Raw genomic sequence first — 121,896 nt, forward strand, 5'->3', positions numbered from 1 at the left:
TGCTTTCACTACAAATACTACAGTAAATCTACGGTTACTGAGGTAAACTTATAGTAAATATCGAGGTTATTGTGCTTTAACTACAAATACCACAGTAAAACTATGATTAAGGTGGGAGAAGCATGGTATATTTTGTGGTTACTGTGCATTGACTACACATGGCATGGTCGAGCGACAGTTACTATGGTAAACATATGGTAAATGTGTGGACTTTTTACATGATCCCTTTCCCACCATAGGCAAATTTTAAATGAATAACTTCATTCATAAACACGGAACAATGGAGTATTTTACGAGACGGTACCTGTATATGTGTCCTGTCCTGAAGTCATCTAAATAAATCTTTTAATGCGCTATTTCACTGGTCTTTGGTCCGTGTGCAGTTGTTGGGGAAATGATCGCCTCTGCTGGTACTCCAGTGGTAACTTCACCTTCATACATGTGTGCGGTAATTAAGGTTGTGGATCGATGATAACGGCCTTCTCAGTTTACCAGTAGGCTCAGCAGATCCGTTCTGGTTCATATCTGTGACCTAATAACCACTGATAACGGCCATTCAATCGACTGATATCATTCGAAGCGGGTGCGGAGTCCACTTGTTCAGTAAAAAGCAGAAAACAGATGACTTCCACTAGACTGTTTATATGAAGTAAGGACATTGATTCTTACCGAGTTTACAAAACTTGAGGACACAAACTCACGTGCAACAGAAAAGTCTATAACCAGAGTATTTCACTGTATATTTAAAGGAACACTCCACTTTTTTGGAAATAGGCTCATTTTACAACTCCCCTAGAGTAAAACAGTTGAGTTTTACCGTTTTTGAATCTATTCAGCCGATCTCTGGGTCTGGTGGTAGTACTTTTTGTTTAGCATTGATAATTGAATCGGATTAGACCATTAGCATTTGGTCATCAAAAATGACCAAAGAGTTTCAATAATTTTCCTATTTATGCCTTGACTCTTCTATAGTTACATCGTGTACTAAGACCGATGGAAAATGAAAAGTTGCGATTTTCTAGGCCGATATGGCTAGGAACCAGTGGTGGACAAAGTACACAGATCAAGTACTTGAGTAAAAGTACAGATACGTATAATAAAATATTACTCCAGTAAAAGTCAAAGTACTGCTTTTTAAATTTTACTCGAGTGAAAGTACAAAAGTACTCATTTTTTTATGTACTTAAGTAAAAAAGTACTGATAGATAGATTTATTTTGCAATTTTATGTAGACTACTTAATTTAATTTTATATTAGCACATTTTTATAATCCTACTGCCCAAAATACCTGTAATTTTCCCAAAATGACCACTATATGGAGTCAAGATATATATATTTGTTGTTGATATGGACTACGTTGATAAGAGTGATGTAGTGATGTTCACTGTGAAGCTTACACTACGATGTACCTGAGAGAAAACAGACTTGACCGTCTAATTTTCCCCAGTAAGAAAAAAAGTGTTTTAAAACTTCTTGTTTTGCAGAACGTCAGTTATATATGACATGAGAATTAGGCCTGAAGTTAGGAAGAACATTTTAAGGAAAATATCATTATATTTTCATGATTATTTTTTTTTTTGTCTGTGGTGTAAAAAAACCCCTGGCCAAATGCCCCAAGAGGGCATCACTTCACACTTTGATAATTACTGTAGTTACTGTGTTCTGAACATCACATCCTTTCTTTTTACATCAGATGGAATCTATCTAGGTGGCTGAATAAAAATATTTGGACTTTATATCAAAAAATTTCCTCAACTTAGCACCAGCAAGCTTGTTAGCTAGACAGTTAGCATTAGCCAACAATATTTACTTATTTTCAGTATGCATTCATATCTGTCTGCTCGGCTCGATGATCTAAACAATATAAAAATTTGTACTGTTGATAAACAATATAAAAACAGACGTCACATAGGGCTAAATGCATAGCAATTTAATAAAACTGCTAACTTTACAGCAGCGGGGAATATGAACGTGCATGAGTTATTTGATTTAATCCGTGTTATTTAATGTTTTGTTTTTTTACCTAAAACATAGAGACACTGACATTGATCTGTGTGCATTCATGCATTTCAGTGGGCTTAAATAGATCACTCTTTATAGCAGATTTAGTTCTGTTTTGACTTAAATATGATTTTCAGTTACAATAATTAATCCTAAAATTCGACATTAGTAACTTACTTTTAGCAGCATCAGCTGCGCGCGCGGGCGCTCACAAGATCTCCAGTGTTTACTTGTGAATTCAGTTCACTGGAGACTCGCTCTAAACGGATCATTTGAATCAGTCAGTTGAGTTCACTGGAGACTCGCTCTAAACGGATCATTTGAATCAGTGAGTTGAGTTCACTGGAGACTCGCTCTAAACGGATCATTTGAATCAGTGAGTTGAGTTCACTGGAGACTGCAATCGGATCATTCCAATTCGTGAATGAATCGTTTGTTGCGATTTGAAAAGAATATTATAATATTATAATCATTGAAAAGATTATAAGGAGTAACGATATGTTTTATGAAATGTAGTGAAGTAAAAAGTACGATCTTATGCTTTGGAATGTAGTGAAGTAAAAGTAAAAGTTACTCAAAATAAAACTACTCCAGTGAAGTACAGATACTTGAAAAATTTACTTAAGTACAGTAACAAAGAAGTTTTACTTCGTTACTGACCACCACTGCTAGGAACTATACTCTCATTCCGGCGTAATAATCAAGGAACTTTTTAGATGAAATATAAGTCTCAGGTGTCCCCTGAATGTGTTTGTGAAGTTTTAGCTTAAAATACCCCACAGATCATTTATTATATCGTTTTGAAAAAAACAAACCATTAACTTTTTTTTCAGAGGAAGTCAAGTCAAGTCAATTCAATATTATTTGTATAGCACTTTTAATAATGCAAATTGTGTCAAATCAGCTTTACATCAGTTTGATATAAAGCTGGGTGGCTTTATATCAGCTTTACAGTATTTAGACGGGGAAATAGTGTGTCAAAATAGTGTCATTCTCCTCTGGCCAGGCAAAATCAGCAGTTTAAATCTAGGCTAAAGCAGAGTCAGATTGTGCAAAGGACTCATCTGGTTCCTGTGGTCTTGACCCGATGGCCGTCTAGGAGACAGGGTCTTCACTGGGGATCAGTCTCTGGGGCTCATCTAATTGTCCTGGTCTCCGCTGATGTTCCGGGCTGTAGAGTTAATCTCTAGGTGCTGATCCACCATCTGATCTAGATACGGACTGGATTCAGGTGGCTGCAGTGACCATCTGATCTGGATACAGTCTGGATCTGGGTGGCTGACCTCGGAATAAGAAAGAAACAGACTAATATTACTTTACTTTACTTTACTTTTGTCATTTAGCAGACGCTTTTGTCCAAAGCGACTTACAAATAAGAAAAAGTAACTAAAACTAAAAAGTTACAACTCTATAAATAACTATATACCCACATATTTAAGAAAATAAAGAAATTAAATAAAATTGACACATGCATATAACAACATTTCAATAATAAACATATAAATGAAAAAATTAAAAAGCGATACTACTATCCCTTGCCGGTGTCCCTGCCCGGTGGAGTCGCACGGTAGAGTCGATGGTCTTTACACTCTTTGGTCTTCACACTAAGAGGGCTTCACACGACGGCTGCCGTGACCGCTGACGCGGTATAATAACCTTTATTATACCAATCCAACAAATCATCATTTCAATTCAGCTGGACCCACTTTCCTGATTATCAACTACAAATGGCCAAGCAAGTGCACACACTGACAAGATACACGATACAGTACGAGACCAAACGCGATTTCAGCAACTCTCATCCCAGTAAACAAAATAAGCGTTTCCTAGCAACGGCAAATGCGCTAATATCATTAATATTAATATCATAATATTAACATAGATGCCATTCTTCTAATGATGTAACAAGTACTTTGGGTGTTTTGGGAAGTGTTCCCGGTTCCGGTTGACCTAATTAATGCAGCCTAACAATCCTTTAACGGATTTGAATTATAGAAATGCGATAGTGTATTTAATGTGTAAGCCAGGTTAAAGAGATGGGTCTTTAATGTAGATTTGAACTGACAGAGTGTGTCTGCTTTCCGAACAGCGTTAGGTAGATTGTTCCAGAGTTTTGGCGCTAAATAGGATCTGCAACCCACAGTATTATTAAATGGCCATAATTTTGAGATCGCAGCGGACGTGAAGGCTCAAGAAATTGTCATCGGATCAGGTACTCAGCAGGAGCATAACTATCAATCAAAAATTACACTTGGCATCTAATAAAGTTTCATATCGTGTTGTCAAAGAAAAAGTGCCACATTCAATTGCAGAGAGATTAATTTTACCTGCTGCATTAGACACAGTTCTGGATGAAAAGTAATCTGAAAAGCTAAAACTAATTCCTCTTAGTGACAATACGGTGTCATGCCAAATTTGGGATATTGCCCAGAACTTGGAAGAACAGCTGACAGCAAAACTGAAGTCAGCAAAGGATTTTGCTATTCAGCTGGACGAGAGTACTGGCATTGCATCAAGTGCTATGCTACTTGTTTATGTTAGGTACGTCTGGCAAGGTGAATTTGTTGAAGATCTTCTGTGCTGCCTAACATCAATTGCCCAGCACATCAGGAGCACGTATTTTTGAATAATTAAATGCTTTAATGACAAAATGCGGTCTAGAATTGGCAAAATGTATCACGAGTGACTGGGTGGCCAACTTTACTGGCAAAGATAGCGGAGGTGTCAGAAGGATTAAGGATGCAGCAGGACAGAACTGCGAGTCCTCTATCGTGTGTGTCATGTGTTCCCGCCTCTTGTTTCCATATTTGCTTTGTTTCCTGTCCTTGTTTAGTGTGATTATTAGTTTATTCTGTTCAGGTGTGTTTGTGTAATTAACCTGTGTATTAAAGTTCCTGCCTGTTCAGTTTCGTGTCGTCTGGTCTACTCGTTACTGCCCAGTGTTCCTGTCTGTGTCTACCTTGCCTTGTCTTGCCCTGCCTTGTTTGGAGTCATTAAAGACTATTATATTTGGTAGCACCCCCTTTGGAAAAAATAACTGAAATCAATCACTTCCTGTAACCATGAATGAGTTTCTTACACCTCTCCATTGGAATTTTTGACTACTCTTCTTTTACAAACTGCTCCAGGTCATTCAGATTTGAAGGATGCCTTTTCCCAACTGCTGTTTTGAGATCTCTCCACAGGTGTTCTATGGGATTCAGATCTGGACTCATTGCTGGCCATTTCAGAACTCTCCAGCACTGTGTTTGTAACCATTTCTGAGTGCATTTTGAAGTGTGTTTCGGGTCATTGTCCTGCTGGAAGACCCATGACCTCTGGTGGAGATGCAGCTTTCTGACAGTGGTCACTATGTTGTACCTAAAAATTCTTTGGTAATCATCATATTTCATGATACCGTTCACACAGTCAAGGCATCCAGTTCCAGAAGCAGCAAAGCAACTCCAAAACATCTTTGAACCTCCACCATGTTTGACTGTAGGGTCTGTGTTATTTTCCTTGAAGGCCTCATTTCTTTTTCTGTAAACAGTGCCATGATGTCCTTTACCAAAAAGCTTTACTTTTGTCTCATCTTCCACAGTACGTTCTCCCAGAAGGATTGTGGTTTTGTCACATAAGTTTTTGGCAAACTCCAGTCTTGCTTTTTTATGCTTTTGTGTCCTCCTGGGTCTCCTACCATAGTGTCCCTTTTCATTCAGATGGTAATGGGTAGTGTGAGCTGACACTGTTGTACCCTGTGTCTGCAGTTGTAACTTTTCATTAATTTTGCTCTTCCATCCACGTCCAGGGAGGTTAGCTACAGTGCCATGGGCTGTAAACCTCTTGTTGATATTGCGCACAGTGGACACAGGAACATTAAGATCTCTGGAGATGGACTTGTAGCCTTGAGATTGTCCATGGTTTTCCACAATTTTTTCTCTAAAATCCACATACAACTCTTTACACGTCTTTCTTTTCTCCATGCTCAGTGTGACACACAACACAAAGGTTGAGTCAACTTTTCTCCATTTTACCTGGTTGCAAGTGTGATTACTTTATTGTCCACACCTGTTACTTACCACAGGTGTGTCTAAATACAAATTACAGGAGCATAACATGGTTGAAAAGCAATTATTTCTTATAATTTTGACAAGGTGCCAATAATTTTCTCCAGCCCATTTTTGAGTTCTGTGTGAAATTTTATCAAGTTTAACTTTTCTTCTGTGTTTTTTGTGTTGTTGCAGTGCAAACAAAAATAATAAGCACATCAATACCAAAACATTTGCAATTGGAACAATTTTCTGAAAGAAGTGTTGCATTTTCTGACAGAATTGCAAGGGTGCTGATATTTTTGGCCATGGCTGTATGTAAATTTGTAAATGTACATTTATTCATTTAGCTGATGCTTTTATCCAAAGCAACTTACAATTGCTATATATTGTATATTGCTATATATGTCAGAGGTCGCACGCCTCTGGAGCAACTAGGGGTTAAGTGTCTTGCCCAGGGACACATTGGTGTCTCACAGTGGATTCGAACCCGGGTCTCTCACACCAAAGGCATGTGTCTTATCCACTGCGCCATCACCACCCCATCTAAATGTAGATATAGGTCACGTGAATTTAAAAAGAAAAAAAGGGGTTGCACTTAAAGTTTGAAAACCGCTGTATTAAGTGACAGTATACAGTATATACAGTACCTATACTGCTGTATACGCTGTTAATGTGACCCAAACAATAAAATAAAAACAAAAAAATCACTCACTGCACTAGACTGAATAACTTCTAATAAGAAGACATTTGTTACTTGAATTCTGCTTTTAAATGGTAGTGTGAAGATCAACATGGTGGATTGTGTGCAGCTCACCTGGTGGGGTGGTGGGGTGGGGGGTTGTCTCTGCTAATACAGCAGTGTCTGTCAACTGTTGTGGGCACATCTCAGGACACTGACTGTTTCTATAGCAACCAGAGCTTCTAATGGCACCTGCATGACTGCGTGGGACTTATTCCTCCATATTGCACATATCACTTTCTCCCATTTATATGAGTGGACTCTCTTTGTATTTCTAAAGCCTTTATTTTTTGCACACTGATATCTAACAATAAGAGTAAAGTGACGTGAAAGTCAAGTATAACCCATACTCAGAATTTGTCTTCTGCATTTAACCCATCCAGGTTCATACACGCACATTAGGAGCAGTGAACACACACCCACGCCCAGACTGGACAGCCATTTTTGCTGTGGTGCCCGGGGAACAATTGGAGAATTAGGGGGTTAGGCGCCTTGCACAAGGTATTGAGTGTATTAAGAATTGAACCTGCGACCTTTGGGCAAGGTCCAACTCTCAGAATCAGAATGAATCAGAATGAGCTTTATTGGCCAAGTATGTTTACACATACAAGGAATTTGTTGTAGTGACAGAAGCTCCACAGTGCAACAGAAAGACAGTAACAGGACAGGACACAGGTAATAAAACAAAATAACAAGAAATAGCCAATAACCAATGTACAAAGCAGCAAAAAAAATAAAAAATACACAATATATAATATAATATAGGCGACTATGTATGTACAGGTCGAGTATGTGCAAATTAGAAATGAGAAAAATAAAAATAAAATAAGTGAATGTGGTGAATGGATAATGAATTAGTTGTGTGTTCCACGTTTATGTATTGAGTGTTCATGAGATGTATTGACTGAGGGAAGAAACTGTTCCTGTGTCTGGTCGTTCTGGTTCTCAGAGCTCTGTAGCGTCGACCAGACGGTAACAGTTCAAAGAGGTTGTGTGCTGGATGTGAGGGGTCCAGAGTGATTTTACCAGCCCTTTTGCTCACTCTGGATAAGTACAGTTCTTGGAGAGTGGGGAGGGTTGTACCAATGATTCGCTCAGCAGTCCGGACTACCCTCCGTAGTCTTCTGAGGTCAGATTTGGTAGCTGAGCTGAACCAGACAGTTATTGAGGTGCAGAGGATGGATTCAATGATGGCAGAGTAGAACTGTTTCAGTAAGTCCTGTGGCAGGTTGAACTTCCTCAGCTGGCGAAGAAAGTACAACCTCTGCTGGGCCTTCCTGACAATGGAGTCAATGTGAATATCCCACTTCAGGTCCTGAGAGATGGTGGTGCCCAGGAATCTGAATGACTCCACTGCAGTCACAGTGCTGTTCATGATGGTGAGTGGGGGGAGAGCAGGGGGGTTTCTCCTGAAGTCCACGATCATCTCCACAGTTTTGAGCGTGTTAAGCTCCAGGTTGTTGAGACTGCACCAGACAGCCAGCTCCTTAACCTCCTGTCTGTAAGCAGACTCGTCACCGTCCTGGATGAGGCTGATCAGTGTGGTGTGGTCTGCGAACTTCAGGAGCTTGACAGAGGGGTCTTTAGATGTGCAGTCGTTGGTGTAGAGGGAGAAGAGCAGTGGGAAGAGAACGCAGCCCTGAGGAGCTCCAGTGCTGATGGTGCGAGTGCTGGATGTGAATTTGCCAAGCTTTACTAACTGCTGTCTGTCTGTCAGGAAGCTGTTGATCCACTGACAGACGGAGGTGGGGACGGAGAGCTGAGTTAGTTTATTTTGAAGGGTTTCCGGGATAATGGTGTTAAAAGCAGAGCTGAAGTCCACAAACAGGATCCTCGCGTAAGTCCCTGGTCTGTCCAGATGCTGCAGGATGAAGTGCAGTCCCATGTTGACTGCATCATCCACAGACCTGTTTGCTCTGTAGGCAAACTGCAGGGGGTCCAGTAAGGGTCCAGTGATGTCCTTCAGATGAGCCAGAACCAGTCTTTCGAATGATTTCATGGCTACAGACGTTAGGGCCACAGGTCTGTAGTCATTAAGTCCAGTAATTTTGTGTTTCTTTGGGACGGGGATGATGGTGGAGCTTTTGAAGCATGAGGGGACTTCACACAGCTCCAGTGATCTATTGAAGATCTGTGTGAAGATGGGGGCCAGCTGATCAGCACAGATTTTTAGGCAGGCTGGTGACATACCATCTGGACCAGGTGCTTTCCTTCTTTTGTTCTTCCTGAAGACCTGGCACACATCATCTTCGCTGATTTGAATTGTAGGTGTGGAGGAGAGAGGGGTTGCTGGAGGTGTGAATGGTTGTGTGGAGGGGTGTTCTGGGCGTGTGGTTTCATGTGTTTCTACACATGAAACCACAACTTCTCTCCTGACACATCCCTTCCAACATCACAACTTGAAAGTTGTAATTAGCCTGCTACTGTATATTTCTGACTCCAATTGGAGGCCACATTAGATGCATTCACAACATGTCAGAATTACTGTATGAGATTCTGGTTTGTAAAAAGCATTCACGTCTTCGTAGAAGTCATAATTATTATTTGTAAAGTCAACTTGTACTATCTGGCCAGTGCAACATCACGTGTAAACACTCAAAATCAAGTAGGCTATAGGTCCCTGCAGTATGCTAGGGGCGTTGCCCAAACAATTAAGGGCATTTCCCAATCTGTGAGCATTTTTCAACTTCTTTCAACTGAATTTCCTCTATCCTAGGTTTAGGTCCAGGGCTAAGGTTAGTCGTGGGCTTTCATGGGCAATTGATAAAAGCCCACTGATTGGAAAATGCCCTTTTTGTTCTATATTTGTTTTTTGTTTTTCTGGTAGTGGCTTTCAGTTATACAAAATTACAGTTTAATGACAATTTGAACTAATGCCCACTAAATAAACTATACATTTATTAATAACATTTGCATAACCACTGTTACTTGCACTGTAGTTTTGTCCATTGCTAAATCAAAATACACATTTGACATTAATGGAGTTATACTACCAGAGAAATGCATACTGGTGTGTGCACTCCAAGCGAAACAAATATTTCATTACTCGCTCTAGATTACTCGCGGGATGTGTTTCACTAATAAAAACATTGTGCAATGAGAAGTGTCTTCATGCACATCAACAACAACTTATAGCTAGAATCGAGTAACAGGCATATATTTTCATCACTTATAAGGTAGTACAACTTCCTCACATAATTTTCTCCAAGCTATATCCTTTTTTTCCTGGTCTCTGTGTGAATAAGAATTTTTTTCATAAATTTCGGGGTGCCCGCAGGACGTGTCAGACCGGACAGCGAGTAAAACGCCCGGTTCTCATCTAGAAATTACGGCAATAATGAAATGGTGTGAGTGAACATAATTTGTACAAAACAAAGTTCATAGACAAGAAATTAATACAGACTAACTTGCAGGTCAGGTGCAATACTGCCACCTCGGGACATTGACAAAGAAATGCGTTGCTGCACTTAAAACTAGAGCAGGGGTGCCCAATCCTGTTCCTGGAGACCATCCTGCAGAGTTCACTTCCAAATTAGTTGGTTCTGTTGTGTTTGATCAGGGTTGGATCTGAACTCTGTAGGAAGGTAGATCTCCAGGAACAGGGTTGGGCACCCCTGAACTAGAGAAACCCAGTGTCATTACCTCTTAAAAAACGGCTATTTTTTGGGTTTTATGGTGGGTAAAACACAGCTCTCATGCGGGAGACTTTCCTTCCAGAAGGTTGAGTAAATGACTCAGTGACCCACTCATAAAGGCAGTCACTTGTTGCATTCTTAAATTAATCTGTGTTTTTGAACAAATCTGTTGAATGAATCACTCATAAAGTCACTTAAATTTGAACGTAGAAACGAACTCGCTGTTTAGAGCAGAGGCCCTCATGCCCATTCAAAGTAAGGGGGCACGTGCCCCCTCAGATTTTTGAGCCAAGTGGATTTTGAATGCAGCTTCCAAAAGACAAAAAATAGCAGAATAATATTTTCTATATTTGATACAATGACAGGAGCATGATTAAATCGTTCAGTGCATCATATCATCAGCTGCTAAATTCAAATCTGTGTTCCCTGGCTGGAGCTGAGCCAGAGACAGACAGCACTGCATTATAACCAATCACACACGATGCTGTTGAGTTTATGAATGCAATGACCAATCAGAGACGTTCAGATGAGTCATCGCTAAAATGCTGTGTTTTCTTCACTCGCTCGATGAGTGAATACCTCTTTCTGGCGAATTCTCTCATTAGAAACAAGTGCAGATGTGTGTATGAATCTGTAAGTAAGATATTCATTTCACTGTGTAAACAGCTTCAGTGATTTTAATGGGAGTTTTTGAGAGTGCTTGAACTCTAGACTGTCAGTGAAAATGTTCTTTGATAATGTAATGTTCTTTTCTCTCTTTCTGTTCAATGAAAGTGTTATGATAAGTAGCCTAACTTACAATGTTTTTATTCATATTAACTTTCAATGTTAATTCACATTAAATATAAAGTCAGTCGTATTAAAATATGCTATGGCATGAGGCCAATATCTGTTACTTAAGTAAACAGACAGGTTTTTATGCATAGTTAATAGATTACATTATTAGGCTACTTTGACCATCGCCCACTGTCAACTAACATAATCTATAAAGGTGAGAATCGAGATATTTCATGATATAGTTATTGCATTTGGGAATGTTTCAAATAAAAAGGAAAAAAATAAATAAAACATAAGAACATAAGTGCTAGTGGCTGCTGTGTCACATGACGACCCCCCTCAAAAATAATGAGTGCATGACGCCCCTGGCTCCAACCTTTATAAACACACCTGCCACATTGTAGTAATCCTGAAGACCTTGATTAGTTTGGTGTATTTCATTAGGGTTAGTCGACCGATATTGTTTTTTTGATAGCCTATGCCGATATCATCAAAAGCAGGGGACCAAATGGCCAATATATACAGTGGGTACGGAAAGTATTCAGACCCCCTTAAATTTTTCACTCTTTGTAATATTGCAGCCATTTGCTAAAATCATTTAAGTTCATTTTTTTCCTCATTAATGTACACACAGCACCCCATATTGACAGAAAAACGCTTCAGGACTGGTCCAGATTTGAGGATCCCTGGTGTAGAACCATCTCAAGGATGATCCGAAGAAATGGACAGCACCTGAGTTAAATATATGAGTGTCACAGCAAAGGGTCTGAATACTTAGGACCATGTGATATTTCAGTTTTTCTTTTTTAATAAATCTGCAAAAATGTCAACAATTCTGTGTTTTTCTGTCAATATGGGGTGCTGTGTGTACATTAATGAGGAAACAAAATGAACTTAAATGATTTTAGCAAATGGCTGCAATATAACAAAGAGTGAAAAATTTAAGGGGGTCTGAATACTTTCCGTACCCACTGTATATATACAGGGGTTAAATTGGGTTTTGTTATGTGGGATGGGGGGGAGGGCATACTCTATGGTATCGACCATATATATAGAGAGAGAGCATATATGACATAGGCTATAAATCTGCATGTTTTTTATATATTTTTTTTTTTTAACCTTTTATAGATGGCATTTTCCCACTAATCTCATTAACTTTCATTTCAGATTCTTACATTTGATTATAATAATGTGATTGTTATTATCTATGCTTTATCAAATTAAATCATTTACACTGAAAAATACAACTACATTAAATTATGAGATTCTTAAAAAAAAATTTATATACAAACAAGAAATGACGGTGGAAATGATACTTTTCAACAAAATTCTAACGCCAGTAGGTGCCAGTAGTGAGCGTTTAATGAGTGAGTCATTGAGTCGTTCATTCAACCGATTCGTTCAAATCACTGAATCATTCGGCAATGAATCGGATGGTTGCTTTAAGATGCGCTGTGGTTCCGCCAAAAATGTAAGTGACCTAATATTATTGTATTTGCTCACTGAACTGTTTATAGAACTATTAAACAGTCGTAAAGGTGAAAACGTTGAGTGATGTTGCCTATCTAACTGTATTTTAATTATAAAAACTTTCCATTTTGAATTTTTACCTCAGTAGGCTGAGTTAGTGTAGCATGTTTTGATTTCTCCTGGAGAGGCAGCGCAACCTTATACTGTCAATAGTTGCATTATGTAGCTATATCCACTATTCGCCATTTACTCTAAATGTAATAAAATCTGAATAATACTTGCGTTTTGGTGTTTACATAGTTATTTTTGGTTAGTGATGTTTTAAACATGTTACTTGTCTGGCATTAATGAAGCGTTAATGTTGAGTCCTGGAGTCTTATGTGCCGGGGCCCCGATTTAAACCCAGTGTATATTATTATTATTATTATTATATTTAAGAAATTTGAAATAATTTGCCAATGGATTTAAAAATAAATGTGTAAAATATACTTATACTTTAGATGACAAAGTATTTTTCATAAATAAATATTTTATAAAGTACACTGTAGCCAACAGGGCTCTCAGTATTCTGGGAAGTTTGTGTACATTGGGAATCATATTGTTCAAATAAAGCCAAGGTAACACTCATTTTGCATACAGCACACAGTGAAAATTACATGAATATGACAATGGGCAAATGCATAAAGCACAGCACTGAAATCACAAGTTTAAAGCATTCAATTCACACAGACCGACCGTCACACAGAAAATACGCGATCATGAAGGATACAAATGCACACTTCACAAGATCTCACAGCTGGATTCGACTAAGTTTGCAAGGTTTGTGAAATTAAATGTTCATTAGTCATTCAAATATTTGTTTAAATTATATAAATGCGTATTTGCTTAACGCTGATGGCAAACGCTAACATATTATAATGTTTGCCTTTCTATTACTAATAATATAAAAGCAATCATTATAATACTTTTTGTATACATTAATTCCTTTATTTAACCGTTCTATCTGATTATTAGACAGACTTCTATCTGTATTAGATGGAACTGTTAACGGCAGCGAACAAGAGGGAGAATGAGAGCGCTGTGTGTGCTCGGGCTCTGCCGTTCTCAGCACCGTCTAAATAAAAGTCTCTCCTCGAACACATCGGCTAAACAGAAAAACTTATTGGCCGATGCCGATAAATGCCAAATATCGGCCAGTTGACCACTACTTAATTGTTTCCTTCCTTTCGTGTCATTTTTCCAGTGTACAGTTGGGCAAAAAAGTATTTAGTCAGCCACCAATTGTGCAAGTTCTTCCACTTAAAAAGATGAGAGAGGCCTGTAATTTTCATCATAGGTACACTTCAACTATGAGAGACAGAATGGGGGGGAAGAATCCAGGAAATCACATTGTAGGATTTTTTAAGAATTTATTTGCAAATTAGGGTGGAAAATAAGTATTTGGTCAATAACAAAAGTTCATCTCAATACTTTGTTATATACCCTTTGTTGGCAATGACAGAGGTCAAAGGTTTTCTGTAAGTCTTCACAAGGTTTTCACACACTGTTGCTGGTAATTTGGCCCATTCCTCCATGCAAAAAAATCTAGGTAGTGGCTAGGCCACTCCAGGACCTTGAAATGCTTCTTACGAAGCCACTCCTTCGTTGCCCGGGCGGTGTGTTTGGGATCATTGTCATGCTGAAAGACCCAGCCATTCATCTTCAATGCCCTTGCTGATGGAAGGAGATTTCACTCAAAATCTCACGATACATGGCCCCATTCATTCTTTCCTTTACACGGATCAGTCGTCCTGGTCTCTTTGCAGAAAAACAGCCCCAAAGCATGTTTCCACCCCCATGCTTCACAGTAGGTATGGTGTTCTTTGGATGCAACTCAGCATTCTTTCTCCTCCAAACACGACGAGTTTTTACCAAAAAGTTCTATTTTGGTTTCATCTGACCATATAACATTCTCCCAATCCTCTTCTGGATCATCCAAATGCTCTCTAGCAAACTTCAGACGGGCCCGGACATGTACTGGCTTAAGCAGGGGGACACGTCTGGCACTGCAGGATTTGAGTCCTTGGCGGCGTAGTGTGTTACTGATGGTAGCCTTTGTTACTTTGGTCCCAGCTTTGTTACTTTGGTCCCAGGTCATTCACTAGGTCCCCCCGTGTGGTTCTGGGATTTTTGCTCACCGTTCTTGTGATCATTTTGACCCCACGGGGTGAGATCTTGCGTGGAGCCCCAGATCGAGGGAGATTATCAATGGTCTTGCTTGTCTTCCATTTTCTAATAATTGCTCCCACAGTTGATTTCTTCACACCAAGCTGCTTGCCTATTGCAGATTCAGTCTTCCCAGCCTGGTGCAGGTCTACAATTTTGTTTCTGGTGTCCTTAGACAGCTCTTTGGTCTTGGCCATAGTGGAATTTGGAGTGTGACTGTTTGAGGTTGTGGACAGGTGTCTTTTATACTGATAACGAGTTCAAACAGGTGCCATTAATACAGGTAACGAGTGGAGGACAGAGGAGCCTCTTAAAGAAGTTACAGGTCTGTGAGAGCCAGAAATCTTGCTTGTTTGTAGGTGACCAAATACTTATTTTACAGAGGAATTTACCAATTAATTCATTAAAAATCCTACAATGTGATTTCCTGGATTCTTTCCCCCCATTCCATCTCTCATAGTTGAAGTGTACCTATGATGAAAATTACAGGCCTCTCTCATCTTTTTAAGTGGGAGAACTTGCTCAATTGGTGGCTGACTAAATACTTTTTTGCCCAACTGTATTTTGCAGAGTGCCTGAGATCATCTAACCTATTTTGGAATGTGATTGAAACATGGATGACAGATTTTTATGTAATTATCAGAATCAGAATCAGAATCAGAATGAGCTTTATTGGCCAAGTATGTTTACACATACAAGGAATTTTTTGTAGTGACAGAAGCTCCACAGTGCAACAGAAGGACAGTAACAGGACAGGACACAGGTAATGAAACAATGGGTCACAGGTAATTGGGACACAGGTAATTATCACAAGACTCTCAAGGACACTGATCTGGAGTCTGTAGTGCTTTTCACGGTAACTCCACCAGCACCTGCCTCTGTAAATCAAAAAGATGTGTTTCAGTTTGGTTGTGAAGGTTTTTGGCCATGACTTTGAAGATGTTCTTGACCATTTCGAGGCCAATGTTAGTGTCTATCAGTTCTATCAGAGACTGGATGATTTATGTTGGGATTTAATTTCTTTTCTTAACCCTCACATTTTGTGTCCTTGCCATTTTTATTGATGAATGTTGAAATTAATCACTTTAATCAAAACAAGTCCTTTAACTTTGCACCTTTGCAAAGATTACAAAGATGCAAACTGATAAAGAATGATAGCAGGAAAAAGAAGAGGATTTTTTCACCAATAATTTTTCACCAATAATTATTATTTGTAAAGTCAATTATTTGTACTATCTGGCCAGTGCAACATCACGTGTAAACACTCAAAATCAAGTAGGCTATAGGTCCCTGCAGTATGCTAGGGGCGTTGCCCAAACAATTAAGGGCATTTCCAGCCGGCAATTCGTACATATTTTACGAGGTGGCTAATTCGTACAAATTCGTACGACCTCACTCGTACAAATTCATACGATTTTTGCTTAATCGTACGTATTTTACGAGTTGCCAATTTGTATGAATTTGTACGAATGACCTACACCTAACCCCGCCCCTAAACCTACCCGTCACTGGGGTTTAGACAAATCGTACTAAATCGTACGAGTGAGGTCGTATGAATTCGTACGAATTAGCCACCTCGTAAAATACGTACGAATTGCCGTGAGATAGTGTTGGCATTTCCCAATCTGTGAGCATTTTTCAACTTCTTTTCCTGAATCCTGATTTCCCCTATCCTAGGTTTAGGTCCAGGGCTAAGTTTAGTTGTGGGCTTTCATGGGCAGTTGATAAACGCCCACTGATTGGAAAATGCAGTTTTTGTTCTATATTTGTTTGTTTTTTTCTTTCAGTTATACAAAACTACAGTTTAATGACAATTTGAACTAATGCCCACTAAATAAACTATACATTTACTAATAACATTTGCATAACCACTGTTACTTGCACTGTAGTTTTTTGCACTGCACCTTTTTTTCTGGTCTCTGTGTGAATAAGAGTTTTTTTTCATAAATTTCGGGGTGCCTGCAGGACGTGTCAGACCGGACAGCGAGTAAAACGCCCGGTTCTCATCTAGAAATTACAGTAATAATGACATGGTGTGAGTGAACATAATTTGTACAAAACAAAGTTCATAAACAAGAAATTAATAACGAGTAACTTGTCAGGTGCAATACTGCCACCTCGGGACATTGACAAAGAAATGCGTTGCTGCGCTTAAAACCATAGGCGATGCGTAGCTTGACATTTGAGCTTGGGAGGACCAAACCAAACCAGTCGATTTGGTCAGTTAAACTATTAAATACATTTTAGCATTTCTGTAGTAAAAGTACAAAGTCACAATCCATGTACCATTAAAAGCGGTTTTACTATGATTAGAGCAGGAGCAAGCGCGTGAGGTTGCCATGGCAAGCAGATACATTGTTGCACTAGCAATAAACACTTTGAATAGAATGCACCATAAACATTTTTGAAAACAGAATCGCAAAGTAGATTTTAAGCAAATCAACGAGTGAATTACCCACTGCTTTAAAACAGATATCTGTTGGACAACAGCTTTTTTTTTTATTATTGTATGGTCGGTGAAACAGCCGCCGGAGAACTGAGTAAATGACTCAGTGACCCACTCATAAAGGCAGTCACTTGTTGCATTCTTAAATGAATCCGTGTTTTTGAACGAATCTGTTGAATGAATCACTAAAGTCACTTAAATTCGAACATAGAAACGAGCCCACTGTTTAGAGCAGAGGTCCTCAACTCTGGACTTTCCTTCAGAGGTTAGCTCCAACCTTTATAAACACACCTGCCACATTGTAGTAATCCTGAAGACCTTGATTAGTTTGTGTTTGATTATGGTTGGAGCTAATCTCTGCAAGAAAGTGAGTCTCGAGTTGAGGACCCCTGGTTTAGAGATTTCTTAAGAATGAGAAATAACTTATAGGCTATACAGAACACAGAGTGACAGTACAGTGTGTTTTCATAACTTCCTGAATCTTGCCAAGTGTTATAAAAGAATAACACTCTTTTTCACTCAAATTTAATTAAATATTAAAAATACATTGTAGGCTACACTAGGGAACAGTGTAACAAAACATTTTTTTTTTTCATTCTGCGCTGCAGCACACGTGGAGTAAAGTGTGAATCATATTTCCTTAGACATTATTCTGTCGTCATAAAAATGTGACAGACAAAAAAGTTACTGAAATTCCTTGACTGTCTCTGTTTTGCTTGCGCAGAGACAAGCAGCCAATCACGTATTCTGTCTGGATTATGCTTCATTGTTTCCTTCCTTCCTTCTGTGTCACATTTTTCCAATGCATTCATATTGCATACAGAGTGCCTGAGATCGTCTAACCCATTTTGGAATGCGACTGTAACATGGATGGCAGATTTTTATGTAATTATCACAAGGCTCTCAAGGACACTGATCTGGGGTCTGTAGTGCTTTTCACGGTAACTCCACCAGCACCTGCCTCTGTAAATCAAAAAGATGTGTTTCATTTTGGTTGTGCTGGTTTTTGGCCATGACTTTGAAGATGTTCTTGAACATTTCAAAGCCAATGTTTGTGTCTATCAGTTCTATCAGAGACTGGATGATTTATGTTGGGATTTAATTTCTTTTCTTAACCCTCACATTTTGTGTCCTTGCCATTTTTATTGATGAATGTTGAAATTAATCACTTTAATCAAAACAAGTCCTTTAACTTTGCACCTTTGCAAAGATTACAAAGATGCAAACTGATAAAGAATGATAGCAGGAAAAAGAAGAGGATTTTCCATGACTGTGAATAAGATCCACCTCCATTCACCAATAATTTTTCTGCTCTGCTCACATTTAGCTGAAACTGTGAGACCACTGCTGGCAGCTTGTACTAGGGCTCATTTCCCTGTGTCACACTGCCATAAAATGTGGTTCCAAGTATTGTGTGTGTCCTCCATTTCGAAGAAGACAGCAACAAACCTGGATAGCTCTAACGTGATGACTGCCCAGACTCATGGTTCTGAAAGCTGCAACCACTTAGACATTTCTCAATCCCTGCAGTTTCCCTCAGGACACATGCTCTTCTACACTTTCATTCTCTGATTTAACCCGGCCATAGACTGTGTTTTACACCTACATGTATTTCTTATTAATAACCTCTTTTTTCCATACAAAGTAAAATATGGTAACTACACATTGTGTCACAATTATGACTGAAATCTTATGTCTTAGATTGAGCATATTCATTTCATTTTTTAATGCCACTATATAGAATCCTTAAATATAATTTATATTTAGGCCTACTGTATTATTTGGAAAATATTTAGTTGTTTACCTAACATTTACAGTATACAGTGTATCGTTTTTTCCACAAAATATCTGTTCTACCCAAAATTACAATATTGGAAAAACTTTTTGATTGCAGAAAATATTGACACAGTAGTGATGGAAAAATAATAGTAATAACGATTCACTGAAGAAGGCAAATAACCGAAACCTCTGTTTTGTATATGATGTCCCTGCTGAAACAACCAGGTTTAAGCTGGTCCTTAGTTGGTTGTGAGCTGGTTTAAGTTAGTCTTGAGCTGGTTCTGAGCAGGAGCTAGTTGCTTAGGACCAGCACATGACCAGCTAAGGACCTGCTCAAACCAGCTGTCATGCTTCCAAACATACCTAACCAGCATATGCTGTTTTTATTTATTTTTTTATTTTTTTTCAACAGGGGTGTTGCATAATGAAAAATAAAAAAATAAGCAAAAGGAGTGTGGATCTTTGTGCGTATTTGCTCTTATTTTTTGTAATTATTATTTAAAACAACGAATATGTGTCACAGATGCAGACGGACTCAGAAGGTAAGTGCAATAATGTGTCTTTATTTACAGGACTTGGGTGCTGGTGATCGTGAGACAAGGTGAGTAGCTTCTTGGTCGTGAATCTTGCAGGTGTTGGGTGATAGTGCTAATCGGGTCTTTCTGCCTAGCAGGCGGGTGGAGCGTGATCGGAGAGGAGTCGGATCCCAGACAGATGATCACACACAGACGGGTCTGAAGACTGAGAGGAAGACGGGACGGAGAACAGCAGGTTAGTACACAAGGTAAATAATCAGAGGTAATACTCATCGACTGGAGAGCTTCAGAGTAGAGTCCGGCAGGTAGCAACGAGATCGGAAAACTGTGGTGGCAGGGGTGAGTGCTTATGAAGTGTCTGTGATGAGGGTGATGACGAGGTGCAGGTGTGCATGATTAATGACTGAGGGAGACCAGGTGAGGGCGTGCATCCGGATTGGAGAGAGGGAAGGACAGGCAGACTCGTGACATTACCTCCCCCTCCCGGAAGGTGCGTCCCGCACCGTAACAGTGACATCGGGGAGGGGGGGGCGGGCGTCCTGGAGGCCGGAACAGGGCCAGGACAAGGAGGAGAATAGGGAAGCCTCCAGGACGGATCAGGAGCCTTAGGAGGCCATGGCAGGACTGGAGATTCGGGAGACCATGGCGGATCCGGGGCCTTGGGAGGCCATGGCAGGACTGGAGATTCGGGAGGCCATGGCGGATCTGGAGCCTTGGGAGACCATGGCGGATCAGGAGCCTCGGGCGACCATGGCGGATCTGGATCCTCGGGCGGCCTTGGCGGATCGGGGTCCTCGGGCGGCCTTGGCGGATCGGGGTCCTCGGGCGGCCTTGGCGGATCGGGGTCCTCGGGCGGCCTTGGCGGATCGGGGTCCTCGGGCGGCCTTGGCGGATCGGGGTCCTCGGGCGGCCTTGGCGGATCGGGGTCCTCGGGCGGCCTTGGCGGATCGGGGTCCTCGGGCGGCCTTGGCGGATCGGGGTGCTCCGTGGCCTTGGCCCTTGGCCTGGGCAGATCGGGGTCCTTGGGCGGCCTTGGCGAATCAGGAGCCTCGGGCGACCATGGCGGATCTGGATCCTCGGGCGGCCTTGGCGGATCGGGGTCCTCGGGCGGCCTTGGCGGATCGGGGTCCTCGGGCGGCCTTGGCGGATCAGGAGCCTCGGGCGGCCTTGGCGGATCGGGGTCCTCCGTGGCCTTGGCCCTTGGCCTGGCCACACAGACTGAGACTATATGGCCCCCCCCCAAAATTTCTTTGGGAAAGTTCCCCTCTGGGGGCCACATTGGAGGAGCGGACTCCTGGGGGCGCTCTGGAGGAGCGGACGCTTGGGGGCGCTCTGGAGGAGCGGACGCTTGGGGGCGCTCTGGAGGAGCGGACTCTTGGGGGCGCTCTGGAGGAGCGGGCACTTGAGGGCGCTCTGGAGGAGCGGGCGCTTGAGGGCGCTCTGGAGGAGCGGGCGCTTGAGGGCGCTCTGGAGGAGCGGACGCTTGAGGGCGCTCTGGAGGAGCGGACGCTTGGGGGCGCTCTGGAGGAGCGGACTCTTGGGGGCGCTCTGGAGGAGCGGGCACTTGAGGGCGCTCTGGAGGAGCGGGCACTTGAGGGCGCTCTGGAGGAGCGGGCACTTGAGGGCGCTCTGGAGGCGCGGAGCTGGACGGAACCAGCGGAGACGAAGGAGAGCTGGACGGGACCAGCGTAGATGCAGGAGGGCGCTCTTGCAGCGCGGACACTTGAGGGCGCTCTTGCAGCGCGGATACTTGAGGGCGCTCTTGCAGCGCGGATTCAAAGGGGCGCTCTTGTAGCGCGGACATTAGAGGGCGCGCTTGCCGCGCGGACATTAGAGGGCGCTCTTGCAGCGCGGACATTAGAGGGCGCACGGGAGGTGCGGGGCTGGACGGGACCAGCGGGAAATCAGGTGGGCTGGACGGGACCAGCGAGAACTCAGGTGGGCTGGACGGAACCAGCGGGAACTCAGGTGGGCTGGACGGAACCAGCGGGAACTCAGGTGGGCTGGACGGAACCAGCGGGAACTCAGGTGGGCTGGACGGAACCATCTTCGCCGCGGACGGCGTAACGTTCATCGCCATTTGCGGCGGTATCCTCTTCGCCGCGGGCGGAACATTCATCGCCGTCGAAGGCGGTGGCTGCACTGTATAAACCTCCTCCACGATGTAAGAGGACCCCGCGAGGGATAGCACCAACTCCAGGTATTGCTTCAGGGAGCCCGGGGTAGAGGCAGGTGGTGCCTGGAGGAACAGGTTGTCATCAAGGCCGCTCCAGACGACAACCTTCAGCGTGCCATCGTTCCATGGCACGCGGTGGGCGAGCTGGAGGAAATCCTCCAAATACTCTTCTATGGAGCGGCCCTCTTGTGCGATCTGGAGGAGTCTTTCTTCGGGAGGCAGGTAGGCGCAGTCCATATTCTGTGTGGGTCCGATCTTCTGTCACAGATGCAGACGGACTCAGAAGGTAAGTGCAATAATGTGTCTTTATTTACAGGACTTGGGTGCTGGTGATCGTGAGACAAGGTGAGTAGCTTCTTGGTCGTGAATCTTGCAGGTGTTGGGTGATAGTGCTAATCGGGTCTTTCTGCCTAGCAGGCGGGTGGAGCGTGATCGGAGAGGAGTCGGATCCCAGACAGATGATCACACACAGACGGGTCTGAAGACTGAGAGGAAGACGGGACGGAGAACAGCAGGTTAGTACACAAGGTAAATAATCAGAGGTAATACTCATCGACTGGAGAGCTTCAGAGTAGAGTCCGGCAGGTAGCAACGAGATCGGAAAACTGTGGTGGCAGGGGTGAGTGCTTATGAAGTGTCTGTGATGAGGGTGATGACGAGGTGCAGGTGTGCATGATTAATGACTGAGGGAGACCAGGTGAGGGCGTGCATCCGGATTGGAGAGAGGGAAGGACAGGCAGACTCGTGACATTATGCAGGTTTGTTTGAAATGTTTTGTATTTTTTAAATTTAGCCTCAATATATGTGCATATTAAAAATAAATATCTTCAAAGAAAGTGAACTGTGAAAATTCATATCAAATTAATCGATAAATTCAATAAAAAAACACCCTTTTTTCTTAGTAGCTCATTATCAGACACTTGTTGGCACTCTGCTGCCTCTGTTATGTTGGTTGTTCTACTCCCAGTATGTTAACTAATGTCATAGTCCTTGGGCAGCCAAACACAATGCTAAAAATGCCTGAGGGGGGAGCAAGGACCTTTCTGCAAACATTAAAAGGGCATGACTGTTCTTTTTTGTGATGCTATTGTTTCTTTGCTCTAGATTCCTTTTTCTGATTCCACCTCCCTCTGAGTCCACTTCCCTAAACACAGCAAGGGCTAAATCTCCCTTTGTAGAGGAGAGGAAGAGCGTGCTACACCAGCAGCAATCCCAGGAGACGCCTGTTGAGGACCTGGCAACAGAAGTAAAGGATCCCCCGGACTGTCCTCATGTACGTCCCAAAAACAACCACTACACACAACCCCTGCTCATAATCATTGTTCCTGGCATGCAAGGTACAGAGAGAGCTGGGAAGTGGCATGAGGTGGAATGGAGAGGCACAATTGTCCGTTACAGTGAGAAGAAGTAAAGGGGGGATCAGTGAAATATGCCCCAACATCAATTATCAAGAGAAAGTAATAATAATTGCTTGTCAAAGCACAGACAGAGAAGATTACAAGGTCAAATTCCCAGAGAACATGCCTCTGACCTTTTCTATTAATTTATTTGACCCTGCAAAGACGATGCCAAGAGCTCCCAGTCTCACTATAAGGCCACCACTGGGGAAATTAGAGCAAATGCTCCAACAAAAAGACCGGAAAAAGAGAGATGAATCAAACTGGGGGAAAAGAAAACTCATTCTGTGTGATAAAAAGTACCAAATGTAGACATCAAATGATTGCAGATAGGTTTCAGTTCAGTTAAACTATATATTTTGGCTTTAATACGATTTCTGCAAGAAACAGGCAAGAACAAATTCATGAATGAGCTGTGCTCAATGATTCCTACTCTTTCCGACAACAACGCACTTGAACACGACAAACTCATAATTACAACATCAGAACTGGGAAGTGTAGGAAATTTCCAATAGCATGTGAAGGCTTTGTCACCCTCAAACTCCTTATAAGTACCACGTGCTGACCAACTGCACCACACTGTAAAAAAAAAAAAAGTTGAGCCAGCTTCAAGTCCATATTGAAGGTTAAAAATGTTTTTCAAATGAATATATAACCTTGTATGAAAATACCACATGAACCGTTAATGCAGGCTTTGAACATGTTTTACAAGACGTGAGGGCACAAATTTAGATGAAAATGTGAGGCTTTCCTCGACAGAGTTCTCAAAAACCGCTTTTTTTCATATTACGTCACATAAGGGAGTCGTGTGCCGCACTCTGCTTTGAGCACGCGGGAGTCTGTGTGTTTTCGGTAGTTATTTTTATTTAAATTGATCATTGCCATGGTAAATTAATGTGTTTGTGGAGGTTGCACAGACTCCAGCCTGTCAGGACATCGAGTCCACAGGTTTCCTAACAAGAAATAGGACGGTATCTTCCGGGCCTCGGTGCGTTAGTGCAGCTGAAGAGACTGGACTTCACTAATGCATCTGCTTCAAACACCGCGGTGGTGTGTAACTTAACAGATGTGATGGAGGCCAAGTGGAAAAGCATGGTCAGCAGTGAATGTGATCTAAACTTGTGTTTGCTTCTCCCAGCATATGCCGTCTGAGAGAGGAATACTGCAGGAGAACACAGCACTGTCATGTCCACTACACCTGCTCCTCTCTCCAGATCCCTCCAGTCATGTCCACTACACCTGCTCCTCTCTCCAGATCCCTCCAGAGGATCAACATGATCAGGCTGTTGGTGTATATCTAGCACAGCCTTCACCAGGGGCGTAGCCATCATTTCAAAAGTGGGGGGGGGCGGAATGTCTAGAGTTATACCTGTTTTTTTGTTGTTGTTTTTTTCAGTTAACCCTTGTCTAATTGACAGGTTTTATTTTTACCTTTATTTTTACAGGTTTAAGATTTTTAATCTTTACCTCTGAAGCCTCACTGAAACTTTCTGCCTCATTCACTCCCTCTGTCTATAGCAAATAAAGTAGTGTTTGAAACATGTACACACAGGGAATAGTGACATACAGAAGAAAATAACTAATTAAGTACACTGCTGGACAATAACCAATCATTTGTATCCTAAATTATTTTTTAACACTTTAGAATGATAAACACACATTCACTATTAACTATGACTTTTGCCTCAATAAACTCTTCATTTACTGCTTATTAATATCTTGTAAGGTAGTCGTTGTAGTTGTTAAGTTTAGGATTATGGGATGCAGAATATGGTCATGAAGAATACAGAATTAATATGTGCTTAAATACTAATAAACAACCAATATGCAAGCTAATAATTACATACTGTAGTTAAAAATGATAGCTGAGAAGTTGTTCATCATACTAATGCTATTTTTAATTTTTCTATATTTGACTAATTATGTGTTTTTTATGATTGGTCCATATATAATCCTACAAACGCTTATATATATATAAGCCTTATTATATAAGTGTATTATAGACCTTATACAATGTAAAAACAGCCAGGTGTTAAAAGCCACACTTCTCACCTGTCACTGTGTGTCGTCCTAATTCTGTCCTAACAAGCCTAGGCTGACTGTTTCTTGTTCATTCTTGACAACACATAAACACGTAAAGATGTGCACTAATGACAGAGCACCCCTAAATGAAGATCGATCCTGTATCAGATCAGCGCTTGCATACTTGATTGAAATACATCATGTAGAATTGTCAGAGTGTCACAATGCTGCAAACGCTGTAAAATCTCAGTTCAACATTATCTTTATTCTTATTTGAAGGGTTCTGGTAACATGCATACGTGTTAAAATAAAAGACGTTACAAAAGAGTTACGGAAAAATACACTGAAAATAAATAAGTGCATGTTTGTCCAGGCAGCTTTTTATTTGTCCATATAATGAACATCAAACTTGCTAATTATTCAACAAGAGCAATAGGCAGAGTCACTCAACATTGTGCAACACTATTCGGATACTACATGACAACTTACGCTGCTTGACTTCTTCGTAAAAAAGAAGTGAAGAGTTTCTTGCCGCTTTGAACTCATCTCGACCTCTAATGAATGATGGATACAGCGCGGGACCGCGGGCGCGAGCCTGGGCATGTCGTGACGTCACAAACTGAGTGACTGATTGCATGGAAACGTAAACGTCATGTATAAATTATCTTGTCTCTTTGAATTTTAAATCATTCTGCATTTATATACATTGCTCCATTAAAACCTCAACATGTCGAGAACACAACTGTCCGATGAAAAAGTGCGGGGGACGAATTTACTTTTTATAAAAAGTGGGGGGGACACGTCTATTATATAATCATAATAATAAAATAATATAATCATAAAGCATATTAAGCAAAAAGGTATGATTAAAAATAAAACCTGTCAATTAGACAAGGGTTAACTGAAAAAAAAAACAACAACACAAAAAACAGGTATAACTCTAGACATTCCGTCCCCCCCACTTTTGAAATGATGGCTACGCCCCTGCACCAAACACCTGCCCTGTTCTCCTCACATCAACTCAATTTGTCTTCTCTGACCGCTGTTGTGTCTAATCCTGGCCTATCCTGCTCTCTTGGCTGGATAGCAGGCTCATTATTTTATCTGTGGTCCGTCATACGAGTGTAAATACACATTTAAAATTTCCTCAGCGTCCGAACTGTCATTGCGATCCATTGTTTTCCTGTGGTTTAAATGGACCGCTCTCCCTTTTGATGCGTCACTCCGGTTTTGGCGCGTTTCAGATGCGGAAGTAGAATTCTCTCACAAAAAACGACTCCAGAAGCCTTAATAGCGTATTTTAAAGTATATTTTAAAGAAAATCTAGTTCCTACAGTATTTTTCTATACATCGACTCACTGGAGTCTCTAACCTGCAATATGCCCTTTCAGCAAATTTCCCAACTTGTTGTTTTAAGTTTATACAACAAAAAGTTGAGAATCTCCTACAAAAATAATTTGAGATAACTCAAAAATCTGCTGAAGCTGGTTGCCTTAAAATTTTAAATTTTAAGTTGGCTTTTACAGTGGGAGCAGCTTAAGAGACATAATACCTGCATAATTGAGCATCAAAACATCTATGACAGTTAAATATTCTAAATATATTTAAAACAAACAAACTAACTAACAAACAGTAATATCGGGTGCTTCAACATTGCGTGACCAAATAGTTGTGTTTTCAAACGGACGTTTCAAACATTCCATCTTATGGTTATATAGACATGACATCAACACTAGATGAAATAAAGACTATATTTGAGATATGACTTGTAAGGAATGCTTTTACATTAGCAATGTGAGTACTGCTTAATCTTGTAAAAAATAATCACTACCGGATAAAACAAAAATGTGGTGCTGTCCTTAAAGGACCGTTTAAATTCCAAATGTGACCCTGCACCACAAAACCAGTCTTAATTCGCTCGGGTGTATTTGTAGCAATAGCCAAAAATACATTGTATGGGTCAAAATGATAGATTTTTCTTTTATGCCAAAAATCATTAGGACATTAACTAAAGATCATGTTCCACAAGATATTTTGTAAATTTCCTACTGTAAATATATCAAAACTTCGTTTTTGATTAGTAATATGCATTGCTTAGAACTTAATTTGGACAAATTTAAAAGTGATTTTCTCAATATTTAGATTTTTGTTTTTTTTGCACCCTCAGATTCCAGATTTTCAAATGGTTGTATCTCAGCCAAATATTGTCCGATCCTAACAAATGGAAAAATCCTAACAATGGAAAGCTTTTTTATTCAGCTTTCAGATGATGTATAACTCTCAATTTTGAAAAATTGACCCTTATGACTGGTTTTGCGGTCCAGCATCACAAATCATATTTTAACATTTGGTCAAATTAATTTAATTATAAATTATGGAGGGAATTTTACTTTTTAAATTTGCACACCCTAAAACAGCACTGCATAGGGAAAGAAATGCAATTATAAAAACTATCCTGCAAATTGAAAAGGACCATGTATCTTGAGCAGTGAGGCAGACTAAATGTTTTAAAAGACACAAGCCACTGTCAGTGAGCTCAGTATTCACATGGTGTACGGTTACAGGACAAATATAGTCAGGGGTCAGAGTTCAGGGGTCCCCTTTTCTTTTGATTAACAAGACCATAAACGTGTCTGACATTCAGTTTCTGAGAAACTTAATATGTACTCATGCAGAGCACTTTTTGTTCTGCTTCCTGATTCTAATTTTATCAGGAAAGGGGTGCAGTGTGCCAATGCCAGAGCATGAGGTATAGATATATGTGTGTGTGTGTGTGTGTGTGTGTGTGTTTATGTTACTGCCAGATTCTCCCTCCAATCTTCGCTCATACTTGGCCTGGGCCTCTCAAAGACAGTAGTGCTTTCTTCGGTCGTACAGTTCTTGTCAGGTTAAATCTCAGCCTAAGCCAAGAAATGTGTGTGCCAGGATATAATGAACACATGCTTAACAGCGTTACGTTGATTGGAAATATAGAAAGTCAGCGCCACCAGTTAACATTGTTGTTGTGAATGGGCCTTGAGGCTTGTTAGTTTTACTACAGGAGTTTAAGGGATCCCTTTGCTGAAGAATTACTAACGGAAGTCAGCGCTCAGATATTTAAATTTTATATGTGAAAAGTGTGTGAGAAGGTCATTCCCAACCCTTATAAACTCACTGGCCCCTGCTTCATTCTCTGTCACCACTCACACCACTGCCAAGAGAGAGAGCACCCAAACGTTCTCATCAAAAGCAGTTTAGGTTTTATTGCCTGGGCCGCATGAGCTCCACACTCAGCCAAAAACTGTTAGCTAAACCTTGTGACGTGCATGTGCAAGAACGGTGTACTGGGATAGAAATAGAGCTCATTGTTCAGCAGATCCTGCTGGGGAAGTTCAAATTATCATGGGCGTGCTTGTTGCAGCATTCAAATATTACTTACCACATTCGTAGAATATCATGCCTGTTCTGTAGACGTGCTCAAAACAGCGTCACCCTCCAGTCTCACCTCATTTGACTCTCTCTGGGGGACTATTGGGGTTGGAACAGGTGTATTACTAAATAATGCAGAAAACCCATGCTTGGATAAAAACTCATCCAAAAAAATGCTCCTTAAGGAACTGAATTGCTTAGCCAAAATGTTCCAGAACTCCAAATGTGCTCATTCCCTGACAGGAGCCATCCCAACACAGGACAAGCTGGATATCATTGGCATAGCCAATTCGGTGTCACATTCCTCGCACCCTTCCTTCCAAAGCAGAGAACAGATGGCATTTGAGTTTTTTCCTGAGTTACAACCCATAAGGGGCCTGCTTAGATGCTGTTAACTGGGGGGTTATTGGTCAGTCTGCACACCGTATGGTATTTCACTCAAATGGGAAGTAAGATTTTGAAGGCTGGGGGTCTGCAGCGGGCCAGTTATGAATGATGAGTTTGTAATGGTTTGTTTCCACTTGCCCATTGGATAAACGTTTTGTGCCACATGAGAATATGAGCAGTCTTCATCAGCCCTTGTCACTTCAAGCACACTCTGGAGTGCAGACAAATAATGCTGAATGAAAACACATGCCATCAACCAAAGTTTGCTTGAAAAATTTTGAAAAGCCAATCGGTATGCAGCAGTTGCAAAACATGCAATGCTTTTTGGTGGCTATGGCACGAAACCACCGCTTTGCTTCAGTTCACACATTTGAACAACAACTATTTTTATCTGCACAAACAATGCATACAAATTATCATGTGTTCTCGATCTGATCTGGGGCCATATTATAGAGATAATCTAACACAAGAATCATATCTGTTTAGTAACCATAGTGATTTCAGTTAGGATCTTGTTTAGGACAAAAGACTCCCTCCTCCTTTGGAAGGAGTTGCTCTTATGCCCCCATAGGAATGTGTTTTTTAAAATACTGGTTATATAACGACCAAAACAAATGAGTTAGGGCCCAAGCCAAATGCTTAGAGTATCTACAAGATGTACACATAACAGATAAATGCAACGAAGCCTTAAAATGCCTTTTAAATACGTGACTCAATACAAACAAACTTCTGTTTCTTGTACTAGATCTCATTCCTCCTCATTCAAAATACATTTATGTTTAGACATTTGGCATTATAGAACATAGAACTGTTGCGAAATGGCATATTTAATGTATTTTTTATGTATAATTTTGAATGAAAAGTTTGATATGGATGTTTGGACCATATGAGTAGCACTTTATAGGCTACTTTAATGACCACAGTACACACATTGCATTGACATACTTACAGAAATAACAATTACAATAGTTAAGCTTCTCCAGAAAATAATCATAATAATTTAATTAAGCAAAAAAATTTAATTCTCTGTTGTTCCAAATCTGTTCTTTTGAGGAAACAAAAGTGAACTAATGTATTTTGCTGTTCAATATGTAGCAATTAACATTTTCACGAACAATATTTTAAAGCATGATTTTGCTGCCATCTCCTGGAAAAGGTTGCTTGTGATGAGTAACTCCTACTGCTAATAAGAATGATAATACATGAGAATGTGATTATATTAGATTTGATGTTATGAATTTAAAAAAAAAATCCATTTGTAATTAATAAAATACTTTACATGTAAACATTTTTGTTGTTGTAATTTAAGGCTAAGGACTTTTAATTTGGCATCAAATGTGTCGTGTAACGTTAACGGTTTTCCCGGAAGTAAGATGTGATTTGTTTGCACAATGATTGGTTAACGGTAACGGTACAGTCGGTCGTGCTCAACGCACACAACAGGCGCTTAACGTTTGGGCAGTTTCAAGCCTCGTATTTCTTTGGTGCTCTGTAGCAAGTTAATTACTACATCTAGAGGAGATTGGTTTACCCACGGGATGAGAGATTCAGGTTACTGAGACGCAGGCTACAGATACAGTAAATGAGTAAAGATAGAGCTAGCTGTCACTCAGAGCTGTTGTGTTGCTGCTGTGGATGAGGCTCAAAGATGTGTCAGGTTAGGGGTAGTTTTCGTGTTAAGAAAAAGCAATGCAGGTAATGTTGGCTCATTCAGATGTGGCGGAGTCCGGACATCAGTACCTGAGCAGGTGAGTTTCGGTTAACCATAATTCACTGGTTATTGTAGTGGACCAGTGACCAATAAAGATATCTAGATATCAATAAAGGTATTTGTGGTTTAAAGTATTTTTTGAAAAATGTTAACAGTTTTCAGCAAAAACATTTTTGGATGTCTCTATAAATGGCAAGTAGGGTAGCCATAACATTTTAAGCAATAAGTAATATAAACAGTCATGGCCAAAAATATCGACAACCTTGGTAAATATGATCAAAGAAGGCTGTGAAAATTAATTTTATAAAAAAAATTCACAAAAATGTAACCTTTAATTGGATAATAAGAATTTAAAATGGGGCAAATATCATCATGAAATAAATATTTTTTCTCAAATACTTGTTGGACATAATTATTGGCACCCCTAGAAATTCTTATGAGTAAAATATCTCTGAAGTATATTCCCATTCATATTCACAATTTTGAGCACTCCAGGGTGATGATGAACATGAAATTATCCACCCATGGCTTCCTATTTCACAGAAATATAAATAGGAGGGAAAGCAAAGTCCAAATTCCCTTAATCATCCATCACAATGAGAAAAACCAAAGAATATAAAAAAATGAGCTTTTTAGCAGCAAACACGTAAGATGGGTTTGGTAAACACGGGGATAAAAAGTACCCCATGTGTACAATGAAATATACTGCTGTATTTTTGATGTTGTGGCCCTATATTTCTGCTGGAGGTCCTGGACATCTTGTATAGACACATGGCATCATGGATTCTATCAAATACCTAGAGATAAAAAATCTTCCAACTGTACAATAATCCAAACAAAAACCTCAAAAACAACACAAAAATGGATCACTGGGCACAAAACCAAGCTTCTGCTATGCAGTGTTAATTTTGGCAGGCATTTTTGATTTAGTCTTAGTCTTTATCTTGAGACGAAAATGCTTAATAGTCTTAGTCACATTTTAGTCATTTGAGTCTTTCATAGTTTTAGTCTAGTTTTAGTCGACGAAAAGTCATTGCATTTTTGTCAACTTTTAGTCAAACTGCAGTTACCAACATTTAGTTGGGAAGCTATTATATATGTAGTATTCAAACAAAAATAGTAATCAATACTTCTCTCTTTAGACCAAAACAATTAAGCTTAGTTATGAGAAATTTGAATCAAGGATTGAATTTGGAAAAACTGGAATAAATTTTAATTTTTTGGTAGAAATATAAATTAAACTCATTTTTCAGATACAGTAGGTTTACTTAACAAGTATACGTAAGGAATAATTGACGACGGGCCGTTGAATTATTAGATTCAGTATAACGCAGTATAACTACTAGTATTTTCTACTTAAATCGCTATTGTGAGTAGGATTATTTCTTCCGCATCTCATCCAACGACTCTTTTGCTAGTTCCAAAACGTCATTTTAAAGCTGGCAATGGAGGCTTGAGCCGTTGATAGCAGACTAATGCAGTTAATAATGAAGTTATTAGAAAGAGAGTGAGAGAGACAGAGACACAGAGAAAGAGAAACAGAGAGAGAGAGAGAGAGAGAGAGAGCTTGTATGAATTAGGCTACCTCTGTGTGTCCCTCAACAGTGTTCTGAAGCACCGTCTCTAAACTGTAAGTCTGCTTTAAGATGCAGCGCTGTTATTACCTCGCTAGTGAGAAATGTCATGTGTAGCCTTTAAGTTGCTACACTAGGCTAACTGATAAAATCGTCAGGGCAGCGCTGACAACGATGCGAAGTGATATGGAACTGTAATGCGGTCAAGAAAGCTGCCTGGAACTACGTTCGCCGTGCGTTTCCCTGAAAATAATTGCACACCTCAGAACGTTCGTCAGCCAATCAGATTCAAGCATTCAACGGCCCCGTAGTATAAATTTATTTAACATCTTTTGTTGGTTAACATTTATGACAGATTATTAGGAATGCTGTCCATTTAAGACGGAAGTATGCATGTAATAGCCTACTGACATACATTCAGATTTCACCCACCTGTTTAAGGTCACTTAAACCATAACGGACTGTATTTCCGTGAGATACTCTACATGATAGACATGTGGACTGCTGTGTGTGTATTTGAGCACTGAGAACTGATCGCGCGCTGTATGAGAACTGAAGAAGTGGAGCGCGCGCGAAAGAGAGCACTTCTATCAGCGCGTTTCCGCCTATCGCACCTTCACTGACTTTAAGTTAATCGACAATGAATTGTGACTCCCGGAAAAAACGGGACGTCTGGTCACCCACTCCCTAACCCTTTGGGTGCTGAGGCCATTGTTTCAGATCGCTAGTTCGCGTTTTGGTAGGTTATCCGTCCACTGCGTCTGCCATGCTGAGACTAGATATGCAAACGCACCTTATCCAATGAGAGAGACGCACATTTTGAAAGACAAGACAGTTAACTTAGCCTATAGGATGTATTTTGAATGTCCGGTAGTCCTCAAATAGCATTTTAGTCCCGTCTCGTCTTGTTAACGAAGACGCGCATAAATTTCGTCATAGTTTTTATCATCAGATATTAGTTTTAGCACGTCAACGTCTCGTCTTAGTCACAGAAAAAAAGGTTCGTCGACGAATATTTTTCGTTGTCGTCTTTGTCAACGAAATTAACACTGCTGCTATGGCCATTCTAGTCCTCTGACCTGAACCCTGTAGAAAATGAGTGAGGTGAACTGAAGAGAAGAAGCACTGTCATGGAGCTGGGAATCTGAAGGATCTGGAGTGATTCTGGATGAAGGAATGGTCTCTGATCTCTTGTCAGGTGTCCTCTAACCTCATCAGGCATTAGGAGAAGATTTAGAGCTGTTAAACTGGTAAATGGAGGTTTCAAAAAGTATTAAATAAAAGGGTGCCATTAATTGTGGCCAATGTTTATTAGAGAAAAACATTTATTTCAGAATGATCCCCCCCCCCCCCCCCCATTTTAAATTCTTGCTATCCAATGAAAGGTTAGAATTTTGGGATTTTTTAAAAATAAAAGATCAAAGGGATTAACAATGCAGATTAATTCTCACAGCCTTCTTTGATCATATCTACCAAGGGTGCCGGTATTTTAGCCATGACTGTATGCCTTTAAAAAAACAAAAAAAAAACTAAATCGAATTGTTATAAAAACAAAGCCTTTTCAATTAATTCTGGGTGAAATAATTGAAAATACAAATATTCAGAACTCTGTTTTAAACATTGTTGTGGCATTATTTTAATGTGTAGGAAGTTCTGCTGTCATTTATTCACTGCCATCTCATTCCAAAGCTTGATGCCTTTCAATCTTCTTTCGTTCTTCTTTATTTTGAAGGATGTTTTTGTAACTAAACCAAAAAATAAAAAAATATGCTACAACATTTCTCAAAATACCTTGAGAGTGATTAAACGATGACAGAATTACCATTTTTGGGTAATTATCCCTGTAAAACAGTAAGGATGATGATACATGGGGCAACTTTGAGCAATGTTGCTTGGGCACTTTCCCATTGAGAAGGGAAAACAAATTTCTGTCTGATTGTTCGTCGGCCCTTTGTCTCACCTGGTATCATCAGCCTAAGTCTGCAGAGCCAAATCAAATGTGTAATATGTTCAAAATAAACATTGTGCACTGTTTTAATGCCAGGAGTGACAGAAGGAGGCTCCCCTCTCATGGATGTCTGCTGTAAGAACTCCAATCGTACAGCCCCAGTGAGTGAGAGGGTACCCAGGAGAGCCGATGTGCCCCTGTGCTCTCGGACCAATGGTTGGAGCTGGCCCCCACACCCTTTCCAGCTCCTGGCCTGGCTGCTTTATCTCTACTTTGCTGTTACTGGCTTCGGTGTATTTGTGCCTCTGCTCCCCACACACTGGATCCCAGCCGGATATATTGTATCCTTGTTTTACAGTTTGTCACATAACCTACACAAAAGCTGTTCCTGCACACATCTGCATCACATTAATATACATATGTTACCCTGTAGCAGCCATTCAGAGTTGGATCTTTGTGCAGTTCTGTGTGAACTATATACAGCTAGTCTTTTGAGAGACTCGCTTTTTGATTAAACATCAATCCTTAACTCAGAGCTCAGTGTACAGGCATTACATTCATCTGTCACCTCTTCATGCACCTGATGGCCGTCTCCATCGACCCTGCAGATTATAATGTCAGAGCTAAGAGTTATAAGGGACCCATGCCGGTGTTTGACCGCACAAAACATGCACACGTCATCGAGAACTGTCACTGCTACCTCTGTGAAGTAGATGTGTAAGTGCAGACGTGCTGCTATCTGTTTCTCTAGTGTTTTGTGGGTATGCATGTGTACCGATGCTTTATTCAGATTTATTTAACTGTCAACGACTTAATGTAGTCAAACGACTGTAAAACTGTTCTTTCCAGGGGGCCAAAATCAAAACACTGTAGTGCATGTAATAAGTGTGTGGCAAGCTTTGACCACCACTGTCGATGGCTGAACAATTGTGTCGGCAGCAGAAACTACTGGTGAGTCTTTTTCACTTTCTTTTCTCTGTTTGTCATTATGTGGGTTCGTTTTTCACGTTCTGTCGCTTCCATGGTCAGCGGCTGGTAGATAGATATTTTAACTGTCAGAGTATTTTTCAAGGCGGATCCTGTGTCTAACTATTCAGAGAGAGATTATTTTATAGTCTGTCACCATATCCAGTATGCTGATGTGAAACATTTCATGATTATATGACATGTAATTTTTTCTCAAATGGAAGTCATTAAGTCATTTATGAGATCAAGTGCTGTTGCTTAGCATCACATACAAACACTCATTTCATTTGAGGTTCATTTTCACTGGCACACCTTTAGGATGAATCAGAATCAGCTTTATTGCCAGGTATGTTTACACATATGAGGAATTTGTTTTCGTGACAGAAGTTTCCGCAGTGCAACAGGATGACAATGACAGAACAAAAAACACAGATAATAAAAGAATAAAAAACAAGTAAATGGGGAGTAACACTATACAAATTGACAGTTGTATGTACAGGTGCAATACAATAGACAGTTTTGTATTGCATCTGTTCATTGGATGCTGACCAATGAATCAGTCGTGTTTTTACCTTAATGTCTTTTCATTAAATGAACATAATCAGATAGTGTGACTAAAGTCCCCATGACATAACTAATGCAGCGGGTTTTTTTTTTTGCAAGTGGCATAACGTGTTTTGGGGTCCGAAGTTGTTGTTTTTTAAAGAAATTAATACTTTTGTTCAGCAATGTTATATTAATTTGATCAAAAGTGACAGTAAAGACATTAACATTGTTACAAAACATTTCTGAAGTAATTGCTGTTCTTTTGAACTTTTCTCTTCATCACAGAATCCTAAAACATTTATAATAATAATATTAATGATCATTAATGTTACCTGAGCACCAAATCAGCATATTAGAATGATTTCTGAATTATCATGTGACACTGAAAACTGGAGTAATGGTTGCTGAAAATTCAGTTTGGCTATCAAAGGAATGTATTAAAGAAGAAAACGGCCTTAAATTGTAATAGTATTTCGCAATACTACTGTTTTTTTAACTGTAATTCTGACTTCAAACAATGCATAAGTATACAAAACATTTAGTAAAAAAAATCTTTTTGCAAGCCTGAAAATCTGAAGGCCAAACACAGTGTATTCGTTAATTCCTCTTTCTCTTTCTATTTGTCACAGGCTGTTTCTCAATAGTGTGATTTCTGCTCTCCTGGGGATTGTTTTGGTTGTAGTTATTGCTAGTTATGTGTTTATAGAGTTCTTTTTGGACCCATCAAAACTTCGATCTGACAAGCACTTTCAACAGGGTAAGAGGTCTTTTGTGGGCGTGTTTGAATGCACTGAAAAGCTGGTTGCACTCCACACAACAAACTGTATATTTTCACGGATAGTGGGAAGTTTCTGTCCTCATGTCATGTTTTTGTGTGTATGTGTGTGTCTGCAGTAAAGAATGAATCTGTGGTGTGGTTTGTGTTTCTGCCGGTGGCTCCAGTCACCACAGCTGGTCCAGCCATTCCTGCTCTAGCAGGAGTCACCATTACTCTGGGCCTACTTTCTGCACTTTTGCTGGGACACTTACTCTGCTTCCACATATACCTCAGTGAGTACACTCTTCTACATACAAGATTTTTTTAAAATGTTTTTGTCAGCAGAGCTATATTTATGTTATTTTATTTGTACAGTAAAAACAATTTTGTGAAATACTACAATTTAAAATAACTTTATTTTAATACGTTTTAGAATGTAATTAATTCCTGTGATGGCAATTTTTTTTAAACAGCAGTTACTCCACTCTTTAGTGTCACTTTTTTCAGAAATCATTCTAATATGCTGACAAGAAACATTTTCTGAACATTACAATGTTGAAAACAGCTATGCTGCTTAATTATTTTGTGGAAACTGATACATTTGTTTATTCAGGACTGATGGATAGAAACATTAATTTGAAATAGTAACAATGTAAAAAGTATTTCCTGTCACTTTTGATCAATTCAATTGCTGAATAAAAACATTAATTTCTTTAAAAACAAATCTTACTGAATCCTACTTTTGAACAGTAGTGTTTGAGTGAGCATTCCCAGTAATGCACACCTCTGCCTTAAATATTAACCTAGGATTAAACTCAAATGCCTCCCCTGGCCTGAATGCACTCAAAGGAGTTTAATAAGGAGCTGAATACATTCAAAAGTCAGTGCAGCACATTTTGAATTAAAACATGCATATATTTGCATATATTATTATCATTACACGTATTTCTTTGAAGCGGGGTTTACTGCAACTAACTACTTACTGCCTGCGCCTTTTAAACTGCAGGTGCAGGTGTATTCCTCTGATGCCTGGAATAATCAGGTCCATATCAACACAATGCCAGCAGTTGGGTTTGAGCTCAGGCTTTGGTGTAGCCTTAATTCTTCTGCATAAGAGAGACCACAGCTTGATTACCATGACACAGTCACTCACCGCCACATGCTGTCCACCTTCAGCTCAGGCAGATCTGTGTAGCTTAGTGCTAGCCTCAGTAACCATGACAACAAAACACGGCAGGCAAGATCAGTTCATTTTCTGAAGCCACAACGACAAAGACTCTCTGATCAGTCTCTGGTTCTGGGGTTATTTGATGTGTTGTTGCTGTTATTAATTAAACCTCAATTAAACATTTTCCGTTGTGGGTTTGTCGGGTTGGAGTAGAGCTTATGACTTACAGCTGAATCAAATAAACAATGGAAGAAATATAAGTGTAGAATAAGATAGATATTTAAATTGTGTGTACTAGGAGCCCTGTAATGCACAAGGGACATCTCACTGTGTGCCACTAGGGGGCATTCCTTGAAAATCCAGAGGCTAAAGAACTTTGAGATGAAACCAGAAATAAACATCCACATCTATACTTTTTTTGCCTGATGAAATATGTACAATAAATAATTTGTAGCTATGGTTCTTGTCCTCAATGACATTGTAAATGGTGTGATGTGAATGGATGATACAGCAGTAGACATTTTGTATCAGATTCTGTCTCATTCTCCATCTCATTCTCTTCGTTAGTGTGGAACAGGCTTAGCACATATGAGTATATTGTGCGACAGCGGCATCGACAAGAGGCCAAAGATTCCAGAAAGCCCCCTCCAGAGAATGAATCTGGGGTTCCCAAGATGAATCTATTCAAGGTACAACACAGACAAAAACAAACAAACATATTTTTAGCACAGCTAAAGGTGGTTATTTGCATTTTGATGTTCAACATCTATACTGTACAGTTTTGTTTTGTGTAAAAGAAAAAAAAATATATAGTATAATTTAACCGATTAATGTCAACATTTTGGTGATAGGCCATTGAAAACAATGCAGGCTCTCAACAGATGTGTATTTCCGCTTATTATTTTTATGTAGTTGCATATTAATGTTTGGAGCATACATCAAATGCATGCATGTTTAAACTAATTCTGTAAAGATACTGTGCTCGTAGCACGCGCTCTTTAATTACACAAACAGCAAAAGAAACTACGTGCATGCAATGTCGTAGTTATGCCGTCAGTTAAGGCATGATGTTACCAAAAAGGCGATTTAAAGCAGCCTTAAAACTGTTTGCATGCATGCAATATGCTATATATGCATCACATTTAAGAACATGTCTCTGAAATGGTTTTAAAAACAGTCCTGAGGCACCCCAGCACTGTCTCCCTCATCTAAAACACCCGATTGAACTCCGCTCATTAGTAGAGACTTTAATACTTGAAGTGGGTCAGAAAAGGAAAAGAGATAGTAAAGTAAAGTCGTGACGTATTGTCAAGTATGGTGACCCATACTCGAAATTGGTGCTCTGCGTTTAACCCATCCAAGTGCACACACACAGCAGTGAGTAGTGAACAAATCCACACACACACACACACACACCGTGAACACACACCCGGAGCAGTGGGCAGCCATGCTGCAGCGCCCGGGGAGCAATTGGGGGTTCGGTGCCTTGCTCAAGGGCACCTCAGTCGTGGTATTGAGGGTGGAGAGAGCGCTGGACATTCCCTCCCCCCACCTACAATTCCTGCCGGCCGGGGGCTCGAACTCGCAACCTTTCGATTACGAGTCCGACTCTCTAACCATTAGGCCACGACTTTCCCACATATTACAGATTTGTGATAAAATAAGATACATGTCAGATCCGCGTCACGTTCAGTAGCAGCAGCTTTTAAAGCAATAGCAAATAAGCTAATAAAGCTGCTGTGTCTATTAATCCAAGAACTAAAGAAAAAATAGGAAATCAATAACTTTTATAGCTTTAAGGGGTTCATCTATATTTAATTTAGAATTTAGTGTTTGGTAACTTAATTTTCTGTATATTTCTGCAGAAGGGCACAGGTAGCTAAATATGTAATTTATTATAATGGGTTCATGTGAAGATTGTTTTAAGTTGACTTAAATTAGAAGTTAAGTCTAATAAATGTTAAAATTGATAGCTCTCAATTATACTGTAATGCTGAATGGCTAGAGTCAATGGTTAAATATTCAGGGAAAAACTATTTTATAGAGACATCAGTAGTATTGATAGCAGTGGCCTTCAATCATAAAAAAGATGCCATTAAAGAAATATTAAAAATATACTTTCTTTGTTGTTTGTACATTGTACATTTGAAGATTGAATGTGAAATTATTGCAATATAAAAGTATATTTAAAAACTTTAATGTAGGTGGGATTAATCGCAATGAATTTTAGAAAAATGTGCGATTAATTAGTGTTTTTTTTATTTTTTTTATTGTTTGACCGCACTAATATATACAGTATCTCACAAAAGTGAGTACACCCCTCACATTTTTGTAAATATTTTATTATATCTTTTCATGTGACAACACTGAAGAAATGACACTTTGCTACAATGTAAAGTAGTGAGTGTGCAGCTTGTATAACAGTGTAAATTTGCTGTCCCCTCAAAATAACTCAACACACAGCCATTAATGTCTAAACCGCTGGCCACAAAAGTGAATACACCCCTAAGTGAAAATGTCCAAATTGGGCCTAATAGAGCTCCGGCGGTTGACGTCACGCAATCTACACTCCAACATTTTGGCAGGCAACCAGGAGAGCACTAGAGCGGCCGTAGCATTGGTATAGACAGTTGTAGAACAATAATTTAAAACCAGACTATTTAGACCTTAGATTTGGGAAGTCGTAGCCTAATGGTTGGGCCTAAGTCAGACTCGTAATCCAAAGGTTGCGGGTTCGAGTCTCGGGCCGGCAGGGATTTTAGGTGGGGGGAGTGAATGTCCAGCGCTCTCTCCACCCTCAATACCACGACTGAGGTGCCCTTGAGCAAGGCACCGAACCCCCAACTGCTCCCCGGGCGCCGCAGCATAAATGGCTGCCCACAGCTCCGGGTGTATGTTCACGGTGTGTGTGTTCACTGCTGTGTGTGTGCACGTTGGATGGGTTAAATGCAGAGCACGAATTCCGAGTATGGGTCACCATACTTGGCAGTATGTCACTTCACCTTACAAACCTTACACCGTTTTAACATGGTGGACAGCTGCTGTGCGCCAAGATGCCTGAACATGCAGCGGAAATGTATGTGTCCCGTACGTGAGCTCCCTTGGCCGGTTTAGGGTTCATACCCATCACATAACACATAACATCCCATAAACCTTGGGCTTCCATAAACATTCCCCCTTATCTATCTCTATTCATACAGACACAGTTCATGAAACCCTACAAGCATGAGATTGAACAACAATGAAAATGCATAAGCAAGGGAAAATTAATAAGAAATATGAAATATAGAAACATAATAAATGAATAAACAATAAAAATACTTAATATAATAATAAATTATAAAATAATCAAATGCTGAAAATAATCCAATAATAACAAAAAAATAAAATAATCCAATAATAAATCATATGAATGACTAATGGTTATAAAATCATTATATAAATGATTATAAATGAATACAAAAACCATAAAAAAATAAACACACACACACACAATTTGCACGTGAGGATCTAAGGATCTTTCATGTGTATATATACATGTCCGTCCGTCCGTCCAAATCCTGAAAAAAATGTTTCATGGTTTCACAAAAATAATAAGCAGTTCAATCAATAAGCGTAAGACATGTTTCTTGAGCACCGAATCAGCAGATTAGAATAATTTCTGAAGGATCTTGTGACACTGAAGACTGGCAGCAGCAGTACTGGCTTCTGAAAATTCAGTTTTGCCATCACAGGAATAAATTACATTTTAAAATGCTTTAAAATAGAAAACATATTTTAAATTGTATATTTTATAATATTTCGTAGTTTTTCATTTATATATTTATATAGTTTTTACTGTATTTTTAATCAATTAAATGCAGACTTAGTGGGGATAAGGGCATTCCTTCAAAAACATGAACAAAATCTTACTAACTCCTAACTTTTAAACAGTAATGTATGTATGTAGATATGGCTATGACACCACCCTTCCAAATTCCTATTTCATAATGGTTTAGGTTTTTGAGCCTTTAAAGAAATACATAGGCCTGTCTGTTCACAAATCAGATTTCCCATGAATGCTTATGTACTGAATTTGAATACAAAGCAAGTGTTGGCCACATATGTAATCATCAGGGTGGCTAGCTCATGGCAACGCAGTTGTTGTAGCAACCAGGTTGTTAAAACAACCTTGTGTGGACAATCATCTGTGCAGTTGCTTCTCAGAGCAATTAACACATTCCCAGGAAAACGTCTCCAACAGGCTACTGTCAAATCCTCCCAGGGGCGGTACATTGAGCTCACACTGAACTATAGGAAATGAGCTCACACCATGAGTTCACTTCCTGCCACAGAGCACATGGTATGTGTTTTGAGAACAGTGTGAATCTGCCTTGATGGACCGTGAAGGCTGTAAGCAGGCATGACGGTAACATTCTGCTCTTTGACAGAACAGTATTTAACATTTATAATAATTAGAAATGTTACTTGAACACCAAATCTGCATATTAGAATATTTTCCGAAGTGTCATGTGACACTAAAGACTGGAGTAATTACTGATTAAAATGTAACTTTGCCATCACAGAAATACATTTTAGATTGTAAAAATATTTCATAGCGTAAATGAGTTCAGCCTTGATGAACATAAGTGACTTCTTACAGAAACATTAACAATCTTACCATCCCCATACTTTTGTTTTGAATGGTAGTGTACATATTACTATGAAGTATGTAACATACAATATACTTTTGCAATTCTAAATGCATGGCATTTTGCAAGAATCTCTTACCTAGGCAGGCTGGGATTTTAGTAATTGCTTTGCAGAAGGGTTCTATAAGTTGACCCCAGAAGTACATCTCATGAGAGTGCTTGAGAGGTGTGCATGTGACTTGTTTGCTTTGGCTCACTATGTAGATAGTTGGGCAGGGCTGGCATTTCACTAATTTCATGTTACCACATACACAAGCAAACATGTGCCATCAGTACCTCACACCCATAAGGCACACAAATTTGCAAACACATACTGATAGCTTCTACACTTCTGTTCTCAAAATGGAGAAAAAACTTCCATCCATCCATATACTCACTTGTGCAAATATAACTATTGTGGATTTATTGGATGATTGAGTTGCAAAAAAAAAAAAGTCCTAGCATAGCTAAAGAACTGAAGATTCAGAGTTTATTTATTGAATAAAACTGCTGGTGGCATTATATTCAGCTAGTTTGAGTATGGGTGAATTATTATTTTCGTCATTTTTTTTCATTAAGGTTGTACATCAGGGTGTTACATTGAAGGTCATTCAGTCTCTAATGTGGATCTTAAGCATTTAAATACTTTACAATGCAACAACTAATGTTTTATGTGGGACCACTACTCATTTTCAAAGCAATTGTAATTTATCTCTGATATTCCTGTTTTCCGTCTCACCATGATTTAATTTCCATCATTGTTTTGCTGCAGCAGCAAATCAGTTATAGCGGGACATTTGGCTATACCAATCCTGAGATGGCGGTAGAGGATCCAACCGCCATGAGCTCCCAAGAAGGATCAGTGTAAGTTTTGCCAACTACATTAATAAAACATGATAGTATACTTAAAAATATCACCGAAAATACAGTATTTAGCTTTTTGATTACATAGCTAGTTAATTACATGGCCTGTGACTTGAGTTATTATGTACATAACTGTGCAAAATGTTTCTGTGCAAACTTGATCAAAATTGTCAGTAAAGACTTTTAGATTGTTACAAAAATGTTTATTACAGTTTTTTGCTATGTTTTTAATCAGATGAATGCAGACTTGATGAAATAAGAAACTTTTATAAACATTTAAAAAATCATTCCTCCTCTAAACATTTGAACAATTTAGAAATTTGGCCAAACAGCTTATCGTTAAAGCAAGGAAGCGATTAAATGTCACTGACTTAACATCATGAATAAATAATTGAGTAGGAAAACAATCTTCCGTTCACAGAAGACCAAGACTTGGCTTTCTCTCCCCCTAAGCCTGCCTGCATTAACGTCTTCAGTCCAGCCAAATCAACATTACTCTGTACATTTTCTTCCAATTGTGGCTTAAAGGGATGATTGATTCCTTTAACTGATTAAAAAAAATACAATACAAATACTAATTTAATTTATTTTATTGGGCAATTATGGTATCATGTCAACCTTTTGAGAACTCTGCTGGAAGGGAAGGAAGGATATTACAGCTTTTGTGGGCCACTAAAAATGTGAGCTAGAGGATCAGTTATAGATAAAAGAATTTTTACTTACTAGATTTTTATATCTGGAGGGACTAATCCATTAGTTCCTCATATATCTGCATGCATTTGACAATAATCTTTATTTTTCTTAACTTTTTGTTAAACTTCTCTGGCTTCTAAATGGACTAGTTGTGCAGAAGCAGTTACTGAGGCCTGTTTTGCTCATGTGTCATGTTGCTTAACAAGAAACAGTCAACAGTATTTCATACCAGCGATTACAAAACAGGCTTTGACATTATTTCATACGTCATGGGGCAGAATTGTTTCCCATGACATTTCACTTTGCAGGTTATTTTGCATTGAAGGCCTCACTGTTAAATTGTCTATGAGTCCATATAATTTTGAAAGTTTTGGCTCTTTGCTCTTGGAACTTTTAGCAATCATAAGAAATGATCATAGAAGACAGTGGATGTATTTTCTTTTGAAGAAATGTTATAACCTCTAAAGTAAATAAGTGAATGTAAAAATGTTGTTTGGTCATTGTGAAATGTGCATCTCTCCACAGACGTTACAGCAACGGCCAGGTCAGAGGCTCGTCTGAGCACATGGGTGAAGAAGAGCTCCTCCCTGCTGTCATAACAGAGAACAAAGCATCTCCTCACCCTCACAAACACACACAGGTGTGCCACATTAGCACACACACCACAACCACCAGAAAATCATTTATATATTAAATTCAGGGTCTAATTATACAACCGGTGGCCTGTACACTCTACTGAAGTTGTAATGTCCGTCTGACTCAATATGTGTTAAAACTGTTCATTTATTTCCATAGAAAAAAAAGAGGAAAGTGTGCAAACTTGCAGCCGAGGTAAACAGTGACAGGTCCATTGACACCAGCACCACCAATGGCATGCCAAAGACTTCTACTGAGCAGGGTAAGACAAACGTACACAAATCAGCTGATGACTGTAATATTTGATTTACACTTACTGCTCAGAAGTCTGAGGTTGGATTTTTATTTTTTCATGTTTTTGAAAGAAGCCTTTTATGCTCACCAAGGCTGAACAACATTTGTTTGAAACAATAATGTTTTGTAACCGTGTAAAAGTATTTCTTGACACTTCTGATCAATTGAACTCATTCTTGCAGACTTTTGCATAGTGGTGTCCATTCATTAATATAGCAGACACTTTTCTCGAATGTAATTTACAAATGAGAAATACAACAAAGTGATTCTTCCAAGGAGGCTGAAGATCATAGGAGTACAGGACAGAATAGAAATGAGAATGAGAAATAGTAAAAAAGTTGGTAACACTTTATTATAAAGTGTCCTTGTTACATGTACTTACTATTATAATAACAATTAATTATGCATAATTGCATGCAAGTAGCCCTAAGACTAATCCTAACCATATAGTAAGTGCATGTAGGTAATTAATATTACTCGGTACTTAAATGTATGATTACACTGTAACAAGGACAGAGTTTTATGAAGTGTCTGGACATATACAGGTGCTGGTCATAAAATTAGAATATCATGAAAAAGTTGATTTATTTCAGTAATACCATTCAAAAAGGGAAACTTGCATATTAGATTCATTCATTACACACAGACTGATATATTTAAAATGTTTATTTACTTTAATTTTGATGATTATAACTGACAACTAATGAAAGTCCCAAATTCAGTATCTCAGAAAATTAGAATATCAATTAAAACCAATGCAAAAAAAATGATTTTTAGAAATGTTGGCCAACTGAAAAGTATGAGCATGTACAGTTGGGGCTCCTTTGGCCTGGATTACTGCAGCAATGCGGCGTGGCATGGAGTCGATCAGTCTGTGGCACTGCTCAGGGGTTATGAGAGCCTATGTTGCTCTGATAGTGGCCTTCAGCTCTTCTGAATTGTTGGGTCTGGCGTATTGCATCTTCCTCTTCACAATACCCCATAGGTTTTCTATGGGGTTAAGGTCAGACGAGTTTGCTGGCCAATCAAGAACAGGGATACCATGGTCCTTAAACCAGGTACTGGTAGCTTTGGCAGTGTGTGCAGGTGCCAAGTCCTGTTGGAAAATGAAATCTGCACCTCCATAAAGTTGGTCAGCAGCAGGAAGCATGAAGTGCTCTAAAACTTCCTGGTAGACGGCTGCGTTGACCTTGGACCTCAGAAAACACAGTGGACCAACACCAGCAGATGACATGGCACCCCAAACCATCAATGACTGTGGAAACTTTACACTGGACCTCAAGCAACGTGGATTCTGTGCCTCTCCTCTCTTCCTCCAGACTCTGGGACCTTGATTTCCAAAGGAAATGCAAAATTTACTTTCATCAGAGAACATAACTTTGGACCACTCAGCAGACGCTTCTGACGCTGTCTCTTGTTCAAGAGTGGTTTGACACAAGGAATGCGACAGCTGAAACCCATGTCTTGCATACTTCTGTGCGTGGTGGTTCTTGAAGCACTGACTCCAGCTGCAGTCCACTCTTTGTGAATCTCCCCCACATTTTTGAATGTTTTTTTTTTTTTTCACAATCCCCTCCAGGGTGCGGTTATCCTTATTGCTTGTACACTTTTTTCTACCACATCTTGTCCTTCTCTTCGCCCCTCTATTAATGTGCTTGGACACAGAGCTCTGTGAACAGCCAGCCTCTTTAGCAATGACCTTTTGTGTCTTGCCCTCCTTGTGCAAGGTGTCAATGGTCGTCTTTTGGACAACTGTCAAGTCAGCAGTCTTCCCCATGATTGTGTAGCCTACAGAACTAGACTGAGAGACCATTTAAAGGCTTTTGCAGGTGTTTTGAGTTAATTAGCTGATTAGAGTGTGGCACCAGATGTCTTCAATATTAAACATTTTCACAATATTCTAATTTTCTGAGATACTGAATTTGGGACTTTCATTAGTTGTCAGTTATAATCATCAAAATTAAAGTAAATAAACATTTGAAATATATCAGTCTGTGTGTAATGAATGAATCTAATATACAAGTTTCACTTTTTGAATGGTATTAAATCAACTTTTTCATGATATTCTAATTTTATGACCAGCATCTGTATAACTAAAATATTCATATTGATATTATACATTTGTTTATAATGCAGTTATAAAGGTATGAGATTTATGTATTAGTGCAATGCCTAACTTTTTTTAAATAGCAATAATTTTGTATTTAGAAACACATTTAACAAGTACAGTGCTGAAACATACAGTATTCGCAGCACATCACATAGTGAACATGAAAACTAAGATAGAATGTAGACTAATGCTAACAGTTTGTGATCGGTTTAGGAGATTAGTAAGTTATGGACGACGTTGCTATGTTATAATATTAAACAGTGTGGTAGATCTGCATCACTGAACAACACCCTGTTTGCTTTAGACTGAAGTATAGCACAAAGAAGAATAACACTACAATATGACAGTTAGTCAGGCTTTACCTGATTTATAACTTTTATTTTAGCCTCCGTTGCATTGCTCAGTTGTTATTACAGTGTTTGAATAGTTCTGTGCTCCTAAACTGCCTGTGTAAATACTGAAGCCTATTTCTGCCACGTAAGAAAAAAAAACATCCATTAGTAAATCATAATTATGACATGAAAAGGAAGATTGTAAATTGAAGATTCCCAATTTATAAGACAAGACTTGTTTAAGGATTAGACTTGTGTATGAATTAAACTGGTTCTCACCATTAATATAACCCTAGATGCTGGAATGGCATTAATAAGAAAGTAAATAAATAAATTACAAAGTCAAATTTATGAGTTAAAAAGTCGTAATTATGAGTTAAAAAAAATAATGACCAAATTGAAATTATAACAGTCACTGAGATTAAAAGTCAAATGAGTAACAGTTATCACGATTTATGTAATAATTTAGAATTGATCTCATTATAACTGTAGAAATTGAGAAATTTTTAAAAGTCAATTAAGAGAAGGTTCAACTTTTTATATGACAGTTTGGAATTATTTAAAAATAAAAAATCTTTAATTCTGACAAAGTAGAAATTAGGAGATAAGTGACAGTAGGAATTATGAGAAAGTCATGTCATATTAAATAAATTTTAGCTTTTTATGATGCCAGTTTATGTCATAAATTGACTTTTTGTAATCTAGAATTATATCATTGATTTATGTCATAATTATCATTTTCATTTCTTAATTATGATGATTATAATTTACCAAAGCTTGTTTTTTTTTCTTAGGTTACAGAAATGAGATTCCATAAATAAGCAGTTTTTATTCACACAAGTTTAGCTGTTTGAGTTTAGCCCCAGTATAATCTTGTAAAAATTTAAAATTGAATACATTATGAAATAATTGTAGCAAAAAAAAAAAAAAAATCTGTATGGTGTTTTTCAGTGGTCTTGATATTGGTGAATCGGAGTGCGAGTAGTTACTTTTGTGATTTGTGTCTGTGCTTTATACAAATAGAGTCCTCTGTAGCTGCCGCCACTGTGTCCTCCTCTCTTGGTCAGCGCTTACCCTTTTCAGCATTCCCCCTGCGGGCCTCCCTCCCCCCTCTTACACCCGTACAAGCCGCTGGTCCCCCTGCTGAGTATCATTCTGACTCCGCAGAATCTCTGGAGGAGATCCCTGTAGCAATGGCACGGCTTGGCAGTGCAGCCCTGGCTGGTGCTACTACTGTGTCTGCCACCAGCTATTCCTCTTCTCTCCAGTGCGCTTTGCCTTCCTCAGCAGTTGGACAAGCTTTACCGTCCCCCCAACCCAGGACCAAGAGGAAAGCAGCCGTTCAGAAAGCTGCAGAGCAGAGGTTTGAGTTGGTGTCCCATAATCCATCTATGTTCGTGAGTCGAGAAAGCAGAGAGCCTGCCATGCCCCAAGAGGGCATTATCACGGAGGAAAGTCCCCGTGTGGTGAAACTCAAACAGACAGGTAAAAAGAGAAATATAGAGGACACTAAACCCAGCTTGTGTGTAGGAACCCCGCTGGTGTAGTGACTATTATAGAGACGCATCAGGACTCACTGGGCACTTGGTCGGCCTTGTTTCTTGAGCTCAGGGCCGGCACTAAACGCGTTACTGTGCCCCCCCCCACTTTCCATCCTCTCCCCTCCTTGCTGAATGCGATCAATTTTGAAAGCGAAAGTACCGATAAAACAGCGCACATATGAAAGCGATTGCACGCTTTAGCGAGCGTCAGCAACGCTCTATGCAGTCAACCCCCCCCCCCCCCCCCCCCCCCCCCACGAATGAGACATTGACAGACCGTGCACTACACACACAAAGACCCCACATACAAATCACACACACAACTTGATTTGTGCCCCCCCCTACAAATTTAAATGCCCCCCTGACGGAGGTGACCTGGCGCCGGCTCTGCTTGAGCTTGACCTGCTTTAGAAGGATCACATAAAAACTGATGTAGCACTGATGCAACCTATGCAAACACCACTGAATATCAGCAGTAAGAACCTTTTGCTGGACAAAACATCTAATGCTGGTTGTCATTGGTCAGTGTCATTTGATCTGAACACCTCATATTGCATAAAGTTGCATATAGATATGTTTAACAGTGGGTCATGAGGTCTGACCTCAGATCAGATTCTCTCATATATTTATTCATGAAATTGTTGATTATGGATTGAAGCCTTGGACTTGAGCCCTCAACTTATTATGAATCAGAGGAATCCATGACACTATCAATTATGAACTAGCGTATTTAGCCTTTCATTAACTCCAGTACATTTCCCTACTATTTTTGCTGTAGCATTGCACACGTGTTTTTAAAACACTTAATGCAGTGCTGCCCTTCTTAATTATTTATTTACATAAATATATATAAAATGCCAAAGTTTTAGTTTTCTATGATGAACCACGCCTGACCACTGATATAATTTTCAGGGTTTTTCGTTCATATTTTTTACATTAGTGTAAATTAAGTTACCTTGTTTTTAAATTGTTGTTAATTGTTGCTTTTCCTTTTTGTTGTTTTTATCAGCTTTTATATGTCTGGTTGTGTTTGGGTGAACTTGAGTGTGTACTATAGAGTGCACTTCTAGTGGTATTCTACTCAAGCGCTTTAGTCACTTTCTTAATAAGCATCTTACATTTAAGCAGTGCCACATGATGCCAGCCGTTATGAATGAAGTCCACTCCTTCCATCTCAAATGCTGCTCAGACAACCCAGTTACACAGTTGTTTATGTATCAACAGAAACGTTCTTAGTACATTATGTTTTTGGGTAGAGGGAGTGGCTGAATGATGGCCAGATGGGGAAGTAATATGAAAATGTGTTTGTTTTTTTGTTTTAAATTATGTAAAAAATAAAATTTAATTTCACTTTGACTGCATTCCTACACTTTTTTTTTTTTTTTTTTGCATTACCAGTGTTTTAATTTCATCTTTTTTTTTTCGTTTCTTTTTTGTTAAATCTCAGAATGAGTGAGATATTTTTGAAATTCTCTCTATTATAAATATTACACTGCAGAAGACTCCTGCAATATTAGTGGTAGGCAAAAGTCACTCATTCTTTAATAAAGACAATAAACAGGAAATACCTTCTCAAACTCAGCCTATGTTTGGAAAGGAATACTAGTTTACCGCATACAGTTTAAATGTGAAATTTCATTCATTTTAGCGCTGTGTAAAAATACACTTAAATTTGTAATTATGATCAAAATATGTTAAAAATCACAGTTGATATGGATTTCTGGTTCATTCGGCAAAAGGAAATGGAACAAAGGCAAGTGTGCAATCTGCGCATCCTAGAATACATTCCATTTATTGCACATTTACTCGATCATCTGGATATTCCAAGCATGTGGAATATGTGCAAATGATGCGCAGTATATATATACTGCAGAGACAGAGTAGTACACATTTCTGAACAAAAGAGTTTTCATTGTCATTCCTGTACCTTTTATCTTTTTAACCTCAAACTCTACTCTTCAATAAAAACAGCACGTGTAGCATTGCATAATTGTTGTCCTGTTTTTATGTGTCCTGAATCAATAAGACTTTTTTTTTTTTACAAAGGACATTTCCTTTTAAGGATATAGCCTGTGCTGGTGTACACGTCAATTCATTGAGAATCCAAAGCAAAAATAGTCATGGGTGTCTATAGCAACACTTGGGTAATACAAATACATGACATCTTGCAGACTTGGATGAGAAATTATCCAAATATTTAACTTTGACATCTAGTGCAAACTGCACATGCTTTAAGAAGAAAGTAAGATTTTTTTTAACCGTGTAATTGTACAACTGTAGTGACAAAGAGCATTCAGTACCTTAACAGGACCTGCCCACAATCATGTCACTCAAACACCTGCTGTAGATCCTAATATATTTCAATACTGCATATTCATGGGCTTATCAGCTAAGAACACTGCCAAGTCAGAAAGTTGCCAGAAAGCCTGTTGTCAAGACCATAGTTTAGGCAAAAACAATATTAGGTAATGGTCACATGGAGTTGGGGAAAAGTCTTTTTAGAATCCAAAATTGAGATGAAAACTTGCTCAATATGAACTCAGATGTGTCTTGAGTCATGATATTCACTAAATAGTGTAATTAACCACTAAAGTTTATTTACCAACAGCTGAAGTATGATATCATTGGCAGTTACGCTTGTGCTTTCCTTGCCTTGAGAATGGGGTTATTGTTTTGGTTTTGAAAATAGCACCGACAAGATGGATCCTGTTCTCTGACCAGCTGGATAAAATCATTCAGACTCTCCTTCCACTTCAGCTTTCAAGCAAAGGATCATGTTATGCTCCTACATCCATCTAATGTCAAACTACTATAAAATGTGCTGCCTATTCTGCTTTTAAAATCTTTCATATGTATATTAACGTCTTTTCATATGTTTCTTAATTTTTATAAGCCTTTAAAATATGTTTAAAAACTTCTTTCTAAAAAGAGCAGTTGCTTTTTTTGGTTCTGGACAGGGTGGCTGTTTTTGCAGTGCTGTGTACCCAGAGTAACCATGGCATCAGGATACTACAACAGTGTAACACTGACAGTCAGAGTTGCTCTGCTGAAGAGCGGCATGCAGCAGAACTTGTGACAGGACTCACAGTGACAGCAGCAGCATTACTGACAGAAAGCATTTGGCTGGAGCCAGTGGCACACTGCACGCAATTATTCACCAGAGATGAAGAGCTCAGTTTTCATAATACACCTTGGCTCATTTCTAATGTGTTCAAACTATTGTCGGTGGAACAGATTTATAGACTGTTCTGATCTTCATAGTCAAACAAAGGCCTTACTATGACTTTTCATGAATTATATTGTGCCCATTGAGGATAATTTTTTATTGTCAATTTGGAATAGTGAGATCAAAAGTTTATATCCAAAGCTGTTCTTTCGTCCTACAACTACTAGGCCACAAACTTTACCCTCGCACTAGCATAGTAATACATATAAAATGTAAATGGTAATATCATACAACTTTCCATATAAAGCTGGATATTTAAATTGATACTTTTTTGCAGGTACATCTCAAAAAATTAGACTTGTGAAAAACTTCATTTTTTTCTTAACTTCAACATTCCAAAAAGTGAAACTTTCATATATATTTTACATTCATAACATGTAAAGTAAGACATTTCAAAAGTTTTTTATTTTAATTTTGATTAGCTTACAGCTCATGAAAGTCAAAAATCAGTATCTCAAAATATTAGAATATTTCCTAAGATCAATAAAAAAAAGGAATTGCTAAACAGAAAAGTTCAAGTTCTTTGAAGTATGTTCATTTGTGCACTCGATACTTGGTTGGGGCTTCTTGAGCACAAACTCCAGCATCAGTGAGGAATGGCAAGGAAGTGATGCCTGTGGCACTGCTGAGGCACTATTGAGCCTTCAGCTCGTCTGTATTGTTGGATCGACTGCCTCTCATCTTTCTCTTGAAAATATACCATAGATTTCATATGGAGTTCAGGTCAGGCATGTTGCCAATCAAGCACAGTAATATCATGGTCAGCAAACCACTTGGAAGTGGCACTGTAGGCAGGTGCTAAAGTCCTGCTGGAAAAGGAAAAAAGCACCTCCATAAAGCTTGTCAGCAGATGGGAGTATAAAGTGCTCTAAAATCTCCTGGTAGAAAGCTGCATTGACTTTGGACTTGATAAAAGTTCAAGTTCAAGTTCAAGTTGAGCTTTATTGTCATTCCGCTACATGTGGGGACATATAGTGGAACGAAATGTCGTGTCTCGCAGGACCACGGTGCTACATAAATACAGACATACAACAATGAAGTAAAAACACTATAAACCTATACACAACTAACCTACTGACAGATTTAACTATAAGTATTTACCCTATACAAACTAAAAGAAAAAGGATAAAAAATACAACTATACGAATGCTTCACATAAATATTACCCTATACAAACTAAAAAATAGAAGATAAAAAATACAAACTATACGAATGCTTCACAAATACTGTACATGTGCAAAGAGAGACATTTGAGTCAGCAGCTGGTTGGGGAACAGTGCAGGATGATTTGTAGTGCATGAGCATGTAAACACATATATTGCTGAGTCTTTTGTGAGATTGTGCACACGCAGCAGTGTGTGTAAGTGTCCATAGTGTAAAGTGTCCATAGTGCACATAGAGGAGAGTGTCCATAGTGTAAAGTATCCATAGTGCACATAGAGGAGAGTGTGTTACTACATGTGGTTTGTACAGGCCCACTCACCTGTGTGTAGCACACTTGAATTGCACAAAAAAATAAAATCAATTAAAAAAATTTTAAGTTCCATACAGTTTTTTCTTTGGTGTGGTAAGGTTTGGGGTGGGGGGTGGTCCATGTTCAGGAGGTAGGGGTTTGCATGGGGTTTCAGAGGGGGGCAGGGTGGTTTGAGTTCAGGGCTCTCACAGCCTGGGGGAAAAAGCTGTTGAGCAGTCTGGCGGAGCGGGCTCTGATGCTCCGGTACCGTCTTCCTGATGGTAGGAGCTGGAAGAGACTGTGGGAGGGATGGGTGGAGTCCTTCACGATGCTGTTGGTTTTGCTGGAGCATCGTGTAAGGAAGATGTCCAGGATGGAGGGGAGAGGGGCACCGATGATCTTTGCAGCTGTGTTCACTGTCCGCTGGAGGGTCTTGCGGTCAGCAGCACTGCAGTTCCCGTACCAGACAGTGATGCAGCTGGTCAGCACACTCTCAATGGTGCCTCTGTAGAATGTGGTGAGGATGGGTGGAGGGAGACTTGCTCTTTTCAGCCGGCGGAGAAAGTGTAGGCGCTGTTGTGCCTTTTTGGAGAGTGACATGGTGTTGGTGGTCCAGGTGAGATCCTCTGTGATGTGCACCCCCAGGAATTTAGTGCTGCTGACTCTCTCCACAGTCGAGCTGTCGATGGTCAGTGGGGGGTGGTCAACGGAGTTTCTCCTGAAGTCCATCACAACCTCCTTTGTCTTCTCCACATTGAGGGACAGATTGTTTGTGCCACACCATTCAGCCAGCTGTGCCACCTCCTCTCTGTAGTGCGTTTCATCGTTGTTGCTGATGAGACCTACCACTGTTGTGTCATCAGCAAACTTGATGATGTGGTTGGAGCTGAATTTGGCAGTGCAGTCGTGGGTCAGCAGTGTGAAGAGCAGCGGGCTAAGCACACAGCCTTGTGGGGCACCTGTGCTCAGTGTTGTGGTGCTCGAGGTGTTGTTGCCGACACGGACTGACTGAGGTCTTCCAGTTAGAAAGTCCAGGATCCAGTTACAAAGGGAATTGTTTAGGCCCAGCAGGTTTAGCTTATTTATGAGCTGTTGTGGGATTATTGTGTTGAATGCCGAGCTGAAGTCAATGAACAGCATTCTAACATAGGAGTCTTTATTTTCTAGGTGGGTAAGAGCCAGGTGGAGGGTGGAGGAAATTGCATCGTCCGTAGAGCGGTTTGGACGGTATGCAAACTGGAGCGGGTCGAGTGTGTTGGGGAGGCTGGTTTTGATGTTATGCACGACTAGTCTCTCAAAGCACTTCATCATGATTGGAGTCAGTGCTATGGGACGGTAGTCATTGAGACAGGACACAGGTGATTTCTTTGGTACCGGTATGATTGTTGTGGATTTGAAACACGTGGGGACGACTGCCTGGCTCAGCGAGGTGTTGAAGATATCTGTTAGGACATCTGTCAGCTGTGCAGCACAGTCTCTCAGAACACGGCCAGGTATGTTGTCAGGACCCGCAGCTTTGCGTGGGTTAATCCTAGATAGGGTCTTCCTTACGTCGGCTGGAGACAGACAGAGCACCCGGTCGTTGGGAGGTGTGGGCAGTTTTTGTGCAGGTGTGTCATTCTGCATTTCAAACCGTGAATAAAAGTGGTTGAGTGCATCGGGGAGGGATGTGTCCTCATCACAGGCCTGTGGCGGGGGCTTGTAGTCAGTGATGGTCTGAATGGCTTGCCACAGGCTCCGTGTGTCTCTGCTGTCTGTGAAGTGGTTGTTGATTTTTTGGGCATATGACCGTTTTGCTTTTTTGATGCCACAGAACAGATTGGCTCTTGCTGTTTTGAGGGCTGCTTTATCTCCTGATCTGAATGCTTCATCTCTGGTGTTTAGCAGCCCACGAACCTCTGCTGTCATCCATGGCTTCTGGTTTGCACGTGTGGTGATGGTCTTGGTGACTGTCACATCATCAGTGCACTTTTTGATGTAAGCACTCACAGTTTCAGTGTACTCATTCAGGTCTGTGTGATTGTTGTAGGTGGCTGCCTCTTTAAACATGTTCCAGTCTGTGTCCTGGAAGCAGTCCTGCAGTGCTGAGGTGGCATTGTCTGGCCATACTGTGATCTGCTTTTCAACCGGTTTGGTGAGTTTGAGAAGTGGTCTATATGCTGGGATTAGCATAACAGTGATGTGGTCGGAGTACCCGAGGTGGGGGCGGGGTTTAGCCTTGTAAGAGTTCTTAACTGTTGTGTAAACAAAGTCCAGTGTGTTGTTTCCCCTTGTTGCAAAGTTCACATGTTGGTAGAACTTTGGCAAAACTGTCTTTAAGTTTGCGTGGTTGAAGTCACCGGCTATGATGAAAAAGCCGTCGGGGTTTTTTGTCTGTTGTTCACTGATGGCGCTATACAGTTCACGAAGCGCGTCCTTAGCGTTTGCACACGGGGGAATGTAAACCGCAACGATAACAATGGCCGTGAACTCCCGCGGCAGATAGAACGGTCGACACTTCACAACCATAAACTCCACCAGCGATGAACAGTGTTTTGATAATACCGCAGCATTGTTACACCAGTCTTTGTTGATATACACACACAAGCCACCTCCGCGTGTCTTACCAGACACTGTCTTACCAGACAGTGATGAATCTCTGTCCGCTCGGAAGTTGGATAGCCCGTGCAGTTGAATGGCGGAGTCCGGGATGTTGTCGTTTAGCCATGTTTCGGTGAAAACAAACACGCAACAGTCCCTTGCCTCATGCTGTGTAGATCGACTGAGTTGAATTAAGTCCAGTTTGTTTTCCAGAGAGCGAGCGTTTGAGAGCATGAGTGTTGGAAGAGCCGGTCTTGAGGGGTTAGCTCTTAGCCTAGCTCGTATACCTCCGCGTTTACCGCGCTTCCGTCCTCTCTCACACCGCTTGCGACGCTGCCTTGTGCGGGTAGCGTCAGTAGGCGAGGCCGCGGTCTCGAGGTCCGGCTCCAGCAGTAAACAAAGGCCTCGTAGCTTCTCAGTAGCCGCCGGCGAGAGTTGATGCTCGTATGCGTTGCTGATATCCAGAAGACTTTGGCGATCATAGATGAATTCTGGGGTGATTTCCTTAAGAGTTAGCGGTAAACTTACACTATTTGGAGACGAACAGACGACATTAAACGACATAAAAGCACCGTCTTTGGGACCCGGAGCAGCCGCAGCGATCGATCGCGCCGCCATCTTCCTATTTTTTCAATTTTTTCAAAACACAATGGATCAACCCACTTCGTCATCACCGACTTCGGAAACTTCACACTGGACTTCAAGCAGCTTGGATTATGTACCTCTCCAGTCTTCCTCCAGACTCCAGACCTTGATTTCCAAATGAAAAGCAAAATTTACTTTCATCTGAAAAGAGGACTTTGGCTTCTGATGATGTTTCTGTTTGAGAAGTGGCTTGGTAGCCGTTTTCCTAAAGACATCTGAGCATAGTGACTCTTGATGCACTGACTCCAGCTTCAGTCCACTCCTTGTGAAGCTCTCCCAAGTGTTTGAATCAGCTTTGCTTGACAGTATTCTCAAGCTAGCGGTCATCCCTGTTGCTTGTGCAGCTTTTCTTACCCAATATCTTCCAGTCAACTTTGCATTTAATATGCTTTGATACAGCACTTCTTGAACAGCCACCCCTTTCAGTAATGACCCTCTGTGACTTACCCTCTTTGTGGAGGGCGTCAATGTTCGTCTTCTGGACCATTGCCAAGTCAGCAGTGTTCCCCATTATTGTGGTTTCAAAGAACAAGTGATACCCATAATTTATACTGTAGGGATGGTCATTAATTTAATTGAATATTTTGAGATACTGAGTTTTGACTTTCATTAGCTGTAAGCTCTAATCATCAAAATTAAAACCAAAAACTGTTGAAGTGTTTTACTTTACATGCAATGAATCTAAAATATATGAAAGTTTAACTTTTTGAAATAAGTTACAAGAAAAAATGAACGTTTTCACCATATTCTAATTTTCTGAGATGCACCTGTATACAGTATACTCCCATAAAGTGATATATAGCAAAATATCGGCTGTGTGATTGTAAATGATTGCAAAATGTAAATTATATTATCGTACAACTCTCTATATAGAGTTGGATATTTAAATGTATCCTACTTTATTTGCATACAGTATACTCATACATAGCAAAACATAAAGTGATAATACACAGCAAATCTGAAATGCTTGATTGTTTATATCAGTGCAGAATGTAAATTATAATATCGCCCAGATATAAGGCTTGAAGAAATGATAAACATTAACATGATTCTCTATAAAGCTGCTTTGAAATAATGCATTTTGTGAAATGTGCTATACAATCAAAATAGCCAGCTATACTGCTTTAATCATGATTTTAGCACAACAATGATTGGATATTGCAGACAAAAGCCCTAAATCAGAGGCAAATCAGCGTTTGCAGTGTTCATCTCTCTGTTTGAATTTTCAAAGACATGATTTGAGAGAAGAGCTGATGCGATGCCAGTTCCTGACAAATATTTATCAGGCTAAATATCTAGACCTCCCTGTAATCCACAATGACAACTCTGAAAGTCGTAGGGCAGTAAAATCATAGATGTCTACCATGTACCTTTCATCCCGTACTTTTGCTCTAAATAGGTTTACTTCAATTCAGTTCAGATAAATAAGCAGTAGCCTCCACACGTAGCTGAGGTAGGGTTGACAGGGAAAGATTGGTTAAACAGAACTGTGTGTCCTTTCACTTATCAATGTCTCTCAATCTGTTTCATTCATTTCCAACAGTGACCTCATCATCTATAGCCCTTAACCAGAAAAAAGGAAAGAAAATAAGCTATGCTAGCAGCAATCGTCTCTATGACAACAGTTAAAACAAAAGCTGAAATATGAAGTGAGTGAGAGAACTTTATTTTGACCCTCCAGTGGCTGCCACACATCTCTCTGATTTTCCCACCGCTTGTGTAATCACAGCATTATTGTGGACACCAGTGGTCATGGTTGGACAGATGGATGCAGTACTTTGTTTTCCAATGGTCACACATACAGCCAGGCTTTGAAAACATATTACATGCTTCATATTATGGCCCACGCAGAAACAAGCTACCTTAATGAATGCTGGTTGGTGGAATAAACACACAAAGACTCACATGCAGAAACCAACAGCCCTAGACCTTTTGTTCTGAGGTGCACATCTGTTTCCTGTTGGTCATGGATTTCTCTGTTTTCACAGCGCTAAATGAGCTGAAAATGAAGAGACATTCGTTTACACAGAAAGGCAGCTAAGTAAATGAATCAAATGAGAAAAGGAAGAGAAGGAAGATGATATTTTTGGATTGCGACAGCCCAACAACAAACTACTTACTCACATGCACACCAAATCATGCGATGAAAGAGTAAGAATGATTAAATATTCCAAATTGATGATGCATAATGCATCAAAACCACTTCTGACCGGTCAACTTTCATGTATGTAATTTATGTGTATAAAATATATTGTGTGTTTAAATAAGGGTCATAAAGAGGTGCTGAGAATGAGAGTAAACCAGGATATTAACTGAAACTCTGTGGTAAACGCATGTCATGTCCTGTCTGATGCATTGAAATGCTGCAGTGCAAGTGGTCCAGTTTGTTTGACATGTTGTGCACTGTAAATGTCACACTTTAGCAGATACTGGACCGTTCACTTTCTGCACGCCATTTTGCTGTGTGAAGTTTGATATCACAACAAAGTGTTTCCAGGACAACTCGCATACACCCACTAAATGTGTCAATCATCAAAAGGTCAAAGAGATATACAGTCTGTGTCTTAGCCCCTGAATGTGTAACAGACATCACTCAACACTTTATTGAAACATAAAAGTTCACTTAATAGGGCTATGAGTGCATGTCACACATCTGTAGGTTCAAAATCATTATTTTTACAGAAAGAAATAACCCAGTTCAGTATGTTTCCATATTAAATGATAATGTCTATAACAGAGTGTGCTCCTGAGGGTTTTTTTCTTTTACATTTCAGGATATGAACGATTTTCAGGGTAGTGTAGGATGGATTGGTGTTTATTGGCTAGGCATTTAAATCTCATGTTGTGCATGAGCTCTTGTTCTCAAAGCTAAAATACAAAAATAATGTATGCCATTCTTAATCTCATAAATGTGACTGAATGCAGTGGCTTTCCACTTTCAAAGGGGGGTGCCGCTAAAAAAAATCATTTTCTGAATCATTGGTTCTCAGCCTTGCTGACCTGGAGGCCCTTCATTTTTGAACACAATATTCAAAGGCCCCTCATAATGGAAAAAATATTTACTCTGGTATATCTGCTGTAATTATTATAAAGCTGCTTGCTTTTAAATGGTTTTATTAACATATACTGTAAGTGTTGCTATATTAAAATAATAAAGAACAATTAATTTGGAGATTAGAGAAGATTCAAGATTCTGATTCGGTATGCGCTTCAATAAAAACAGTAGTTATTAGGGGAAAATTTGTGCTTTGTTGCATTTTAATTTTAAGTCATCTTGAAGTGAAGTGACATACGGCCAAGTATGGTGACCCATACTCGGAATTCGTGCTCTGCATTTAACCCATCCAACGTGCACACACACAGCAGTGAACACACACACACTGTGAACACACACCCGGAGCTGTGGGCAGCCATTTATGCTGCGGCACCCAGGGAGCAGTTCGGGGTTCGGTGCCTTGCTCAAGGGCACCTCAGTCACTTTGCTGTAGATGAAGCTGGATCACGAATGATTCGCGTGAACATAGGCGCATTTATGTATATCGGGGATCGGGCATCATTCACTTCAAAGCGAAAGTAACGTTAGTCCTCTGTGTCTTCAGAGCTCAGATGTCAGGAGTAAATGACAACGGCTATATTCATTATTACATCCAACATCAAAACACCTCAATCGCTTAATCGGACACATTCTTGTCTTCCCCTGCACCGGAGTCGACACAATAGGCCCTTTTCACAATGACGTCAGCTCATTTCCGCTTTCCCTCAAAGCAGTGTATCTGTACTTCCGCTATACCTTTACACCGGAGACTTCTCGGGAGAATGTGGGAAAAAATTTAAATATGAATGGTGTTAGTTAAGAGTTAAGACTAATAATGTTAAAGTCGGCATGAAACGGAAGTTGCGACTGTCTTTTATTCTCTACTGTGACGTATCCGAGTGAAACGGCATCTGAAATGAGAGGGCAGGACGGGAAGTTGGGGCATTACTAACAAAATGGAGGCAGATCTGAAATGCCAGTTTGCAGTTAGTGGTGGGGGATTTCTCGCCACTGGATTCACCGCTGACACCCAAGCATGAATAAATTCGTTATTTATTAGGGATGACAACCACGATCAACAGCACAAAACATGCCTAAACAGCGCGCGTGCGCAAGAGAGAGATTGACTGACTGAGCGCGTCCTCCATCAGGTTAAGTCATATTCATGAAACAAATTAGTTTGTGATGTCCTACGAGTAATGTTGTCGTAATATCCTAATATCTTTTCAGTGTTTAAGGGTAACGTACTCCCTCATGACTGGTGTCAGAGCTATAAAGTGAAGCATGAGCTTCAGCGTTTCCCCTGTCGTTTATCCCAGCGTTTACCCCTCACAGCTCCGCCCTTGCGCCATCACTCGTGACCGGAAGAGAAGAGGAGTGTTTTGAGGGGGAGGTTTCTCAATATGCGTACTTGTCTGTACTTGTGTTCTTGTGGACTTGTGAAACGTCATCAGTCGCTGCCGAAGTACTGTTCCAATTCAAAGTTCACATCTAGCCAAGTCCAGTTCAAATCCCCGGATGTGTTCTTGATCCGCCCCTTTTACCGAGGATGCATCGAGAGGTGACTTGTGCGGACTTGATACGGGCCATAACCCAGAATTCAGTTCGTCCTCCCGTCCTCGAAAGTTCGTTCTTCCGAGTCGAACTTGGCAAGTCCAAACTCGAAAGGACGGAAGTCCAGACTCTGCGAACTTGGTATTGAGAAACGGCCTAACATTTTTGATTAAAGATTACGAGGGCACTTATTTTTTTAAAAATAATGAAGTGCACGGATAAATTATTTATAATAAACATTACAGTATTCCATCAAAAAATAAGAATATTCAATTTTGATTTCATGCCGACTTTAATGTACTTACAGTCGGATTCTTTTGCGAACGTTTTTCTGCATCCTTAGGAGGCTTGCTTTCCACAACTGCTTGCTTTCAGATTTGTATGACAACGATTATGTATTCACAAAAGATATACTTGAAATCTTTTCACTTGTTATTTTGGTTTATGTCCGGAGAACAGACTCGAGACATTTTTCTATGGTCTTGGACTTGTCTCGGACTCGTTGGTGTTTGCACTCGGACTTGGTTATTGGACTCGCCAAATGTTCTCGTTGGTCTCGACCGAGTCCAGCATTATGCTTTTTTTCTCCTTCAAAACTAAACCACATTCGCATGTCGCGCATAAAAACGCGTGGAAAAAGCTAGGCGCGCGGCTTTCTCCTTCTTTCCAAAGCACTTTGTAGCCTGCGCTCTGGCGCTCCTGTGGCATCTGCCGTTGCTAAGCAACCATGACCTGTCTCTCGCATCACATTATCAATAATTGAGTATGTGGTCTTGAAGAGGATCCTTTTTTTCTCTCATTTGGACTCGGTCTTGACTTGGACTCGAAATTTTTCGACTTGGACTTGACATGGACTTGAGCCTCTTTGGACTCGGTCTTGACTCGGTCTCGACTAGTCCTGGTCTTGGACTTGTCTTGGACTCGACAAAGCTGGACTTGACTCCAGCTCTACAAACAGCGTGATTATGTTTTTACTATGGGAAAATTACATGGACACAATTCATATATTTATATTAAATCTTTTTACTACATGGCAAATTTCACATCCATAAATGCAAGTGGTCTTAAAAGAAACCCATTATCCAGTTCAAGAATAAAATGCTTAGTATTGAAACAATGCAAAAAGGACCACCACATAGTGCTACAGAACTTTGGACTTCTGCAATTACTTAAATTCCTCCATTCACTTTCACTGTCACTATATGTACACCCTGTTTTCTTTGTGAATTATTATTGATTTAATATGATCGATTGTATTTTATTTTCGTTATATGACGTGTATTTTATATTTATTTACACATACTCACATTTGTTTTGTTTTTTGAAGTTTTTAATGTAAACTTATTATATTTAATATTTATTTCTGAATTACATTGTTATAAAAATAAAAGGGAAAATTATAAACCCCATTTTATTTATATTTAAATAGTAGAAGCTTGTTATGTTGAACTATGTTTAAAAAAGTATGCCAAAGATTCTCGGATGGTCTACTACTTCTGGTTAGAAGTCGAAGTGCAGATCGATGCACACTCTACAGCAGGGGTCCTCAAATCTGGACCATTCCTGCAGAGTTTAGCTCTAACCCTAATCAAACACACCTGAGCATGCTAATCAGAGTCTTCAAGATCATTAGAAAATCACAGGTAGGTGAGTTTGATCAGGGTTGGAGCTAAACTCTGCAGCAGATTGGACCTCCAGGGTAAGATTTGAGGAACCCTGCTCTACAGGCTAATATTGCCCACAACACATTGCGCAGTGGACTAGGATTCATAAAAACTACAAACATGGCGGATATGCGTGACCGACTGACAGGCAGAGAAAGGGATTTGAGTGATAAATAATCAATGTCTAACCTGATGAAAAAATATTTAGGCTATTAATGTTATCCACGTTATATTTCATCTGCAGCAACACTGAACCTTTATAATGATACGTTTGGTGTTTAACTTTGAAATGCATCATTACGCAAACACATGAGCAGAGTTCTCGGCATGAAAGACCAGCGATGTGCTTCTTTATTTCTCTCCATTACTGTAGTAAATTAAATTATACTAAATGTGGATGATGTTAACTGTGACAAGATGACTGACAGGGCAGTTTAAACAGTTACAGGATGCCCGTAACTAAGCAACAGAGCGTCCGTTAAAGACGTAGTTATGACGAAGTAGTATGTCCCAAAGCGTGCCTACTATTCTGCTACATGCTCAAAAGTATGTACTTTTTCTTCACAAAAAGAGTACATACTTTTAGGGCATAGTATAAGTAGGCGAATTGGGACGCAGCATATGCTCCTCCCTCGACTTCAAACAGCAAATCTCGCCGACCGGTATTCGGTAAATTTCGTTTGAGATGCCAGACGCCTCGCCTTGAATAAGCACGACAGTAGACAGTCATCCTCTAACCATATTTTTGGTCTGGGTGAACTCCATGCTGGTAGCAATAGGAAGTAAGAATACCCTGCTTCGCGTTAGAACGGAAGTTGTGTGAGGTCATGTGAAAAGGGCCTATGGTGGACAGCTCTCAGCACGGGTCTAAGATAAAACGGCCTTGTCAATCAACTATCATGGGAGGGTCCTGTGCAGAATGACATCATTCTGACTGGAATCTCAGAACAGCTTGATTTGAGAAAGGGGATTTTAAAATAGGGATTTAAAAAAAAACACACTGGGTGGGTTTTTATCATTGTATGGATGTGTACACACATTTCCAACACATTTATAGGGTCTATGTTCAAACAACTTGTAAAGTGAATTTTGCATCCAATGACCCCTTTTAGAAGTAAAATGGAGAGTCTTGATATTTTAATATTTTAATGCTGACAAAGGTATTCTCAGTTTTTAATGGCTTTGATCCTAGTTCTATGAACACAATGTCTTGTTCCCTTTCTCTTAAACATACACCACACACCCAATGTATTGCTGTGGTATGCAGTTTTCCTTTCTCGTAGCAAGTCTCAATGCTGTTTCTGGTAGAGGCATCTGTAATCTAATCTGATCAAGTGAGTGATGAAACATCATTTCATTAGATCATTATTTGGAATGGCAGCACTCCAAAGTTTCTTTAGAGAGCTTCTTAAAGTACATGCTCACATAAACACTCAAAATATTTGCATACCCACAATGTATTTGCTGAACCTAGGAAACAGTGCATGTGATTTAGCTGGACTGTGATTTAGAAGAGGATAAATGCCATGCTGTTGAGTTGTGAAAGAACACCACCCTACAAAATGTATCATTCTAGATTATAGATGCTAATTGGATTGTCTTGATATTTAAAAAAAAAATGCTGAAAATAAACAAATGTAAATTATTATTTTCAAATATTTTAACTATATTATGATTGTTTTATTTTTTAAATAATTTTAATAAATAATTTTAATAACTTTATTTATAAAATATAACAGCCGTGTGCAGTAAAGATGCTTCAAGAGGCTTCAAAAACACAGTGGCACTGCTGTGGAAAGATGAATGTAGAGCTGTTCAAACAAACCTCTCTTAAAAATTCTGAATGTAAAGCTAGAGCGAAACAGTAAATCTTTTAGCACCATGATTCAGCAAACGAACAAAAGTGGTCTTTGTATGTCTAACGAGTTAAAGTAAGCATTTGGCAAACAGTTTTTGAAGGGCAATTTGATCAGTCTGATGTGCTGTAATAGAACTGGCAAGGCAAATGCTCCAACACAATTCTGTATATGAGCATGAATTATTCAGTTCATTTAAACTGTTGTTATATGTTATTGGTATAAAACTTAACATGCTCCACACATTTGTCATGCATTTTTGTTGATTGATGGTTCAAACATATTGCACTGGTACAAACTGTTTAAAAGTGTCAAAATAAAGGGTAAAATATATTTTACTATATGGAAAGGATGAAGAGTATTGTAAATGAACCCAACAGGTCAATCATTTCACTCTAAAGGGTTTATTTTAAAATAATGGCCATCCGACTGTATTTATTACACGGTTAACTAAATATGCGGTACTACTCAACATTTGAAGTGGATCAAAACTTTTTATCAAAGTTGTCCTAAAATCTAAACCAAAAATGCGTTCTTGTCTTAAGACGACTTTGATGAACGTTTTTTGATCCACTTCAAATGTTGACTACTGTAAATATTTGTTGGACATAAAATAATGGGTGAGTTTTAATAAACAGACAGAATGGCTTCTGTCTGTTTATTAGAGACAGAACATGAGGGTTTCCTATAAGAAACGGTAATCATTCAAAAATATTTGAATGCTAAATGCTTTTATTGACCAATCAGAATCAAGCATGCCAGAGTGTTAAAGTTGGCATGCAATGAAAATTCAACTATTAACTAAATGAAAACGCATTCTTATGCATATATTGCATGCATTAATTTAATTTTTTTTTATTTTACTGGTGAAATGACTCTGGTAATGTATGTCAGGTTTCTACATTCATTTAGTTCGCTTAAACCTAGCCTCTGCAATTGACTGAAACTTGCAACAATCAATGAATAGAACCAAGTCTCCGCCTTTATTTATAGGCAGCTGCTATTTGCACTAAGAGCAAATAATGGATTCTATTTACACTATGTTAAAATAGCAAGATTTTCTTCTATTTATACTACTTATTGCAAATAGTGGCAAGTATCTGCACCTCAGTATTGTAGTAAAACAGTGCGCAATAATAACGTATTGAGTGTAAATTATAATTTTATTTAGTTTAAATTATTAAATGGATGCCACCTTATTGGGACAATAAAGCCCTCCTTACACCTACCCTAACCCTACCCGATACTTTTATTTTCAACTTTTTGATTATTTCCTTAATTTTTTTTTTAAATAAATGCCTTTCTGATGCGATATGAGATTTGAAAAGAGAGAAATAAATCCGGCACAAGGTGGGCTCGAACGTGATCAAAAAGCATGCGCTTTACCATCTACAGCACTGAAACTGATTCTGTAAGAGCGTCTTTTTTTGTTGTTGTTGACTAACTCAATCACACGTTAGTGGGCGGAGTTAATGTAAATAGACAGGCTATTTGCACTTAGTGTAAATAGACACTCCGGTATTAATATATAATTTCTTACAAAGGATAATGTTCCCCAATGTCCTTAAAATTTAGGTTTTGTCAGATTTGGCCTGAGAACTTCTCAGGCCAAATCTGGTTCCAAAATGTAGCTAATTATAGATACACACACACACACACACACACGGGCAGTATTGGATGAGCATTTTCACACACGCATACTAACACATGCATGTAGTGCTGGATGAATCGCATTACTCGCTCTCTTCTTACACATTCACATCGTTGAATGAGTAGCATTTACATTCAAACACAGCAGCCAAAACAGAAGATAAACACAAATAAAACACAAATGCCCCACCCAGGATTGAGTTGAAGTCTTTTCCTGGCTTCTCTATGTTGCTATGCTCAAGCCTCCAGTTCAACCTGACTGATAAATGACTCTGGTCACTATAACTTGAGTAGGCTCTCTTTCTTTCTCTCTTTCACACACACGCACACTCTCTCTCTCTCGCTCTCTCTTATTACCATCCCTTGATGTTAAACAGGACGTCTCCATGGATACAGGAATAAACAGATGATAACAAGCCCTCAGCCTTTAAAGCCCATTTCAGAAGGGAGTAACAGTAGAGGCAGCGAAAGAGAGAGCAGAACCGGACAGAAGTTGTGCATACCTGGAAGCGTGTGCGTGTGTGGATTGCCAGCAGCTGAAAGTCAGTAGCACAGGTACGAGCGATTTCACTGATACTAATGTGAGAGAATGACTTCATAAACAAATGCACATGTATGCATGCACTAATCTTATTATCTATATGCATGCACACATAACATCATATAGTCCCATAATACACCATGCATCAGCAGCTGTGGTTTGCATATTGAAACATGCTGTATATAAATATTGCTGCACAGTCAAGTGTGAATTCAGTGCGTAAATTGACATAACAAAGTGATGTAATCTCAAGACATATGCTACTGATTTTGCACCTAAACAAATATGAAATTAGCATTCATTGCTATGAGACACTGTTGAATGGATTATCCATCATGACTATTTTATTGTTGGTATTTTTCTCTCATTCTACTGGTTATAAATATACAACACAAAAGTCAAAATGGGTAGAAAAGAATATGTTTTAGTTGCAAAAAAAAAAGTAAATAAATAAAATAAAATAATACAAATTTAAAATCTACTGTTTTCAACAGACAGTAGTAACATGTTCTATCTGCAACATCTGCAATTTGACTAAGGACCACCAAGTGCCAAAAGATGAAATCATATTCACTTCGGATAATTACAACTGCCACTGACTAAAATGATTTAGATTGCAATTATACATGAGCTAAATATATTGCATGATGTTTTCCCAGCGGCACATTACCACATGGCTATTCAAATTATAAATGTTGAACAAAACACTGCTGACTTCATCAGGTTAATTATAGGGCTGTTGTCTGTCTGATCAGAAAGTAGACACCCATTAAGTTGTCTATAAAACATATAACTTTTTATGGTTTGTGATGATCATATATTAAAACAGAGTAAGTGTACAGAAAAATGTTGGGTGGGGAATACAGGTATCCCGCAGGCAGGACCACAGAAAAGGTTTAGCTATAAAACTCTGAGGCTGAAACATATGATTATGATCTGCTCATAAAGTCTTCAGGATATGATGTGTCTGGTGTTTGTTTGTGTGTTTTGTCTGTATGGGTGGGTACGTGTGTCTCTGTTTCTGTCTTTAATACAATGGTTTCCATGGACACATCCACAAAGTCTTGTCCTGAGTGAGGGGATCTCTGGGGAAGTGGGCAGTGTGTGTTTATGTGGACGGCTGCCTTTGGATGTGTGTTAGAAGGGCGAGGCTCATGCTCACAATGATGTCTTTATTCGTCCGCCTATGTGGGAATAACCTCAGCAGCAGCTCGCACATGATCCCTCATACACTGTATTAGGGAAATACACAGCACACACATGCAATAAATATGAGATGACTTCAATGGTTCAGTGACTGAGGAACTGTTTGACACACCAGTGATGATTACAACATGGTGCAACAATGTTTGGCTTCATTCTCCTCAACAAAACCAAATAAATTCATCAAATGTGAAGGAAAATACATTTATAATATTACCAAAGATAAAAGCTGTTCATTTGAACTTTACATACATCAAAGAATACTGAAAAAAAGTAGCAGCACAAAAATACTAAGCAGCACTTTACTTAAAATACTTTTTTTTTTTTCAACATTGATTATAATAACAAATGCTTCTTAAGCGGCAAATGGGCATATTAGAATAATTTCTGAAAGATGATGTGACACTGAAGACTGGAGTAATGATCGCTTAATATTGAGCTTTGCCATAACAGGAATAAGTTACATTTTCAAAAATATGAATATAGAATATATTTTAAACTGTAAAAATATTTAACATTATTACTGTTTTTACTGTATTTTTGATCAAATAAATGCTGCCTTGGTGAGTGTAAGAGACTGTTTGATGCAACACTTGAGTTATGTGCTTAGAGGAGTTTACAGATGGCTGAAGGAGTTGGAGTTAAAGCCAGGGCAAGCCCACCCACTGCTGCTGTACACTCATCACCTCTCCATGAGCCATCGGCTGCCAAACTTCTGACATCCATCTGAAACATTCCACAATAACTCCAAGACACATCAGACCATACACACACCTACTCTCGCCTCCATCAACAATGGCTGGACTGTGCAGACACACCAAGAAAGTCTAGAATCGGCATCACTTCTGAAATTCCACATTATCCAAACACATCCACAGATCCATTGAACTTTGAATTAATGCAGTTGCAAGTACAGAGACAATGCATTCTTGTACTTTACATCACTAAGCTCAACAATCCCATTTATATTTGCTATTTTATGCCAGCATATTAGCGTGATTGAGGCTGGAATGGGTATTGGCAAACATTTGATTCATATTAATGTCTCTACTGTCCCTTTTCTTAGTATAGTACTAATAACGTATAATGTATCAATGAAAGGCAGTAAAGGCTGGAATACACTACTCAGTATTTAAAATGGGAACGGATTTAAAACGCTAGGCATCCTAAACTTGCCAAATTTGTACTGGGAATCATACACTGACTAAATGAATGAATATCACATACTACCAGACTTTCACATTGTTCAGAATCAGAGCACAAGAATGTAAAGAATACTTATGTTCTAAAATTGGCTCAAAATATAAAAAATGTATGATATCCTCCAACTGGATGGAATCATAGTTCTAATCATAATCATAGTGCTAAAAAGCATAGTGCCCATCAAACAGTACATGATATTCTATGACATCTATTAAGTCCAACTGCCCAACTGAAAGCTGTTTAGAGCAAGAACTATAACTATATAGATCTCTATAATGCTAACTATATTAAGTGTTTTGTCAGTTATGTCATCTGTCGCTTTAGTTTTTTTAAAGTCTGGTGGATTCTGATGGCAGTGGCTGTTTTATCGTTCATCAGCTGGAGAAATGTTTCTGAAAGTGATTATTGTTATAGTTGTATTGTGAACATCCCTATTCTCATATAATTTTTTTTACATTTATTTTTATAGTTAATAAGAGATTTTCATAGTGACAGGGCACTGCATCACTATGTATGATTTTGTATCTTAGCATTAGGAAGCTAAGAAGGCTAGAAAAAAGTAGAACTACTAAGGAGGAAAAGAGGCCTTCTGAAAATTAAATGTGTTTTTGTCTGTTGAGCAGTGCTCCGAAGTCAATAATTAGCAGTCTGCTGAGTGTTGATAATCACCTCATTAGCTCAGTCCTCACAGACCTTAAATTTTAAATAAGGCTCTGTTGCTCCACACACACCAAATGTGTTACTTTTGGCTGGTTCTTTAATTGGTATTTTATTCATTCAGGCCATTCAAAACGCAATGGAAAAGAGGATGACCTGCTGAAGAGGTTTGCCAAAACTCTGTAATAAGAAGACAATTAGTGAAATATCTCAAAGCCAAAATCACAGGACAATTTAGATAATGCAGAACATTTGGATCAGTCAGAACTGCTAAATCAGAGCGTAAGATGCTTTGTTGTCTGGGCTCAACCTTATCTGTACAGCCTGAGGCTGTATAATACACATCTGAGATTCCTATCAGATAATAATTCAGTGTAATCATTCTTTTCTGAGTATTCTTGTATGTGTAAACATACTTGGCCAATAAAGCTCATTCTGATTCTGATTCTGAAACCACAGTATTCTGTCTTCTCTTTCATCATTAAGGATTCAGTAATGTTAGTTGATCATGCCACTATTGCAGATGTCTTATTTGGTCAGTTAATATACCTCTTTTTCTTGAAAAATAGTTCCATTAGGTCATAGTCTTACTATTTGTTTGGCAGAATACACAATATGGCAGAAAGCACAGAAATGGACGAGCTTCTGAGCGCCTTTAAGAAGTTTGCTGTTCATGGTGACACCAAAGCCACGGGAAAGGAGCTGAATGGGAAAAACTGGGCTAAACTGTGCAAAGATTGCAAAGTTACTGACAGCAAGAACGTCACCAGCACTGATGTAGATATTGTCTTCACAAAAGTCAAGTGAGTTTTTCAGCATTTTTCATTCTGAGGACTGTTTAAATCTTAATATAATTGTTTTTTTACTGTGCATGTAAAATAAACCACATAGAATGTGAAATATTAAAGTAGATATTGTAAATATTGTAACAGATTAAGTGTTAAACTTGCAATGTAACAGATGTATTGAAAAGGATGTTTATCGTATTATTTAGAGCAAAGACATCTCGGGTCATAACATATGAGGAGTTCCAGAAAGCTCTAGAAGAACTGGCACCAAAGAGGTTCAAAAATCAAAGCAAAGAAGAGGCACTGCAGTCTATATATAAGCTAATCGAGGGAAAAGAACCCACCAATGTTGGTGTAACGGTAGGTCAATCATTTGAAAACTATAATTTACGGTATTTTTGTATGAATGTATTTTGATATAGATAAATGTGACTGGGATGGTGTCAAAATCAATATTAACATTTGAAAACAATAGTGTTATAGACTTCCAATCAAAACTTTGAGGTCAGACTTTAATTTTTTAAAATAAATTAATACTTTAATTCAGCAAGGATGCATTAAATTGATAAAAAGTGATTGATCAGTAAATACATTTATGTTACACATTTCTATTTCAAATAAATGCTATTCTTTTAAACTTTCAATTAATCAGAGAATCCTGGAAAATAATCATGGTTTCACTGTATTATGGTTTTACAAAAATACTAATCAGCATTGACAATAATAATAAATATTTCTTGAGCACCAAGTCAGCATATTAGAATGATTTCTGAAGGATCATGTGACACTGAAAACTGGATGCTGAAAATTCAGCTTTGCCATCAGAAACAAATTACACTTTAAAATATTCAAATAGAAAAACAGCTATTTAAATATTAAATTATTATTTTTAATAATATTTTGCAATAATAGTGATTTTTAAATCAAGTAAATGCAGCTTTGGTGAGCATAAGAGACTTCTATAAAAACGCGGAATAATCCGAAAGAAAAAAGCAAGAAGAAAGAATTTTATCCTCAGAATGACATCATCCATGTAGTAACTAGGCTACATCAACTTCTTCCATATAATATCAATGCAACTAATTTCTTAGATGTGGCAGAAATATGAGAGGGTATTGCCTGAATATTTAAAATGCAAGATAAACTAATAAAAACCAAGCCTGCCAAGCAGTTGTTGCTCATGAAGCTCCATCAACACTGCACAGTTTGGATGTCTCCTTATCTAACACATAATTCAACTCATCTGTAGTTGCATGCACTTCCTATGAACTCATTTGGATGTGTCAAATAAAAGAGACACCTAAAATGAAGTGTTGGTGGACCTCCAGAAGCAAGATTGAGAAACACTAACAAGGTACTACTACATCAATCCTCAGTCGGTTCAGCACTAGAGGGCAGTAACAAATCAAACAACAATAAATCAAACCTGGCAACTAGTTAAAAGTTCAAAAGGAGTTGCATGACTATGTGATGTGTATGTGGACTTCATTCAATGCAGAAAAGGCTCTGCTGAGGCAGGCTGATATAGCCTGGTTAAATAATGTTAATGTTATTTGGTTTGGGGAAGTCGTGGCCTAATGGCTAGAGAGTCGGACTTGTAATCCGAAGGTTGCGGGTTCGAGTCTCGGGCCGGCAGGGATTGTAGGTGGGGGGAGTGAATGTCCAGCGCTCTCTCCACCCTCAATACCACGACTGAGGTGCCCTTGAGCAAGGCACCGAACCCCCAACTGCTCCCCGGGCGCCACAGCATAAAATGGCTGCCCACTGCTCCGGGTGTGTGTTCACGGTGTGTGTGTGTGTTCACTGCTGTGTGTGTGCACGTTGGATGGGTTAAATGCAGAGCACGAATTCCGAGTATGGGTCACCATACTTGGCTGAATGTCACTTCACTCACTCACATTTCTAGTTCCATTTTTATTATACTTTCCATTTATTATATCACTCTTATTCCTATATATATATCACTCATTTGTATGTTTTATTTGTTTAACCATTCTAGAAAGTGGCAAAAACTGGTGCCGTGGATCGGTTAACCGACACATCTAAATATACAGGCTCACACAAGGAGCGCTTTGATGAGAGTGGGAAAGGCAAAGGAAAAGGTGGGCGGGAGGAGATTGTGGAGCAAACAGGTTACGTAGGTGCCTACAAGAACGCTGGGACTTACGAAGAGAAGACAAAGGCCAAGTAAGGCCCCACTGTCTCCACGTCAGCAAGCTCTGAGCTTCATCTTCATCAGCACTTAGGTCTGGACCAAAGCCAAACTTGAACTTTGACCTGTAAGATCACACAGCCACTATGCAGTGTAACACAGGAAGTGTTGTAAATGATTGTCTTTAAGGATAAATAACATAGTATTACAGTCGGTTTTCTTTAGAAAGTTGACAGAAGGGTAAGAGAGGAACTGGTGTGGACTGGTCTCAATCCTTTTAGATACCAGCCCCTGCTGTATGCAGGATTTCAGGTGAAAATCTCAAAGAGCAAGCATAGACAGCTCTTTGGGTGGGTAAATAGATATTTGTTTCGGTTTTTATGTTGGTGTTTAATAGCTACAAGAAAGGTGGGTCCCACTTTATATTAGGTGGCCTTAACTACTGTGTACTTACATTTAAATGAATCATTTGATGCAATGCACTTATTGTGTACATACATGTTTTTACATTGTACTTACATTTTTAAAAATACCATTATGTAGTTACATCTGTAATTAATTTCTGTAATTACATTAATAATTAAACTGTTGACCCATCCCTTACACCTTAAGCCACCCTTAAACCTACCCATACCACCAAACATGTCCCTAACCTTACCTGTATCCCACCTCAATAGCAGCAAAAGTGTTTTGCAAGACAATATGGCCACAATAAGTACATTGTACTTATTTTTTGATGTTAGTACATAGTAGTTAAGGCCACCTAATATAAAGTGTGACCGAAAGGTGCATCTAAATATCACAATGCTTCAGGGAGGGGACAAGAGGAACACAGGAAGCCCTTTAAGAGATTTGTTTCTTCCAACATGTGTAGCTATAGATGCACTAACGGAATTGCTGTCAATACAATCTAACAATATTCATTGCTAAAACTTAAATGTCAAAAGGATAATGGTAAACCAGCTACCCTTATTAGCTACCCTTCTGTTATTATTTCCAAAAATTCACTGTCATATCTTAAGTTAGCTTACTGTATTACTGAAACTGGAAACTGCCTTTGTATAAACCATTACTAAATAAATTTTGGTGTGCTTTAATTTAAGTTTTGTTTTTGTATTTTGTCTTTTTTTTATTATAAATAAATACATACACAGCTTTTTTTCTGCAGCAACAGCAAAACCTTTCTGGCGAGGTAACGTACAAGACTAAAACAGACAACAAATAATATTGTGTCTGTGTAATTACAACTATTCATTATTACTATAACTACTAGATTCAAAATAAATATGAAATAGATTATGGTTTCACATTCTACAGCATGCTTAAACACATCCATCATGCTCATATCCTGTAAAACTAAGGGGTTTCAACTAGGGGTCCATGAATTGGGATCCCTGAAGGCTGTTAACGAAATGATATGACAAGCAAAATTATTTTATGTTGGAGGCTGAAAACCTTTTTGCTTTAGTCTGTTCAGCACTCGGCACATAAGTTCTTTGCACCTGCCTGTGCTGCCTCTCATAAACTTAACAAAAATGTGCCACTGTAACCACAGTAACCTCCAAAAACACAGTCATAAAACTGCGGTTAAAATAAACAAATAACACAAGATTGTCAAAAACGTGGTTTACTGTCATATCCAGCATTACACACACGGCGTATGCACGGAACACCGGTCCATTTGTCCGAAGTCTCCCCCGAGGGACAGGCGCTGGTCCCGCTGTTGCCATGGCAACCGCACCACACACAAACAAAACAGCGGCACCTGGCTCCGGCAGCCTTCCCCTGCCCTCTGAGTGTTTGTAACCAAACACAATCGTTCATGGCAACGTTTGTTTGGTTCATCTCCTTGGAAACGTTTAATCAAAAACATCTTGCTCCATTCCATCTCGAGCCTTTGTTGCTCCTGTCACATGTTGATGAATGGCATCGCACAGCAGCGTCGCAATCGCCTTTAGTCAGGTTCAGTGCTCGCAGCGTGCTGTAATCAAGCGGCTGATTAAATGCCTGTTAACATGAGTCTCGGAGCCCGACGTCCTTGACTGGCGCTGCTCATACAGTGTGCTGCACATGCAGGCGGATGACTGCCGAGTGCCTCTATGGGGAGGTACGAGACACGATTATGTAACGTTAAATTGTACATTTACACTATATAAGAAGTCATTTTAATGGCCAGTCACATGTTTAATTTCTAATGTAAGGTCTGTGTGCAATTTGAAGACACCTTTGTGCGTCTAATCACGTTTTTACGTCAGCTATGTCTGATTTGGTTCTTGCTCTGAAACACCTGAGAACCATTAAATTTTCCCCGGATGTCAACAAAGGAAGTGGAACGACAAAAGACATAATTGCTCTTGTGTCTTTTCACATTATATTATTTTGAGGTTATATTAGCAAGTAAGCTAACAATATATTGAAATTATTATCACATGTCATTAGGCTTGCTACTGTAGTAAAATGCTAAAATATGAAAAATAAAGACAAACAGGATCCAAGCAGATGTTATGCAATTAGACAACTTTCAATGAATCACAGGAAGCCACTACACATGGCATGTCCATGGATGAGACTTTTTTGTTGACTCGATGGTTCCACCTTCTGGCGCTTTGTAGAAGTGCATTCTCTAATCTATCTATCTATCTATCTATCTATCTATCTATCTATCTATCTATCTATCTATCTATCTATCTATCTATCTATCTATCTATCTATCTATCTATCTATCTATCTATCCATCTATCTATCTATCTACATTTTTTCTCAGACACTGCATATGCAAGAAAAACACAGAAAAGGCTGACATTAAACTGCACAAATATGTGTGCATGTAACCTGAATTAGAATACCAACAAATTTTACCAGACAACAGATTATTATATAATTGATAAACAATTTATGCACATGTTCTGAACTGACTATTCAATTAAGGGCCATACAGTAGTTTGTATCTTTAATGAGTTCCCCGTGCTGTTGCTATCATTGTGATTTGTGACACATTTAAGTACAGACTTGCTGTTGTTTGGCTCCAAGAAGAATCCACAAGCAATCATATTGCTGTTTTTAATACACACGTTTATATACCTCCAGAGGGTTGCACACTGTGAATTGGTTGTTGTGGTGTTTACAAGAAAATCTGAAATGTGAAGGAAACACAAAATAAGTAAATAAAAATGGGTTCTGAAAGAGAGAAAGAGGAGTAGAAAATAGATCACAAAAAGAGGTGAGACCTCATCATAGGTAGCATATATATTTTCTACAGCGAGTAGTATGTGTCCTCATGAATTAATTTTGAGCAAAAATAGCTTCATGGACTCCACAGATCAAGCAGACTACTATGCTGTAAGAAATGCTGTCCTGCAAACCCAGTCAAAGGTCATATAACCTAGTCATTAACACAAGGGATTTAAAATGAACATCACATTAACAATATTACCAATATTGATTCAATAGCAATGATGTAGAATAAACATCATAGAGTAACATTGATTCACTGACATTACCATTGATTATTTTTGTTAATTTCAAAAGTGCTTCAACATCGGTGACGTGGAATCAATCCTTTACCTAGCTATAAAATTGATTCAGCAATATTACAATTGATTATTTTTTGTTCATTTCAATGTTAATTCAACAGCAGTAATGCAGAATCAATCACAGTGTAATATTGATTCAATGGATTTATTTTTATTTTTGGTTGAAGTATCACCATTGTTTCAACATTACAGTCGCATTTGTGCGTTTCTCAGATCAGAAATAAAATTTTCAAAACTACTTGTTCAACCTCCACATCATCTAGTCACTTGTGCACAGCATAAAAGTAGTTTCTCATTCTTTTGAACAAGTTGCGTTTACTTTGGTACATTCACGCAACTGATTATATACATTTGTCTGCGGCTTCCTACATTTTCAGTTGTTAATATCATGTTGCTCAAAATGTATTATATAGTTCGCAATAGTGCAATAGTCATCTAGTCATTAGTTCATCGTATAAGTCATTAAATGCAAAATGGTTGATCTAGTTGTCATAAACTGTCAAGCATATTTTCTACACATTTCTATTAGACTTTTTGTAAATTTGCGATGAATTGTTCAAGTGAATCTTGACTAATGAAGAGAATATAGATCAACTAATTATATACCACTTCTCTGAAATAGCTCAAAGGTGCATCTCATGAACCTTCAATTGGAAAGCATATATAGACAGAGGACAACACTAAAGTTACAAATTCTGACGATGGATGAACATCCAGAAAACGATCAGGGTTAACAGCCGAGAGGAAGAAGGGGAGTAAGGATGCATGGTGGAAGTGTACAAAGGCAAAACAGAGGAAGAGGCAGAAGAGGCCAAGGACAGAGGCACATATCTGATGAAATAAGGGCCACTATTGTGGACCATGTTGTCCAATCATGGCCTTACAATGGCTGAAGTGTGCAGCTATATATTGGGAGATCGACCATATCCTCAATAATTCAAACATTTCAAAACAGTCTCTTTCAATCAATATCTAGGCTATATATTTATTTATTAAAAAATTAAATAAAAATAAATCCATTGTGACAGCCTGAACGAATGCTTCAAATACATAATTTTCAAAAGCATTTTTTATTTTTGCATCCACGCAATGAGACTAAGAATAGACAAAAAATAACTTAACCTGTGAAATAATACTAGCATATTACTTTCTAATTTCACAATCGATGAAATTGATATTGAAGGAGCAGTTTCGATAATCTATTTTGGATCTATTCCCTTGTTGCGCCCTCTCCTGTGCAACCTGAGGTAAAGTGACAACACTGACAGGTTTTACATTACTCTGCTTAAGTAATGTTCGGAGTATGTCTTAAAGTATCCTATTATCGATAGTCAGTTACAGGCAGAGAGAAACTGTTGTAATTTGTGTATTGGTGATTATGGCGCTGAGAGTTGTAGATGTGTTGTCCTGGCCATGGGTTCAAATGTACGCAGGATTCAGTGTATGTTTACTGACAGGATGCATCTACAATGTGTATGAAGCGGCGAAAGAACCGTTCAAACAGACCATTCTCATGAACAGACTCTCTCAGGACTCACCCGCTGGCAGGACAGGCGATGACAATGTCAACAATGAAGAATTATATGCAACTGTTTTGTGGTATCACGATACGGAAAGCTTCTGTATATGGGTAAGTGGCCAAATATCTTTACATAACCCAGAATTATATGGGTCAGTGAATGACTCAATTGCCACTCTGTCTTTCGAATACATCATATATAGGCTATTCGTATAACGCAATTCGTATAAAAATTATTTGAATAAACTTGGATAAACGTTATCAATTTCTGAATTAAAATAATTTTAGGTTGTTTTTTTCCCCCTCCTGAGGCTTAAAGCAAAAAATATTAAGGAGTAACGCTCTTGGAGTCGTTTGGCATAATATTTTTTTAATATCAATTATAATTTAAAAATTAAAATGGGATGAAATAAAAAAATAAAAAAAATCTTTTGACCGCATTGAATTTCAACGTGATAAAATTGTTGTTAAAAGCGTTTTTTAAATGTATGAAACCAACATGAATATGAAGTTATTTCTAAGAACTTGTCACGTTTACTTTAAACTAGATTATTAAATTATTTCATATTGATGCATGTCTTATTTTATCATTGTATGAAAACGTATCAGTTTTTATTTAAACAAATAACATGGTCCTCTTCAAACTTGGTGTTTTCACATATAGTTTACAGTATACAGTGTATACTGTATATTGGGTTTTAGAGGTTTAGTATCATTAAAGCAAATGTACATTAGTGCAGCTACATTGTTCATCTCCTCAGGTCCTTTTGAACACACTGTGCTGTTTTCTCCTGCTGATGGCAAAATGTGTCCAACTTATTGTGTTTGGTGATCTCAGAATAAACGAAAAACAGGTAAAATTTTATATAACAAGGAATGAATTATATTTCAGTGTGTTTCTCCATATCCAGACATAGCAATGTATGACTAATGAAGCCTTCTGTGTGTTCATTTATGTTGTTGACATTCCTGCTATAAGAACCTCAAGGACAAAATCTGGAACTTTCTGTTCTACAAGTTCATCTTTCTGTTCGGTGTGCTGAATGTGCAGTCCGAGAGGGAGCTGGTCATGTGGTGTCTTTGGTTCTCTACACTTCTCTTTCTCCAACTGTTGGCCCAGCTCTGCAAAGATCGTTTTGAGTATGTAAGTAAAACATTTCCAGTTAATATCAGATACTCAGTACTCGGAGAGAGAAATCCAGTGCCTGGAAACTGTGGAAAACACAGATGACATACCATGTGACCACCCAAGTCCATATCAATTTCAGGGTTAACATTATAAATAGCATTAGAGTCATTGAATCCCTAGTGTGTTTACTAAAATAATTTTCAGTTTAGTTTAAGCATTAGACAAGATTATGATTTCAAATCAGTATCATTCCTCATGTAAGTGCTTTTTTCATAGACAGCAATGGTGAGGTTAGCGAGGTTATAAAACTACATTTTGTTGTGCTTCTTTGTCATTTCCTTTTTATTGTTACAGCATGCATTCAATGTAATCTATGATATTGTGTGTTTTTGTTTCATAGATCTCGTCATCCTCCACCACGACTCTGGGCAGCCATATGCGTGTGTTGTTCCTGCTGATGTGTTTGTTTGTGTCCTCTGGGGGTCTTAATGTGTTATGTGGCCTGCTGGGATTTTCCCATGGTATGCACACTCTCTCCTTTATGGCCGTTGAAGTAAGTTTGAATGTGTGTGCATGTGAACCTGTTTGTATGTGTTTATCTTAAGTCTGTATGCATGTGAAAACAAGTACTCTATACTTCTGTTTTTTAGTGTACAAATGCTTAAAAAAATAAAAAAATCATTGTTTTTACAGTGCCTTATGGTAACTGTGTTTATGAGCCATGCAATTCTTCAGTAAGTATTGTAAATGTGAGGTGCATCATCAACACTCTAATAAACATTTGATACATTTTAAACAGAAGGAAAGCTCAATTTGTATGGTTGGTTGGCTTGTTATTATTCATAAATAGAATTGTTTAGATTCATAAATATTATTCTACTCATAAATAGAATAGAATTATTCATAAGTAAGTTTTTGGTTTTAACAGAAGTAAAGTACAGATTGAAATAAAGACCCATAAGAGGTGACTGGAATGCCATTGTTCGATGCATTTATAGGATACATTATACCTTATTATGTGCTTTAAGCTGAGTGCCTGCTCTAAATGACATCTCCCTTTGTTCAGGTACATAATTCACCTGTATGACCTGATCTGTGAAGGTTCCTGGGAAGATAAAGAGGCCTGTATTTATTACACAGACTTTGTCATGGAGATGGGCATTCTTTTCCTAAATATGATGCATCATATCCACATGCTGGTGAGACAATCATGTTTTTGTTTTTTTACTTTTATTTTAAAAACAATGAATCATGAACCATTGAAAGAGGAATATTTAGTTGTTTTATTACTATTAAATCATATATTTTTTTAAAGCTTTTTTTTGGTCTTTTGTCTGTGTCTTTTTTTCAGCTCTATGGAAATAATTGGTTCTCTGTGGCTGATTTGATTATATTGAGACAGTTACGTTTCTTGTCTCAGGAAATGCAACGCAGGTTACGTCATCACAAAAACTACCTGCATATTCATAATGTTTTGGACAAGAGGTAAGTGTTCTGGGACTTTTAAGCCTTCCTCACCATAGTTGGGTGAATAGTGGTGAATAAGAGACTACAGCAAAACATATGCTCCAACACCAAAAGAAAAAAATCTCCACACCGTTCCAAATGTGGGAAAAAAGTGCAGGCAGAAATGTTTAAAATTCACCATCCCTCTCAGCCACTGATTTAGAAACACTGGCACTCATAGTGTTAGTTTTTTGTAATTTAGTGCCAAGGTAATATAATATATAGTCATAAATGTATATTAAAAAAAAATGTTTCTAGGTTTAAGATGTTAATAAATGTGGAAATGTGTCACAGTCTGTAAAAAGGTTCAATTAATAGTTAATAATGATACTGAATTTCCTGAAATGTCAGTTTAAGTTTCTCAAACTCTGTTTCTCCCTGTAGTGTATTATTATGCTGTATGCTGGTTTATTTTTGTACATGAGTAAGGTAACAGCTGTTATATGTGCCCTCTGTTTTGGCAATTGGCGGTAATGAAGTGAGAAAAGATGGGCCTGCTGAATTATAATGTCTCTTGGCAGGTTTTCTGTGGCTACAATGGAAGAGCTGGCGTCTCATGATGACAGATGTGCTGTCTGCTGGGAAAAGATGTACACAGCATACAAACTGCCCTGTGGGCACCTTTTCCACAAGTATGGAAATTACCACATTACAGATAGAGAAGGATTTATTAGTTACAAGGAATTACTTATCCACCCTATATGATGGCTAAGTCCTCTACAGTATGTAAATATAATCTGTCAAGCAGCACTGAGCTGAATGGGTGACTATAATAGGCGTGGTGGGTGACTATAATGGGCGTGGTGATGGCGCAGTGGATAAGACACATGCCTTTGGTGTGAGAGACCCGGGTTCGAATCCACTGTGAGACACCAATGTGTCCCTGAGCAAGACACTTAACCCCTAGTTGCTCCAGAGGCGTGCGACCTCTGACATATATAGCAATTGTAAGTCGCTTTGGATAAAAGTGAATGAATAAATGAATAAATGTAATAAAGTATTATGCTCTGCTGTGGAATCTCCTAGGAATCCTAGGAAATCTCTTTAAATGGTCTCCAAGATGCTGGTACCTGTGTGTGTTTTCAGGTCATGCTTGCGTTCCTGGCTAGAACAGCATATGTCATGTCCCACTTGTAGGATGTCGGTAAATATAAGTGGCAGTCATACCAGAAATGAGCAGGAGGGGGCATCACTGTCACTCAGTTCGGGCCCAGCTGCTGTGCCAAATACAAACAGAGCTCCAATCAATTACCACAGTCACCGCTTCCATTTTCATGGTACACTGAAAATGATCCACTTTTTATAGTAATTTTTCATATTGCCCTAATGGTGCTGTGGTCACATCTGAAGTGAAACTTTCAAAATGTCAGTATGGGCACATCTGCATTTAATATGCTTGATTTCTGCTTTAAATGAGAATGTTAAACATTTTTTATTCATACTTTAGTGTTATTTTGTTTTGGGTACCTATTTGGATTCATATTGCCATACAGAGTAAAACCATTTTCTTTGTACAGGTTCCCAGATTGCTAACTGGCTACCTGGCTTTACAGTTGAATTTGTGCACTCTTCTAATATGATTATTCTACTGCAGGCAGACAACTCACAGGTAATAAAGTGAGAATCTACATTGTCCATATCAATTGTTTTCTGTTAAAAAAAAAATGTTACCACAGTCAAAAATAGTTAGCTAAAAGTTCACATTTTATCTGAATGCCATTATCCATTTACTGGTTTTCAGGTACACCAGGAGGAAGAGATGTTTCATCAGGTACACCAAAGTAATCAATTCTAAAGATTCTAAAATGAAGAAGCAAGTGCCACTGACTGCATTTCTTAGTGCCTCTCCTGACAGCTCACTGAGACCTGAGCTGGTTAAAAAAGAAAAGAAAAAGAATGAAACTGTTGACTTAAGTTGTTTGATGATAAATACATTTGAAGGAAGACTGTGGAAAAGTTTACTCTATAAGGCATACCTTTCCCTTTGAATTTCTTGATGGCACTGTGCAAGTGCAAGGTTAACAGTTTTAAAGTGCTAAGAAGATCTGAAAAGAAAAATACAATGTTTATTATATTATTTTATATAAATAAGCTCAAGCAGAATAACTAAAGAAATTATTTTCATAATAAAAACAGCTACTTCTTACATCCAAGCAAAAGTGTGTGTGTGTGTGTTTTTATTTTTATTTTTTATTTTTTTTGGAAAAAATCACATAATTTGTGTGTATATTGAGCTATGTAGCTTTAGTGTGATGGATTTATAAGTTGACATTTGTCACAAATATAAGCACTTAATAAACAAGTTCTGTTGTAGACCCCTTTTTAAATAATAGTCAGCATGTTACATTGTGGTTTCACATTATTTTAATGTATTTGTTTTACATTTAAGCTTTAATAAATCAAACTTATTTCGATTGATTGTATAACTTTTGACTGATCATACGTTGCGTTTTGTAAATTATTTTTTTTTTTTTACATATGAAACTAACTCATTTATCTAACTTGTTAAAGCGTGTGACAAAGTCAGACAGAACATTTTTTTTCCTAAGGCCAGGGTTTTTCACATGTGCTCTCAATTACAGTTAATTTATGTCAGTGTTTATGTGCCTACGAAGACCACGCGGAAGAGGACGACACTTCTCCGAAGGGTAAGGCACCAAGCGTTTTTACTCTAGTCTATAAAACAAGCTCCGCACAGAATAACAAATGACTCCAGCATAAACATCTCTTCACGTTCACGAGTAGCCAACTTTAAAGCAAGCCTCCTGACGCGGTGAGTAAAAATGGTATTTATAATAGGCTATACTATGTGTTTTATAGACGGACATTTCAGGCGTGCTTGATAATATTTGACATAACGGAGTAGGGGAGATCCTCATTTCTAACACTTTGTTATTCACTACTTTTTTCTCCCGGTGTTTAGACGGTTAGGTTTACAGCTAGGGAAGACAGTTGGGTTTACTATAAGGATACTTACACGTAGGCTATGTATTACATTAATGTTGAACATCTTTAGTCCAAGAAATAAAATAAAGTGAATTTGAATGCACTGTTTAATAGCGAGGCGTGTTCACACTACATTTGGTTGACATAAAATAGTACGTTTTAGTAGGGAGTTAAAAATAGTAGGGAGTTTCCTTTTAAAGCTATCTGAATTTAAAGACAAAACTGGTCATATATGAGTTTCTGAAGAGCCTTTATTTTGTAATGCAACATCATATCGTCTTGAAACTGGTTGAGTGACACCTTGGGGTAGTGGACTAATCTGAATTGAAACTGGTCTGTGGAAAAAGGGAGGTTTTTTTGTGGAGAGGGGTTTTTATTTTTATAACTATGTGTATTTACAGATAACAAATGGTTAAATGCAAGTTGTAAAAGGCTTTTATTTTGTTATTTCTCATCATACTTTTTTCATATTAATTGGTCTATTTATTTATTTATATCAGACAGTTTTAAACGTATTATTTTTATTAATTAATTCATTCATTGACAGAGAAACTGGCTGAATGAATGCCAGAGATCGGTTTTCCTTTGATCTGAGTTTTTACTCGCTATTACCGTAACGCCTAGTAAAATAACGTGACAGCTAGAATGACCTTGTTTTTCGAAGTGCAGGCTGGCCTGACCGCAGTGTTTTGCTGACTGTATCCTGTTGCCAGGGTAAAGTTAGGAAGGAGTAATTTTTGCAGTTTATAAGTAAATTTGAATAATCCGGGGATTACGACAAATTCTGAAAGTTACAGTATGGTTTCATAACATATAAAACATTTTTAAAATAATGGAAACAAATAAATGACACTTTTGAAACGACTATATATAACCTAGCGAAAATAAGCTTTTAAATTTAAAAAATGTATAGGCTCTAAAATATAGGCCTATAGTGACAACCTCTCTATGTGACAAATAGCCAGGGATGGGCAATATTTCAAGTATTTGAAATACAAAATACTATTTTGTATTTTAATACCTTTTTTTAAAAAAAATCTAATGTATTTTGTATTTAAATGCATTTAATCTTAGTATTTTTGTATTTTCAAAATACATAAAATATTTTTTTGCCAATCAACCTCTTTATTAGACTGCTGGTTTCCTGTATCAGCTAGCTCAAACATGCCACTTTCATGCTTATCCTGGGAAAATCTTATTAAAGTCAGAATCGTAGATATTTAAGATATTTAATTTTGAATAATATGTAGCATCCCATTTGTTGCAATATCATAATTCACAGTGCTATCTTTACAGTTGCTTGTTGATGATTCTGGATTTTCATTCAAATACATGCTGTTTTGCTGTGTATAAACCATACAAAATGCTTGAAATGGTTATTGCACTACTATGTACATGACTTTAACATTAAAACAAAGTGATCTTGCTTTTCTGTCTCAGCAGGTAAAACATTTTTTATAAAACCTAGCAAGAGGAGCATAGCATTAGCACTAGTCAGTCTTGTTAGGGTTTTTTTTTGGGTCAGATTTTGGTTTTATCAACTAGCTAGTCAAATGTGTTAAAATTGAATCATTACTGCTTGCTATGGCGATATGACAATAAATGTCGGCGATGATATAAAGTGTAAATCGACTGAACTTCTATATAATTTCTATATCGTCGTGGTATGCAAATATATCTGTGGAGCTTTTAGTGGGCAGGAGCTATTGACATGTCAGAGCGATAAATAAACATGGATAAATGAGTAATAAGCAGCTTTCTGTGTATGTGTACCCCAAGACAAAGATAACTATAATGCTAATAATAAAGAAAACTATTTTTTTTTTTTTAATTGTTCTAAGGGCATACTCACACTAGGCACAGCTGCCTTGTACTAAAGCCCAAGCGCGATGTCCTTTCGCTAACAGGCAGCTGAGGTTAATGGTTTGCGGCTTTACTCACAAAAAACTACATTACCTGTTCATCAATAAGATGAGAACCAGACCCATTGTAAATCTAAATGTACTCGAATTAAATTAATTGAAAAGTGTGATATCAACGTAGTTATAATTTTTTTTCTGTCATAATGATAATAGTGCCTACAAAAATAGTACATTAAAGGTGGGGTAAATGATTTCTGGGAGCCAATGTTGATATTTGAAATCACCAAAACAAACACACCCCTACCCTTATAGGGTCTCACCCGTATTCTTATAGCTTTGCCCCACACATATGTAGCCTATGCAACCCATGCAACAATTAGTTCTGTGAAACAAAGCAAAACCAATGTTACACCGTGTTTACACCAGGCGCAAGCGAAGCGACAAAATACTGTAGAAGTCATTATAATCAGTAGTTGGCTTTCCATCACCCTGTTTTAATGCGCATTTTGCATATTGCATGAGAAATGAGCGATGGAAACACCAAATTTCTAATAAAAATCCCTTCATTCGCAAAAAAGTTTTTACGCTCGCTTGAGGTGGTTTTTGACTTGTGCGAAAAAGGGTTAATGCGAATAATGGGAGATGGAAATTCATTTTGCGAATAAATTCCTCCAAGCGCATCAAAAAAGTCATGTGACTTTGCGCTATGAGACGGGATAACTTCACTAGCAGCGGACTGATCTTGTTCCACAGCATCTGAAATGTTGTTATGGTCGTTCTGAAATGCCTGAGCAAAGCCTGCCATCAAAGTATTTCTGTATAATTGTCTTACACGACTTGTGTTCCCAAACAGCAGCATTCACCTCCGAAAGCAATGACAGCTTTTGGCCTATTGTGCTTTGTCTGCCCACTCTGAGGTGCAATTAATTTTTCATAAATGAAAATTGTTATATTCAGTAGCTTATCCTAGTTTTCTATAGACTATTTACTGCCAGGAAGTGACGATTTTGTTCTCTTTGACTCGTTGGATGGAAACGGTGCTCGTTCGCAAATGCTTTATGCGATATTCCAATTTTACGCACAAGCTAAATTCTCAACTTTGGTTGGAAACCCAGCTACTGATACTGTCTACACTGGATGCTGCAAGGCACGACAAAAACAGAAAACTGCTGCCGCATTCTATTTATGCTGACAAAAATTTCTAATGATTTTCAATGGTCACTTTGTCGCCTCCAGTGTAGGTAGATTTTAGCTGTTGCGGCACGTCCGGTGTAGGCACGGTGTTACTCACCTATCGAGAAGAAACAAAGCAACCTCGGCGTCCGATCGCAGGCCTTCCGCTCCTTGAGTTCTCTCCAGCGCTGGAAAGGTGATCCGATGTTTACACGGGTCCCACTTCTTGCCTTATCGTTCCACAGACATTTTCCACTTTTGTTTTTTATCTGCCAACTCTATCTTTCTGTCACTCAGCTAGGCTGTTCACTGAACACTCTCTCCTCCACATCATGATTAGACACGCCCCTTACTGCTGATTGGCTACAAGTTTGTTTTGGTATTCAGCCCCGACTCAGTTTTCTAAAGCGTTTTTGAAAAATTACATACCCCACCTTTAACTGTTCCATGCTCCGGTGTGGTTAGCGATCACACTACATGTGTACCGCACACGAGCCACCTGTTCAAGCGGGCCAGGGCATGGTTAAACGAACCGCACTGGACTCTATACAGAGCAGTCGCACTTGTGAAATGAACTGAACTTTCAATCGTGCTCAAGCACGGATCAAATATACTCCACGGATCAACTATAACCATAACAGCACAAAGAAATGATGAATGATTAAAAATATTGACAGCCATTTGGAAACATTTCTGCTTTAAAGAGCTTGAGCATTTAAAGTGACAGATGACACAACTGCATTGTATACTTAGAATACACTAATATAGTTACCTTTTATAATCATCGGTCTTGGTGTAAACAGGCCTTCGTAGTGTTACTTCACTGGATGGCCAATTTCAAATGTATTTTGTGTATTTTCAAAATACAAAATACTGTATTTGTATTTAAATACATTTCCCCACACAGTATTTTGTATTTGTATTTAAATACATTTTTCCACGCAGTATTTTTATTTTAAATACATTTTGATGTATTTGTGTCCATCTCTGCCTGGGTCTCCCCTTCATCCATTTAATTTCTTTATTGAATTTAAAATCAAGTTCTCAGTAATTGAACTAGTCAGCAACGACTAACTGTAATTTTTTTCCCGACTGTCATAAAGATTTATATTATTTTATTAGAACAAATCCTTTTACTTTTTTCAGCATCCTAGGATGTTGATATATAAAACAGCAGGCATCAGAGGTGCATGGATATGGTGGTTTGTATGCACCCTTCTCTCACCTCTTCATGGAGTAATATCCGAAACCAGTAGAGCACTGGATATAATGACAAAATATCCACTGATTGATGGGTATGACTTACTTTTCACTTTCATTCATTTACACAGCATTCATATTTATTTTTAATCTGTGCTTTAAACATAACTGGTTTATAACATTATATAGCTGAGAATACTGACAGTAAATGTTTTCAGAGAGGGTTGTAGTTGCACCAACTGCAATAAAAATGGTGTTGTGATGTCTTTTTCACCCTGCTTCTCTTTCTCTTTACTCAGACACAATGACCTGGCATTACGTCTGAGAATGCATCATAATAACAAACTGAGCAATTTCAGTATGCACAATAATCCTAAAGTGGCTACAGATATTAGTCGCCTCACTGCTGGCCATGTTGGAGGACAGGTAATTTCTCTTGGCTGATCTTGAGTATAATCCGATTCTTTAACCATTTGTAAATTCAAAGTCACAAACCTATATTTGTGTATACTGAATATTGTGTAGATAAAGTGCTGGGCCCAATGAACAAGGTTGTTCTGCCCCACATTCACACACAGCTTGTAATATTGTTCATGAGCAATATATGATTATCTTTAACAATTATCTTGAATTCCACTCTACTCTTCTTATAATTTCTTTAATACGTCACTGATTTTCATTGAAACTGCTCATTTCTCCCCCCAAAAAAAGTTATAATTCTTTGCTGGCCAGTTTGCTGTTTTGGTTATTTTGTGAATGATTAGAGATAAATAAGTCCTTGATATTTGTTAGGTTTTTGCAGCATACGTGTTGTGCACGGCTCAGGACAAAGATGCTGTTAGACTGACCTTAGAACAGATTGATGTAATTCGTCGTATGTGTACTGAAAACCCAGAGATGGAACTGGTCACCACTGCTGAAGGTACTATTGCACCCCAGCCTCCACCTGATCAAGTCATTTCATTTAGCTGTGACTGAACATTTTGAAGCAGGCCCGGTTCTCACCCTCAAGCGAAATTAATAGCACCCTCACTTATAGCTGTAATAATGTAATTTCACTGCAGATTTGGCAAACTATCCAGTGCGTTATGGTTTGCGCAAGATTGGTCTCTATTTCAATGCGTTTTGCAGCGTTGAGTAATAGCCAGAGGCATTTTTGGTGATTATAATCAGAGCATTCTTTGCGCAATAGCAATGGACGGCACTAAAACCTAGGCTATATATTAAGGTTAAAGCACCATCACTAATTTAAGAAGCACCCTCAGCGATTTGATTTTAGAGCCAGGCCTGTTTTGAAGTTTTCAACTTTATACTGAACAGTTTAGGGAATTGATGTAATATCCTTTTGCTGTAATATTAATGTTTATAGGTTTGTCATCTCAAGTTCTATTTCAAAACAAGCACAGTTTTGAGATTTTGAGGGAATTGCTGGTAGGAAACTGACATTTGTTACAGTTTTGCCTTCCAGTAACGGATTGCTTCTAGTACAGACATGTCTTTTATTTCTCAATGTGTTAATCACAAGCAATGGAAAAGTGAAAAGCGTTGTTCCTGCCAGTTGAACAGAAGCTTTTCCCTGTCAATCATATAATGTATCTTCTAGCAGTTTGTTGCATTGAGGGAAAGTTCCCACAAAAATTAAAATGCTTTCATCATCTATCATGACTTTTTTCTTCTGCGGAATATAAAAAAGTATTTGGAGAATTTTTTTTTTTTTCCACCATATTTTGCAAGTCAATGGTCACCAAAACTGTTTGGTTGCCAACATTCTTCAGAATATCTATTTTCATGTTCCACCGAAGAGTCATGCAGGTTTAGAATCTCATGAGTGATGATACAACTTAGTCTCTTCAGGGAAAGTATAGTTTATAATTAATGGCTTGAAAGTTCATTCGGAAGTCCATATCTGGAGAGGGTGTTGTAAATTATTTTTAATTTACAGCACTAAATTAGATTCTTGCCTACACTTGTTGTGTAAGTGAAAGGAGAAGAGACTATATGCAATCTCACAGCTACCTGCCTGAGGATATCCTCACTCAACATGATTGGACCAATGCTTTCATAACACTGTCAAACATCTAGACTGCATTCCACATATCACATACACTACCATCCAAAAGTTTGGGGTTGATATTTTAATGTTTTTGAAAAAAAGTCTCTTTATGCTCATCAAGGCTGCATTTATTTGAACAAAATAAGTAAAACAGTACTATTGTTTAGTATTATTGCAATTTAAACAACCGTTTTCTATTTTAATATATTTTAAAATGGAACATTTGTCACGTTACGTAAAATGTAACAAAAATGTAGCATTTTTTGTTATCAATGTTGAAAACAGTTTTGCTGCTTTATATTTTTGTTAAAACCATGATACGTTGTTTTCAGGATTCTTTGATGAAAAGAAAGTTCAAAAGAACAGTGTATGTTGGAAATTGTTTTAAATAAACAGATGTTCATTAAAAACTATTACTTATGATCAATTTAGTGCATGATGAATGACACTGAATGCTAGCTGAATAAAAACAAAACAAAAAAAACTTACTGACCCCAAACTTTTGAACAGTAGTTTATAGAAGTGTCTGCAAGAGATCTTTGTGAAATAAGGGTAGTACCTGGTATTGATGTTGAAACATGTTATTAGACTTGTTTTTTTGAAGATTGAACAATGTCAGGTAGTTTCAGCTAAATGGCAAATGCCTGGCTTAGAAACAGCTAATTTGTACTCAACCATGATCCCTGTACATTGTCTGTTCACTTCATTTTACAGGGAGAAATAAAAGCACTAATGTCCATTGTGCTCAGATTATTACAGTTGTGGAGAGAAGAGGGAAAATGGATTACACATTGTTTTATATATTCGTGTCTTTAAACTATCAATAAACTAAAATTTGTGTGTGTTTAAGGAATGAGGACTAGTACAAAAATTGCATGTCTAATCAGTGTAGAGGGAGGCCACTCCATTGACAGCAGTTTAGCAGCACTACGCATGTTCTACCAGCTTGGAGTAAGATCCATGGCCCTCACACACAACTGCAACACCCCATGGTAAATACTCACCACGCATGTACAGCATAAACTAATAATAATAATCTGTGCATTTAAACAAACAAGTTTTAATACTGAATTGAGAGAGGAGCACAAATACAATTTATACTGCATACTTTAAGACATACGGTCACTGAATTTTTATTGGTCCATTTCATATAGTTAAATTATTCAACTTTCTCCAATAATGTCATGTGTAGGGCTGCGAGCTCATCTAGTTATTACACATATTACCAGCAGAAGAACAACAGCCTGACAGATTTTGGCAAGGTAAGTTTTTCTTGATGAATCAGTGGTCAATAAAAAAATGTAAAACGGATGTGGATTAAGATCATGTAAGAAGATAAAGTTCAATGCAAGATAGTTGAATCAAAGTTACTCTTGTATTTAGTGGGGAATTTGACCTGGTATTAAAGGCCTCTTTCATTCTCTTCTATATTTAGAAATCCCTGTCTTGTGTCCCCTTTTTGAACCTAAAGTCTAGAGACAAAAAATACTGAAAGTTCAAAGACAATTTATTTATTTCTGCTTTAAAAATGGCTTTGATCTTGTAGTTAAGATATTCAAGATGGTGATTTGTACATCCTGTTTGCACAGTAGATCATCATTACCTTTTGAGGGAAAAAATATATGTGAGGGAAAAAATGGAGCATATGTGTGTTAAAATTGCTGACAAATTTGTACCCATGACATATAAAAGACATCTATCCAACATGTATCATTTGAAGTATAACATGACTATTATCAGAAACTATTTTGTGTTGGAATTCACTGTATTGTATTGGTGATTTACCTCATAGAATACTCAGTAACAATCTAATTGGGTAAAGTTCTACAAATTCACTGTACCTACCCTGATATGTTGAATTGAACTAAGTGGATCAGAACTAACTGATTTACACTGGTAATGAATGAATTTAATCATTCTCCAATCGACTCTCCCCAGGCAGTGGTGAATGAGATGAACAGATTGGGAATGCTGGTTGATTTGTCCCATAGCTCATGGGAGACAGCCAGAGCTGTGCTGAAACATTCTACTGCTCCGGTTATTTTCAGCCACTCCTCAGCTCATGATATCTGTAACAATATTCGTAACGTACCCGATGACCAGCTGCTGCTGCTGGTGAGATCTCCATTTGTTTTCCTGCATTAGACTTAGTTCCTTACTTTTTTTTTAGAAAAAAAAAATCTCTAAAAGTTTTACTGAAAAAAAGAATAGAAAAATGGCAAAAAATAAATAAATAAAATGTTAATTTAAGTAGTTTTTGTCTACTTTTACCAGTATGAAGTGTATGATATTTTGAAATGAACAAACTTTGTTTCTTTCTAGAAAGAAAATGGCGGGCTTATCATGGTGAACTTCTACAGCAGTTTTGTAGCATGTTCAAATAACGCAAATGTGTCTGTTGTGGCTGGTAAGTGTCTTACCAGCCCGTTTCAACCAACTCTGAGTTTAAACTCAGAGTTGACTTACCCTGAAATGGAAAACCCAGTTTCCCTCATTTCAGGGTTAACATACTCAGAGTTTTCACTTAACCTCCTTTCTGAAACGGGCCCCAGATTTCTTTGTTTTTTTATTTTTATTTATTTTGGTTTTAATTTGAAATGTGTGTATATATTTTTTAGATCATTTTGATCATCTAAAGCGGGTGATTGGAGCTGAAAGCATTGGGATTGGAGCAGACTTTGATGGGGCACAAGGGCAAGTCAACATCTCATCTACATCTCATCTATATTGACGTTGCAGAATTTTTGTTTACACACACTTCTTTGCTCTGTTTATTTATCGTACCTCCACAGAATCCATGCTTGCAGAATTCTGCAGAATTTAAACACAATTTTACATATCAGTTTTTTGCTATCAATAACATTGAAGTACTCTCAGCACCAGTCAGCACATTGTACAATATTTAAATCAATTCAGAAGAATTCATATCCCCAAGAGCCACAAAGAAAAGCATGATTGTGCATTTGGCCCTTATTTCCGTATGTTTGCGTGCCTGTATTATTACAGATTCCCTAAAGGCCTGGAGGACGTCTCCAAATATCCAGCACTAATTGAGGAGCTGATCTCAAGGAAATGGACTGAGGAAGAGCTGGCAGGAGTGCTAAGACTGAACTTCCTCAGAGTGTTCCGAAAAGTTGAGAAGGTCAGGAAATTAATTCATTTCCCAGTTCAATTATGTCAGTTAAGATATGTATAAATCTTGACCTCTTTAGGGGCAGTATAAATATAATATACACCCACCCTTGCAATTGAAATTAGTAAACATAACATAGCAAACATACAGTATACTTAATAAACATAGGTTTGTTGTGATATTGTGTTTTCTCAACCACTGACCACTGGTCACTTTGGTCACAATCAGCACCTGTGAATCTCATTTTGGATTTCTGTAAATATCCCAAAGCTTTTAACTCTGTAAAGGTCATCTCTTTGGCTGTTCTTTGTTTTTGGAATTGGATAACTCCATAAGACATCCCAGCTGAAATCTTGTCTGAACTTTCTCAGGCACATTCTTACATTATCTTGTTCCTCAGCTTCTTCCTTTCTTGTACTACAATGGTGAGCTTTACAGCCATATGGAAATTCCTTCCAGTTCCTTTTATTTTCTTTGAAAAATTCTTTGTCCTGCTCTGTGATCCCCATTAATTTATCTGATCACATTGCAGCCACTATCTTCCAGCCTCAGTTAACCCTCTCCTTTTAAATTACAGTTGTTATTGCAACATCCACTTCACAAAGCACTGCTACCTTATGTCTCAAATCTCCAAACAGACCAGAGAAAGTGTATCTGTTACATAAGGGCTGCCAACTCTCAGATGTTTGACACTGTTCTCACGCCACTGGTCCAAAACCATTTGGAGCAAAGAGAACACTGACAGTCAGCTGACTGGTGAGACAGAGTAGGCAACACCATGAGACAGGGAGTTATTCAGACCGATCAGGAGAATAATAGGCTATATTTCCATGCATGTTGAGTATTCAGCCTCCCTCTCATCTTGCACTGTGTGAACAAAGGCAGGTCATTGAGTTACGGTTATGCTCTGTGTCTTAATTAAGTTTAGGTTAGTTACTAATATATTCAGTATCCTACAAAGAAATAAGCTAGCGTTAGCAAAGTAAATTTTTTTGCACCATTGCAGCAGTTATTCTACATCAAACAGTACCAGTCCTCAGACTAGTGCCACTAGTCAGACAAAACTATGCTTACAGGTTTTGTGTTTTTTTAAGACCTAAATTCTTAGTTCTAAATTGGTATCTTTTATATAGGTTGGTATCTAAATTGGTATCTTTTATACATTTATATATGTAATTTCAAAACCTTTTTTTAAATTAACATTGCTTTAATTCACTTTAAGGATGTGTGTACTGAAATAAGTGTTACATATTCTTGTAGTTTGTATGTTAGAAATATTTCCCTCACTGTGGTCAAAGCACATTTGGATATGTTAAATATTTCTCTCTCTCCATATAAGGTACGTGATGATATGCTGCACATTTTACCCAGTGAAGCTGTAATCTCACTTTCGGAAGTAAACAAGAGCTGTCGTGCGATGCTGGTCCATCCAGGCAGGCCTGAAAGTAGCCATCGAAATGGAAACCCTCCATTAATGCCTGTGAAAGCTTTAATCTGCTTCATATTACTTTTGATCCAGTTACAGTAATCTAACAATGAATCAACCAGAGACAGTATACAAATTAAATGTTTACCACAGACTGCTTAGCCAACATTTGATTTAAAATTTGAAGACCAGGAGCACATTTTTGGAGTACATTTGCTGACTGAAACTGACACCTTTGTACCAAACATAACAGTTTCCAAAACTGTCAGTCACATGATATAATAAAATGAGGTAACAAGCAGCACTGTTGCATTATCTTGTACTTTCTTAGCATATCAATAAGAAGCATCTGTTTCTTTCGATCTGTGTTTCCCTTTTGCAGAAATAGATATGAAAAATATAGATAGTAGATATAATTTAAAAAAAATATATATTTTTATTGAATAGAAAAATATTGTATGTATGTTGAAATGAATGAATGTATTATTAAATTATTTCTTTCCAAAAACATTTCTGGCTCACCATTTCAACTAATAAGTAGTCCCACTTCAAACTCTGTTTAACTGCTCAAATGTAAAGATTAATCTTTTGGAAGCACCAGAGAGTCACAGTGTATACTTACATTATCATCAGATGACACTGCCTTTCAATACTGTATACATTTATTATAGAAGGAAAAAATACTCATCAACTTAATGCAATACAACCTGTTTTTTTTCTAGCTTCTTTTTTGTTAATCCACAAGGTGTGCAGTTAAAGGTTGTCTTCTCTGAAGCAAAAACAAGATTATATATAATATATGTACCATGTTCTGCAGTTCATAGTGCACTTTATTGTAACATTGCATTAAGTGTTTAATCTTTCTCTTTAACATGAAACACTGTACAGATGTATACAACATATACAACCAGTAACAGATCATCACCCTTATATCTCAGATATAAATGTTGTTATTCAATAGAGTTTTCCATATTTTCTTCTATTTGTATAACAAATGTATGTAACAAATGTCTGTACAATAATCATGCCCTAAAAAAGAATAAAGACTTTGTATCGGTATCCAAAATGTCTCATTCTCAATATGAGTTGTGTACTAAATTGCAGTATGTTGAAAATGAATGGTTCATTTATAAAGAATATTTCTCTTAAAAAGTTATACAATGCAGTTATAAATTACAAAATCTATCCATCTCATTTAAGCTCCTTTGATTCATTTCTAATGCAGTAGGGAGTTTTACAAATAAATAATGAAGACAAAATAAATAAAACAATACAAGCATTCAAATGGCAATTACAATTTAGCACTTGCATTCTGAATGGCAGTCTTGTACCAGGAAGCACTAGATCTGTTATTTGGGCAGTGAAAGTCAAGATAATCACATGCTCGTTTTTTAAATAGTCAACCTGTACATAATAATGCTTTGCATGTCATTTTTTTGGAAATTCATTGGCTACTGTTAACTGTTGTGAAATACTTTTCTTGGTTCTGACCCAAACCACAATATATTCTAATTAACTGTTAGCATGCTTGAAAGTGTAAGTTGCTACATCAGTGATTTAAACACATCACTGTTGGCAAAACCTCAAACATTTTAAAGTGGGATTGTCTACTTAATGTCATACATAAGCAATGTTGTTGCTGGAATCATGTGTTATTTTGTGCAGCAAACATGACCTAAATTCCAAAGTGTTTCTGAATGTTATTGTGTGAATGTGGAATGGGTTCAGTTGAAAAGGTACACAAAACATGCCACTGAAATATTTAAAGTAAAATTAATTTGAAATTAATGAATTACACTTTAGTGTAAAACCCCTTTTCGTGAACTATTATATTTTTAAGCTGGCATAAGATGTTCAGAATGCATATTCTTTATATGCCACTTTTTTTTTTTACTTGCACTAGATATAGTAACAAACAGTAACAGTGGTGTATGTATTGATCTTTGGCCATTCAGGAATAGATGGTGATGACCTCACGACCTCCACCTCTTACAAGCAGCACTCTCTCTAGACCTTCAGTCAACACCTCAAGGAATTCCATATCTAAAATCGGAGTTAACGAAACAGCATGAGAAGTAGCGATACATTTATACCATAGCAAACAGAGCATATTTTCATGTTGGTTTTATCTATAACTGAATTCCGGAAATGTTGGGACGTTTTTTTAAATTTCAATAAAATGAAAACTAAAAGAATTTCAAGTCACATGAGCCAATATTTTATTCACAATAGAACATAGATAGCATAAATGTTTAAACAGAGAAATTTTACAATTTTATGCAAAAAATTAATTTCAAATTTGATACCTGCTACAGGTCTCAAAATAGTTGGGACGGGGGCATGTTTACCATGGTGCAGCATCTCCTCTTCTTTTCAAAACAGTTTGAAGACGTCTGGGCATCGAGGTTATGATTTTCTGGATTTTTGATGTTGGAATTTGGTCCCATTCTTGCATGATATAGGTCTTCAGCTGCTGAAGAGTTTGTGGTCGTCTTTGATGCATTTTTCGTTTAATGATACGCCAAATGTTCTATATAGGTGAAAGATCTGGACTGCAGGCAGGCCAAATCAGCACCCGGACTCTTCTACTACGAAGCCATGCTGTTGTAATAGCTGCAGAATGTGGTTTTGCATTGTCCTGCTGAAATACACACGACTTTCCTGAAACAGACATCATCTGGAGGGGAGCATATGTTGCTCTAAAACCTTTATATACCTTTCAGCATTCATAGTGCCTTCCAAAACATGCAAGCTGCCCATACTGTATGCACTTATACACCCCCATACCATCAGAGATGCTGGCTTTTGAACTGAATGCTGATAACATGCTGGAAGGTCTCCCTCCTCTTTAGCCCGGAGGACACAGCGTCTGTGATTTCCAACAAGAATGTCAAATTTGGACTCGTCTGACCATAGAACACTTTTCCACTTTGAAACAGTCCATTATAAATATGTTTTCCTTTATGTATGATAGAGCTTTAGTTGGCATCTGCAGATGGCACGGCGGATTGTGTTTACCGACAGTGGTTTCTGGAAGTATTCCTGGGCCCATTTAGTAATGTCAATGACAGAATCATGTCGATGAGTGATGCAGTGTCGTTTGAGGGCCAAAAGACCACGGGCATCCAACAAAGGTCTTCAGCCTTGTCCCTTACGCACAGAGATTTCTCCAGTTTCTCTGAATCTTTTGATGATGTTATGCACTGTAGATGATGAGATTTGCAACTTGACTTTGAGGAATGTTGTTTTTAAAGTATTCCACAATCTTTTTACACACTCTTTCACAGACTGGAGAGCCTCTGCCCATCTTTACTTCTGAGAGACTCTGCCTCTCTAAGCTATCCCTTTTATAGCTAATCATGTTACAGACCTGATGTCGATTAATTTAATTATTTGCTAGATGTTCTCCAGGCTGAATCTATTCAAAATTTCTTGCTTTTTCAGCCCTTTGTTGCCCCCGTGCCAACTTTTTTGAGACCTGTAGCAGGCATCAAATTTGAAATGAGCTCATTTAGTGGCTAAAAGGGTAAAATTTCTCCATTTAGACATTTGTTATGTTCTCTATGTTCTATTGGGAATAACATATTGGCTCGTGTGATTTGAAAGTCTATTAGTTTTCATTTTATTCAAATTTAAAAACCGTCCCAACATTTCCGGAATTCGTATTGTATATCTCACTAGAAACTAAGCACACCAGTAAAAGAAAGCTTTAATACAGAACTTAAAGTATATCATTTTTTTGGGAAGGATACAGTTTTCATCTCCCTCAGGGTTGCGTGGAGGTCCTGGCATGTTCAGCAGCACTAGTCTGGCATCATGGGATCTATTTACAATAACCTCATTCAGCTTCACAGCTGTGTGCATCCGTCGAACATTAGATTGGTCACTGTAACACACAAAAACAGAGTTTTGATTTAAACTAAAGTGGAATAATATGCTGTGCAAATGTGTGGAATTTAAAAAACATAAATAAATAAAATAAACAAGGACCTTTGAGGGCTATAGGTTACTCCACACTGAAAGTACACAAGCATGCACACCCACGTAGTTTACTTATGTAAAAAAGGCAAATACAACAAGGAACAGACGGCAATGATCCTCTCCTCTTATGCTAACTATAAAATACAAACAGGTCTATTATACAAAGATGAAAAATAAAACCTACTACTTTGTACCAAATACTGTGTTTATAGTGTGCAGTAGTGGCATTCCTGTTCTTGTTCCTGCTTGCCTACTCACGGTTTAATGCTGATTAGTTCTCTGAAGTTTTCTGGTGCGTTGCTTCGGTTTCGTCTTTCCGCTTCTATTCTTTCACTAGTCCATGTCATCTGGTTTTTCTCTGGTAATACTTCAATGGTTTCCTCTTCTTCATCTGAGTATAGACTGCCCATTCTCATCAGCGAGTGTCTGTCCTTCACTAGCTGGGCCTACAGTAATGAGACCATACTTAAGAAAACTGCTACTGCTGTTATTTAACTTTTACAGTCAACAAGACATAACATGTGATGCTAGCATAGAGCGTCAGGTGTGACTCCTCTAATTTTGCAACATGAAATACTGTATTTCATAACGAAATCTTGTACACTTTTATGCATTTTGTACATAGAAAGACAAAAAACAATTGCATGTTGTTTACCAGAATGTAAAGTCATCCCATTTTGTATAGAAAAGTCTAAACCACAAAATACATTTTGTGAATGAAATATACATTTTGTGATTATTTATCTTGTCTAGATTTCATAAATGTAATATGTATTTCATAAATGTAATATGTATTTTGTACATAAGTTGTCTGGATGACAAAATACTTGCATATTTAATTCACACATAACAGTGCCATCAAATAAAGCATAAAAGCCGGCACACAATATCCTTAGAGAAACAAAATCCTTATTCAGAGGCCTTTTTTGTTGTTGTTGTTTTTTTTGCATTTTGTGACATGCTGACAAAATAAGGAAATTATTTAAACTGAAATGGAAAGCACTTGTGCTAAATTTTATGCACAATATTAGTATGCAGCTTGGAATTTTTTGCACAAATGATGCAATGACTACATTTCGGTAGATAAAATTAAATGAAAATACTTAATAAATAAATAATTTGTGTAACATTTAATTAACCACTTCAGGGTGTATTGTTTGTCATTTCATACATACTCTATTCAACATATTTAATGACTTCTGTATTATTTTGCTGTTGGTAAGCTATAGTGTAAGTACAGAAGAGACATTTCACAAGTGAATATTGCAGTACCTCTCTGTCTCTCTCTGCACTAGAGAGCCTCATTTGTCTTAACATCTGTGACCTCTGCTCCATCATCAGTGTTCGCTCATACGTATATGCTGAGATATCACTGTTGTGCTGCAAATAACAACATTTGACATTGTGAAATTATAAATACTTAATGTCATGGGGTGGGATGTGAAGTGTTAATAGTAAAGCGAAAGTTTTCTGTATACCATCTCAACCACTTCCACCTCTGCTTCTAATCTGAGCTGGTACAGGAAGGTTGCAAGATCCTTCTTCATCTGAATGCTGTTATCGTCCATTTGAGCCACAGTGAAGATGCGCATCTTACATTTACGCCAGACCTGAAGTACAAGAATCCAAATAATATTGTGCTGATTTATTGATTGTCAGAAAAAATATTGCTAGAAAGTATCTAAAATATTAATTGAAAAATAAATCTATTCATTTAGATCATTCTAATTAATACTCATCAAGTCTTTTTCTAACATTTTAATTCCATAATTTGTATTTTAAAATTAGCAATGACTAATGGTTCACCTTATGTTGTTTGAGAAGGAAAGGCAGCAGCATAAGCATTCCACCATCATGGACAATCCACCACACATCAATATATCCATCAGAAAAGCGCTCATGATTACTGGGATAGAATGACACATTTTTGGGGACCATCAGAGCCAGGTGGGCAGCTGTAGTACACCGGACTGTATCTAAAAATGAGAGAATATGAAAGAGGACTAGATTAACATCAGACTTTCTAAGGACTGTGTCTCAGTGCAGGCATTTACAAATGCACATAACTCAAATAAACCTTGTTCTTACTAATAAAGGTTTTCCAAGCCCGTGGGTCTTCACTCTGTCTCCAGCCATATGGCCAGCCCATAACGACTGTGTTATGTTTCATGCCTCCCAGACCACAGGACTGGATGAGGTGCGCAATCCCCTCTCTCACTTTGGAGGCGACTACCACCTGACAGAAGCCCTTCACCCGTTCAATCTCCATCATGTTCTTTATTGCCTGGTAGAAGTTATAGAAACCAAATTTAATGAAATGTTACCTTTTGCTATCTCTCCTTTGCACACTCCAGAGAGGCTGATATAGAGCTACAAAGACAGTAGACCTAATTTCATGCATTTCCATCACTGTATTATTTGCATCTGTAATTTAGGATCACAGTTACAGTCATGGTGATGTTAAAAGTGCATGTAAATCAGGAAACTTCCTCACCTGTTCTGACGCTTGTGTTTCACCGTAGCATTCCAGAAAGTTGCCCTGTATCACTGATCCTACAATGGTTAGACCTTTTCCCGCCTTTAGTTGTGAGGCAAAAGTAAGCATTCTGGGATACTTCACATGCAGGTCCTCATCCAACTTCAGCAGAACCAACAGCTGTGGCCTAGTGACAATTTTATTTTAATGTGATTTTAGTGTAATTATTTATATAAAAAAAACTAATTAAAAATAAAGTATGGGTGTATAGTCCAGGTGATATGTGAAAATAATGTTCACTTTTTCATAAAAGCATGAAACTCGGTACACTTGCATAGTTTGCGGCCCTAAACATTTTCAGAAATGGAGCCATCGCAAAAACACCTCATGGTTGCCATGGTGACCATTTTTACTTTCCCCCATAACCAAATTATGTATTTTGTGTCATATCTCCTGAACTAAACATGATAATACAGAAAAGATTATGTCTACCCCCATGTTTTGATGGTCAACGATTACAATGATACCATATACAACAACATAAACTGTCCAGGTGAAGAGTTAATAGTGAAATCAGCAATGTGTGAGGTAGGCAGAGTCAGGTAGGCGGTAGTGTGTTTCCAATACATTCTTGTTCTCTCTCAACAACGCTCTAACATCACACGCAGACGGCAATCAGGTGAACAATTACTATTAATGGTTAATTCAGTGACTTTATGAGAAAGATTACAGTGAAATCTCAGAAGATGCAGAATGAAATTTCAAACATATTTCATGTAAACTTAATTTCCAATCAGTCTCTGGGGCCAGAGTTGTCTATTATGTCGTCCACAAGGGGAAAGCCAGAGTCATGCATGCGGGCGGGTACATGCAGGTGAATCGCTAATATATGATGTGATGGGTGGAATAGTATTTATGTGTTGGGTGCGGTGTGAGTGTGGGCCGGAAGGTGACAAGCATGGTGGGGTTGCGAGCCGCAACCAGTAGCCAGTGCAGAGAGATAAAGAGAGGTGTGAAGTGGGTCCTTTTGGGCTCATGAAACATTTGTTGAGGTTTGATTGTGCATGATGGAAGTCCAGCTAGAAGAGCATTGCAATAGTCCAGCCTAGAAATGACAAGGGCCTGGGCAAGAAGTTGTGCAGCATGTTCTGTTTGGAAGGGCCCGATCCTCCTGATGTTATGCAGTGCAAACTTGCATGATCAAGCTGTCTTTAAAATATGGTCCTTGAAGGTCAGCTGGTCACCAAATAATAATTTTTGATGAACCTAGCTGGATGATGAAATCATGCTGTAGAGTCGGAGTGGCAGGGAAAACGAGAAGCTCAGTCTTTGCCATGTTGAGCTGCAGGTGATATTCTTTCATCCATGCCAAGATGTTTGCCAGGCAGCCTGAGATCCGTGCAGCTACTACTGGATTGTCTGGTTGAAATGAATGATAGAGCTGTGTGTCATCAGCATAGCAATGGTAGGAGAAACCATGTGCTTGTATAATAGGTCCCAGTGATGTAGTGTATGTAGTGAAAGTGACTCCCCAGGAAACCCTGAAAGACCTACCTGTGAGATAATATTCAAACCAGTGGAGTGCAGATCCTGTGATGGTAGTCAGGAGAATGTGATGATTCACAGTGTCAAAAGTGGCAGATAGATCCAGCAGAATAAGAATCAGCTTTCGAATAAGAATCAGCAAAGCAGTCTCAGTTGAACGGCCGCTGCTGAAACCTGATTGGTTAAAGTTCAGTTGGTCATTCTGTGAAAGAAATAATGTAACTGTGTCTATAATGGTGTGAACCAAATGGTCCATTCCATTAGAATAACAAAGGAACAGCATTCCTCAGGAACGTTGTGTAGATTGTAGGATCTCCAGCGGGAAGGTCATAACAGTATTGTTTCCAGCCCTTTTATCTTCAGGTATAAAATTATATCCCACAGAAAGAACATTGGTAGAAGCTAGGATTCATACAACGGTTAAGACTGTTTGAAGGTAGACATACTAACATTGCAATTGAAGAATTGCTACACTACCATCTTCATTAAATTCTTCTCCCCACAAAAATATTGGTCACGCCTACTTCATTTTTTGTATTAGAGAAATCTAATACACTGGTGAGCCACCCAAAAGACTGCCCAGAAAAAAATAGAGTAAAGATGATGATACATGGGACAACTTTTTAGGTTAGAAGGGGTAATATACACTGGCCTGTATAGACAGATATTTTCTTGACATGAAGTTAAAGTGGATTATAAAGTGTCAGTTGCTGTATTTACATCCAGAGATGAGAAATGGGTGGGTGAGGGAAGAGAGTTTGACACTACAGAGGAAAGATGGAAGGGTAGGTTTTGCCAAAAAGTAATTGGTGGAGGAATTGTTGGCACACAGGTTAAATGGAATAACGAAATGAGCAGAGATGTCTAGAGGTTTTACAAAATGTTGTCTGTGATACAATTGCATGTGTAAATTAAGTCTCCTGGTTTCCTGATTTGTTAGTGCTTGTGGTGGTAAGCCATTTGAGATCGAATGAAGCTAGAAGTGGAAGTGGAAGTCTGCAGTGGCAGGCTTCTCCAGATGGATTTCTAAGTCGGACTGCCATCCACCGAGAATGAGGACAGCAGCACATCCAGCTCCTCTATAAGGGATTATATATGACCAGGAAAATGATAAATCATTACAATATGGAGTTTAACAGAAGTTGGTACCATAATAGCATGAAACTCAAAATAATTTTTATTTCATAGGGAAGAGTGGGTTGAGTATTTCCAATTATTAGAAATGAGAAGACTAGTACCCTTCCAACCTGATGGGGTGTGTGAGAGAAAAGGAAGTTGTTAGAGAGAACAGCAGGGGTTGCAGAGTCTTCTGGACGAATCCAGGTCTCAGTCAAGCCCAAGATACTAAGAGTAGACTGAGAAGCAATGGCCAGAATGAAGTTTGTTGACAGCTGACTGACAATTCCAGAGACCCAGAGAAAATGATAGAGGTGCAGCAGAAGGTGCAAATAGGACGCAGTTTAGCAAGATTGCAATGCCATCTGCGTGTGATGCTAGAGTATTTTTGAGAGAGAACAAGAATGTATTGGAAACATACTACCGCCTACCTGACTCTGCTTGAGAGGTAAGGAAATATACACTTACTTGAGATTATATATTTTTATATCCCTGAAATAAATGATTGTATTCTTGAAAACATCCTTTATTGAACTATTGAATAAAATATTAGTTAAGCTGGTGTGTGATGGGTGTTCTGGCACAATATGGCTGCTGTCGCATCATCCAGGTGGATGCTGCACATTGGTGGTGGTTGAGAAGATTCCCCCCTCCATGTAAAGTTCTATGATTACCCAGAAAAGCTCTATATAAATGTAACGAATTAATAATTAATGAATTAAAACAACCTTTTATTGTACTATTGAATAAAATATTAGTTAAGTATCAAAGAAAGAAAAAAAATTATAGCCATAATATGGACTTTTGTAAATGCTGTGATACAGTGATGCTTAGAGACTATGATTTCCTTCTCACATTGCTGATTTCACCATTAACTCTTCACCTGGACAGTTTATGTGGTACCATTGTAATCCCTGGTCATCAAAACATAGGGGTAGACATCACCTTTTCTGTGTTATCATGTTTGGTTCAGGAGATATGACACAAAATACATCATTTGGTTATGGCAGAAAGTAAAATGGTTGACATTGCATGCCATTCCATTTCTGAAAATGTTCAGGGCCCTAACCTGTACAATTGTACCAAGTTTCATGCTTTTATGGAAAAGTGAACATATCACCTCAAATTTTGCACATATCACCTGGACTAGTATAATATCTAATATAATAGTGTTTCAATGTTGTGTGCCTGTACATACACTACTCAATTTTTATTTTTTTAAGAATTACTTTTATTCAGCACGGATGCATTCACATGGATTAAAGGTAAAAAAAAGGCTGACCTTTTGAAAGTTCTATTAATCAAGGAATCCTGAAAAAATGCATTGTTTTTCACTAAAATATTAAGAAGCACAACTTTTTTTAGCATTCATAATAATGAATAATTCATAAAATGTTTACCAAACATACCAAACCAGCATTTTAGAATGATTTCATTTTATCATGTGACAGTAAAGACTGGAATAATAGCTGCTGAAAATTCAGCTTTTCCATGACAGAAAAATAAATAAATAAATAAAATAGAAAACAGTTATTTTTGGTAATAATATTTCACAGTATTACTGCTTTTACTGTATTTATATGATCAATAAATATTATGATCAGCCTTGATGAGTATTAGAGACTTCTTTCATAAAATGTAGGCAATCTTACCAACTTTTGAACGGTAGGGCAATACCAATATGCTACTGTTAGTACAAACACTGTTTGAAGTATGCCTGCAGGAGTATGTTATTCAAACAGTATCTTCTGGCTTTTATAAACATTATTTAACTACACTAAGTGAAAGTGTTTCCAGGTCATTACTAAATATGTGTTCTGGAAAAATATCAGCTGATAATATTTTAAGTTAGCATTTATCTACACTTTTTATCTAATGTTTTTATATATATTCTTTAATAGTTTTGGTTTATATAATGAATTCTATGTACATCAGTCAATTATCATGGAAAACACATTGTCTGTGACAAACTAACCTCCAGTTTTTGGTGTGGGGTGGTCCAGCCTCCAAGCGAAGAAGAGCGTAACGGGCTGCACTAAGAGACAACCCGCGGATCCCATCTCCCCATTCCTTCTCTGCTCTACAAGAGAGAAAAATATACAAGCCAGAGATTTGTAAACTAAAGATGGAGAATTCAAGTGACTCTTCAAGTACTTCCTAGTGATATACTGTATGTTAGTTTAATGAATGTAAAGGGAAATCACCTACCCCTGATACTCAATATACTTGTAGATCATACCAGCAATGCCCATTGCTACAATGGCATAGTACCAAGATGAGATAAACATAAGGGCTAAACACATACTCATGCCAAGAAATGAAAGAGCCCTAAGAGGGAGAGAACAGAGATCATATCATAAAAAGACCCATTATTGTTACAATAGCTGGAATTGTTTTATTAGAGATAATGTTTTAAATATCTGCAAGAAGTGTAAAGTGAATATCAAGGGCTGAATGAGAGTGAGTTTTGAGATCACGTTTGACCTGAATTACAAGAAAAGTTCTCAGGATTTGCACAAATAAGATACATATAAATGTATGCAAACACAATTTAAATGCACACTTACCAGTGGTAGTATCTGAACCGAGGTCTCCAGTTTGGTGTTCTTAAAAGTGTTTGTACTGCACACGCCAAGTTTACAAAAAGATAACACATCAGGAAAAACCTGTAAGGTGAACAAACATATATACATATTAAAATAAGTGTCATGCAATATATGCAATGACAGTTTAGGTGAGAAAAACATTCTGACATAATAAAACATGAATAAACATCTTTATTTCTGGGTGAATATCAGGACTGCTGTGAGTTGGTGGCAGTGACAAGAACATGGAAATATACAGTATGTGCTGTTTGTACCGACCCTGCAAGTTTCATAAGAAGCAACTGTAAATTGATCTCTATCCTACATTTTACCAGTAGGATCTATTTGCAATATAATTTATTGTATGTATTTACAGAATATAAAATGATTAAATAAAAATAACATGTAATTGCATTAACATGCAACATTCAATATAAAACTGACATTTTATTATGCGATTTTGATCATTTATTTTGTGTGACAGTGATATATCTGTGTGTATATTTGTGCTTTGTCCTCACATGGAGAGAATAGGAGCGACCATATCCAGTGATGCAATGAGGATGCCGAGCTCTGCTATGAGTCCCGTCAGCAGCAGGGCCCACGTGGGCTCTCCATTAGCTTTACCGTGTCCAAAAACCTGTGAGTGTGCAAACACATGGACACACAGGGACAGAAGGCAGCAGTCAGCTGTTAGCATCACATATTTACATTTTAGGAAAAACATTTTACATATGACATGCAAATGTTTTCTTTTATGGCATTCGTGGTTTGACATTCCAGAAAAGGAAGTAAATATAATCCAGGAGCTCCATTTACTGAAATTCTTCTCAACTTCATCAGTCATGTTTGAAGTTCTACAATACATTACAACCCACAGATAAAAGCTAAGCATGCTGTTATTCTATACTGTGTACTCATATTTAGATTGTAATTAAGTAAATCACCATGGTGAAAAAAGATGAGGAGTGTTTATTTGATATATTCTTTGCAATCATATATCAGGATATCTCTTACTCTAAGGAAAGGAATGATGTTATCTTTAGCAATGGCTTGCAGGAGGCGAGGAGCTCCTGTCAGGGACTGAAGTCCTGCACCCACTGTGGAGAAGAAGGAGCCAATCACAATGACCCAGGGAGAGGGCCAAGACAGTGTGCCAACCACCAAGTTTTTACTGACGGCATCTCCAAACCTAGAAGGGATACGCAAGAACACATGAGACACAACATGCTTGTTTCCATCTAAAAATGCTGTATTTGTAATCTCTAGATTACTTACTTATCTCTCAGCACCACACCCTCAATACAGGCCCCAAATAGAACCACAGAGCTGAAGTCTGTCAAAGGAGTCAGGGAATCCTATGGAACTTTGAATGCTAAATAAAAATGCTCTTTATAGCTTTTATAACACAAAAATAAAAAATGAGTCTTAAATAACACACTGTCATAAAGAGTAATGGTTAAATTCTTGTTTTAAACATAATATCAGTACCGACAGCAAAAAGGATACAGACAAGAGAGGTAGTTGTAATAGCCAGGATCGTCCCTATTGGTATAGACTTCTGTGCATCTCTTAGATCTCCAGATCTGTTTGATCCTGCCATAATGCCTGTCTCAGAGACACAGAGAGACAAAATACTGAATTTCAAGACATTAACATTCAAGACTGTTACTGCTAAAAACTGAAAGGTTTTTTTAAGCAACAGTACAATCCATTTAATGCACTGCACTTCTATCCATCACAGCCTCGTTCTCATTCCCATCAAGAATAAAATATGGCGCAACCCTGACAAAGGTCTATAGCTGTTCTATATTAAATGTGCTTTAACAGATTTGTTGCTTACAGTTGAAGGAGCAACTGAAAAGAGATACTCTCTGCTTCTGATAGTGACAGTTTATACAGTTTGTGTATACTTTCTTTTTTAGTCTTTTTTGTCTACATATAACAAGGGGGTTATATGTAGGAATATTAATCAACCAAATGTTTGAATTTTGCATGTAGCATAAAGTCGAACACACCTAATATTACAATGCTGGATTCCATGATTGTCCTATCAGAATAAAGCATTACAGGGAGCTGTGTAATAAATAAATATATTTCTTAGCCAAAGAGGACAGATGAGTTTTACCTGTGGCAGAAGGAAAGAAGATTCCCACTAAGAGGGTGAAGGACGTGGCGATGTCAGCAGACACATAGAAGCCAAAGGTCTCCATTGAGCCATGGACATCGACAGAGGACAGACTTGCCTTTTCAAGTATCTGCCCTTTCTCCATGTAATCCCCCCACATGTTTTCTACACACACACACACACATGCACAAAGAAGTTCTAATTAAATAAAATGTACAAAGCTACATATACATGTTAAATAGCAAGTGCCTACAATAGGAAAGCATTTTTCACCATCTTTAAATATATGTTGTAATTTTCTTATCTGTAAGTTTTTCTTTCTTTTTGGACCTAGATGACATGCTGTGGACCATATGTGTCCTTACCTTTAATGATGCCACTGGCCAACCCAGGAATGCCCTGGATCTCTGTAACATTGTTCTGGAGAAAGTACTCATCACAATGAGCACTGCTGGAATTCTCAGAGCTGCAGAAGTTCTTCCAAAGCTGGCTGGGAACCGTGTCATTACCGACAACTACTGTCTTCCCACAGACATCAAACAAATCACGAGCCAGTGTGCGGTTTCCTAACATGCAGATCCTACACAATTTAAAAGAAAAAGAGTAGAAAGAAAAACTTGCTGATATACTGATATACTTATCTGTATCCAATTGTATTTAATTCTGCATCATAAGAAAACTGTGTAAACTATTGAAAATAAATCAAAAACCAGCTCAAGAAAAATTAAGCTATATACAGACTTTATACTTTCAGTGTATAGGTCACATTCCAATAATAATCCAAATGTTACATTTTATATTTGACTATAAACACGTTACTGAAAGACTTACGGAAACTCAGGAGGGTGGAAGATAGATTTGATAGCTCCGGCATAGATGGAAACAATGGAGATTATGACACAAGCCAGGAAAAGGGAGGCAAATTTGTTGACATATTTGACCCCCACAAAGACAACCACAGCCATAAGGCTCAAACATATTGTGCCGTATACCCGCATGTTATTCAGCATCGCACCACTCCCTGCATGAATATCTGCGGGATGGAATATGGCAGCCTGAGGAATCAGATATTTCTGTAGACAATAAGAATTGATTAATGATTATTTTCAGAGCTGGATCATTTTGGGGTTTGGATCATTTTGTGTGTGTGTGTGTGTGTTGTCAAAATAAAAGGAGACTGACCAGAAATATTTCAATTGCTCCCAGTATGTACATCGCAGCAGCGAAGGTTGTGCCCAAATAAAAACAGAGACCAACTGCACCACCAAACTCAGGGCCCAGAGACCGAGAGATCATGAAATAGGCCCCACCAGCTGCCAGTTTAAAAAAGGAAATAATCATAATTAGATCAAAACCTAAACTAGAACCTTCAGTACTTATATTTCTTGTACAGTGTACAATATAAATATAAAAGAGTATAAACATTTAAAATTACCTGGAACTACACCATTTGTGGCTATAGCACTCATCGAGATTGCCGTTAACATTGTCTGTTATAACAAACAAACAATCATACATTTAAACATTTGAACTTTATTTTATGTTGCACATTATCCTGCTTTCCACATATCAAACTTACTATGTGAACTAATGGCAGAGTTACAGAGTTCACACACTGCCTGCCTTACTAATCAATAACAGCTACATTTGAGGGTTAGCCAGTGAAAGTAAAATAGCAACTAAATCTAATAAATTAAGTAGATTCATGTAATCTCAAATGAATTTAATGCATGTTTTCCAGGCTAATACATAATAGGTTTTAATTTAATGTAGCATGTGCTTGCTAGTTAAGTAAATATAAAGCTTGCGTGCTTTAAAATGCTACTTCAGACATACTGTATGAGAAAAGCACACAAATAAAGGATTTCACATAACCTATGTTACACTGCTGTCCGACAGAAGTTGCCAGAGAATTCAGCCATGCACAACCAGACTTAAGAAGGTTTTTTTTAATCAGGCTATTGAACACTTTTTTCACACTCTGCCAACTACTGTTAAATTTTCAGTGTTAACTTTTATTCACTGGTTTACTATTTCTATTCCTTCATATTATTTGACATACTGTCTGTATCTTGTTTTGAATATGTCAAACTGCTTAAAAAATGTTAGGCTACTTGTTTACACAGACAAGGAAAAGCAGTGGTGAGGGTGTGTCTGCACTCTGCAGTAACTCACACAGGAACAGCACATGAGAACGATCAGGAAGGATTGGACGACACCTGCTGTTCCTACTATCCAGGTGAGACGCAGAAAGAGAATCACACCGAAGATGTTCTGCAGACATGGCAGGTACACTCCCATCAGTGTGCCCATATTCGGAGACTACAGAGAACAAAGTAGAAGAGAGAAAAGTCTTTCAGAACAACTTTGCTGCAGATGTTTTGGTTAGAGTGAAAATATAATGCTGTGAAAATAACACTTTATAACCTTGGGCATTTGTCTTCTGGATGCATCAGCACTTTCTTCCTCTTCATGTTCTTTGGCTCCCTGAGTAACATTTGTGTAACTGACCAGCCGACTGAGAAGAGATGAGACCTTCGGTCGGATATCCAGCTCTTCCTATGGAAAGATATGTCTCAGCACCAATCATACTAAAACATAATTCTACACATGATATAACATGAAAACTATTCTCCTTTTTTAATCTTGAATTTGGGAATGTTATTGAGACTTTAGATGATAAATTTAGTGGGAAATATTACATTTACATTTAGCAGACGCTTTTATCCAAAGCGACTTACAAATGAGGACAAAAGAAGCAATACAATCCAACAAAAGAGCAAAGAGAATTACAAAGAGAAGGAAATCAAAATTAAAAATGAACCTCAAACAGGGCCAAGTTTTTGTCGTAGTAGTCATTCCTCTTCGATGCGGAGTCTGAACTGCTGAGGAAAGGACTGTCTTCTTTATGATTGCCTTGACCTGCAAGGGAATGACATTTAAATAGCATTTACTGGATTTAACAGGCATATACATCATTCCAGTGGGTGCATATGGTGTCCATTAGTCTTTTATTTTATGTTTATTTATTTATTTTAAACCAATATTTTATCATTCTTAACTTGCTTTAATTTGCTTTTATTATGTTTTCCCATAAATTGTCTCATCACACAAATATGAGTTATTTTATCTAGATTGGTTTAATATTCACTGCCCAGTCAACAGATAAAGGGATTTTTCTTCACCAGAGAGAGAAAGAGAGGAAAAGAAATGCAACCATTTTTAGTATACCTCCCCCCAGAATAACTGTAAGCTTTTGCCCACATTTAATTATGTAATTTCCTGTCCTACGTCTACTAATTAAATGTGACTAATGTCCTATTCTTTACTCTCTTACATAGTGTCATTGTTACAGAAGTAGACTTCACACAAGGGAGATAGTAAAAAGGTGAGGTTTATTAGAGCAGATGAGCGGCGGTTGGTGAATGACTTGGTAAGTATAGGTAGCGGAGACTTTAGGATGAAAAGATACGTGGTTGACTTGATTCTGACGTCTTGACAGGAGCTCGTGGATATCGTGGGTACCACACACCTCACTTCAGACTGGATGGTGACTCGGGAGAAGGATCTGGATCCTATAGGCACGGATCAAGACAACACTTGGAGGCAAGTACACAAACAGGTTGGTAACAGGTAGGTAGCTGAGATAGCATACGTGAGTCCACTTCGTCTGAACGAGACCGGACGTCTAACTGTTGTGAGGTGTGTGGTTTTGTAGTGGCTGTTGATGGGGTGAAGATTACGTGCAGGTGTGCTCATTAGAACTCAGGTGAAGGTGCTCGCTGTGATTGGGTGGACTGAGAGCCTGGTCGATCTGTGACAGTCATTGTGTAACTACTGAATCTGATTTTATTTTTATTTTTGGAAAAATATGCTCCTCTGATAAAAATTTAAACAAATAATGTGTCAGTATGAACTGGTGGAGTGTGTGAAGAAATTAGCAAATACTGAAGCTTAATTCATTGTCCTTCATAATTGTTTCATTTAATAACAAGTTCCAAATCAACAAATAAAGACTTGCAGCTGCAAGAACACTTGAACCCTTTTCTAACATTGGCACCCAGTATTAAACCCATTTTGTATTTATGCTTCTGTTTTTTGCTCCCTCTACCTTTCTTTTATTATTGTGTTATTATTATGCTCTTTAATCAGGTCACTGAATCTGAACACTTAATCGGTTTGATTGTATTGTGTCCTCACACTCTCTGCTCTCAAAACAAATGTCAATACAAACACTGCTAAAGGCACCCAAATATAGTGCCAGTCTTACTGGCATACTGTGATAGATAATCATTTGTCAAGTTCTTCATAATTTTGCAGTTTTGTCTGTATATCTGTATCCTACTTAGACATTTTTTGCACTAGAGTCTGACACCGACATTGAATACTGTGCAGATTTAGTGTTTTTTGTTTGTTAGTTTTTGCTCAACAGAGGGTAGAAGTCAGACATTAGAAACAGAAGAGAACAGTGGAAGTGATATTTCAGAAACAGACATAGAGAAGGGATATATTCCTCCAAACATTAGTCTACATCACCGAATTTGCAATTAATTAGTTCATAAATGTAACCATATAGCATATATTTGCTCACAAATACATAATAAAAAAGGATAGTAACTGGTGTGAAGTCAAGATTAAACTGAAATCTCTGCCTTTGCAGTTTGCTTGCTATAGGTCTAACTCACCTGTGTCCAGGATTAATTTGCCATTATAGGTAGAGTTTGCATGAGCAGTGTTGTGGATCAGCATGTTTGTCTAGGCAGGCAGCACACTGTCTATATCCAGGTCAATGTAAACTATTAACTGCTACTGAGGGGGAGGGGGGGATCAGAATTTACGCACAAACACACACACCCTTGCCAATGGTACATGGCGCGCACACACACACACACACACACACACACACACACACTGATAAATCAGAAACACTGCTACACACTTACACAAGAGATTCAATGTGTGAGCATAGCCTTGCATAAAACTTTTAATCCAGAATGTTAACACGTTTCAAACACTTATAACTAATAAAATGCCTGAAAATGCAGAAAAAGGAATACCCATTCTCCAGCGATGGAATAATATATTTGAATATTATCTTTATTGTCTGGGATCCAAATGAATCTGGGATCTCAAACGAATATTTAAATTAACTATTTATTTGGTCACTAAATAATTCACCGAACATGTTTACTACTTTTTAGGTCTTTAATATTTTGGACAAAAGACATGCTAAATACCATGACACCCTAAAATGTATTTAAAAAGTATTTAGTAAATATAACTCAAGTTTTAAATATAGCATATCTTCACCAGTGGTCTCCAATCAAGACCCGTATAAACAAACAAGAAGAAAATGGTCAAATGCTGTCATCTAGCGTTACTTGTGAAAAAAGTTTTCTTCTCTCAATCTGTGAGATAAAATGTTGATCGTTCTTAACCACTTCAAAGATGTTAACAATTTGTTTCCTGAGCAAGAAAAGGTTGAGAGGAACTGATATGTTTACCGAATTGTTTCTACAATTGTTTACTCATCTAATTCAGAAAGTCTATTACCAGTGATGGGCTGGTAAAAAAAATAGTTTGTAACAGAAATGGCTTGACAGCCCCCACAGAGAATGTGTCTTGCTGTGTAACTGCAGGAGGGGGAAGCAGGAGCTTTATGGCGGCAGGTCTGAACACGTTAACATGACTGTGCCAAAGCTGCAGATCAAAGCCAAAACTACTAACCTCACACGTGTGGTGTTTAGAGTGAACCTAGTGACTATACATGCTTACCATAGCAACATTCATCCAGTGGACAAGAACATTACTCGTTTACAGTAAAGATTGTATAGTCATACTTTTAGATGCTACACAGTCATTCATTTTCAACAATCTTAAAACATCACACACATAAGCTGTTATTGCACAGTACAAGGGAAGACTCGGGCACATTTAATAACCAGCTGTAGAAAACTGTTCAAACATCTGTAAACTGTTCTTCAGGCAATAGCCCAAAGGTAGATCAGCTTCTCTGAAAATAGCGATTTACCTCCAAAGTGGAATATTTTGAAGAGACAAAACCACTTTGTGTTGGAAAATGCAACAGCGGATTAACATCCGGAAGAAATTAACTAGCTGGCAAACATCCCATTTATTAAATATTTTAAGTCTTCATTATGAGTCAAAGTCATGCTGGTTAGGCCGATTTAGCCCTTTTTGGCAATGCAATGTGTTATGATGGCATACTTGGTTGCTTGACGTGATTGTAGTAATAAAATCCGGTGTGTACTGTAAGTGCATTGTTAACAGCATGCGTGTTCACTCATGTGTACCTTTGTCTGTGATGTCTTGTAGGCCCATTAGTGTTTTGAGACTAACCTTTGTGCTCATACATCAACATAACCGTACAACCCACTCTGTTTGTTCTGCAAAGACACATCACTCTCTCACTCTTTCGTTACAAGTAAACAGCTCCAGTGAGTATCTTAAGAACAGTCAACAGTAGTAATTTTAGTGTGATGTATAGGAGACTTGGGAATTGACTGACTTTTCACATTGTATTAATACTTACCAGTTATACATGCTTCATTTTAGGACTAAGATGATGCCATTTACACAACCAAGCTTTTACCAGTGTTTCAACCTTTAAAAACAAAAGGTGCGGACTGTCTGTGTACCCCTTTTTCATGAGAATTTGTTACACAATAGCCCATCACTGGTAATAGACTTTCTGAATTAGATGAGTACAGTTGAATAAGTTTGTGGAATTGGACCCTGCTGGGAGAACAGAATGTAAGAGGGCTCGATGTGCATTTACAAGGGAGAAGAATCTGTACTGAACTGATGAAGTTCCAACAATTAGAATCATTAGCAAAAGACAGATAAAATAAAATGTGATGTCAGGATGAATTTGTTCCTCTATTTAAATTATTATTATAGTTGATTGTTACCTTTGGTATGTTTCATGTACTAACTGTTGAGGTATGTTTGCTGTTGACTGTTTTATGATGATTGACTGTTTATTTTGTGGCTTGTGTTTGTTATTGTACATTTAAACATGAGATGAGGCAAATAATAGTGCACAATTTAAAACCGCGTAAATAAAGGTAATAAGTTCTAAGTTCATACAGCTTGCAACATCAAGAGTTACTTTATCTAAACAGGTGCAATACTGTCTTGTACACTGACAATAGTTTGTGACTGGTAAGATTTTTTTTTAAATGTGCTCAATATCATCACAATTTTCTGACCATCATCATAAACAAATTATATATTATATATAATATATATTATATTCCTGCACAAAAGTGCTATAGTGAAATAGGATAATAAATCATCACCATATATTCTTGGCATGTCCAGTTTTTTAGAAAAATATACATAGGACATTAGAGGCCATATTGAAGATTAATATCCCATTTCAGTTTCATGTGTTATATTTGTGTAACCTGATTTACATGAAACAAATTACACATATCTATGAGAACATTCCTGTTGCAGCTAAAATGGTTATTACTTGTAAAGGGCTTCAACTTAATCCATCCACTCTAGAAGACTGAAAAGCAATTATAATTGAAATAAACAATTTAAGATGGAAACCCTTACCTTTTATTTAAAATCAAAAAAAATCAAAAGGGGGCTATGGTATGGAGAAAGCAGAAATTATTTTTCCTCTGAGAATTAGTAATGACATAATAGATATTATCATAGATAAGTATTATAAATTTAGCCTTGTAACTGTGCAAAGTCACTATTGTACTTTGCCCTGCTGGTTTGTTTTCATATTTATCGCAGTTTTGTTCTCTCTTATTTTTCCTTTCTATTTTCTCTTTACGGTAGATCACTCACGTTCTGTAAGCACTGCAATCCTGAAATGCATAGAAAGTCAGTTGAATTTAATGTAAATTCTTTCTTTCATAATTCTGTACTGTATCTTTGAATCCCTTGACAGAAAAAAACAGTAAACAGTAATACTGTGAAATAGTATTACGACATAAAATAACTCATTTTTATTTGAATATACTGTATTTTAAAACATAATTTATTTCTTTGATGGAAAGAATGATCCTTCAGAAATCATTCTAAATGCTGATTTGCTGCTCAGGAAATTGTTATTATTATCATCAATGTTGAAAACAGTTGTGCCGCCTAATATTTTTGTGGAAACTGATACATTTTGTTCAGGATTCTTAGATGTATAATGTTAAAACAGAAATTAAGTTCTTTTGGACTTTCTATCCATGTCTTTGTCACCTTTGATAAAGGCATTCTTGCTGAATAAAATTAATTTATTTAAAAAAACTCATACTGATCCCAAACTTTCAAATGTTAGTGTAATTGTTACCATGTTGGCAGGTTTTGAGAGCTTGATTATCACACATGCTTTAGATGACCCCTCAGAAGGCTCCAAAGTGGATCAATGTCCAGTGTTGGGGAAAGTTACTTTTAAAAGTAATGCATTACAATATTGTGTTACTCCCTAAAAAAGTAACTAATTACATTACTTAGTTATTTTTTATGGAAAGTAATGCGTTACGTTACTTTTGCGTTATTTTTGCGTTGCTTTTTAAATATGAGCAGGGCTTGATTGTTTTTAATAAAAGAAGTTCTAATTATAGCAAATGTTAAAGCCCTTTCACACCAAAAAGTGTAATGAATAAACCTCAGGCTGAAGGAAAAGTAAATTCACGTTCAACATTCTTCGGCAATAAAAAAACAATAAAGCACATTTGTTAGTTCATCTAAACTAATTTTTGCTTATTAGTATGGTTGAACAGTAAATACATTGGTTAATAAAATGGGATTAGATACATTTGTGTTGTTTAACATATTTAATTATTGAAGGTTTATGTCATATTCTGAGTTTGCGAGTGGGATGAATTAATGCACATTCACATTTAGTATTGGACTACAGTAACAGCATCTTCACACAGCGCACTGCCAGTCAATACATGGGAAAAAAGTAACTGCCGTTACTTTTTTGAAAAAGTAACTCAGATATTTTCTTGCAAATTAAAAAGTAATGCATTACTTTACTAGTTACTTGAAAAAAGTAATATTACGTAACTTGTGTTACTTGTAATGCGCTACCCCCAACAATGTCAATGACTGCCTTTATACTGTACCTATTTATTAGCTCTGTTCCCGACCTTGATTAATCTACAAAACAATTTCATATATGAGATTAGTAAGAAATAAGTCAGTTTAAGACATCCTGTGCCTGTCAAGTACAGCTGTCTTTCAACAAAAACTAATACAGGCCCTCTTAGTGGAAAAGGATCTATTGTTACCTTAAGAAGCCAGAGACATTCTTGACTGCCAGGCAGCTCCCACTCGAAAGTATCATGATGCTTCTTTTTCCATGTTAAATAACTACTCCATCAGGTTATAAAGAGGGTGACCACCTCTTTGTGTTAAACCCACTCAGAAATCCATAAAAAAACTGTTCCAGTTGTGTTAGAAAATTGTTTGTCAAAGAAAACCAGCTGGGATAACATCTTATCAGCTACAATAAAGTTGTCTCTCAGCTAATACTAATTCTAATTATCTCTGGCAGCTTGTTTTCAGGACTGTACTGAACAGGACTTTATTTCTTTCATAGTTATAGGAAAAAAACACTCTCTTTATCTTTATTTATTCCTTCCTCTCTTCATATATTTTCCTGTAAGTAACGTGGAAGTAAAGCATGACGTGGTTCATGGGTTTGACTGAGCGCTGATGCTTTTCCATTACAGGCCTGTTTCAACACAATGACCGCAGTGTGCAGTCCTGCTCTAAACATCGCTGAGCTGACACACTAAAAAACAAAGTTAGCAGTGTGAACACCCTCCTTCTGCTCTGCCCCTCCTAAAGTTAAACGATCCACCAGTGAGACTGCCACATAAGACCACTCTTCTTCATCAACCTATGAAAATCATACAAGCTCATTTGGTATCAAGAGATCTACAACCTCAATGACCAGCCGCAATTTCTGCAATCACCTTTTCTGATGTCAAGCTGTGCTGTGCTGTGATGATGACACTCTCAAATCTTCAGGAGACCCTCTATGAGGTTAATGGGTTGAGGCGACTGCTGAATTTTAATTCACAAATGCAAACAGATTAAGGGCCAGCACAGGATTCAGACACAGGTCTCAAAAATGCATGGGAAATGCATGACGAGAAAATCACTGTGTATATATAGTATATTTTCATTTTCATTTTCTTTTTTTAATTTTTAAATTTTATTTTCATACTTTCTTTTATATTCCACTCATCATTTACCTCTAAAGTTTGCTGTCTATTTGAGATGATGAGGTTCTTTGTTGTTGCAATGACTAATTTATGACTAGTTGTATAATTATTACATATGGAATGCTGTATGGCATGAATCTGCATGCACACATTTTCTTTATTTCTTTTTGTTGAATTCCTGCAGTGATTCATTCAATGATTCACTTTGTTCATTCATTTTAATGTGCAAGTTCATCATTTGTTCTGCTAGATATCATTATTTTTTTATAGGCATAAACATGACAAGACTGGATCCTGTGACACTCTCTTGACAATACTAACAGTAAGCCGTAAGTATGCAGTACATTAGCTATATATTTGTGAGTGTTATAGTGGGCCTATGCCATTTACAAAAGCCTCACTCACAAATTTGCACCTTTTTACCCCAACACACAAAGAGAAAAAGGGCATCTGTGTCTCCACAGACCTGGTGGTCTCTCCATATGCCAGTTACAGCTGCAGTAAACAGATGCTGATGTCTCTTAATCATGCCTTAGGGCCGCACATACCTTTATCTTACCATTCGTTTCTCTCTTTTAAAATGCTCTAGAGAAAGGAACAAATGGAGGAAAGAAATGCCAGTTAAACCCTCAGCTGCTGTCTTGGCACAAAGAGAAAGGGCTCCATCGTTTGTGTCCATGAATACTTGAGGCCTGTTCCATTATTGCAGACCCCCCCGGTCCCGCCTCTGCTTTGGCGCTTGATTGTTTTCCTTTGTCATCACAGTGGTGTCTGGCATGTCAGCACTGTGCCAAGAGTGCCGGCTTGAGTTACTCTTAAATCCCTCCCCTTATATCAAATAGTCATTTTAAAGAGATGCAACTTTGCCAACATGATAAAAGTCCCTCAGAACTTCCCAAAAACTGGAATGTAAGTAGTCGTGGGTCCTGTAACATTGCTGACTGAACAATTTCCATGGTTACCGTATTGCTGATGGTTTGAGGATGTTTGTGAAGAATATTAGGGTTAAATCAAACTTTCAAACTCAGCTCCTGAGGTAGTTAAACCCAACTTTATGCCTCAGGGACTGTTGTTTCACAAAGTGACAAATAAAAGAAAAAACTTACCATCTGAGCTAACCGTGTCTCCATGTTCAGGGTATCCTCCCTGTCCCGTGTCTCTGTAATCCACCCAGTTTATTCCCTCCAGACTGTCATAGTTGGACGGAGAGTTATCCTGCACTGGTACCACGGTGAAATGAGGCATATTTTTATCCGTTTAGCGTGAGTATCTGTCTCTCTCTTTCTCTTCTTTTGGCAGATAGCACGTTCCAAGCTGAACTCTCCCTAAAATCTCCAACACATTCCTCTAGTCTTCCCTCACTTCCTCCCACCCATTAGCATAGTCCCCACCTTCTTTCCCCGGTCCCTCCTCCTGTTCGGACAAATAGAGAAGCTCTGACACTTTGGCCTGTCTCACATTTTCCCCCGGCTCTCTCAGCTGTGAGTCTCGCTCTCACTCATGTTTCCCGGCTTAACATGTGAATCATTATCTTCATGAGGAAAAGAACCAGTATGTGTGATGGTTGTTTTATTCTTCAGCAGTTAAAACCCAGATCCTTTACATTCTTTGTAAAGTGTAATATTATACCATTTATATGCTAAAATATCTCAGAGAAAAACTTCTATGGACCTTGTATGCACGTCAAAAGGAAATGGTAAATACCTTGGCAAGGCATGAGTGTACACACAGCAGTCTATTCCAAGTTAATAGGTAACAGCTCAGTCATATACATTCACATAATAGTAGTAGTTTTAACTTAGACCAAATGGGGTGCACCAAAATTTAGACATCCTATTTTTAAGCATTAGCAGCATATCTGTTGATAACTAGGGTATGTAACCTTGTGATTGTCTTTTCTTGCAAGATTCTTGTCTTTAAGTGATACACAAGGGTGTTGGTGTCTGTCAGTTTAAACATTTCCTTTCAAGGAACTGCATGCAACAAAACCACAAAAGATGTGGGATCATTGTAGTAGTCTGTAATTAAGGTTTCCATTTTTGGTTGCCTAAGGCCAGGTCCTTCTGTCGTCCTGCCCAAAGCAAGCTAAATGCGTTTGCATTTTTAAGAGACTATAAAATGTATCTGAAAGACTCTTTTGTGATTACAGTCTTCAAACACTTGTGTATTTTACATTTAAATGATACAAAAGCTTGGGGTCAATAATTTTTAAAATGTTAAAAGTCACTTATGCTCACCAAGGCTGCATTTATTTGATACAAACTGGAATTTGATTAAATATTGGAATTTAAAAATAGCTGTGGACATCTTTTCATTTTGTGTTTGAACAATAATTAACTAACAAAATAAATGAATAAAAAAGCAAAACAACTGTTTGCAGTTTTAAAATATTTATCTGTTCCTGTTATGACAGTGCTGTACTTTCAGCAGCAATTTCTACAATCTTCAGTGTCACATGATCCTTCAAAAATCCTTCTAATATGCAGATTTGGTGATAATGGTAATATATATAATACAGTATGGTAATAATTGTACATACATTGTAGTAGGAATTATTACTTTGACATTTTAACCAGGCATGCACGATATTGCCTCACAGCCGAAACAATATATATTTCTTTTTGTTTGGACAACACCAAGTCTCTTCTGTGCAGACATTATAAACAAGTAATGTTTTTTTGTTGTTTGAGCAAAAAACTTACTTGTTAGAACTAAATAAACATTATTAAAGTACAATGAGAATACACTGAAAGCCCCCCGCCCCGACAGATGCAGTTTTATTTTATATAACATTTTATTTGTCCACAAGGCAGGATTCGAACTCGAGACACCCGAAATGCAACTGCCAGCATGCTGCCCACAAGGCTATCAGCGCTGTAAAAAAGTAACAATTTAGTATAGGGACCACTTCTCACTATTAACAAATTGCTTATTTACATACCTGCTATTAACATATTGGCTGTTTATTAGAACTGATAAAGCATATATTCTGCATGACCATATTCTACATCCCTAATCCTACCCAATACCTAAATTTAACAACTACCTTATTAACTATTAATAAGCAGCAAATTAGGAGTTTATTGAGGCAAATGTTGTAGTTAAAATGCCCCTATTATGGGTAATGCAAGATTCATATTTTGGTTTTGGGAGTCCCCAACAACAGGTTGACATGCATGCAAGGTCAAAAAACACTTTCAATGTCTTATAATGTGCATTTATTTTTTACCTTACTTGCTCAACGACTCCCAACCGATTCGCAAGGATTAATTTTTCCAAACCCCTCCTTTGCGTGACCCCGATCTGCGGTGATTGGTCAGATTGGTTTTATTTTGATTTCTGTAAT

General features: G+C 38.1%; 5 protein-coding genes across 8 annotated transcripts; 4 read left to right on the forward strand and 1 right to left on the reverse strand.

Annotated features, from left to right (window-relative positions):
* Positions 1–30,395: 30,395 nt before the first annotated feature.
* LOC306879277 (palmitoyltransferase ZDHHC1-like) lies at positions 30,396–50,799 on the forward strand. Its single transcript, XM_079432088.1, has 11 exons — positions 30,396–30,757; positions 34,339–34,583; positions 34,784–34,959; positions 35,092–35,193; positions 36,384–36,511; positions 36,649–36,804; positions 38,247–38,368; positions 43,122–43,213; positions 44,432–44,546; positions 44,702–44,804; positions 48,302–50,799. The coding sequence occupies exons 2-11, from the start codon at positions 34,365–34,367 to the stop codon at positions 48,823–48,825; spliced, it is 1,737 nt and encodes a 578-aa protein (XP_079288214.1). The 5' UTR covers positions 30,396–30,757; positions 34,339–34,364; the 3' UTR covers positions 48,826–50,799.
* A 14,824-nt stretch (positions 50,800–65,623) lies between these two features.
* Positions 65,624–74,125, forward strand: LOC306879632 (tubulin polymerization-promoting protein family member 3-like). 3 transcript variants are annotated; one of them, XR_013785026.1, is made up of 5 exons: positions 66,729–67,036; positions 70,691–70,888; positions 71,080–71,233; positions 72,873–73,437; positions 73,784–74,124. XR_013785026.1 is itself a non-coding variant. In XM_079432757.1 (4 exons), the coding sequence occupies exons 2-4, from the start codon at positions 70,701–70,703 to the stop codon at positions 73,062–73,064; spliced, it is 534 nt and encodes a 177-aa protein (XP_079288883.1). In that variant the 5' UTR covers positions 65,624–67,036; positions 70,691–70,700; the 3' UTR covers positions 73,065–74,125. The 3 variants fall into 3 exon arrangements, 2 of the variants coding, with proteins under 2 accessions (XP_079288883.1, XP_079288884.1); XM_079432757.1 differs by having other exon boundaries at positions 65,624–67,036; positions 72,873–74,125; XM_079432758.1 differs by having other exon boundaries at positions 66,939–67,023; positions 72,873–74,125.
* Positions 74,126–77,936: 3,811 nt separating this feature from the next.
* Positions 77,937–87,272, forward strand: amfrb (autocrine motility factor receptor b; the record flags this gene model as incomplete). Its single annotated transcript, XM_079435319.1, has 12 exons — positions 77,937–78,188; positions 78,839–78,931; positions 79,057–79,221; positions 79,607–79,759; positions 79,900–79,940; positions 80,273–80,405; positions 80,558–80,691; positions 81,234–81,344; positions 81,799–81,989; positions 82,230–82,321; positions 82,454–82,483; positions 87,159–87,272. 12 exons carry the CDS (start codon positions 77,937–77,939, stop codon positions 87,270–87,272), a joined length of 1,509 nt encoding a protein of 502 aa, XP_079291445.1.
* Positions 83,338–94,607, forward strand: dpep2 (dipeptidase 2; the record flags this gene model as incomplete). Its single annotated transcript, XM_079435335.1, has 11 exons — positions 83,338–83,485; positions 87,840–87,988; positions 88,193–88,319; positions 88,686–88,815; positions 90,797–90,938; positions 91,139–91,208; positions 91,885–92,061; positions 92,269–92,353; positions 92,565–92,640; positions 92,953–93,088; positions 94,419–94,607. Exons 2-11 carry the CDS (start codon positions 87,849–87,851, stop codon positions 94,605–94,607), a joined length of 1,272 nt encoding a protein of 423 aa, XP_079291461.1. The 5' UTR covers positions 83,338–83,485; positions 87,840–87,848.
* Positions 94,608–95,152: 545 nt separating this feature from the next.
* On the reverse strand, positions 95,153–119,919 carry slc12a4 (solute carrier family 12 member 4). 2 transcript variants are annotated; one of them, XM_079445822.1, is made up of 24 exons: positions 119,657–119,919; positions 111,161–111,258; positions 110,764–110,895; positions 110,512–110,658; positions 109,772–109,826; positions 109,519–109,649; positions 109,168–109,409; positions 108,702–108,916; positions 108,337–108,501; positions 107,718–107,816; positions 107,487–107,544; positions 107,226–107,400; positions 106,730–106,848; positions 106,191–106,289; positions 105,832–105,951; positions 105,599–105,703; positions 100,981–101,149; positions 100,575–100,770; positions 100,293–100,462; positions 99,965–100,096; positions 99,759–99,866; positions 98,745–98,932; positions 98,258–98,391; positions 95,153–96,548 (listed from the first exon to the last, which is right to left on the reverse strand). In XM_079445822.1, the coding sequence occupies exons 1-24, from the start codon at positions 119,793–119,795 to the stop codon at positions 96,457–96,459; spliced, it is 3,288 nt and encodes a 1,095-aa protein (XP_079301948.1). In that variant the 5' UTR covers positions 119,796–119,919; the 3' UTR covers positions 95,153–96,456. The 2 variants fall into 2 exon arrangements, with proteins under 2 accessions (XP_079301948.1, XP_079301949.1); XM_079445823.1 differs by having other exon boundaries at positions 110,764–110,891; positions 119,657–119,872.
* Between the last annotated feature and the right edge of the window lie 1,977 nt (positions 119,920–121,896).

This window comes from Barbus barbus (assembly GCF_936440315.1).
Source record: "Barbus barbus genome assembly, chromosome: 2".
Taxonomy (NCBI): Eukaryota; Metazoa; Chordata; class Actinopteri; order Cypriniformes; family Cyprinidae; genus Barbus; species Barbus barbus.

What these genes read in the sequence shown, in the direction of transcription:
- LOC306879632 (XM_079432757.1), top strand. Translation starts at nt 70,701, where the DNA reads ATGGCAGAAAGCACAGAAATGGACGAGCTTCTGAGCGCCTTTAAGAAG. An exon ending in ATTGTCTTCACAAAAGTCAA is followed by an intron (nt 70,889 to 71,079) that starts GTGAGTTTTTCA and finishes CGTATTATTTAG; the next exon opens with AGCAAAGACATCTCGGGTCA. An exon ending in CCACCAATGTTGGTGTAACG is followed by an intron (nt 71,234 to 72,872) that starts GTAGGTCAATCA and finishes TAACCATTCTAG; the next exon opens with AAAGTGGCAAAAACTGGTGC.
- LOC306879277 (XM_079432088.1), top strand. Translation starts at nt 34,365, where the DNA reads ATGGATGTCTGCTGTAAGAACTCCAATCGTACAGCCCCAGTGAGTGAG. An exon ending in AGCTCCCAAGAAGGATCAGT is followed by an intron (nt 43,214 to 44,431) that starts GTAAGTTTTGCC and finishes ATCTCTCCACAG; the next exon opens with ACGTTACAGCAACGGCCAGG. An exon ending in AAAGACTTCTACTGAGCAGG is followed by an intron (nt 44,805 to 48,301) that starts GTAAGACAAACG and finishes TTATACAAATAG; the next exon opens with AGTCCTCTGTAGCTGCCGCC.
- slc12a4 (XM_079445822.1), bottom strand. Translation starts at nt 119,795, where the DNA reads ATGCCTCATTTCACCGTGGTACCAGTGCAGGATAACTCTCCGTCCAAC. An exon ending in ACATCATTCCTTTCCTTAGA is followed by an intron (nt 106,849 to 107,225) that starts GTAAGAGATATC and finishes GCACACTCACAG; the next exon opens with GTTTTTGGACACGGTAAAGC. An exon ending in GTGCAGAGAGAGACAGAGAG is followed by an intron (nt 98,933 to 99,758) that starts GTACTGCAATAT and finishes TCATTACTGTAG; the next exon opens with GCCCAGCTAGTGAAGGACAG.